The 122,544-nt window shown below is 34.3% G+C and overlaps 11 protein-coding genes across 14 annotated transcripts; 4 read left to right on the top strand and 7 right to left on the bottom strand.

Moving 5' to 3' along the window:
* The first annotated feature begins 6,404 nt into the window (after positions 1-6,404).
* Positions 6,405-8,141, top strand: LOC144565834 (uncharacterized). The gene is made up of 2 exons (XM_078315679.1): positions 6,405-7,458; positions 7,551-8,141. Exons 1-2 carry the CDS (start codon positions 6,612-6,614, stop codon positions 7,562-7,564), a joined length of 861 nt encoding a protein of 286 aa, XP_078171805.1. The 5' UTR covers positions 6,405-6,611; the 3' UTR covers positions 7,565-8,141.
* Positions 8,142-12,786: 4,645 nt separating this feature from the next.
* LOC144565022 (uncharacterized protein At2g29880-like) lies at positions 12,787-14,989 on the bottom strand. The gene is made up of 3 exons (XM_078314631.1): positions 14,977-14,989; positions 13,199-13,594; positions 12,787-13,004 (listed from the first exon to the last, which is right to left on the bottom strand). The coding sequence occupies exons 1-3, from the start codon at positions 14,987-14,989 to the stop codon at positions 12,787-12,789; spliced, it is 627 nt and encodes a 208-aa protein (XP_078170757.1).
* A 10,422-nt stretch (positions 14,990-25,411) lies between these two features.
* LOC144565448 (Protein kinase superfamily protein) lies at positions 25,412-27,864 on the bottom strand. Its single transcript, XM_078315209.1, has one exon. It carries the CDS (start codon positions 27,703-27,705, stop codon positions 25,741-25,743), a length of 1,965 nt encoding a protein of 654 aa, XP_078171335.1. The 5' UTR covers positions 27,706-27,864; the 3' UTR covers positions 25,412-25,740.
* Positions 27,865-37,532: 9,668 nt separating this feature from the next.
* LOC144565733 (transmembrane 9 superfamily member 9-like) lies at positions 37,533-42,516 on the bottom strand. Its single transcript, XM_078315554.1, has 8 exons — positions 42,211-42,516; positions 41,234-41,398; positions 40,904-41,013; positions 40,597-40,705; positions 40,376-40,488; positions 40,121-40,274; positions 39,276-39,581; positions 37,533-38,742 (listed from the first exon to the last, which is right to left on the bottom strand). The coding sequence occupies exons 1-8, from the start codon at positions 42,325-42,327 to the stop codon at positions 37,891-37,893; spliced, it is 1,926 nt and encodes a 641-aa protein (XP_078171680.1). The 5' UTR covers positions 42,328-42,516; the 3' UTR covers positions 37,533-37,890.
* Positions 42,517-47,058: 4,542 nt separating this feature from the next.
* Positions 47,059-50,474, top strand: PNSB1 (NDH-dependent cyclic electron flow 1). Of its 2 annotated transcripts, none has more exons than XM_078314722.1 (6): positions 47,059-47,696; positions 48,278-48,462; positions 48,920-49,177; positions 49,648-49,753; positions 49,871-49,956; positions 50,160-50,474. In XM_078314722.1, exons 1-6 carry the CDS (start codon positions 47,127-47,129, stop codon positions 50,323-50,325), a joined length of 1,371 nt encoding a protein of 456 aa, XP_078170848.1. In that variant the 5' UTR covers positions 47,059-47,126; the 3' UTR covers positions 50,326-50,474. The 2 variants fall into 2 exon arrangements, with proteins under 2 accessions (XP_078170848.1, XP_078170847.1); XM_078314721.1 differs by having other exon boundaries at positions 47,069-47,696; positions 49,645-49,753.
* A 78-nt stretch (positions 50,475-50,552) lies between these two features.
* On the bottom strand, positions 50,553-54,526 carry LOC144565089 (DNAse I-like superfamily protein). Its single transcript, XM_078314723.1, has 7 exons — positions 54,274-54,526; positions 54,158-54,199; positions 53,826-53,908; positions 53,633-53,734; positions 52,231-52,445; positions 51,216-51,310; positions 50,553-50,963 (listed from the first exon to the last, which is right to left on the bottom strand). Exons 1-7 carry the CDS (start codon positions 54,416-54,418, stop codon positions 50,722-50,724), a joined length of 924 nt encoding a protein of 307 aa, XP_078170849.1. The 5' UTR covers positions 54,419-54,526; the 3' UTR covers positions 50,553-50,721.
* A 19,810-nt stretch (positions 54,527-74,336) lies between these two features.
* Positions 74,337-80,887, top strand: LOC144565801 (uncharacterized). Of its 2 annotated transcripts, none has more exons than XM_078315638.1 (7): positions 74,337-74,566; positions 74,694-74,742; positions 74,843-75,346; positions 79,229-79,286; positions 79,369-79,452; positions 79,538-79,679; positions 80,416-80,887. In XM_078315638.1, exons 3-7 carry the CDS (start codon positions 74,911-74,913, stop codon positions 80,764-80,766), a joined length of 1,071 nt encoding a protein of 356 aa, XP_078171764.1. In that variant the 5' UTR covers positions 74,337-74,566; positions 74,694-74,742; positions 74,843-74,910; the 3' UTR covers positions 80,767-80,887. The 2 variants fall into 2 exon arrangements, with proteins under 2 accessions (XP_078171764.1, XP_078171763.1); XM_078315637.1 differs by having other exon boundaries at positions 74,864-75,346.
* Positions 80,888-83,470: 2,583 nt separating this feature from the next.
* Positions 83,471-87,734, bottom strand: LOC144565382 (uncharacterized). The gene is made up of 4 exons (XM_078315120.1): positions 86,918-87,734; positions 84,568-84,638; positions 84,007-84,208; positions 83,471-83,850 (listed from the first exon to the last, which is right to left on the bottom strand). Exons 1-4 carry the CDS (start codon positions 87,044-87,046, stop codon positions 83,671-83,673), a joined length of 582 nt encoding a protein of 193 aa, XP_078171246.1. The 5' UTR covers positions 87,047-87,734; the 3' UTR covers positions 83,471-83,670.
* An 18,236-nt stretch (positions 87,735-105,970) lies between these two features.
* On the bottom strand, positions 105,971-108,301 carry LOC144565611 (Sas10/Utp3/C1D family). The gene is made up of 5 exons (XM_078315407.1): positions 107,977-108,301; positions 107,534-107,589; positions 107,373-107,427; positions 106,502-106,582; positions 105,971-106,409 (listed from the first exon to the last, which is right to left on the bottom strand). Exons 1-5 carry the CDS (start codon positions 108,221-108,223, stop codon positions 106,144-106,146), a joined length of 705 nt encoding a protein of 234 aa, XP_078171533.1. The 5' UTR covers positions 108,224-108,301; the 3' UTR covers positions 105,971-106,143.
* A 2,967-nt stretch (positions 108,302-111,268) lies between these two features.
* Positions 111,269-113,865, top strand: LOC144565399 (F-box protein SKIP1-like). The gene is made up of 3 exons (XM_078315142.1): positions 111,269-111,696; positions 112,473-112,763; positions 112,998-113,865. Exons 1-3 carry the CDS (start codon positions 111,320-111,322, stop codon positions 113,284-113,286), a joined length of 957 nt encoding a protein of 318 aa, XP_078171268.1. The 5' UTR covers positions 111,269-111,319; the 3' UTR covers positions 113,287-113,865.
* Positions 113,866-114,947: 1,082 nt separating this feature from the next.
* Positions 114,948-117,574, bottom strand: LOC144565802 (uncharacterized). Of its 2 annotated transcripts, none has more exons than XM_078315639.1 (2): positions 117,371-117,574; positions 114,948-115,505 (listed from the first exon to the last, which is right to left on the bottom strand). In XM_078315639.1, exons 1-2 carry the CDS (start codon positions 117,486-117,488, stop codon positions 115,159-115,161), a joined length of 465 nt encoding a protein of 154 aa, XP_078171765.1. In that variant the 5' UTR covers positions 117,489-117,574; the 3' UTR covers positions 114,948-115,158. The 2 variants fall into 2 exon arrangements, with proteins under 2 accessions (XP_078171765.1, XP_078171766.1); XM_078315640.1 differs by having other exon boundaries at positions 114,948-115,493; positions 117,371-117,567.
* Positions 117,575-122,544: the final 4,970 nt, after the last annotated feature.

Below are 122,544 nucleotides of genomic sequence, written 5' to 3' on the forward strand. Positions count from 1 at the left end.
ACTTGCTACTGAAGACTCTTGTATATGTTTCATACTATAATTCCAAAATCTCTTTAATGAAGATGCATTTATTATTTGAACGTTGCATTTATTATTTGAAGATGCATTTATGAATTCTGAAATTTCAAAATCTCTGGACATATAGCCGTTGGGTAATTGAAAAAAAAAAATTGGGTAAAGATGCATTCAATGTTCTAAACGTTAGAGACATTGAAAGAACTATATATATGTGTATGCCTTTCAATAATTTCCACTCTACTTTCATATACACATCTATAAGAAACCAAAAATATGGATCCTTTCCACTTACGTAGAATTAACGATGATCATGATGAATATACAATCGTGATTACACCCCACATAGAGAGAAACTTGTTCGAGCCAACTCCTTGTCATACTTCAATTTTAACAGGGCTCATGTATGTCAATGAAGTTCTAGACGGTCATGAGTGTCGTTGTAGACGAGAATTTCGTATGGAGAGTTATGTCTTCCGAGCTTTAGTTAGATTGTTAAAAGAGAAGCACTTACTTTCTGATGGATTGGTAAAGGTGGAAGAGCAAGTAGCAATGTTTTTGTACTCTCTTGCGAAGAATGCAAGCAATCGTAGTGTGCAAGAACGATTTCAATATTCAGGCGACACTGTGAGTCGTTATTTTAATAGTGTGTTGAATGCTATCAATCAACTGTCCTCCGAGATTATAATTCCACCTCCTTTACGTACACCTCAGTTTATTGCATCTCGTTCGGAGTTCTATCCTTACTTTAAGGTACTTTTATTTGAATTATTTTAAAATAATTTTGTTGTACATAGTAAAAATTAAAAAACCAATTAATAATATCAATCGTTACATGTGTAGGATTGCATCGGTGCTATTGATGGAACTCATATTCCAATAACCATTGAGGAAAAGAAGCAAGATCCTTTCCGAAATAGAAAACAAACATTATCACAAAATGTTATGGTTGTTTGTGATTTTGATCGTCGATTTACTTATGTAATGGCCGGATGGGAAGGATCAGCATCTGATGCAACTGTATTGAAGAGTGCACTGGATGATGGATTTACGGTACCACAAGGCAAATATTTTTTAGTTGATGCCGGTTATGCAAATACTCCAAAATTTCTTGCACCATATCGAGGTATCCGGTATCATGTGCGGGAGCAAGGTCTAGCAAATGAACGACCACGCAATTATAAAGAGCTTTTTAATCTTCGGCATGCAAAACTGAGAAATCATATTGAACGTATCATTGGCATATTAAAAATGCGATTTCCTATTTTAAAAGTAGCAACATATCATACAATAGATACACAAAGTAATTTTGTCCATGCAACATGTATTCTCCATAATTTCATTATTAATCACAATGGAGATACAAATTGGACTACAAATGCAACATATCATACCGTAGATCCAGGTGAAATTGTAGATGTACCAGATGGGGATGAAGAGTATGGTGAAGATGTGCAGGCACTAAACAATCAGCGCCATGCAGGACATCAAACGAGAGAAGAAATTGCTATGCGTATGTGGAATGATTATGTTACATATAGAAGAAGTTTGGACTAATTAATATGTAGCATGTTTATTATATTATTATTTTATTTTTTATTTTTAATGTATCCTCTGTTTGGTTATGTTAGATTATCCATGTATCTTTTGTTTAATATTTAGCATGTTAAGATTATATTAAAAAAAAAATTGTAGTGCTCTCTAACGTTTTTAGTTGTTGGATAGTTCTTTCATTGTATCTTCTGTACCGAACTGATGCTTATATATTGGTATCGATCATGAATACTTTTTTTGAGAGCTGACCAAAATTCTAACTATATCAGTATTTAGTATTCACATAAGCCGATTTAAGCCATCTAAATATATCTATGGTATATTTGATAAAATGCCAACAAAATAGCCCTTGGAATAACCCCTTTGCAAAAAAACTAGTATGCAGCCATAACCCCCAATGAGGACAGAACAAAAAACCAAAATTTTCCTACAGTATTCACATATCTGACAACAGGCTCACAAGATAAAATCAATTTCATTTGATCACAAAGCACACTCTCAAGTTCTAAAATAAACTACAATATCATGAGTTCCAAAATATACACATCTGTTTCCAAAATATACATTAGTGCAATTATCTAAGTTCCAAAATATACACCTATGTTTCCAAAATATAACATCCATTTCATACCACTACACTAATATTTCACAAAAAGTTCAAACCTAAGTAACACCAATATTTCCAAAATAACACATAGCTAACCTTACTAATTAGACTTCCACAACTCAATCATCCTTTTAATCCATTCCGACCGACGTTCTTCGCTTACAGTTAGGAATGTCTCACGGGTCTCAGCCTTCTTAATGAACATATCACTTGCATTAACAAAGTCAAGCATGTCAAAATCCGACAATTGTTCGTATGCCTCCATTGCAGCAGCAACTGAAAACTTGTCAGCACGCTCAACACTCTTGTTTGCATTATTTTCCATGACAGCACAGTATTTAGTTAACTCTTCTCTCTTATCAAGTAATTCTCATGAAATTCAGACATGACCTTTCTTTTCTTTTTCTGAATTGTCTTACTAGAAGACGAAACTCCAATCGAGCGAGGCGTGTGAACATTAGGTATTGCTGTTAGTTTGTAATAATCTAGAAGTCAATAATACGATAAGTTAATCATAAAGCTTTGTTCATGAATTGAATGTTTATTTATATATCATTTTGTTGCCTTGAGTATTATTGAAATTATGGATCATTTCGAGTTCATGACTGAAATTGTGAAACTCCATAATATAGATAATATATACTCTTAAAAGTCACTGACCAAGGTAATTAGCAGGAACACTAATTACCGCGATAAGGTTAGCATGTGGATTAAAAGATGGTTAAGTTTTACAAACCACCTGACACGAGATGTCATTTTAATCACATGGATACATGTTCTAGGAACATGGTATTTGACAGACCCCGAATGAAACATTAAATAGAATTGTGTTCGTGTCATTTATGTTTTCATTCAGTGTCAAAGTTCTACAGTATGAGGTATTTATCGTTCCCACTAAGAAATATATATGAGTAAGTGTTATCTAACGCTGTCCGTAAAAAGCAGCCATAACGGTAGCATTTCCATATATATAACTTAGCTGAGGAAGTGATAGTCTGCTAAGAATACTATTTGTCCCTCGTATCTCTATACGAGCTATAGCATCACTGGGCCCCTTGATAGAGTTAGATTATCTGCATGCGGTATAATTACAAGAGTAATTATATTTGATAATCTACTCAAGATCAAGAAAAGATACAGTTACCAAGGATGACACACATCTACCTTGAAACTGATCTGATAGCTATGAGACAGAAGAACTGACACAAGTAAATTGTTTACTGGATCGTGATATTGTACAGTACAGCATCATCTGTGTAATTGGATGGTCATGATGTGTTGCCAGATGCCACCCATGACTAACAGAAGTTAAAACAGTTTTAACTTTGTTTACCAACATAACACAGATCCTATTGGGTCACACCATATAGGAGCTACTCGGAGAATCTTACTGATTAATTATAAATTGATTATAATTAATATTAAGATGGTTATAATTAATTATACGTGATATAATTAAATTATAAATGTCATTTAGAATGACAAGCAGAAACAACAGTTAATTTATAAACGTACACGTTACGTTGTATAAAAGTTACCGAACAATAACCGAAAAGAAATATAATTGTACATGACAATTATATATATATGATTTGGAATTTTAATTGTTAATTATGGGCTTGAATTATGGATTTAAAAGCCCAAAATAATCAAAGCCTTAATTAAAATTAAAGGCCCAAAGTCAAAAGCCCAAAATCAAAGCCCAACACTATTCATGCCTTAATGGGCCAAGGGTATTTTGGTCTTTTTCACCCTATGCCGACTTCCCTTGTGTTGACATGTGTCATGTGAGGTGGCAAGGGTATTTTGGTCATTTCACATGATAAAAGGATGAGGTGTCAAGGGCTTTTGGTAAATAGATTTGTTTTGAGGGGTATTTTGGTCTTTTGCCAACCTCCTCAAAAGTCTATAAATAGAGGGGTAGGGGTAGAGAGAAAGACTCACTAATTCACGTGTTAATCTGATTAATTCGTTGATCGGTTTTCCCTCTCTTCCCTGATTTCGGTTATTACGAGATTCGGAAAAATATATTTTTAGATTCTGCGGTATTTCATGTTTTGCTTTATTAGTAAAACGGAATAACTTGCATTCTTAAATATATTTAATCTGTCTCTTTTTTGGTGAATAGTGTTTCTGCAGAATTCCGCGGTTTACGGTATTTCTGGCAGAAGAAGTAAATCGCTCTCCGGTTAGTCCTGGTGGATAACCAATAGAGGTATCACACGTGTGATACTGCGAGTCGATTCCATCCCTGGTGAGGCTCTACTCGCTCGGTCTGCATTCCAACTGAGATTTGGAATCAAGGTATAAATTGTTATATTAATCTATTTAATTTGTAAATAGATTTAATGCTTTAGGAAATCAATTATGGAGTAGATCTGTAAATAGGATTAAACGAATCTTCTTGATTCATTTAATCCGTAGCTTAAGTTAGATGTAAAAATTTTTGTTTTACTCTTTCCGCAGCTTAAGCTAATTAAATGGGTTTGAACCGTTCACGAAAACCCAACAGTGGTATCAGAGCTCAAGGCTCTCCCGCTGATTGATTTTCTAAAGTTATAACTTATGCAAATAAGGTGCATGTACCGCGTATCGGTTTAAATTCTTACATTTGCAGCACAAGTCCAAAACCGATTAGAAATGAGATTTTCTTGGTTCGGTTTTTCCGACTAAGAAAGTTAAATTAGATTTACGCTTTCTTTATGCTTTCTTTATATTTTCGTTTTCAAAAACTTTTGATCGCGTTAAAGTTCATCGAAGAATGTGATGAAGCAATAAAGTACCTTAGTAAGAGCTGTCATTTCCACACCGTAAAAGAGATGGTTCTGTCTAGGAAAGATTGAGTCTAAGCGGTCCTTGTGACCCCGATCTTTCCTGGGAGCCCCTTTTACACGTCCTAATGGCTGGCCGAAAAGGAACTTTGTCACGTTACCAAATTGCTTTAACGCTTTTGAAATGACAAAATTTAGTGTAAATCTTTCGCCTTTTCGAAAACCTTCGGAAAATAAAGTTCATCGAAGAATGTGATGAAGCAATAAAGTACCTTAGTAAGAACTGTCATTTCCACACCGTAAAAGAGATGGTTCTGTCTAGGAAAGATTGAGTCTAAGCGGTCCTCGTGACCCCAATCTTTCCTGGGGGCCCCTTTTACATGTCCTAATGACTGGCCCAAAAGGAACTTTGTCACGTTACCAAATTGCTTTATGGAACGAAAAGAATATCTGTTTTAAAAACATGTAAACTGTTTATATGCTTTAAAACGGTATAGAATAAAGAACTGAGCATAACTGCAAAATAAAGAATTAGGAACTGATAAATAAATATACCTGACTTGGTCCCGTATATAAGTAAATTAGATTTACTGCTTTGATATGAACTGAATAAATTAGATTTATCGCTTTCATGGAACCGTGAAAGAACGTGATGTCAAAGAAAGATTTGTGAAGGAACTCACCGTTGTCTTTCTGGCAGACGACTTTCACGTGTCCGCTAGAATGTCTAATGTCAGTTGCAAGAACTGACTGCTTAACAAAAGCTAAGTATATGAAAGAGATACTGCTAAAAGAAAAGAAAGTAATGGGGATCATATTCGGTATTCTTTCTAGACTTCCTTTCCACGACTGCTTAATGAAGCATATGAAAGAGGTCTATTTAAATACGAATAAAATCACATTAGTCGTTCTTTCTGGCACGCTAAGAATAGAAAGTAATGGAGATCATATTCGGTATCCTTTCTAGACTTCCTTTCCACGACTGCTTAATGAAGCATATGAAAGAGGTCTCTTTAGATACGAATAAAATCACATTAGTCGTTCTTTCTGGCACGTTAAGGATAGAAAAATGCGATCACATTTCGTACTCTAGACTTCCTTTCCACGACTGCTTAATGAAGCATATGAAAGAGGTCGCTTAAAGATACGAATAGAATCACATTAATCATTCTTCCTGACATATCTCTTTTAGATTGCTGGCACTGTTAAGCATAAACACCAACCCATTAAATACTAAGTAGTATGCCCTTCCCACTCTATCCTCCTCAAACCATTGTTCATTGGTTGATGATTAAACTACTCAGTAGACATCGCCTTTTACCTTTGGTGGTCGAGGGTTATGTCCGACATATCAAACCAAATAGAGTGAGGTTACTTACCAATGATTTCCAAAACAGTTTTGGGCTTGGGGCAAAGTCTTCGTTAAATACACGTGATGTTTTAACGAAACCAAGAATCACAAAGAGGTGTGATTAGCAAGTTTGCTTACCTAAGATAACTGATAGCCATGATATGCATACACTGCCTTGGTTATTGGTGAAAATAGGGATCTTGGTCCTACTGCAAAACGGGAATAGAACAAATTTGCAGTGGGAGTTTTATCATTAGAATAAAACATTACATGAACAAAGCTAAAATCTTTACATTTTAAACATTGTAGTAATATGGCTAAAGAAACATCCTTCTCTCTACGCTCCCTGCTCGAGAAACAAACACTGAAAGAGGACGGATCCAATTTCACTGATTGGTTCCGTACTCTCACCATTGTACTAAGACGTGAAAAGAAAGAATATGTCTTAAACTCACCTGTCCCTGCTGAGCCAGGAACAAATGGCAAACCAGAGGATATCACTAAGTACAACAAGCACAAAGAGGATGAGCTTGATGTACAAGGTCTCGTAGTAAGTATTATGGGTCCTGAATTGCAGCGCCGATTCATGGATACCAAAACTTATATCATATGCGATCAGCTCAAGAACATGTTTCAAGAGCAAGCGCGTATCGAGAGATTTAAAGTGACAAAATCTCTACTTGGTCACAGGTTGGCCGAGGGAGGCTCTATGGGAACTCACATGCTCCGTATGACGAGCGATGTTGAGCAGCTCGAGAAGCTGAATGCTCCGATAAGCAAGGAATTTGCTACGGACATTATCCTGCACTCACTTCCTCCAAGCTTTTCGGGATTCATCATGAATTTCCATATGCTTGGTATGGATAAAAGTTTGCAAGAGCTCCAAGGGATGCTTCGGATCGCTGATGGGGACATGAAGAAAAAGTCTTCTGTTCTCATGATCCAAGCTGGTGGGAAAAAGATAAAGAAAGCCCCAAAGAAGGTGGCTCCCAAGTATCAAGGCAAAGGGAAAAAGATTCTTAAACCGAATCCTCCCAAGATAAAGGTTGCTGCTTCCTCTGAATGCTATTACTGCAATAGCAAGGGTCATTGGAAGAGGAACTGCCTGAAGTACCTAGCAGATCTGAAGTCTGGAAAGGTTTCCAAGGCTTCAACCTCAGGTATTTTTGTTATTGAAGTTAACGTTGCTACCTCTATAAATGATTGGGTATTGGATACTGGATCATGTGCTCATATTTGTTCAAATATGCAGGTACTAAAGAATAGAAGGAAGCTACGTAACAAGGAGATACAACTCCAAGTTGGAAACGGAGCACGAGTTGCAGCCGTAACAGCTGGTAGTATAGAGTTGTATTTGCCCAGCGGGCTTGTAATGGAATTAGAAAATGTATATTTTGTTCCTAGCATTTCCAGAAACATCATTTCAATCTCATGTTTAGAGATGAATGGTTTCTCTTTTGTGATAAAGGACAATAGATGTTCTATATACAAAGATGAATTATATTATGGATCTTCTTATATGATGAATGGTCTTTATATACTGGAAATGAATAAACCCGTGTTTAACATAAATAACAAACGACTCAAAGCATCACATGAAAGCACGACTTACATGTGGCATTGTCGCCTTGGTCATATAAATGAGAAACGCATCAAGAAGTTACATAAAAATGGACTTCTTGGTAAATTTGATCTGGAATCAATTAACACATGCGAATCTTGTATACGAGGTAAAATGACCAAAGCGCCTTTCTCCAAAAAGGGCGAAAGGGCAAGTGACTTGTTAAGTCTTATACACACGGATGTATGTGGACCTATGAGTACTTGCACAAGAAATGGTTTTTCTTACTTTATCACGTTTACTGATGATTACAGTAGATACGGTTATGTCTACTTGATGAGACATAAGTCTGAATCCTTTGACAAATTCAAAGAATTCAAGACTGAAGTAGAAAATCAATTGAACAAAAGTATTAAGGCTCTACGTTCTGACCGTGGAGGCGAATACTTGAGTTTTGAGTTTAAAGAATACTTAAAGGAATGTGGGATAGTCTCACAGCTCACACCTCCAGGGACACCACAATGGAATGGTGTTTCTGAGAGACGGAATCGAACTCTACTGGATATGGTTCGATCCATGATGAGTGAAGCCACTCTGCCGAAATCCTTCTGGGGGCACGCACTAGAAACTGCTGCACGAACAATAAACATGGTTCCATCCAAGTCAGTAGAAAAGACTCCATACGAGTTATGGTTTGGGAAGATCCCAACTATGTCTTATCTTAAAATTTGGGGTTGCGAAGTATTTGTCAAACGTCCGACGTCTGGCAAACTTGATCCCAAAGCTGACAAATGCTTCTTCGTAGGATATCCTAAGGAAACGAAAGGATATTACTTCTATTACCAATCCGAGAACAAGATAGTTGTTGCTCGTCATGGTATATTTTTGGAGAACGAGTTTCTCGCAAAAGGAAGTAGTGGGAGTAATGTAATACTTGAAGAAATTCAAGATACATCACATAATACAATATCTGAACCAGATCAGATTAACCCACCTCTTGATACTTCGGCTGATGAGCATCTGGAAGTTCCAAATCCACAAGTAACTGTGGATGAGGTTCTAGTCCCGAGCTCAAGTACTTCAACACAAGTTGAAGTAGAACTGAATCCGCAGACAGTTGTGGATCAAGTTCAACAGCCCGAAGAACGAGTACTACGTAGGTCAACAAGAGTAGTCCATGCACCTGAAAGGTACTTGGGACTGCACGAGATCTCAGCCTATGACACTGAAGATCCTTTGACCTATGCGGAAGCAATGGATAGGCCCGACTCTGATAAATGGCTGGAGGCCATGAGATCCGAAATACAGTCCATGTATGACAACACGGTCTGGAACCTAGTTGTACCACCTGATGGGATAAAACCCATAGCTAACAAGTGGGTTTTCAAAATAAAAACAGACATGGATGGTAAGATGACTGTATACAAAGCACGGCTAGTAGCGAAAGGTTTCAAACAGATTCTCGGTGTAGATTATGATGAAACTTTTTCGCCCGTGGCTATGTTTAAGTCAATTCGGATACTCCTAGCAATTGCCGCATTTCATGATTATGAAATATGGCAAATGGATGTCAAAACCGCCTTCTTAAATGGAAATTTAGAAGAGGATGTGTACATGACACAGCCTGAGGGTTTTGAGGATTCAAAGAATGCTGGGAAGGTGTGCAAGCTTCTTAAATCCATTTATGGACTGAAGCAAGCATCACGGAGTTGGAATCTTCGATTTGACGAAGAAGTCAAAAAGCTTGACTTCGTCAGATGCGAAGAAGAACCATGTGTATACAGAAAGACTAGTGGGAGTGCCATCGCTTTTCTTATCCTATATGTAGATGACATACTACTAATGGGAAATGATATTCCTCTTTTGCAACAAGCCAAGTCTTCGTTGAAGAAAGTCTTTTCAATGAAAGACTTGGGCGAGGCTGTCTATATACTAGGCATAAAGATCTATCGAGATAGATCAAATAGACTTATAGGTTTAAGTCAAAGCACGTACATTGACAAAGTGCTGAATCGGTTCAGCATGCAGGATTCTAAGAGAGGATTCCTGCCAATGTCTCATAGTGTTCAGCTAAGCAAGACTCAGTGTCCTTCGACAACTGATGAGCGAAGCATTATGAGTAGAGTACCATACGCTTCGGCTATTGGCTCTATCATGTACGCCATGTTGTGCACTCGCCCTGATGTCTCGTACGCTTTGAGTGTGACGAGTAGATATCAGGCTAATCCAGGCAAAGAGCACTGGATTGCTGCAAAGAATATCCTTAAGTACTTGAGAAGAACTAAGGATATGTTTCTCGTCTACGGTGGTGATTCCGAGCTTGTGATTAATGGTTACACTGACGCCAGTTTCCAAACTGATCGTGATGACTCAAGATCACAGTCTGGGTATGTGTTCATACTCAACGGTGGTGCTGTGAGCTGGAAGAGTTCAAAGCAAGAGACTACAGCAGACTCAACCACCGAAGCAGAGTACATAGCTGCATCCGAGGCAGCTAAAGAGGGTTTCTGGATCAAGAAGTTCCTTAGCGAACTTGGAGTGGTTCCCAGTGTTCAAGGCCCTGTGGACCTCTACTGTGACAACAATGGAGCTATAGCTCAGGCCAAAGAACCAAGATCGCACTCGAAATCCAAGCATGTTCTACGGCGTTTTCACCTGATACGAGAGATCGTAAATAGAGGTGATGTAAAGATATGTAGAGTTGACACAGTCAGCAACACAGCTGATCCACTCACGAAACCTCTTCCTCAAGCCAAGCACCAGATGCATATTGCCTCTATGGGTCTGAGACACATAGGAGACTGGCTATGAGTTTTTCTTTAGATCTACGAGATTTTAGAATACTAGAGATTTGTGTAACTAGGGCCTACGATGATTGGCTCCTAGCTTAAGTGGGAGATTGTTAGTTTGTAATAATCTAGAAGTCAATAATACGATAAGTTAATCATAAAGCTTTGTTCATGAATTGAATGTTTATTTATATATCATTTTGTTGCCTTGAGTATTATTGAAATTATGGATCATTTCGAGTTCATGACTGAAATTGTGAAACTCCATAATATAGATAATATATACTCTTAAAAGTCACTGACCAAGGTAATTAGCAGGAACACTAATTACCGCGATAAGGTTAGCATGTGGATTAAAAGATGGTTAAGTTTTACAAACCACCTGACACGAGATGTCATTTTAATCACATGGATACATGTTCTAGGAACATGGTATTTGACAGACCCCGAATGAAACATTAAATAGAATTGTGTTCGTGTCATTTATGTTTTCATTCAGTGTCAAAGTTCTACAGTATGAGGTATTTATCGTTCCCACTAAGAAATATATATGAGTAAGTGTTATCTAACGCTGTCCGTAAAAAGCAGCCATAACGGTAGCATTTCCATATATATAACTTAGCTGAGGAAGTGATAGTCTGCTAAGAATACTATTTGTCCCTCGTATCTCTATACGAGCTATAGCATCACTGGGCCCCTTGATAGAGTTAGATTATCTGCATGCGGTATAATTACAAGAGTAATTATATTTGATAATCTACTCAAGATCAAGAAAAGATACAGTTACCAAGGATGACACACATCTACCTTGAAACTGATCTGATAGCTATGAGACAGAAGAACTGACACAAGTAAATTGTTTACTGGATCGTGATATTGTACAGTACAGCATCATCTGTGTAATTGGATGGTCATGATGTGTTGCCAGATGCCACCCATGACTAACAGAAGTTAAAACAGTTTTAACTTTGTTTACCAACATAACACAGATCCTATTGGGTCACACCATATAGGAGCTACTCGGAGAATCTTACTGATTAATTATAAATTGATTATAATTAATATTAAGATGGTTATAATTAATTATACGTGATATAATTAAATTATAAATGTCATTTAGAATGACAAGCAGAAACAACAGTTAATTTATAAACGTACACGTTACGTTGTATAAAAGTTACCGAACAATAACCGAAAAGAAATATAATTGTACATGACAATTATATATATATGATTTGGAATTTTAATTGTTAATTATGGGCTTGAATTATGGATTTAAAAGCCCAAAATAATCAAAGCCTTAATTAAAATTAAAGGCCCAAAGTCAAAAGCCCAAAATCAAAGCCCAACACTATTCATGCCTTAATGGGCCAAGGGTATTTTGGTCTTTTTCACCCTATGCCGACTTCCCTTGTGTTGACATGTGTCATGTGAGGTGGCAAGGGTATTTTGGTCATTTCACATGATAAAAGGATGAGGTGTCAAGGGCTTTTGGTAAATAGATTTGTTTTGAGGGGTATTTTGGTCTTTTGCCAACCTCCTCAAAAGTCTATAAATAGAGGGGTAGGGGTAGAGAGAAAGACTCACTAATTCATGTGTTAATCTGATTACTTCGTTGATCGGTTTTCCCTCTCTTCCCTGATTTCGGTTATTACGAGATTCGGAAAAATATATTTTTAGATTCTGCGGTATTTCATGTTTTGCTTTATTAGTAAAACGGAATAACTTGCATTCTTAAATATATTTAATCTGTCTCTTTTTTGGTGAATAGTGTTTCTGCAGAATTCCGCGGTTTACGGTATTTCTGGCAGAAGAAGTAAATCGCTCTCCGGTTAGTCCTGGTGGATAACCAATAGAGGTATCACACGTGTGATACTGCGAGTCGATTCCATCCCTGGTGAGGCTCTACTCGCTCGGTCTGCATTCCAACTGAGATTTGGAATCAAGGTATAAATTGTTATATTAATCTATTTAATTTGTAAATAGATTTAATGCTTTAGGAAATCAATTATGGAGTAGATCTGTAAATAGGATTAAACGAATCTTCTTGATTCATTTAATCCGTAGCTTAAGTTAGATGTAAAAATTTTTGTTTTACTCTTTCCGCAGCTTAAGCTAATTAAATGGGTTTGAACCGTTCACGAAAACCCAACAATTGCTTGGGTGGAGGACGGTCCTTGAGCTTGGGTATAGGTATGGTCAAATGTCTGCGTACCAAGGAAATAGTCATCAATCTCAAAATCATTTAAACCTCCTGGAGCAGGGATCGTCGGACTAGGAGAATTCATTTCAGCTTGATTCTCAGAATTTGCAAAATAGTTACTTCCACAACGATATGAACCATTCGCAATACATCCTGAAAATTTTATATCAAAAGCTAAAAATCAATGCAGCACGTTATATATGAGAATATGTAAAAAAAAAGTTCCATAGCCCATTCATAACACTCCCAATTAGTAAAAAAAGTTCCTTCGGAAATCTACTTCTACAACATAATATGTAATTTTATTAATGAATGTATAACAACAATGTATTAAAAAATGCTCATACCAGAATATAAGTTGTGCAAGTCATCGTAGTATGGAAAACTTTTGTTATACCACCTTCTAGCCTCCTTATCTATTTGCAATATAGGAGCCCACACATCTTCGGGGGCATCAACCATTTTTCTCGTAGGGTCCCATCCAAAACCGCTTTGATCTCTCAATCGGTTCACAGTTTTGTATTGTTTCTTTAGAGTGCGTTCTTGTTCTTTAAGTTGCTTCACCGAGAAATTCGAATCTATAAATTTTTCTTTGAATCTTCGTGTCATTTCATCCCATGCAACATTACTCCACGCATTTTGTAGACGTGAACCAGGTCTATTAAACTCCACAAGCAATTCAACTAAAAATGTCTTTTGCATCTCATTCCATGCAGCTCTATTGCTGGCTTCATTCACATTACCTACAAATGGTAAAATTTATGCTGGTAAGTGATGTAATTTTAAAATTCACATTACCTACTATGGAGTCTATTATGCAAAAGAGTAAAGAAAGGCTCTCTGTCATGTCATGTCTTTAGCCTAACAAAAGGCTTTTTGTCTTGTATTTAGCCTAACAAAACAAATAAAAGGAAGTACAAGGATCTCCCTGCATAATTACTAGGCTAACAGGACAGTTGCAATAGAGATGATTTTGCAATATGACTTTGACTTTTTGATCTATAATTTTTGTAATAAAAGTTCTTCACAACATTTAAAAGTGTGTAATAAATAAAAATGACAAACCAGTTTGCTAAACCAGTCCTGTGGCAAAGTATCAGTCAATACAATGCCTTGTACCAGTGTAAAACAGCAAAGGAAATCAAAGTGAATCACTACTGCTATAAAAAATGACCAACTCAACTAGTTTCAGAAATTTGAACAGAAAAATATCCTACATTGGCAATATGACAAAATCAAGGTTATAATCATGTAAAATAATGCAGCACCTTGTATAAAACTCAAAATAAAATATAAATAAATCTCCAAACAATCATGTAAAAAATCAAGTGAGTTCTTAAGATCTACCTAGATATAGCTATGAATTTAAATCATAGTGTCATTATTTGAAAAATTGATAGACAGTAGTAACAGAAGGACTGAAGCATAGTGTATCTAGTGATACGCATTACAAAAAGTGTGATATATTCTTAAAAAAAGATAATTTTTCAAGGCCTTGTGTTTGTTTTTCCTTTTCTCACCAAACATATAACTAACTAAAATTTTAAATTCACCAAAACATGCTAGTATGTCATGTTTCAATAGAATCGATCTCTACACAATAGATTGAACAATAACAAAGTATAATCAGTAACAACCACCTTCACCAGAGAATAACAAGAACACTGTAGGCTAAAGAGATCCTTTCTAGAGCTTAAAAATAATATCTCTATGGAATTCATGTGAAATAGAATAAAGAATAGAAAGCATACGATTAATCCAGCAATACTTTGAAACCAGAAATTTGAACAGGTGGAAGAGATCAAATACAAAGATTCACTAAACCCATAAATTAACCTAATTGGGTACCAAATCAGTACTGTATCACTTATCAATGCAACAGATGATAACTATATTGACTTATTTTTAAACGAATATGAAAATGTCATCCTTCTTGGACCTCAGTAAGGGGATAAAACTATTTTTAAAGGAATCCAGTAACAAAATCAAGACTGTGTCAAGAAACTTAAAACACAAATTGATTAACTAGTAAAACAACCTCACTAATCCGTGGAATCACAAGATCATATTCTATCAATAAGAACCTCCATCAGTTATTAGAACCGAAATTGGTGAACATTTGTACCTTCTCTTGCCATGGTCGAAGCGATATCGATGCTAGAAGCTCTTCCGTTCGATTTTTCTGCACATCGGCTTCTTTCTCCCACTTCCGCTCGAGTTTCCCGCGCAACTATTCTGTCTCCCGCTAAAATGAACTTTGGAAAAGCTTTTGACACTCGAGAGAGAGAGTATATAAGCAGCGCGCCGTACAATTTGGGAAAACGAAAATTGAGTCCGAGTGAATTTTGTTTTTCCCACCAATTTGAACGTAGACGGGAAAAATCGGAGGAAAATTGATGGGTGATTTTGGGAGAAAAAGTGGCTGCCGAACGCCTCAGGGAAATATTAAGGGATCCCATTCCATTTCCCGTAAAAAAAGTTCTACCGAACAGGCCCTAAATGTACAACCAAAGACAGACAAATTTGCTCTAAGTTTAGTATCCATGGTACCAACGGTACCAATTGGGACACACGCGAGAATGACTTGTTAAGCGCTCTCTCTTGATCTTTTGCCCTTTAAATTAGTCTCTCGTTCAAACTCGGATTAATTATTTAATATTAAAAAACAAATTAGCAATCAATTAGCATAACTTGAAAGCAAGAGTTGGTTAAGGGTCAAAACAGTAGTAATCAATAACAACGAAAGGTAGTCAAATTTTCCCCAAGAGTAAAACACTGACGAACGAAAGTCAACAGTGCAAGGAGAAGAAAGACCAATACAATGAGGATGAAGGAAGAATAATACCTTCTATAAATTCACTGGAGAACTTAGAAGATTTTGAGAAGAGAAAAAGGCAATTAGGGTGTCGTTGAAGAGAGCATCTCGGTGCGAATGTCGCAGAGCTATTTAATTAGAGTGTCGGTCGCAGGATCACTGTTAATCTTCATCGGAGAGAATGATTGTTTTTCCTTTCTGAGCCTAGGGAATCGTTCCCTCATGAGATAAGAAGACGATAGAAAAATAATAAAAAATTGAAGGGTTCTTAAGGAGCGTTCACTTTTGAGGGTAGTTTTGTCTACATAATATAGCTTTTGGCTGCTAAGGAGGCAGAAAAGAAAGCAAATTCTTGAGGAGAGGGGGGGAGGCCTCCTTAACTAAGGAGGTCATTAATCTTAACTAAGGCAAACATGTTCGGCAGGATTAAGACCTTAAGGAAACCTAAGGAAGCTTAAGTCATCATGCCGAATAGGTACAAAGGGCTCCATGTGTTATAAGCATGAGCTGAATTAGCCAGAAATTAGATGACATTGCTAAAAGAATTAACTCAAACAGTGCATTAATACAGAGGATATGGATTCCTTTTGTGCCCCTTTTGTGAACTTGGGCTTTTGAGAATGCTACAACCCCTCCTGGTAGTGAAGGGAGTGAAATATATATATATAGAGAGAGAGAGGGGTTAGTTACTCTACTTTCATAAGCATATGAGGACATATGCTTACAAGTTATTTTTGCATTTTTAATGTCCAAATGGTCAATCTGAAGCACTCAACATGTTCTTCATAATAGAATGTGCTTGGAGACCAAATTTTACATTTTCTGGATTTTTTTACTATTTTTTCAGAATTTTTCAAAACAATCATAAAAAATATTAAAAATAATAATAAAAATATGAAAAACTCTGTTTTGAAATTTCTGAAAAAATAGTAAAAAAATTTCAAAAAATATATATAATTCAGTCTCCAAACACATTATAGTATGAAGAACATGTTAAGTACTTCAGATCGACCATTTGAACATTAAAAACGTAAAAATGACTTATAAACATATGTCCTCATATGCTTATAGAAGTAGAGTAGCCAAACACACATACACAACATTAATTTCAGTGTAAAATGAGTTTTGAAAGGTTGAACTAATTATCTTTTTAATTTAATTATCGTGATATTAAAATTTCTAAAAAAATTAATAATATATAATTAGTTATTAAAATATTTAAGAATGTTACAACTTACAACCCCTCTTATCCTAAAGCCCCAGTTCTGCTCCAGGTTCTCTTGATGTTTTTATAAAAAAAAAAAAAAAAAAAAAAAAGCAGCTTAATATATCGCACTTTATTTTTACCATTACGAAGAATGGTAAATAAATGAGTGAGGTTATGGTACTGTGATTTGTGCATAGCGCATAGCCGCATATTGATTCACATTATAGACTCAAATTTTCGGTTTAAAAGTTTTAATGGTCAATCCAAGCCGTTCAACATGATCTTTATATGAATATGTACTTGTAAATTAAATTTTACATTTTTTAGAATTTGTTTATTATTTTTTTAACTGGATGAAAAAATCAGTTGATATGAAAATCTTGAACCATCTGAAAACATTTATTTTCTACTCATCTAGAATAATAGTAAGAAAATTTTAAAATATGTAAAATTTAGCATACAAATACATATTCATATGAGACTATATTGAACGGTTCAGATTGACCGTTAAAATTTTAAAAACAAAAATATTAATTAGTATTACGGACCAGTTCACGCTATCTATAATACCATAGCCCCATTTATAAATAAAACATGAGCTTTTGTAAGTCCATAATGTTTTGAGAATCCTAATTCTCACTTTATGTTAAAAAATGTACAGTAATCCTACGAGGGCCTTCATTTTATTTTTTGAAAAACATTAGCATTTTCTATTCTACTTTTTAGTAAGTAGCGTAGTTTATAATTAATATTTGTTTCTTAAGAAATCATTTTAGAACTGTTTCTATTGGCTCTTATTTTTGTAGTAAGAATTTCTAACTTGACCGTTAATGTAATTAGATTAAATTTCGTAAATGTAGAGGTTTAAAATTAAAATTATCTTTATCTGTATTTAATACTTCACAGTTTTTTTTTTTGCCAAATTTATTTAATGTTATTGAATGTACATGTTCCAAATCAACCTGAAATTTTTATTATTACCATATTAAAAAAAAAATAAACCAAAACACCCTCATTTGGTCATAATTCAAAAATTACTCCTGCCGCAAAGCCAATCCGCGGACCCATTTAATGAGAACCGCACAGCTGATCCGTGGACCCAGAATGGGGTCCGCTAATTGAATCTGCAACTCACATTTTGAGATATCTTAGAGTAATGAAAATCTCTAACAATTTAATGGTATTAAAATGGTTGCATGACACGAATTTCAAGTAGAAAAAAGAAAAGAAAAAGTATAACTAGGGTCGCAGATTGAATCTACAGTTCCCAGTCTGTGTCCGCTGAGCAGTTGTGTGGTCCTCATTAAATGGGGCTGTAAATTGTCTGTGCGGTCTAAGTATTGATGGAATTCCCTCAGTGTTTTGGTTTTTTTTTATTATTATGGTAACAATAAAAATTTCGGCAAATCAACAAATGAAATATTGGATTTTATATTTTTGTTATTAGTTTTCCCACCGAAAGTGTGGTTTCAGTCCACATGAAGTCTCATTTTCAAAACAACAATTGCATGATGCCATGATGCATGCAGTAGCTTACAACAAAAGAGACGAAAGCTAGAGAAAAGCCTAGTGTTATTACTTATTAATGTATATTTTTTTATGAGTTTGAATCTCGACAGCTGTTGTACACAAGTAACACAATAGAATAAAATATATACCACCGAAAATGCAACATGAAGATTCATAAGATAACGCAGAGCTAGTTATGCATGAGTCCGCATCGTCCGCATTAACTCAAAAGAACATTTTTTAGGTAATGCAGCTCTGATTTTAAACAAAGGATACAAATTCTTCATGTAGTATTAGTACGGATACAATTAGTACGGATTTTAAAGCAGATCGAAAGATCCGGATACAATTCTTTTTGGAGTTAAAACAGAGGATACAAATTCGTTATGGATCTGAAGTATATTTTAGTTTGTCAGATGTAAATATTTCTTTGAGTAAGCTATATTTTTAATAATTTGACAAATTAGTTGTAATTTAAAATCCGATATTGTAACATGATTTAGAACATATACATATTGTGCACTTAGAAAATGATGAACCGTTAATCAAATAACCTGAGATTTACAGTGATTCATATGTAACGATTTTTTTATGAAATATTAAATAATATTCGGAAATATAAAATTTAATACACAATTAATCAATTTATAAGACCAAAACGGACCGTTTCTTTTGATCCGGCTGGGACTAAATCCAGACCGTTCATCATCAAGTAGATGAGGGGATATTGGATTCCGCTTATAGCTGGAGGATGCATGCGGAGCGGAGCCACGTGTTGTTCTATCGTATTTTCTTTTGAGTATAATTTATAATAGAGGAGGGTTGAAATGCACCCAAATGCATCTTATTTTTCAAATCTTCTTTCTCCGTTTTCAAAGTCCGAATAGTCAATCTGAACCGTTAGATGCGATCTATATATTAAGATGTGCTTGGAGACCAAATTTTACATTTTTTTAAATATTTTTACTATTTATTAAGCCACTTTGAAAATCATTGTTTTTACATTTTCTGGACCATTGGATCAGCGATTTTCAAAGTGGCTTAATAAATAGTAAAAAAATTCCAAAAAATGAAAAAGTTGGTCTCCAAGCACATCTTAATATATAGATCGCATCTAACGGTTCGGATTGACTATTCGGACTTTGAAAACGGAGAAAAAAAATAGGGTGCATTTGAACCCTCCTCTTTATAATAATATGTTTATGTTTATTATAATTATACAATTATACAATTATATTTTATTTTGAAATTTGTTTTGTTCTATCGTATTTTCTGACTTCATCTATGAAATTTACAAACTTGCATGTGCTGATCAGTTGTGAAGAAGAAGAAAAAGATATTTTAAGTTACTTTTTGAATGCTAGTACGAAAAAAAGGATTGTCATAACTTGTAGCATCAAAACCTGCTTTGTGGACAAAACACGGATCTACCAAAGATATAGAAGAAAAAACAAATAAATAAAATAAACTTTGGTTGTTATGTAGAATGGAGTTAATTTGAAATCCTAATGTTAATCACAGAAGAATACTTTCAATTTATATTTGTAAAGAAGTAATCAAGTAAACTATATTTTTAATATTTCATGAAGTGAGAGATATGTGTGTACATCAGTGTTCTAAATAGCGCGCTATATCGACGTAATAGTATTTTTGGACCTTGAACGCTAAGCTATGAGATAAAAGTGCATTATTTTAGCTATGACCGCTATAGCCATAACAACAATACGTTATAGTGAGCAGCGTGAGCGCAAATAGTGCACACTATACTACATAAGCTTTTTATTTAAAGGTCTAAACTACAAAAATATTTTAATGACCAAATTTTTCAAGACTCGTATATTTTGTTGTGAAATAAGAAAAAAAAATATATAGTTTATGTTGTGATGCTTAGATTATTTTAAATAGAAAGAAAATTGTTAGTTTATGCCATTATTCTTATGTTATTTTGAATGGAAAAAAAAATAGATAATTTATGATACTATTAGAAATATTTTTCTTAATCAATTTTGTGTTACTTATTATTCTACAAAATTTTAAATACTATTGATAAATAGTAGAAATATATAATATATAAATATATATTTTTTTAAAAAGGCTATATTAGATAACTTTTGTTATAGCTTTTTTCTTTAACCTTTTTGCGATAACCCTATTTGAAACTTGATATGTATTATTTAAATACTATATAGTTTATAGTAGGCTTTCACATCCTAGGTATACAAACATTGCAGAATAACGTGCTTTACAATTTTTTTAATAATGATAAAGGAGAGAAGAGAAGCGAGAGTATAATGAATGTGACCGATATACTTGATTTAGGATTTTTTTTTCCTTTTAAAATTAGCATTTAATTTTGTGGCAAATGATAACATTCTCTATGTGGAAGGTTGTGAGTTTGAAATTTCAATATAATTTTTTTATAGATAATTAAATAAAAATTGGTAAATTAGAGCTCTATATTTTTATCTAAAAATTGTCGAAAATTTAAAGAAAAGCGGAGGAATGCGGAAAAAAAGTAAAGTATAAACTTAATGATTTTGTTTTACCCCGATTCGAGATTTAAAAAAATTGTACCCGTATCTTTCCTTCTTCTTTTTTTTTCTTTTTTTTTTTCCAGTGCCTTTCCGTGACGCAGCTGTAAAATTGTCAAACTAGACTAGGGAAATAAAAAAAATACTGGCAGAACATATTTTTTAATAACTTCAAATAATTGCTATGAGTCATAGTTTGACCATGTAACCCCAAAGTGGTCCATGCTGAAATGCCACCAAAGATTCTTTCTTCACGGAATGAAAAGCCCGAGAAGTCAATATCACAGATAAAGAAATCTATGGAGAAACACTAATATTATTATATTAAGATCTTGTTTTAGTCTAAAGTCTAAAATTGGTACATTGAAATTTGTGTAAAGTTGCTTTATTCTGCGGAGAATTAAATCCTTTTAACAAGGGCTGCTACTAATTAAAGTTGCTAGCTAATGAAGCCTAAATGGTAGACTATACGATATACCAAGAAGCATAAAAAAAGGAAGCGTCTAATTGTCCACAGCCTTTTGTCCACCATTTGTCCACAGTTTTGACTTGCGCGAATACTGTAAAATTATTTCTACATGCTATATAATTATACAATATATCACATAAAATATATCAGTTAATCACAAAACATCCAGCAACTATTTGAAGTGGTCTCATGATAGTTAAAAAAATATTGCAACTTGCACAACAGGACAAAATAAATGTACTTTCAAACTGTACTTTCGGAAATTACATTTATAGAAAGTTATTTATTGGCAGTTAGAGTTAGTTATTAGCGGTTATTGGCAGTTAGAGCTAATTATTAGCGTCCGCACTAGGTTGAATCTTGTATACTGTAAAATTGAATCTTGTATACTGTAAAATTGAATCTTGTATACTGTAAAATTGAATCTTGTATACAGTAAAATTTTCAATTGAATCTTGTATACTGTAAAATTGAATCTTCTATACAGTAAAATTTACAATTGAATCTTGTATACTGTAAAATTGAATCAGCAGAACTATAAAATTGAATCTTGTATACAGTAGAATTTTCAATTGAATCTTGTATACTGTAAAAATTAAATCTTGTATACAGTAGAATTTTCAATTATATCTTGTATACTGTAAAATTGAATCTTGTATATTGTAAAATTTTTAAATAATACTGTAAATTTTCAATTGAATCTTGTATACTGTAAAATTTTCACATAATACTGTAAATTTTCAATTGAATCTTGTATACTGTAAAATTTCTAAAACTAAACAATAAAATAATACCATCTATACTGTAAGATAAAATGTAACAAATGCTACATTTCAGTTTAAACTACAACATACAAAGAATCATGTATAATGTAAAATTGCAAAATATAAACCATAAAATAATACCATGTATACTCTAAAATTGCTAAATCTATACATACATCCATCATCACACAAAAAATCTGTTCACCACATAACAACATATGTTCACCACAAATAACATCTGTTCAGCACAGGATAAAAATATTCACCACAACATTCATAATAACACAATAGCAACAAAAAACTATGGACAAATAACTTTTACATTAAAAACCTCTTGTGTTCATTGTTCGGATGAGTAAGAAGTCTCTCTATCATCTTTTTCCTCCAGATTTTCATAGGATGAATACTGTAAAATTACAAGATGAATACTGTAAAATTACAAGATAAATACTGTAAAATTAACAAATCATCTCTTTCTTCTAGATTTTCACAAGATGAATACTGAAAAATGACAAGATGAATACTGTAAAATTAACAGATCAATACTCCATATCGCCTCTCTATCATCTATTTTCTCCAGATTTCCACAAGATGAATACTGTAAAATTAACGGGGCAATACAGTAAAATTAACAGATCAATACTCCATATCGCCTCTCTATCATCTCTTTCCTCCAGATTTCATTTGAAATGCTGACATATTAGATCAAATTAAATCAGACTCAAAGTATTACTAGATCGGATCAAGATCAACCAGAAACAACGAATCGGTAGCAATATAGCTTGCCGTCTCAACACCGCTAATGAAACTTTTTTATAATGAGCGTGCAAACCTCATTATAAATTCCTTTTAAAATTTGCAAACAAAATTTCTATAAACGATTGCATCAATTGACAGAATTACTAGATTTTTTAACTTATGCATAAAATATGAATTGAAGCGAGCCACGTGGAATATCAGGAATGCAAAAATTTCTTCTTAACAAAAGCAAGTCATACACCAAAGAAGACCTTGAGCTATTCGTAAACAAATATCAATGTTATTCGTGCCAGGGAAACATATCAAAAAGCACTGACCGCCATGGATGAGCTTCGTAGACCTCGAGCTCGTACCAGAAGAGAAATCATCTCTCTCAACCATACCAACTCGCAACCCTTTGATCGCAGCATCAAGCACCACCTGGCATCTCGTGGCTCCACCGCCGATCACAAGCACATCAAGCTGGTTAACCCGACTAGATCTGCAAGCGCTGCCTCTTGCGGTTGATCTGAGCGTCCGGATCTGAGATTAGGGTTAGGGTTATAGTTTTTCAAAAGAGAGAGAGAGAAAAAAGCTGCTAGAGTGAGAGAGAGAGAGCCTCGCCAGAATTTTCAAAAGAGAGATGAAAAAAATAGAGAGGCGGAGGATTGAGAGAGAGATCTGATTTATAAAAAGAAAGTAGAGTCGTTAAAATCAGTTAGAGTGGATAAGGTGGTGGACAATTCGTGGACAAACGTCAGTGGACAAAGAACATTTCTCTAAAAAAAAAAAAAAAAAAAGAATTCGGACATAAACATTGACAAAAATAATTATAATTTGAAATCTAACTTTTCAAATTTGATCGATATTACATATATTGTTTGCATATAAAATAGAGTAATTTACAAATTTTACCGTTATCAAACGAATTTAAACTTGTAATTGTCTATATTTTATCTTTGATAAAATATCATACGATACTATTACTATAACATGTGTAATATTTTAACTTGAATTGAAAATATATTATCAACACTATCTATTATATATTGTCAAGATATCCCAACCCAATCAAAGAATGGATCTAATATATTATTAATTTTGACAATGATAAAAGGTAACATGCATTTCTGTAATTCAACTTCTGAGAATTTGAGCCATACTTTGATAAAACGTAAACAATGATGAAACTAGATATAAATTTTATCGTTTATCTAATTAGTTCAAACTTACAACGATATATATATTTAATGGTCTTTAATGAAATATCAAATAATTGCATGAATTAATACACAATCAATCTATGAGACCAACAACACGCCTATAACATCTTATCTTTCTTTTTTTTTTTAATTTTCTACTTTAATTTGATAATGTATTTTTTAAATTATCAAAAATATGCATTGTCAACAAAAAGTTCCTTGATTTTAATAGTCAAATCCATGTGCAAATTTCTGTTTGCTCTGAGTTAAAAAGAAAAAGGAAAAAACCCTATTGGCCCCTCCAAAAGTAGTTATTTTCGTTTAGTAAAAAAGCACCGTCATAATTAATGGGCTTTATGAAAGCTGAGGAGGATGTGCATAAAGTGTCTCACTTTCTTGAACCATATAATTGATGATGCATATCAAATATCAATGCAAGCATAGACTATCAATCAAATTCAATGTTTTATATGTTCTCCTGTTCTTAGGTCCTAGATTTTAGAAGGATCATGTTACTTGATTTTGCCTATGGGCTTCAACTCAAAAAAAAAAAAAATTGTTACTTGATTTCCATACCGTACCAAGATTTACCTGTAACAATTGATAATTTGATATACAGCTGGTAGCAGCCACTTGGTTTGTGCAAAAAATGTAATAACTCATTTGACCCGGATCTAAATCCGCCCTTCTTCTTTTTTTTTTTTCAAAGCCCTTGGGCAAGCCCCTTTTCTTTTGAGAAAAAGATTTGGATCCATTTGACCCAAAAATACACAATAATCTAATAAAATATACTACTATTGACCGATACCCTCCGGAATTTTCATGGATATTTTTTTAGCATAGGCTTTGTCTTCTAGTAATTATTAATTAACTCGTGCTTTGACAATTTCATATTTATCTGACTAAAAATTTTGATAGGTATGCCAACTTTCATAGCTTAAAAACCGTTAAGAGTCGAAATGAAATTCAAAGCAAAGTCATTTTCAAGATCATAACAATAGCACAATAAAAATCTCAATTTGACCAACTACATTTCCTTGTTTCTTTATTTTCATAGGTATTTTAATCGTATACGAATATACAAAGTCAAACAATTTGAAAACGCAAAAGGCGGAATAACACGCAAAGCATTATATATATGCAAACCTTGGTGCAAAGGATAAGAGGCAATCATTGTCTTGGTAAGGATATTTCACTGTCATTAATATAAATCCTTTCAAATTAAGCAAACTGTGCGATGGCACATGCAAAAATGTATTATAAAATAAGAAATTAATTTATAGTAATCGATTCAAGATATAGAATTCACACCTTGAGAAAACTCGGGAAGTAGCATTTGAGGATCATCATAGAACTCAGGCAGGTTGTTCCAAAATTTACAATTTCACATCACACCCCATGCATTTGAAGATATCTCGTTATCAATTAAGAACAAAACAGCCTTATATTTACAAGATACCCAAAAAAAAATTACTCTCCCTCTAGATGAAAACTATGAATACACAATATCTCATTCCAATTGCGAACAAGAAATGATTTCATATACAAAATTCAACTTAATATAACAACTACACTAATCTCATTTTGTGCCACCTAACCTCAATCAGTGTTAGAAAACATCACCAAATGAAATAAGAACAGAAAAGGAGATAATTTACTCAGCATCTGACAACGCCTTCCTTCTAGAACGATGAAACCCATTGGCATGGGGAGAAGGAGAGAACTCGAAGGGCAAATCAGGAATCTCCATCTCCCCTCTTAAAATCTTCACAATCTCGCTACTATCTGGTCGCAACTCAGGCATCTTTTGCAAACATAACAAGGCCAGATTAATACAAAGACTAGCTTGATCCTTATCGAATGACCCATTTAATCTCTCATCCATTAATTCCAAAACATCTCCACTCTTAGCCAATTGTCGGCACCAGGACACTAGGTTCGCCTTCTCTAGCTTAACGGGTGACGAGAGCACATGCAATGGCCTCCGGCCCGATAAGACCACCAGAATCAACACACCAAAACTATAGATATCGGTCTTCTCAAATAAATGGGTTGAGAACCCATATTCGGGTGCAACATAACATACTGTCCCTCTTATGCTAGTAGTACTGCTAAGTTCTCGGCTTAATAAATCACCACTAAACATGTCGCTATTAACTGATCGGCTTCTTTTCTTCTTCCATGTCTTTTTGAAGTTTATGTCGAAATGAGTTGCTTCAGTTTGAGTCTCAGTACCACTACCAGTACCGCTACCACGGGAACTGATAGACCGAAGCCATTTGAACCCTTTCTTCTCAGGAATGACCCCTTTGTTACTCATCTCAGCAAAATACTCTTCTTTCCACCATTCTCGCATTTTTCGATCTTTTTTCTCATTTGTTATAGTATTATCTTTCTTTCTACTTTTCTTTCTTTCAGGGCTTTTATCAATTGAAAAAATGGTAGCATCTTCAGCTTGGCTTGAGCTGGCCAGTTCAAAGCACTTTTCAGGTTCAGATTCGACCGGGGTTCTCTGCCCGTTATCCCAATTTGGGTCTGGGTTCTTATCTGGGCCAATTTGGCTACCAATCCACTCCGTTACATAGTCCCTAGAATCCAACTCACCGCTTCCCTCTTGCTTCCACCACCAATCCTTTCCCCATTGCCCATTTTTGTTCTCTCCTTGCATCAGCAATGATGGTGAAGAGTTAATCATTTCCTCTGTTTCACCAGAAACAAGCTCCTTCCTCTTTATACCATAAGTGTGTGCCTCCAATTCACACAAAGTTGCCTCCTCTCTTCCAATTTCACCACTTGGTACCTCTTCTGCTCCTAAATCTTTTGCCACCAGCTCTTGACTTGGACCAAGTTCTTGGCTCAGGGGAAAGTTATAATCCGTCGCATTATTCTCATCTTTTAATCGAGATAATCCAAAATCAGATAGTTTTGCGCGAAAATCTGACGTAAGAAGGACATTACTAGGCTTGAGATCGCCATGTATGACAGGGGGCTCACATTCGAAGTGTAAAAAGGCAAGTGCTTCCGCCACGTCTAGTAGGATAGATAACCGCTTGGACCAGTCGAGAACGGACGAGTCTGACGAGGTATTAAAGAGAATAGACTGGAGAGACCCCTTGGGCATGTATTCGAAAGCTAAAAGAAGGGGGCGGGAAGGGGAGGTAGGGAGAGAGTAGCCCACCAGAGGCACGATAAACTGGGAAGAAGGAAGGGAAGAGAGGAGGTGAAATTCATGGAGAGAAGGAGGAATGGGAGGTAAGAGTTTGATGGCTAGTGGAGGGGAAGAAGGGGAGGGGAAGACAGCGAGGTAAACGGAGGAGGAAGAGCCGCGGCCGAGGGACCGGGAAGGATGGAAGGAGAGAGTGGCACGGCGAAGGAGGGAGAAGGGGAGTGAGGAGGGAGAGGTGGAAGGGGAAGGAAGGGCAGGGGAGAGGAGGGGCAGAGTGCGGCGGCGCCGGCGACGGAAGAAGGTAAAGGAGAGGTAGAGAAGGAGAAGGGAGAGGAAGAAGATGGAGACGGATGAGAGGATTATTATGAGGAGGTGGTGGCGACGGTGAAGAAACGAGTGGTGGGGAGGTGGAGGGGACGAGAGGGAAAGGGAGAGGAGGAGACGGGATGGCATGGGAAACGAGAGGTTTGGGAGGAGTAGAGAAAGAGAGAGAGAGAGAGGTTACAATAGAGGTGGTGGTGCTAGACTGCTATTTGCTAGCAGTGATCGGTGAAGCATGAGGAATGCGAGGTCGGGACTCGTGAGAGCATGGAAAGAAAAGAAAGTGGGGAATGAATGAATGAATAATATCGATCGATGGTAGAGTGCGTATCCTCTGAGATATCTCATATATTGCGTGACCGACGTGTCCGGTGCCTATTCGGGGGTGACATAGGGGGCCAGTGTTATTTGAGCTTTGAGATTCGCGTAAAACGTATTGAAACGGTTGAGATTTTCCAAACTTCACGCAAAATATGAGATATCTCAGAGGTTGTGAATTCTCGGGGATAGACGCTATTTTGACTCTTTCAATCATTATAATTGTCCGGTGTGCTTAATTTCTTATGCGTCTGTATCGAATCGTACGGACAGTTTCGGCGATGCATCTAGCGGGAAATTTGATCTGAACCGTCCGCCTCACCAGAAACGCCGTGATCCAAACTGTCTGATTGCAACTGATTTGCTTTGTTGGATGGGTCTACACGGACGTTTTTTTATTCTTTTATGAGTCATGTAATGAATGATCCAGATTCCAGGCATCCAGCCATCAGGCGGTGAGGTTGCTATCTCATCAATATTCGACCTCAGTTGATATTTATAAAAAATAATTGAGCTTTAAAATTTTAAAAATATGCTTAAATTAGTACATAATTTTAATTATCATATTAATTGTTAATTATTGTTAAATTTAATAATATGATGAAAATTATTTAATGTTTGAATAATAAATATTTATCAATGTTTGGGGGTATATTTGAGTTATGGTATCTTCTTAAGCTCACATTTTTGGTGAGTTTTTCAATTGGCTTCGAGTGATAATCTAAATCGTTGAAAATTGATCTATTTCACGCTATATGTTTTGACATGTTAAAATTTAAAATTTATTTAATATAAAGTCAAGCATTCTTAAAAAGAATTTTTTTTCATGTTATTTTAATACATTCATTTTTTTTACTGCTTGACTTTGTAATTTTAATCGATAATTTACAAATTTGCATGTAAATATATTACTTATAAAATATATAATTTTTAATATTGAATTCGTTGTTTGAAGTTAATCTGATGTGTTTTGAAGTTAAACTTATCAAAGGATTTGATTAGCTTTAAAACACATATAATTTATTGTACAAAAGTAATTACTTTATTTTTTTGAGTAAAAAAATTAATTACTTTATTATGTGATCATTTTTATATATTTTTTGATGTTGTATTCTATCTGATAGTATTTATTTCAATTTAAAAATTAAAGTTTTATTTTAATATATATTTTTATTCTTAAGACAAAGCCCAAGAAGTAATTTTAGTAACTGAAAATAAAAATTGCGGTAATCCATTACAGGAAGAAAATAGGGATTATCGGAAAAATAAATAGCACAAAAAAAGAAAGAGATTTACTTTTCGTGGTATGAGACGAATGATGGATCACACACAAATTTAGAATTTAGACCAATTGATTGAAAGAACTAATGGGCCATATGTCCTGCATTCAAAACACTTTTCCGGGGTACGTAAATCCAGCGTTGAAAAATTGGAACAGACAGCTGGACCGGATTCATATCCTCCCAGGTACCGTGGAGAATATCCTTCACTTTATGGTTTGAGATTAAATTTCAACCGCTTTGGGATTCTGGTTAGCGCAGGGGCAGTATTATTGGGCTTTGAGATTCGTGCCAAGTTAAAAGGAACGGTCCGGATCGATTAATTGTAAAAGATTCTCTTTTTCAGGTAATGGAGAGGATGTGAATTCCAGCTGGACCTAGCCATACCATGATCAAGATTTCTCTGTTGTCAATTAATTATGACAATAACTTTTTCAAGTTATGTTATTTAATACCTCTCTCTTTCGCTTTTTCTCTTTTATGATAGCAGAGCGGGACCACTGACCAGTAGTCTGGACGGCGGGCGGCGGCCTCCAAATAAAACCCATGCTTGTCCTGAGCCCGGACAGGTCTTAATTTTTTCATGAATAAGAACTATTAAAATATAAAAATTGAACGAATTAATAGTTCAAACTTCAAACGGGTTAGAACTCCTCGATTTAATCTATACAATCGAAGAAGAACCCGATCCAGTTAACTGACAGTGACCAGGAAGCCTATGTCCTGCCTCTGCTAGCCCAGAAATTCGACATAATTCTTTTCGCCATGTTGAGAAATTAGACAAAATTGTTTTATAGCCGGAGAGAATTTTCTTGCGTCTCCGTGCCTTCGAGAATTAACCACCACAAACGAAGAAAATCCTTTTCACTACTTGTTCTCTCCATTCTCCAACAAAGTCTTCCCCTCGAACTTAGCAACAGATACAGATGGCTGAGCAGCTTTTCCAGGGAGAAGAATGTGATCAAACGCCAAACTCCTCTCCAGTCAAAACAACCAAGAATTGCTCCCCTTATTCAGATTCGGCGTGTTTATTTTATCTGAAAAAATATCGTTAATTTTATGGTACACATAATATTCTACTCTGAATTATATAAAAAATTAAGAAAATTAAGGTTAATTGGTTCCATTCATATTAAATAAATCCGTTCTAAGTTAGCATCGTATTTATGTTACTAAGTGGGATTGATCCCCTACCTGTTGTTGATATATTATGTATTTGTAATTCAATACACAAAACACTTTATTTATTTATTTTTAAATCTTTGGTGGAAGTTTTATTTAATTGTATTGGAATTAAATCGGACATCAACTCGGTAATTTGGACCGTTAGTTTACTAGTCAGGTCGTGAAATTAATCGGTTTAGTTTTGTATTGACAAAGAACTAACTACTTCTTTTTTTTAAGAAAGAAGAACATAATCACTAATGTTTTATTTGATAATTACGAGGAGTTGTTTTGTAATAATTACAAAAATTAAGTTGTTACCAAAAGGTAAATGACTTTGACAAAAAAAAAATACACAAATTAGAATGATTAACAAAATAATAACTATTATTATTTTGAAAAACAATACAAATTTTTTTTTGTATTTTATTATACCATACCCAATTGATTTTTTTTTTATAATATTTGAAATTTTAAGACCATATATACAAATTTTGTAAAACAAATAAATCCTGCTTACGCATTTATGTCTTTTTTCAGAGTCTGCATATGCACTTATGCTACTTATTCCATTAGGAGCAAAGCTAGGGTGTGTTGTGCTCACCAAAAGAATTAACTTTAAACGAGACGAATCCAAACCGTTGAAACCGATCTACTTCACAAGTGATGTAGATACATACAAAATTTTGAAATTTTTGAATACATTTAGTAAAAGTCAAGTGGTAAAGATAAAAATGAATGCATTAAAATAACTTATAATTTTTTTTTTGTATGTACAAAATCATATTTTTTTACCGCTTGATTTTATAATAAATAAATTCAAAATTTTCAAAATGTTGCATGTATACGCATCGCTCATAAAATATACTAGTTTCAATAATTTGAATTCGTCTCGTTTGAAGTCAATATAATAATAGAGCAACAAAAAGGCAAGGGGAACCCTACTGGTAGCTATGTTTGTCATCTGGAGAGAACTTTGCGCAAGAACCTTCACAGACTTGGCAAAGACGGACTGCACCATGACAAGAGATTTGAGTTTTGTATTTTTTTTTATCTAATATTTGGGGCCGGTTCATTTTTTTGGTCCATTCTGAACTTCTAATTAACTAAGAAAAAAAAAGTAATAATTTTTTATACAGTACGAAATGATTTTTTTTTTTTTGCATTGATGTCGGATTACAAAATTTATCAATTTGAGCTAGAACCGTTATAATACGTTCTGTGCGAATCTCAAAGCTCAAATAATACTGGCCCCCTACGTCACCCCGAATAGGCACTGAACACGTCGGTCACACAAAACATGAGATATCTCAGAGGATATGCACTTCTCATGTCTTGCACTATTGAATTTTGTGAGGCCATAAGGTCCTGTTCAGCTGTCAAATAGGAACATAAACAGAAACAAATTTAATTTGAATGGTTGAAGTACTATTTCTGTGAAAAAAAAAAATTTCACTCTGTGTGAATTTTATTTTTCTCACGAAAACAGTGATGGCCGAACAGAACCTAACAGTTTTTTTCAAAAATTTAAAAAGAAAAAATAATTTTGGGAGGCCAGGAAGGTAGATGTTCAGGTCATATTGGACTGGAGGGTAAACTGAAAAAAGAAGACAGAAAAATAAAAAAATAAACATAAAACTGAAAAGTGAAATGGCTATCAGCGTGATCAGACGGCTTGCCGTGCTGGCTACGATCTCATTTCTGCAAAATCGATTGCACGGTAGCCTATAAAGTAATAACGGATGGAGAGTTTTCATGCAAATCAAGTCAGATCCACTGTGAAAAGTACAGACAAGCAAAATACGAATAACAGTTTAATTGCTATTCATATGGAACTTTCTTCGGAAAAGGACAATTTCATAATAAGACATTAAAAATGCAACCGACAAAAATTAAAAATATAACATATTAGAATTTAGAAAGTCCAAGCCACACTTTATACCAAACCTTTAAAATATGGTTGATTGAATATGCCAAAATCAAAACTTACAGTATATAATTAACGATTTCACTATACCATAATAAAAGTCCTGCCAGGCTGCCACTGTCAAAAAGTGTAATTTTCTTCTCTCTGTTTTTTTTTTGAAAAAAAAGGTGCAGGCATCCGTTTTATTGAATTGAAATTTGAAACAAACTCCTTACGTGAAAACATAATTTAAAATTTTTCTAGCAAAAAAAATATCGAATTAGATTTAAATAGCTAATTGGATTTAAATTCATTAACTAATTGGGTACTCCATAAAAAAAACGATACTTTGACTTATACTTTATAACACCCAGACTTGTAATTTATAATCCTCTAACTTATAATTCTAATTACTAATCATAATTAAAAAAAATATTTTGATTTTAACATTAAATTTAACCCGAACTGCAAATCAAACATTCAGAGGATGGCAAATTTTTTTTTTCAAAAATAGCAAAGTTAATCATAACCGATAAATCAACACTAAAACTCAAAATTCAAAAGAGACGGCTCCATGTAAGTCCGCCCCTAAACATGATACAGTAAAAAATGGTGGACATTGCCTTAGAAGGTTAAACGATTCAAAAATGGTGGACATCATAAGACTTGCCCGTTTTCATTAACCTCAAACATTACTACATTACCCCTATTCCGCAAGCTTCTGTAGCAAGCCTGCGTACTGTTGATTCAACAGATCCGAGCACTGCCCTTTCCTCTGGTGCTGATCAGCTGATGTCTCTATCCCTTTGCCTTCACCTGACAACACATCATGTTTGACTGGATCTAATATTACCTCTTCTAAAATTTCTTTGAAATTCACAAAAAGAATCTTTCAAAAATATAAAAAAACTTCAATGCTTCATAAATGATAAGGAATAAAGGAAGGCAATGTACAACAATGTAACGCAATTTTTGACATTTTTAGGGAGGCTCATAACCGCCACCGCCACCGCCACCTCCCAGCCCCCTTACCTCCGGCTCAGCTTCGTAGTACGCCCAAGATGAAATTCACATCCAGTGCGTCTGACCGTGTAGTGTGAGATCTGAATCGTCCGTTTTAATCTGGCACGAATCACAAAACGGACCTCTTGTATTCTACGCGATCATCATGTACCTCCTTGTCCTTGCTCATCATTTTCCTCTGCACAAGGTGACAAGGGGGAGAATTTTTATTCATAGTAATTATAAAAAAAAGATGTACGTAAATAGATAGAGTATCTAGTTTTCAATCAATATAGTAAGATGATCAACACGAATCACGATTTACATTTTATGAAGAGTGAGTCTATGGTACTATGCATATCACAGGTTGTTACCGTGCTACGGCTCTATATTCGAGTTTCAAATCCTAACGGTTGATCCGAACCGTTCATCTTGTTCTCCATATTAATATGTGTTTGGAGACCAAATTTTACATTTTTTGAAATTTTTTTACTATTTTTTTAGATATTTAGAAAATCACTTGATCTGAAAATTCTGAACCATCCAAAAACAGTGATTTTCAATAAATCTAAAAAAATAGTAAAAAATTTCAAAAAATGTAAAATTTGGTCTCCGAACACATATTAATATGAAGAACAAGATGAACGGTTCGGATCGACTGTTAGGATTTGAAAACTCGAATATAGAGCCGTAACACGGTAACAAATCGTAATATGCATAGTATCATAGACTCACTCTTTTATGAATATGAGGCAAAGTCCACGATCCATCCTTTTTTTTTTTGTAAAACGATTTAAAACTGCAGTCTAATTTTTTTTTTATTTTAAAAAAAAAAGATTAATCGTGGACATTGCCTTAGATCCATAAAATATGGATCATGATCTGTGCTGATAATCTTACTATATTAGTTGAAAACGAGGTACTCCATCTGTTTCCGTACATATTTTTTTTTATAATTACTATGAATAAAAAATTCCCGGAGACTTCAAGTTAATGTCTTTTTTAGGAAGTATATATAGTAGTAAGATATGGCCATTTTTTGGTGATTTAGCTCATTTCCAATTAGTACGCGGTCATTAAATAGCTCCAAACAAACTTGATTACTGAAATTTTACTAAATGGTTTTGGATTAAATATAATTAATTATTAAATCAGATAATGTAGGAGAAATTAGTTAATTTAATTATGTTTTATATGAGCCATCCAATTTGCTGATATTTTACGAGAGCTCTCCTATTCTGGAGCCACGGAAACCGAAACTGTCATTTTGACAGTATAGAGGTACCTTTTCTTCCTGTTTCCTTTTTTTTTTAGTTAATAGAAAACCTTAGATCTCACGTTCTTATTATCAAGCAGAAATTTTCAAAATTAATGTGTCTATACATTATTAAGAGGAGGCTCTCTAGTTGATCTCATTCATTTTCAAAATTTTATGGATAAATTTTCATCGGAGATCACTAAACTTTGTGATTTGTTACGAATTAGTCACTCAAATTTGATTTGTATCTTAATAGCCATTGAAGCTTGCTTTCGTTCGTAGCAATTATAATCAAAAGTCTTATGATAAATCAATTTAATTAAAGAAAAAAGCTAGTTTCAATGGCTAAAGCAAGCTTCAATGTGTGTTTGATTTGTATATGATTTGTATTTATACATTATTTTATATGATTGATCTCAATGTATGTTTGAACACCATAATTTGAATATCTGATTCCACCACTGAAAATTATTGTCTTTAACCGACTGAGCTACGCACCATTTATTTCTGAAATTTCAATATAACTGCAACTCAGCTTAACAGTTTTACACTGAGAAGATGATTTTTACTAATATGGCAGTGTATGATGAGACGAGAAAGGAATGGATGCTCCAAATATAATAAATACTTGAATGCTGAATATTCTTTTTCATTTCCCAAATATACCAAATATTACACATGCAATATTATTTACAGAGTCTCTCGTTCTTCATTTTTTAATGCTATGTTTTCTCTCTTCTAGCAAAAAATTCCCCCTAACAAGAACAAATAGTTGCTCTACCAGTCTTCTTTTCTCATTTGATTTAATGCCAGTTAGTATGAACATATGAAAAGGATTTTTTTTTGTTGGTTTTTACCAAACTATCGAAGTTAACAGGTGCGAAGCCTGGAAGTGGCCGACCATATACACTTTTTTTTTCTTGGTCTAATCCACCTGACATTCAACATAGAATGCACGGTTTGCGTTGCTGCTAATTGCGTTCCATTAGGAATTTCTCTTTTACGGATGTCATTCGGAATTTGCTTTTACTTTTTGAAACGAATTGGGATATCGCTTCTCAAAAGAATATTCTATCGATTACATTGTCGGCAAATCTAGGTTGTGTGTGATCACAATGACGGCTGGAGTGGAGGCTAAGCCAAAAAATTTACATAATAGTGAATAAATGTATCAAAATTTAAATATCGAACCATCTTTGTTACATTTTAGTTGTGTAAATTTGTTCAAATAATCTAAAATGCATCATATTTATAGCGATGTGTAAATTCTTTACAGGTAATTTCATGACTATGACTTGATTCATACACGATAATTTATTGATGTGTACATCAATATATGTATGATAGGGATGTTAATGGCACCCTTTTATCCATTTATCCGACCTGTACCGTATTCGATAAGACGGGTATGAGTAAAAAAAATTTTTTGTAAACTTATTGGGTACGGGTAAAGATTTTTTTCCATTATCAAAACGGGTAAGGGTACGGATAAAACCTATTTTGTACCCGTTACTTGATCGGATAATTATATAAATAAATTATAAATAATTTTATATTTTTTGAAATTTTTTTTTACTATTTATTAAGATGGGTACAAAATTCAATGGTCTGAATTTGACTAGTTTTTGTACCCATCTTAATAAATAGTAAAAAAATTCCAAAAATATAAAATTTGGTCTCCAAACACATTTTATTGTAGAGATCACATCTAATGGTTTGAATCGACGATTTGGACTTTGAAAATGTAGAAAATGGTTGTGATAACTTGTTGTAAAAATTGTTGTAACTTGATCCCTCCTCTCTCTCTCTCTCTCTCTCTATCTATCTATCTATCTATATATATATATAGTATGTCTAAATTGCTACCGGTAGCACTTTGACCTAAGTGCTTATGGGGTCAAATTTTAGTATTTGATGTTCAAACAACAAATCCAAACCATTAGATGTTCAATCTATATTAAAATGTGCTTGGAGACCAAATTTTACATTTTTTGGAACTTTTTTTACTATTTGTTAAGCTGGTTTGAAATCTGTTGTTTTTCAACAGTCCAACGGTCCAGCTGACAACTACTCTTGATCTTGGAAAATAAAATTTATTAAAGTTTCTAACTTGAACAATTGATCATTTATGTAACTGTGTTAAACATAATTCACCCACTTAAACAATTGACCATGTTGCTTTTATTTGCATGTCTGTTTTTTTTTTAATTAAAGAACAAAGATATTTGTGTTTTGATAAAGAAAAATAATTTAGTTGGAATTAATTTTTATATTAGTAATGTGACTATATATGTGACAAATAAATTTGTCTTAGTATTTTATTTAATTAAATAATAAAAATAATTAGTATACAAGTATTAACCGTTATTTACCCGCTACTATTTTATTATCCAACGACAACTACAATAGGTAAGGCAATTTGTAACGGATAAAGTAGGATAAGAGTAAGAATAATTTGTGACGAGTACGAGTATGAAAATGCTTGTACCCAACCCTTACTGTACCCGTTGACACCCCTGATGTATAATACTCCGGATGAATTTTTTAAAATCAAATTATCTCCCTTAGTACTGTTCTCTGCATAATGAAATTGCAGTGGATTTTGCTAGCTAGCGTAGGGAAATGTACTATATTCAACTAATTATGCATAATGAAATTGCAGTATAATTGTTTAATCACCCGCTTAACAATTAATTATTTAAACAACTTTCAACATTTATTGAGTGGTGCAACATACTAGTCACATGCTTTAATTTATTTCTAAACAAACATAATAAAACGATCCGCATGGAAGATACAATAGCACGCATATAGGTTTGTTCTAAGATGGTACAAGATGACAATAGATGTAAGAAAACGTTGTTTGTTCCTCCAGATTAGACTGTAATCCGGATAATGATGGTCACAGTGTTTTAAACGAACTGTTATACAAATATCGATTAAATCTTATATGGGTACACCAAATTTCCAAGGAAGCATAATGAAACTAAAAGTGAAAAATATAACATAAACAGCATATGGCTGGATATACATGAATCCTTAAATCTCTAAACTGCCACAAAATGTCTTTGATGGCCAAATTTCGAACTGTTATACAAATATCGACTAAGTATTATATGGGTACACCAAACAAATTTCCAACAAAGCATAATGAAACTAAAAGTGAAAAAGAGAACATAAACAACATATGGCTGGTATACATGAATCCTTGAATCTCTAAACTGCCACAGAATGTCTTTGATGGCCATCGGAAGGAATATGGAACGAACAAAACTATGAATTAAATTGATTATCTACCTAACAAAAAGCACATCCCTCATTTCAAAGCAAGGTGCAATTATTCCATGATCTTCTCATCAATATTGTGACACATACATCTTCTCTATCCCTTAATCAATCTTGACAGAAGAGTAGATTAGCCTTGTGAAAAGGAAGCAAGCGAAGAAACCGATGGTGCCGGTCAATACAAAGAAAGCATACGATGCAATGAGCATGTACCCAAAATACAAAATTCCTGAAACAAGCTTGGTGATCTCCAGCTTTGTGAAGAAATAAAAGGTTGCATAGAGAAATAGATACAAAGCCGAGGACCCAGATGTCAGGTATGACCGCCACCACCACAAATAATCCTCGCTGCAAAGCTGGAAGTAGCACAAAACTATAGAGATCTCGGCACAGGTAACGAAGAGTATAATAAACACAAGGAAGAGAAATCCGAAAATGTAGTAGAACTGGTGTAGCCAGATTGATGTCAGGATGAAGAACAATTCGATGAATACAGCACCAAAAGGTAAGATACCGCCAATTAGGATGGAGAACAATGGGTTCATGTACCACGCCTGCTCAGGTATCTGTCTTGGGATTTTATTTGTCTTGACTGGGTCTTCCAATGCCGGCTTTTTAAACCCGAGATAACTCCCAACAAAAACAAGGGGGACCGAAATGCCAAACCAGAGCAAAACAAGGGCAAACATGGTAGTGAAAGGGACCGCGCCAGACGACTTCTCTCCCCAGATAAGAGCGTTCAACACAAAGAAAATTACGAAAACTACTCCAGGGAAGGTGAATGCTGTTCTCAGAGTAATATTCTTCCAATCGGAGCCTTTGAACAACTTGTAAAGTCGAGCTGAGGCATAGCCAGCTAAAACGCCCATGAAGACCCATAAGAGAAGCATGGCAGTCATGAGACCGCCCCGGTTTGATGGGGACAGGAAACCCAAAACAGCGAACATCATAGTTACCTGGTTAGATCAAATAACAAACAAATGATGTCAGAATAAGCTGATTGGCATTAGGTTCTTCTAAGGGCACCAACAAACCAAAATGAGGGGGACACCTCAAAAATGCATTTATAGGAGATAACACCAAAGCTTGTAGCATTTCAAATTTGCAAATTGTAACTCTCACTATTGAACTAACTAAGAGTAGATCAAATTCAACTCTAGAATTATATGGTTGTACTGATTAAGAAACAAAAACAGCACCAAATTTTAAAACAAAGTAGATCAATATAACTCTAAATTATTTTTGTCTTGAAAAATGGATGATCAAACTACATTATTGCACTCACTTTTATCCTAGCACAGCTGCTAGTTGTTTAACTAAATTTATTAAGATGCTGCAGGCTTTATTTGCTATAGAGCTGCTTGTCAATTTCTCCATAAATTAAAAGCTTTTCTTGTAAATACTGAGCAAAAAAAAAAATGGACACTTTGTATGATTTTGAAAAATGTAAGCCCTTGCTTAACCAAAACAATTAACACGTCAACATTACCAAGAGCATGCCGAAGAACTGGACGCCTGTGCCAGCATAGACACAGAGCCAGTCAGAGTGCGCAGGGGGGCGAAACACATCACCGTGGACGAGTTTCCAGCCAGTTTCCTCCTGGGCCTCCTCTTGGGTCTCGAGGTCGTTGTACTTGGAGATGTCACGGTAGAGAGTGCGCAGCATGATCATGGCGACCATACCCGAGAGGAAAAGTACAATCATCAGCGAGTTCACAATTGAGAACCAGTGAATCTGGTCGTCGGTCATTAGAAGGTACGTGTCCCATCTGGATGCCCACTTGATATCGCTTTCCTGAAAAAAGAAAAAGAAGAAATTTGAATGCCAACAAGGTCCTCTTTCTCGGGTTATTATCTTAACCAAAACTATCCATGCACAATAATTTATGCTGAGCTATACAGAAGAACATTGCATGTCTAATTTGAGAATGGTTTCCATTTGATTACATGGACGTGGAACTGTTAGAAATGGCAATTCCATTCTCCAACTCTAGATGACATGCTTTTGTGTAAGTTGAGAGTTTAACTATTGAACACTTGCACAAGTTCTATTTTTAATTCTTGCTTCAAGCATAGAGGTTCCTAGTTTCAACAATATGCTTGCAAAATGTGAGCATTTCTGGTGTTGTTGGAATTCTGATGGCTCTACTGGATTGTGCACAAGCTAACAAGATATAACAATATGAAAATCATACTGAAAAAACAGCACTATACACAAATTATATAAGAACAATACATAATTTGTCATAAAAAAAAGAACAAAATTTGAAATTATATGATAAGATTGAGAGGAAATTGTGAATGTATCATAATGAGCATATATCATGGTCATACCTGAAAATCAACATCATACGTGAATACAATTTCCTTGTTGACATCAACCTCTTGCGGCGAATCTGAGCTGGTGATCAATCGTTTGGCATGGGGGTCGCAGGTTGTCAGGCGAGTGTTGTTGCCATTCCATTGTCCTTCATATTCATGCTTAACACTATATCACAAAATTGAACGTGTTAAGATTTAGTAGTACAGTGTGTGCTCCCAGGGGTAGCTGAGACTTGAAAGATAAGGACTTTTTGCTTAACACTATACCTGAATGGTTTAACCTCAAACCCAACGATCCTCATAAGGTCTTTTTGCTCATCCTTGTGATACTTAACTAGAAATGAAAGATGGTTGTGGATGAAGTACTTTTCATCCTTGCTCTGTTTTGGAAAAGTAAAAAAAAAAAAAGTGAACAATAATATGTTTGAAAGTACTTCAATGCTTAAAAAATGTTTTGATTCTTCTAGAGCATAAAGGAAATAACTTACTCCTGAATATTGACCTTTCACACCGACATGGAAGCCATGTTGGTAGATGGGAGCAGTTTCCTGATCCAGCCTTTTGATTGGTACAACCAGCGGTAGGTTGTCAAGAATCCTATGTTGAAACAGTTGTTAATCATAACAGGCCATAACTGTACATCTTATTGACATGTTGCAAATAAGTTTTTTTATTAGGGTTTACACATTTAGTACAGAATGATCATTAGAGCCTGTTAAGACTATATAAAGGTGGAAGAACAGAATTGATGTAACGAGAGCCTTTTTCTTTCAGAATTACAAACATAAGTCATACATGTTAACACGGTATTCGTCCTCAATTTTCTCCTTAAGCTCCTTCGCTTCTTTCTCCCCCAGTGTAACCTTGCACACAATTTGGCACATCTTTGGCTCTCGCATTTCAAACTACAAAGCAGCACAGAAAATAATCAGAGAGCCTAGTTTTTTTTTTTCCCCATGTTTTGTTTGTTTATTTTTGGCTTGACTGCTGAGCAATTTTAATTGCACAATTTAAAGGCGACCCAGCCAAGTTAGGTCATGAGGCATAACTGCATAGAGGTTTAATTAAAGCAAAAAGGTTAAAATTTAGGCTTCGTTAACCTCAGGTACCTGAGGAAAAGCTTACCACATAGGGAGAATTCTCAATGCGATCACCGCGAAGCACTTCACCAAGGTTTTCAGCACTGTCGACTATGACCTCAGGCTTACAGTAAGGAAGAGAATAGTAGGAATAAGGAAGTTGTGTCTTTATAGATGTAAGCTTGTTGACCTTCACCGAAAGTGGGTCTCTCTGGAATCAGAAAAGATGGTAAATATTAAACAATTTGCGGACATGAAACCAAAATCAACTCCTCAAAAGTTTTCTCTCTTCACTCTAGTCTGAGTAAACTTATTAGATGTAAGGTAGTAGGGTTCTCATTATTTTTTTCATCAGTTGACATCACAGTGTGCTACTCACAATCTGACAATCTGTGTAGGATTCAATCAATGTATTTGAGACAAACAGTTTTCATGACAGATCTGATTGTCACTCAGAGATTTTGCAAATTTTGTGCAAGAAATAACAAAAATAAGAAAAATAAACATCCTCAAATTTTTTTTTTAAATGATTCAATTGGTAAATGCAAAAAACATGTGGGAGAGAGTAAAGCTCCATTAGAAATAATATCAATCAAACACAGAATGCCTTGCTATAATAGCCAGCAACGCACAATCAACTGCTAAATTTATATACATGAACTTAATGAACGAAACAGGTCTGCTGATAAAAATAAAAATAATTCCAGGGATCTTTGGACAAAAAGGCCGAATTGGCATCAAAATATTCCAGCGGAGTGAAAGTGAACACTGGTTATAAGAAACTACTACTTCGAATACATTGATTGAATCCTACACAGATTTAGCCACATCATCCAAAACTTGGATACATTGTCTTAAGAAAGGCAGATCTATAGCGGAAAAATAATCAGCAATGTCCATTTCTATCACAAACCCCCAAAAATCCATGAAGAACCAATCAGAAAGATAAATCCAACTTAGATCTAACAATGCAAACTAAAATAAAAAATATAGAGCTTAGAAGAGAAGATAACTAATTAAGACCTTTTGGAAATCAGCTGGGGCGACGCCAGGGAGGTAGAATGCATGCGACAATGAAGCAATCAGAGATAAACACAGGAGCACCATGGGCATCCATGGCGACTTGGTGGCGATCGCCATGGGATCTGGGGTCAGTAATCGGAGATCTGAGATTTGATATTGGGATCTATGAGAAGAGAGAGAGAGACCGAAGTGTACTAATATATATACTATCAAATTTCAACTTTCGAACTAATTCCGGTCGGTCTCAACTCACGACCCGGTTGGAGCGGCAGGTCAGCGCTCACTATCTTGGATCTCGCTCTTTTTCTTCGAAGGGGAGGGAGAGCTTTTATTTTTTAGTTTTTGACTGGATCGGTGAACCGGTGGGGTTAAAGAAAAGGATTAATTTAAGTATGGTCCGTTCCGTCCTGTAAAATCTTAATTTAACAGAAATATTTATATTAGTTCTCTTCTGTCAGCCTGAAGAAGACAAGTAACAGAACTTCACGGAAAGGAAAATAAGTGCACCTTGGGCTTGGGCCATGTTAGGTTGTTTTCCACTTCACAAGAGTTTGTGATGAGATCTTAGAACCGACAGTTATAAGTCCATTCAAACACTTTATAGTTTATATCCAAAAATCTCATTGAATTTATTAATCATAGATTCCAAATTTCTAACAAATTGAACTTAAAGAACACACATTTATAGAATTCAATTCTATTAAATTAAAAACATGAGTAGGTTTTTAAGTGTAAAATACACGTTTTTGAATCATGCGCCGGAACTCTTTCGAGTTTGTATTTTACACTTAAAAACATGAGTGGATTTGTAGGTTTGAAATGTCTCATTGTCATTTTAAATAGTTGATTCGATCTGCTTAATATGATCTCCATATTAAAATGTGCTTGAAGATCAAATTTTATATATATATATTTTTTTTTTTTTTACTTTTTTACTATTTTTTTAGATATATGTAAATTTTATATCTTCTAAAAGTAGTGATTTTATACCTATCTAAAAAAATAGTAAATTTTTTTGTCTCTAAATACGTTTTAATAATTATGTTGAGCGGTTCGAATTGACCTTTTAGAGTTTAATAAAGATAAAAATTTAAGACATGATTAATTAGAACACATAAACAATAAGACATTTTAACTATACTCTAAAAACACATATTGATAAATATATTTTTTTTAATTTTAAATGCACAATATTGTAATTTTGGGACATTCTTTGTTACACGCCAAGATCTTATCTTCATCTTGCATTATGTAACAACAAACTAAACCTAGTATTACTTGTCAATTTTGTATTGAAGATACTAATACAAGGCTAACTTGTATATATTTTATAACAAAATTAAATATGACTAGCTTGCTACTTCCTTAAAAATTTATTAAACACTTCAATGATGAATCCAAACTGTTAAAACCGATATACTACAGTGATGTTTAAATGCAAAGATTATAATTTTTTAATTTATTTAGTATAAAGTCAAGCGGTCAAAAAATGAAGATTTATAAATTAATTTCAATGTATTTATTTTTTTATTATATTTTTACCGTTGGACTATATACTAAATGAATGAAAAATTTATAAATTGTATATGTAAATACATCACTCGTGAAATAGATTTTAATATTTTTGAATTCGTCGTTTGAAGCCTATTTAATAAAATTTAAGAAAAATAGTAGGGCATGTCACTATACCAGTAGCACCCCAACTGTTTCCTTTATAACAAAAACGTTATTTTTTAAGGGAAAATTTCTCATGTACCCATGAAATTTTTTAAAATAGTCAATTTTTCCACGGAAATCTCATAATATCCAATATCTCCATTAAAAATTTTATAACAAAAACGTTATTATTTAAGGGAAAATTTCTCATGTACCCATGAAATTTTTTAAAATAGTCAATTTTTCCACGAAAATCTCATAAAATCCAATATCTCCATTAAAATTTAATTTTCTTTTTTCTATCCCCTCTATCTATTTTACCTTTCATTTAATTAATTTAAAAATTAAATAGACAACTATACCCTTTCATCTATAGACTCATTTTTTCCATTTACTTGGGAATTGGGATTAGCATCGCTAGGGCGCTTTGGTGCTCATCTGTTGAGTCTTTTCTTTGATAGTCCGCCATTACTTGATTTTTAAACTATTTAATTTCACTTAGGTGTCGTGCTTGAATGGAAATTAAAACCGGATGAATAGTTGGGGATTTAATTGGCTGAGAATGTGAAACTCTTGGGAGTCACGATAATCCCACTAATACTGGTACCAACGGTACACAGTTCACTCTTTGTTGTTTGATCCCAATCCAAAAGAATGTTCCGTCAAGACGAACGACAAAATTTGAATGAATGGGTGAACAAGTTGCTTTGTACCTGCTGGTTAATATGGAGGCAGCGAAACGAGCTAATTTTTAGAGGAACGGTACCGGCTGAAATATTGGGACGGAGGGTGGTACAGGAAGCAGGGGTGTGGTTTAATTTTTGTTAGGAAACTTATGTAAAAAGTGTATAGTTTCTTATTTTGTGATGCATGTAATTTGACGGCTTCTGTCAAATAATTTAAAAAAAAAAAAGAGAATGTGAACTCATGGAAATTAAATCGATGATTAACACAATTCAGGAATTGAAATATATAGGCAAATTAATAGGGATACAATCCATAAACTGGAATAATCTTTCTCAAATCAACTATAATGAATATTAGTGTTTGTATTGTGTTGCTATAAACAAATCAACTATAATGAAATGCATCTGATCGAATTGCATGTGTTATTCTTATGTAATTAACACCAAACTTGAGAAGTGAATATGATGAAAATAAATTGATAAATATTGTTCACGGAGCTCAGAATCTGTTGGCAAAGGTGTGCCCCATAGGCATTTGTTATTCAAGTAAGCATGGTGCCATGACATGGAACAACTGGCCGGGTACGTATCTCCTCCCAGAGAGCTGGTTGTTCGACAAATCAAGCACTGCCACGAGCCTTGATCAGTGTCGTTGGCACCCGGCTCTTGTTGCTGTTATGCCAAGGTGAACGGTGGAGAAAAAAAGAAGAACAAGGAGGATGGGAGAGATAAGCATTGGAAGGAAGATGAAGAGTCTCAAAAAATTCTGTTTGAAATTAATGGATATCTCAATTTCAATAAAAGAGTATATTTGTCTATTTGAATTTTAAAATTATTAAATATAAGATAAAATAGATAAATGGGGATAGGAAAAAAGAAAATTGAGTTTAAATGAGAATATTAGATATTATGGTGTTTTCATGAGAAAATTGGCTATTTGAAAAGTTTCAATGGGCACATGGAAAATTTTCCCATTTTTTAAATGGTAAGCAAAAGAAGAAAGGTATACCTTGTGCTTTCTTCAAAGGCCTATTCAATGCTTTCTGTTCCAGGCATCTTCACAATTCGTTTTACCTGACTCTACTCTAATTGTCAGATAAGCATAAGAATTGTTAGTACGTAGCTATTTCAACATTTAATATTGCTTTCCATAAATAAAATATCATATTTTCCAGTACAAGTGAATACTCCCCGGGGTCCCCACTCGAAGTTGGACATTTAAAAATTCTGATATAGTCAAATTTACATAAAAATGGAGTTCTGGCTTGAGCGGAAAAAAAATATTTTATTGAAGAGCAATTACAACTTACAAGGCATACAATACAATGCAGTTTTTATATTTATCCGGGTGCTTCTGAAAAATTATCCCAAAAAATAAAGAAGAGTCGAGCCTCGATCGCTGACTCTGTGACTCAGTCCTAGGGACTCGTGCGACGTAGAATTGAAGCGTCGACTTAGTTACAACTTACAAGGTTGATTTACCTTAGCTAGACTCGGTCTACTCAACGGTGGGTGAACTTTATAAAAGTACGCTGGACCGATTACTTGCAAAGGAATATTAATCAGTTAGGTTCATTGGGCCCGTAACGGTCCGAATAAGGGTAGCACGTCACCTCTTAATTCTTGCCCATTTAACTGTTTCGCCTAGATCTTTTGGGTCCGTTTGTATTGGGCCCAAACCTGTTCTAATGTTACCATTGCGCGGAAGGCCCGACATATGAGAAATTTGGTTAAATTTATTAGAAGCTTTCTCAAATGAGGAGGGTTCAAATGCACTTAAATTTTTATGCATCCAAGTGTATTTTTTCTTTCAAATTCTTTTTCTCCGTTTTTAAAGTCCAAATAGTCAATCCGAACCATTAGATGCGATCTATATATTAAGATGTGCTTGGAAACCAAATTTTATATTTTTTGGATTTTTTTTACTATTTATTAAACCACTCTGAAAATCGCTGATCCAATGGTCCAGAAAATGTAAAATCAGCGATTTTCAAAGTGGCTTAATAAATAGTAAAAAAATTCCAAAAAATGTAAAATTTGGTATCCAAGCACATATTAATATATAGATCACATCTAACGGTTCGGATTGACTATTCGGACTTTGAAAACGGAGAAAAAGAATTTGAAAGATAGAGTGCATTTGGGTGCACAAAAATTTGGGTGCATTTGAACCCCTCTTCTCAAATTGCTACTCCTAATAAGAATTCACCACTACAAGATTGATATGGTGTAGTGATTCAAGCCTTAGTCACTAAAGCTCTCTACATAGAGGTGGAGGGTTTGAACCTTGTTGGGAGCAAATTTAACTCTCCTTTTCATTTCAAAAAAAAGAATTCACCACTAAATACATAAGTAAACAAGCAAACGTCTTCACTTTCATACATGTTTTTACAATGTTTTCAGTTGTAAAGGGGCATACAAACTTACAGCTGAATTGCGTTAAACAAATAGAGAATTAGAATAGAAGGAGATTTGAGAAAAGCACTTATCCTACCCTCCACCACACAATACAATTCAAATCCTAACGTCCCCAAACAAAAACCTCACCCAAAATTCTCATTACCATCTCCACTGATGGCTTCTCTTCCTCACCTCCACTCCCTTTCCTTCCACTCTCCTTCCTACCTCCACCCAACCAAATCCAAATACCCTTCCCACCAGTTTCTAACCATGCCATCACCCCCCTCCGCCTCACCCTTCACTGTCTCGGCCAAGGAAAAGAATCCATGGCTCGATCCATTTGACCCGGGCGAGGACCCCGGCATGGAAATTAATGATCCTTTCCCAAAGGGTAAGCAACAAGAGGACCCACGACCGCCCGAGAACCCAACAAATCCATATGGCTTTCTTAAGTTCCCGCAAGGGTTTAATGTGGAGTTGGCAGATCTAGCCTCCAAATTACGCGGTGATGTGAGGCGGTGTTGTTGCTTGATGTCCGGCGGAGTGTATGAAAATTTGTTGTATTTTCCTGTGATACAGCTGATCAAGAATCGGTACCCCGGAGTTGAGATTGATGTTATCGCGTCCGCTAGGGGGAAACAAACTTACGAAATAAATAAAAATGTCAGGTGGGCCAATGTGTATGATATCGATATTAAATTCCCGGAACCGGCAGAGTATACTGACATGCTTGGAGTGCTTAAGGTTGGTCTGTGATGCTTTATTAGAATTATGTCACTCCTTTGATTCTTTTGTTCATAACTCTGATTTTGAGTGGAATTTTACAGAGTAAAAATATTATGAAATTTGGTCATACTTTATTTAATTTGTTGAATTGGTCAGACAGTTTGCAAGTATTTGAAATCCTATATATGTTCGACACTAATCTGCCTCCTTGTTTCAATATAGTTATAAAAAAAATATTGTTCTGTAAACGAGGCTACATACATATACAGGTTGATACGTTCATGCATATTGGAGAAAAAATTTAGTTGCCAAATTAAATTGGCATCAATATATATATTATTACTGACACAGACCGATCTAGTTATCCAGACAGTGTATTATTGTTATACTTTTTTATTTACCTGGCGTATTGCAAATCAATTGACAATATGTGACCACAATTTTTCTTGTATTTGTTTCTTATTTTTCTTACTCGTTGCTTTTCCTGCTATATGGTAAATATATGGTTTGGTTTCCAATTGACAACTTACATGGATTTCGGACTACCATAACAATCTGTTATAACTTTTCTTTATTTTCTTTGTTGTGCATGATAACAGAATAATTACTACGACCTCATCCTATCAACCAAGGTAGCCGGGTTTGGTCATGCGGCATTTATGTTCATGTCATCGGCACGAGACAAGGTTAGCTATGTGTATCCTGATGTGAACATTTCTGGACTGTTCCTGACAGAGTACTTCATACCGCCAAATTTAAACCTCTCTGAAAGCGGGTACCACATGTAAGATTTTTCTTTATTCAGCATTAAGCAAATTATCACGTTTCTTCCCTTATAATTGCATCTTTCAAGCAGTACTTCCAGATGCTTTAATTTGTAGATTTTGTTTACTTCTATCTACCCATTTGTTTATTTATATTGAAGCAACGCACTTACACATGTGTCACCTTTTTATAAGTATGATAGCATATTAGGAAAATCCTGCAACAAACTTTAAGAAAATATTATATACATAATACATAGGAGCTAAGCAAACTCTGATTGGTACACAATTCTTTTTATTTATTTATTTTTGATTTTTTATAAAGCAAGTGGCCAAGAGGTACCATTGATAGTTCTAGAAATAGAAGAAATCACAAAATTCTGAATTTTAGAAAGCAAAAGGTTCCCTTGCAACTAATTTTGTCTTCTTCTTTTTTCAATTCTGAAGCCTCCATTAATCTCCTTGAACTTTGAAAAGGTACGACCAGATGATAGAATGGCTAGGGAGGCCAGTGAAAGACATACCAAAAGAGCCTGTGCCGCCACTGAAGGTCTCCATTTCTAAGAAGCTCAGGGCTCATGTGGCAGAGAAGTACACGGAAGCAGGTGCACAGAAAGGAAAATATGTTGTCATTCATGGAATTCAATCTGATTCAGTGGCTTCCATGCAATCTAGAGGAGATACAGATAGCTTGTTGCCAATAGAACTATGGGCAGAAATAGTTAAGGAGATCAGGTTACCATTGCTTGTAGCTTGAAGCATTTTAGTAAAGACAAACCCCTGATAGGTCTAGCATTTGTTATATACCAGGCAGTTCCAGACCAGAAATATTTTGGTACAGTAAGGTCTCATCTGTTACCTGTTCATTTTATCATCGACTTGTTGCAAAGTTATGCATATTTTGAGGCCCGGTGTACCCCTGATTGCTGGTTTCTTTTCAGAAAGTTAAAAATCAATAGAAAAAACTATTGACACCAGAATTTAAACCAGGTACTGTGTCACTGTGGTTTGCCAGTTAAGTCCAAGTATATATAGGTACCAAAGTGATCCAGGATTTGTAATCCTTTAAGAGTATAAACAAAAACCACAATGCAATGTTTCGATTTATATAATGATACAAAAACTAATTAATTTCATGAATAATTAGTTTTGTTATCATATATTCATCTTGGTCGCTACCTTGTTGTTACAATTTACAAAAGCAGCGATGTGAAGCCAGTAATTGTGATTCCACATGAGAGAGAAAGAGAAGAGTTAGAGGAAACAGTTGGAGACGCTGCTGCTATTCTTTTCATGACCACTCCCGGCAAGGTTGTTTCAAATTTATAATTACTTAATTATACATTTCTTTAAAATATAATGATTAAAAATTGCAACTAATTTACATAATGGTGATTTTCTTGGTCAATTTTTTATCTTGTTAAACAGCTTGCTGCTCTGATTGAGGACTCGGCTGGTGTCATATGCACCAATACTGCTGCTGTTCAGCTCGCACTCGCCCGAGATAAACCATGGTAAAGCTCATTGTTTATTCTTTGTATAGAGCAGACAACTATTAAGTGATCCTGCCAGATAAACTGAGCCTGGATCGAACCTAGCCTATTATAACCTGCGTAGTTCATATTTCATAAGTTCAATGATGGATCAAGATGTATAAAATCTATCATACTTTTTGATCATCATCATCGCTATTATCATTATTTATTCCTTTTTGTAGTGTTGCCTTGTTTTCTTCGGAAGAGAAAGCCAAGCTGTTTGTGCCAGATGCAGAAGTCAAAAATTGCACTGTGATTGCATCCAAAACCGGAAAGCTAATAGACATAGATGTTGAAGCAGCAAAGACTGCAGTAAAATATCTCGGAAAAACACCCGTGTTTGCATGAAGAAATATAGATAATTTTTGCTCTTATTTCAGATAATGTACATATACATACTCAAATGGAGTTGTAAATTATTTCCGATTATGTAGTTCTTAATCCTGCAAATAATACTTCATAACAAGAATGCCGATTAGCGAACATTTTCAACTACAGCTGATTAGGTCGGGTGGTGTGGACTGTACTGCAGTGTTCAGTTTTATGGATATCTTCAAATCGCAGTTAAACCTATCTAACAGAATATCTGATTATTTTTATAAACAAAAAACCATACAACAGAAGTACACAACTACAACAAATGTACAAAGAAAAAAGAATACACTCTGTCACACACAAGTCACACCAAAATCAAATGCACGACCACATACTTGCCAAAATTAGAAAAATGAAAATCATGAACCCCTAGGAGGGAATTTCAACAAGGCGTACAGAGCGGGGTAGCAAAAACTCAGCATAGATTGGAAAATGTGAAGATGGATAGAACCCATCTATGTTGTTATTTATTACTTCACAGAGCACGGGAACTAACGAGCGGCCTCGAAAAAGGATCCAATCGACATGTAGATCTTGGGTTTGTCGGTCCCAGCAGAGGCACAGAGCCCTGAAAATTAGTTTGAGAAATTCCATGGCACCTTGTTTGTCACCTGAAGGAGGTGCAAACTCTATATTATATGCCGTGCATACATAGAAACTAACTCTTTGTTGTCGTATCATTTGTATTTGTCCTTTTTGCTTTCCATACAAGCAATATTACAGGGTGTATAAATAATTTTCCAAGCTTACGTCTCAGACTGGGTTTATATGCTTTCTCTACTTCAATGGGGTGGTTTTCTAATTGGATCCGTGCAACTGAACAGAAATTTTTACTCAAAGGTCCTAAAAGCTAAACTGTTTACCTTTAAATCCATGATAAGTGCGTATTAAGGATGCATTCTTCCTCGTGCGAGCATTTGGCCATGCATCCCTCATGTCTCCAATTACTCCATGCTCTCTGTATAAAATAAAAGAAAGAAGTTGAAAAGAAAAACCAATCAGAAAGAATCTCCAAACATTACATTTGGACTGGCAAATCTTTTTATTTTCCACAACCAAAATATTTCATTCATATTGCAGTTTTTTCGGTTGCATGTCTGGATCAACCTTGAAAGTCACCCCCAACCATACCTTACATGGACAGGCCATATCAGCAGTTGTCCATTTACAATAACCAGCTGGTACTGTAATACTCGATACCGTATTTTTCACATTTTATTATAATATAAAGTATGTCAGCACAAGTACTATAACCCTTGTCTTGATTAATTTTTAGGCATGTCAAGCAAATAGGAACTCATATGCAATTAATACAAGATAGCCTTTTTCTGAAAAATACTAAATTAGGAAAGCTTTCATGTGCAGTCCCTCCAAAGCCTCAAAGATTATAATACCATAAGACAAAAGGAATAAAATATACAGCCCTATTGAACATAGGAAATAACAGTATTGCCATGAACTGCATGACTGGTCAGTAGACAAAAATGCTCCACAAATAGCAGTAGTCTACCATCTATCTAAGTATTAAGTTTCCAATTATTGTTTCTTCACAATCTTTATATACAAATAAAAAAAAAATAGTATAATGCTGTCCATGCCAGGATAGTGAATAGCGGTCATTAATGGGAGCCACAGTAAAAATACTAAACAACTGGCCCTCCATTTGTGCCTCCTTTTTCCTTTTGAAGGAAGTCACAAAGGGATCGGTATGGAATTTTTTTTAAAATACATGTTAATAGCAATAGAATTGAGTTTTTACTAGGGAAATACAGGTGTGAATTATGTTTTTTCCTTCCACAAGGTACAATGATACAACTAATACTTTTCTGTTTTTTAAATTTGTAAACGTGTAAAAAGAAAGATAACTACAAAACATACCTTGACCTACCAAGCAAGAAACGACCGGTCATGGACTCCTTCTGCGTGTTGAACCCACCACAATATACAATTGGCAAATTTGGTGGGAGAGACGCGATATGCTGCCACGTAAGCAAGGCACTGCGCCTACGGGCCCTTGGGCTGAACTCGTCCAAGTTGGTGTTCACAATTTGAAAGCTAAACCCTGGTGGTTCCACTCTCTTTAGTTGAAATGTGTGTAATTTATGTCAAGGAAACAGGGTCACATAATATATTACCAGTGAGTTCTGACCATTTGAAACCAAGGATTGCTACAAACCCAACAACCCATATGCTACCAAGCCCCCAGTCCCCGTGCTGTCACCAAATCCTGTTAAGGTACCTTTTCAGTGTTCCATTTTGGCAATGTTGGTCCCTTAAATTCCAAAAAAAATCGTTTTGTGCATAAAATTCATTCTATAGCACTATTTAAACTATCTCCCTGAAATCATATTGAGTCAGCAAACTAAAGGAACTATTAGCAATAGCAGACTTGGTATTAGTGAAGTTTCTTATTGGTTAAATCTAATCAGCATAGCTCATTCTACTAGGAGTTGACTAGGAATTCTATCCATATTATAAATGAAAGAAATGTTAAATCCGAAAAATGCTGCAATTCAGGATCTCCAGTTAGCAAAAGCAGGAACATTTCATACTCTTAAACCTTCAAGGACCATTTGGTCACCTTGCTCCTAATTTAATTTTAAAAGTTTATTCCAGGAGCAATGATAGTCACACAACACATGTAAAATGCCCTGATAAAACATAAAATGCCCTGATAAAACATCATTACTATTATAGCTGCCCCCTCCCACTCTTTCTAGCAATTTAAAGATAAAGAAACCCATAGCCCTCTTTTCTTCCTCGTTTTTGCAGGTTAAACAATTACAAAGGAAGGTTAATTTAGGCACCTTGATGTAAATTAAGGAGTAACAGAGGATGTAAGGGATACTTCCATATCATGACAAATATACTTTATATTTCTTGTTTTACACTGGTACTCGCAATAATTTGACATTTTTAAGGCAGGATAAAATTGCTCACGTTTTGTGCAATAAAGACGGAAAATGAAAGAACATCCTAGTAAATGGTTTCGGAGCCAGTTGGAACATACAATCAGCACATGACCAACGGGGTTTAGTTGTGCACTTGTGCTACATAATATGGATACGATCAAATTTTATGGTTATAAATTAAAGCACAAGGTTATTTTTAGATACTCCTTGATGTGATGGTTAGAAATTTGGCAAAAGCTCAAAAGTTAACGGTAGCAACATTGCAATGTTATAAAGTTATTAATTTTTGGTCAACAAAAGAACTGCTTTATTTTTACCCCTCGAAGAAAAAAGAAAGAGCAACAGGAGAGCAAAAACCAAAAGGATATAGCCCATGTGGCGATGCATGGTACTGTTGTGCCCCATGAAATACTTCCAGGTACTGAGGGAGATTCAGATAACCAAAATGTACCACCTTCTATAAGTTCCACCTTTCCAAATAATCAATAATATATCAGAAAGGTAGAAAATTAATTCAAGAACGTCTCGTGCCTGGAATGAAATAAATAGAGGAAATCATACCTTCTCCTTCTCATAAAAAATGGTACAGTACTCATCAGAAGTATCTTGTGATCCTTTCCTTGAAATTCCAAATTGATCATAACCTAAATATACAGCACCAAGACTATCGATGTCAATTTTAATCACTGGCAAGCCATTCATCACTTCTTAGAGACCAAAATAATCACAAACTAGTAAATTGGTGCCAATCAAATCTACAGATGATATGACAAATTGAAAATCAAACAAGACAAGTAATCAATTTTGTCCCCTGACGGGTGATAATCCAATGCTCAAATGCTAGTACTAAAAACAAACAGAAATAAAGGAGGGCAAAGAGAAGAGAGTTATACCAGGTAAACACTGCTGGAGGTAGTCAAGCTGCCACTTCAACCCTGCAATAAAATCAACAAGAATCCTCAATAAAATCAAATGCAAAATTAAGGAAACAAAAGACAAAGGGAGTGACCTTGTTGAGTGCAGAGTATTGTAGGAGAATAATTTGTGATGACACTGATGCAGATCTCCTTGCGTCGATCCCAGCCGTTGGGGCTATCTCTCGCTTGATCCCCTTCGTGTAGGTTGAGGCTCATCACTGTAATCGACACACTCATCTCTCTCCCTTCTCTTTGTTGCTTAGAATGAAGTTAGGCGAGGTAGCCTCTGAGTTAAGTCGCTCTCTCCGATCTATAGCCCTGGAGTCGAACTGACAAGGGAAAGCTTTAATTTGTTTCTTTTTCTAAACCATCTTGTATTTTGAATTCGCATCCTCTGAGATATCTCATATGGTGCGTGACTTTTTTGGAAAATCTCAACAGTCCAACTACGTTCTGCACAAATCTCAAAGCTCAAATAATACTTGCCCAGTTGCCCCCTATGCCACCTCCGAATAGGAACCGGGCACGTCCCTGTTATACTGCAAATTGCTGTTAAAAAAATGCATATATCTTCCTACGTTGTTTATCGTAAAAGCATTCTAATTTTTAATCATTTCTTTATAATTTATTTTAGACATATTCACAGTATTTGAAAACTTGATGCTTAAATTGTAAAAATTTAAACTTATTCAAAAAATATTAAAAATGTATCGTAAATAAACGGGGGAATTTTAGGTATACCTCTAAAATAAAAAAAAATCAAAAGTAGGTATTTGCTCCTCTAAAATTGATAATGTTCTACTTACCCTTCAAAATTTAAAGAACTTATATATTTATCCAATTTATTGACTTTTCTATTAAAACTCATTTTAAATTTATAAAATAATGATCTTTTCATTTATTAAAAAATGAAAATATATAATTTGTATAAGAAAAATATTCTAACTTGTAAACTAACTAGGTAAACTAAAGTTATAATTCGGTTTTAAAAATATAACTGAACCAAACCGAATTAGCATTGCAACTAAACCGAACCGAACCAAAGTTTTATTTCGGTTTGTTCGGTTTGTTTGGTTCAAACTGAAATATATTAATTTGTTTATTTAAAACAATTGATTTATAATAAACCGAAGTATATTAAGAAACAAACCGGGGTATTAAGAAATAAATTAAGATATTAAGAAATAAACCGAAGTATTTAGAGCAATTGACTAAGAAATAAATCGGAGTATTAAGAAATTAACCGAAGCAGTCCGGATCAAATTTATAATATATAAACGTTCGGTCGGTTCGGTTATTTCGGTTTTGAAATTTTGTAAACCAAACCGAACCGAAGTTATAATTCGGTTTTAGAAAAAAAACCGAACTGAACCATTAAACCAAAAAAACCGAACTGTTTGAACCGAACTAATTCGGTTCGGTTCAAAACCGAATAAACCGATCCAATGAACACCCCTAGTTACTGCTATTGATGCAGTTGTAAAAACAAAATATTTGCATGCGTTTTTTATTGTTATGAGTTGCTTATATTAAAACGCATAACATTTTTACTTTTGCGTTTGGTGTTGATAGAAAATTGCTGACTTTATATTTATGGGAGGTCAACAAAATTTTGATTTTCATAAAATTTTGTATATCCGAAAAGTTTTTTTTTTTTTTTTAAAGCTTGCTAGTTGCTAGCAAGAGTACAGTATATCCGAAAAGCTGTAAGTATTATGTATTCACACAAGTAAATTACAATGTTTACTTGATAAACAGTATATTCCCCGTAATAAACTACAAGATTCGGATTCTAAAGAAATTTGTCATAAAATGCGGATCCCAATTCTAATTTATTTATATATTGCGCGACAAGTCCGTTGACACTAGATAACAAAAAATAATTATCGCCGAGACAAAAACAAAAAGTTTTTTTGTTAAGAAACAAGTTTTCATATTTCGATCACAGTTTTTATTGTTGCGACCCACAAAGTGACAATTTTTTGTGTACTTGTATGCAGAAGAGTTCTTTTGCAAATTGAAAATTTTAGTCTATATTGATTACAAATTATCGTAACACGTAATATGCTTACTTTCCAATTTACATATTATTTGATTTCCATCGGAGGAATTAGACTCATATTTTACCATCCGTCTGATAAAAAATGTTAATTAAATTGGGCCGTTCGAAGGATGGTCCAAGGATGATAATTTTACTGTACATTTTTTTTATCAATGGCTTGAATATGAAGATATTCCTAACAAGGAGTACAATTCTATTTGGAAATCGCATATCCCTTTGAAAATAAAAATATTCTTATGGTTAGTTAGACGGGATAAAATCCTTACTAAAATTAATTTAGCTAATAAAGGTTGGCAATGTGATATTTCTTGTGTTTTTTGTGGTCAACCTGAAGATACTGAACACCTTTTTATACATTGTTCTTATATTAGATTAATTTGAAATTGAATTGCTGATCATAATAACTATACATTTACTTGTGCATCTTTAGAGGATTTATGGGTATTAGATGCATACATTCCTTTAAATGATAGGTTATGTTGGGGTTTCACGGTGCTGTAACCAAAATCCGTTTAGGCTTAAGTTGCGGAATGACCGTAAAACAAAAATTTCTACGGCCAACTTAAGCTCAGGATTAAACGGGGTATGTCAGGAAACTTTCCAAGGTGGTCCACCTTCAGTATTCCTTTGGCATCAAAACCCAATTTAATCATTTTACAGATCTACTCCATGATTGATTTCTAAAACTTTAATCTACTTACCAATTAAATAGATTAATATAGCATATTTATACCTTGTTTCCAAATCACAGTTGGAATGCAGACCGAGCGAGTAGAGCCTCACCAGGGAAGGAATCGACTCGGAGTATCACACGTGTGATACCTTAATCGGTTATCCACCAGGACTAACCGGAGAGCGGTTTATTTCTTCTGCCAGAAATACCGTAAACTGCGGAATTCTGCAAAAACACTATTCACAGGAAAAAGACGAAAACCCGTAAACACGAATTTTTGATTGCTCAGTTTCATCAATATGCAAAACTGACATACTGCGAAATTCGGTAAAACACTATTCATCAATCCCGTAAATATACTTCACAACAACTCGCAAGATTATACGTCAACTACGTATAACTTTCTTTTCTCAACCGAAACACTATTTGGGAGAGAAACCGAGAAAGAGAGAAAATACCGATCAGTTTCGACACGAAACGGTATGAGTGAATTAACAAATTTCTCTCTACCCCTCCACCCATATTTATAGGGTTTAGGGTCGGTTGCCAAAAGACCAAAATGTAGGATTTTCGGATACCACTTTTGGGGTTTCGCGGTAACCAAAACCCTTTTAGGCTTAAGCTGCGGAAAGAACGTAAAACAAAAATTTTTACTTCTAACTCAAGCCGTGAATTAAAAGGGATATGCCGGAAAGACCAAAGCAGAGTTCCTTCTGAAGTCTTTCATTGCAAGGACCCTTTTAATCCTTTTTACAGATCTACTCCATGATTGATTTCTAAAACTTTAATCTACTTACAAATTAAATAGATTAATATAACATATTTATACCTTGTTTCCAAATCACAGTTGGAATGCAGACCGAGCGAGTAGAGCCTCACCAGGGAAGGAGTCGACTCGGAGTATCACACGTGTGATACCTCTATCGGTTATCCACCAGGACTAACCGGAGAGCGGTTTATTTCTTCTGCCAGAAATACCGTAAACCGCGGAATTATGCAAAAACACTATTCACGGGAATAAGACGAAAACCCGTAAACACGAATTTTCGGTTGCTCAGTTTCATCAATATGCAAAACTGACATACCGCGAAATTCGGTAAAACACTATTCATCAACCCGTAAATATTCTCCACAACAACCCGCAAGATTATACGTCAACTACGTATAACTTTCTTTTCTCAACCGAAACACTATTTGGGAGAGAAACCGAGAAAGAGAGAAAATATCGATTCGTTTCTGCACGAAAAGATACATGTGAATGTGCATATGTATATATGTGAATATATCTTTCTCTCTCTACCCCTCCACCCCTATTTATAGTGTTTAGAGTTGGTTGCAAAAGACCAAAATGCCCTCCAAGTTCGGCCTATTTACAAGACATGCCATTGACACCTCATCCTTTTTATATGTGAAATGACCAAAATACCCCTTCCACACCCTTCCACATCCTTCTCCATGCTTCTACACATGCAAGGTGGCATAGGTGTGAAATGACCATTTTGCCCTTGTGGATAGGATTGATGACATGTCATCTGGATAGGATCAATGACGTGTCATGCGGATAAGCTCGAATCTGAAAAGACCCGAATGCCCTCGGCCCGAACACAAATAATATTCGTATAATTATTCTAAACAATTATATATATATTTTTCTTTCGGTTATTTGTTTCGGTATCGATGACATGTCATCTGGATAGGATCGATGACGTGTCATGCGGATAAGGTCGAATCTGAAAAGACTCGAATGCCCTCGGCCCGAACACAAATAATATTCGTATAATTATTCTGAATAATTATATATATTTTTCTTGCGGTTGTTGTTTCGATAATTTATACAATGTGTCCTGCACATTTATAAATTAACCGATCAACTTTTATATAACGTGTCGCACACGTTTATAAATTAACCAATGTTTTTGCTTGTTATTTTTACATAACATTTATAATTTAATTATAACACGTATAATTAATTATAACCATCTTATCATTGATCATAACCAATTTATAATCAATCAAAATAAGATTCTCCGATTAACTCCTATATGGTGTGACCCAATAGGATCTGTGTTATGTTGGTAAATAGAGTTAAAACCGTTTTAACTTCTATAATCATGGGTGGCGTCTGGCAACACATCATGACCATCCAATTACACAGATGATGCTGTACTGTACAATATCACGATCCAGTAAACAATTTACTTGTGTATGTTCCTCTGTCTCATAGCTATCAGATAAGTTTCAAGGTAGATGTGTGTCATCCTTGCTAACTGAATCTTTTCTTGATCTTGAGCATATTATCAAATATGATTACTCTTGTAATCATACCGCGCGCTGATAATCTTACTCTATCAAGGGGCCCAGTGATGCTATAACTCGTATAGAGATACGAGGGACAAGTAGTATTCTTGGCAGACTATCACTTCCTCAGCTAAGCTATATATATCGAAATGCTACCGTTATGACTGCTTTTTACGGACAGTGTTAGATAACACTCACACATATATATTTCTTAGTGGGAACGATAAATACCTCATACTTTAGAGCGTGACACTGAATGAAAAACATAAATGACACGAACACAATTCTATTTAATGTTTTCATTCGGGGTCTGTCAAATACCATGTTCCTAGAACATGTATCTATGTGATTAAAATGACATCTCGTGTCAAATGGTTTGCAAAACTTAACCATCTTTCAATCCACATACTAACCTTATAGTGGTAATTAGTGTTCCTGCTAATTACCTTGGTTAGTGACCTTTTAAGATTAAGAGTATATATCATCTATATTATGGAGTTTCACAATTTCAGTCATGAACTCGAAATGATCCATAAATTCAATAATACTCAAGGCAACAAAATGATATTAATCATCCAATTTATGAACAAAGCTTTATGATAAATTATCGTATTATTGACTTCTAGATTATTACAAAGTAACAATCTCCCACTTAAGCTAGGAGTCAATCATCATAGACCCTACTTATATACAAAACTCTATATTCTCTAAGATCTCGTAGATCCTGAGAAAATTTCACAGCCAATCTTTTATGTGTTCCAAACTCATAGAAGCATTAAGCATCTAGTGCTTGGCTTGAGGAAGAGATTTTGTTAGTGGATCAGCTGTGTTGCTGACTGTGTCAACTCTACTTATCTTTACATCACCTTTATATTAATTATATCTTTTATAATTAATTATAGACATCTTATGATGTTTACGATCTTTCGTATTAGGTGATAACGTTGTAGACAAGAAACATATCCTTAGTTCTCCTCAAGAACTTAATGATATTCTTTACAGCATTCCAGTGCTTTATGCCTGGACTAGCCTGATATCTACTCGTCACACTCAAAGCGTACGAGTCATCAGGGCGAGTGCACAACATGGCGTTTATGATAGAGCCAATAGCCGAAGCGTATGGTACTCTACTCATAGTGCTTTGCTCATCAGTTGTCGAAAGACACTGAGTCTTGCTAAGCAGTGCACCATGATTCATTGGCAGGAATTCTCTCTTAGAATCCTGCATGCTGAACCGATTCAGCACTTTGTCAATGTACGTGCTTTGACTTAATCCTATAAGTCTCTTTGATCTACCTCGGTAGATCTTTATGCCTAGTATATAGACATCATCGCCCAAGTCCTTCATAGAGAAAACTTTTCTTTAATGAAGACTTGGCTAATTGCAATAGAGGAATATCGTTTCCTATTAAGAGTATGTTATCTACATATAAGATTAAGAAAGGCGATGACACTCCCACTAGCTTTTCTGTACACATAAGATTCTTCTTCGCATCTGACGAAGTCAAGCTTTTGACTTCTTCGCCAAATCGAAGATTCCAACTCCGTGATGCATGCTTCAATCCATAAATGGATTCAAGAAGCTTGCATACCTTCCCAGCATTCTCTAGATCTTCAAAACCCGTAGGCTGTGTCATGTACACATCCTCTTCTTAAATTTTCATTTAAGAATGCGGTTTTGACATCCATTTGCCATATTTCATCATCATGAAATGCGGCAATTGCTAGGAGTATCCGAATTGACTTAAACATAGCCACGGGTGGAAAAAGTTTCATCAATTCCCAGAATTTGTTTGAAACCTTTTCGCTACTAGACGTGCTTTGTAAATAGTCATATTGTCATCCATGTCTGTTTTCCTTTGAAAACCCACTTGTTAGCTATGGGCTTCACCCCATCAAGTGGTACAACTAGGTTCCAAACCGTGTTGTCATACATGGACTGTATTTCGGATCTCATGGCCTCCAGCCATTTATCAGAGTTAGGCCTTTCTATTGCTTCCGCATAGGTCAGAGGATCTTCAGTGTCAAAAACTGAGACCTCGTGCAGTCCTAAGTACCTCTCGGGTGCATGGACTGTTCTCATTGACCTACGTAGCACTTGTTCTTCAGGCTGTCGAACTTGATCCACAATTGTCTGCGGATCCAGTTCTTCTTCAACTTGCGTTGAAGCACTTGAGCTCAGGACTAGAACCTTATCCACAACTACTTGTGGACTTGGTACTTCCAGATGCTCATCAGCCAAAAAATCAAGAGGTGGGTTAATCTGATCTAGTTCAGATATTGTATTGTGTGATAAATCTTGAATTTCTTCAAGTATTACATTACTCCCACTACTTCCTTTTGCAAGAAACTTGTTCTCCAAAAGTATACCATGACGAGCAACAACTAATTTATTCTCGGACTGGTAATAGAAGTAATATCCTTTCGTTTCCTTAGGATACTCTACGAAAAAGCACTTGTCAGATTTGGGACCAAGTTTGTCAGACATCAGGTGTTTGACAAATACTTCGCAACCCTATTTTTAAGATAAGACATATTTGGGATTTCCCAAACCATAACTCGTATGGAGTCTTTTCAACTGACTTGGATGGAACCATATTTATCGTTAGTGCGGCAGTATCTAGTGCGTGTCTCCAAAATGATTTTGGAAGGGTGGCGTCACTCATCATGGAACGAATCATGTCCAGCATGGTTTGTTTCATTTTCTTGGCAACACCGTAACATTGCGGTGTCCCTAGAGGTGTGAGTTGTGAGACTATCTCACATTCCTTTAAGTACGTTTTGAAAACCATAACTCAAGCATTCGCCTCCACGGTCCTACCGTAATGCCTTAATACTTTTGTTCAGTTGATTTTCTACTTTAGTCTTAAATTCCTTGAACTCGTCAAAGGATTCAGACTTATGTCTCATGTAAGTCAATACTTTCATGAAACGTTTTGAGTCTTTTGTTATTGATGTTAAACACGGGATTTTTCATTTCTAGCATATAAAGACCATTTAACAAGTAAGATGATCCATAATATGTCTCATTTTTATAAATAGAACATCTATTGTCCTTTATAACAAACGAGAAACCATTCATCTCTTAACACGAGATTGATATGATATTTCTAGAAATGGCAGGAACAAAATAGACATTTTCTAGTTCCAGAATAAACCCGCTAGGCAAGTGCAATTCTATCCTACCGACTGTAACGGCTGCAACATGTGCTCCGTTTCCAACTCGGAGTTGTACTTCCTTATTGCGTAACTTCCTCTTAGTGCGTGCATATTCGTGCAAATATGAGCACATGATCCGGTATCCAGTACCCAATCATCAAGAGAGGTCGCAACATTAATTTCAATAACATAAATACTTGAGACTGAGACTTTTGAGACATTCTCAAACTTCATATCTCCAAGATACTCCGGGCAGTTTCTCTTCCAGTGACATTTGCTATTGCTAAAATAGCAGTCAGAGTTAGCAGAAACATTTATCTTGGGAGAGTTCGTTCCCGGAACCAACTTCCCTTTGCCTTTGTACTTAATCGCCGTTTTTCCTTTTTGATTTCTTGATCTTCCTCCCACCTTCTTGGATCATGAGGACATGAGAGCTATTCTCAATGTCTTTATCAGTGATCCTCAGCATCCCTTGGAGCTCCTGCAAGCTCTTATCCAACTCTTGCTTATGGGAGTTCACAATGAACTCCGAATAGCTGGGAGGAAATGAGTTCAGGATAACTTCCGTGGCCAACTCGTGGCTCCACGGACAGTTAAGCTTCTCCAGTTTCTCATCATCGCTTGTCATACGAAGCGTGTGAGTACTGACAGAGCTGCTCTCTACTATCTCAGCAGGGACCGGTGTATTTAGGATATTTTCATTTTTCTCACGCATGTCTACCTTTTTCGAGTAAGGAGCGTAAAGAGAAAGACATTTCTTTAGCCATATTTCTACAACGTTTAAAGTAAAGATTTTAGCTTTGTTCATGTAATGTTTTATTCAATGAATAAAACTCCCACTGCAAATTTGTTCTATTCCCGTTTGCAGTAGGACCAAGATCCATGTTTTCACCAATAACCAAGGCAGTGTATGCATATCATGGCTATCAGTTATCTTAGGTAAGCAAACATGCTAATCACAACTCTTTGTGATTCTTAGTTTCGTTAAAACATCACGTGTATTTAACGAAGACTTTGCCCCGAGCCTAAAACTCTTTTAGAAATCATCGGTAAGTAACCTCACTCTACTTTGTTTTGTTATGTCTCACATAACCCTCGACCACCAAAGGTAAAAGGCGATGACTACTGAGTAGGTTTCAATCATCAACCAATGAACATTAGTGTGAGGAGGATAGAGTAGGAAGGGCATACTACTTAATAATTAATGGGTTGGTGTTTATGCTTAACAGTGCCAGCAATCTTCAAAGGGGTATGTCAGAAAGAACAACTAATGTGATTATATTCGTATCTTTATAGCGACCTCTTTCATATGCTTCATTAAGCAGTCGTGGAAAGGAAGTCTTGAATACGAAATGTGATCTCCATTTCCTTTCTTATCTTATGTTAGAAAGAACGATTAATGTGGTTCTATTCGTATCTTTATAGCGACCTCTTTCATATGCTTCATTAAGCAGTCGTGGAAAGGAAGTCTAAAATATCGAATATGATCCCCATTACTTTCTTCTCTCAGCATATGTAAGAATGACTAAATGTGATTCTATTCGTATCTTTATAACGACCTCTTTCATATGCTTCATTAAGCAGTCGTGGAAAGGAAGTCTTGAATACGAAATGTGATCTCCATTAGTTTATGTTCTTATTAGTACCTCTTTGATACGCTTAGCTTTGTTAAGCAGTCAGTTCTTGTAACTGACTTTGGACACGTGAAAGTCGTCTGCCAGAAAGACAACGGTGAGTTCCTTCACAAATCTTTCTTTGACATCACATTCTTTCACTGTTCCTTTGAAAGGAATAAATCTAATTTATTCAATTCATATCAAAGCAGTAAATCTAATTTACTTATATACGGGAGCAAGTCAGGTATATTTCTTTCAGTTTTAAAGCAGTAAATCTAATTTACTCTAAGCTGTAAATCTAATTTACTTATATACGGGACCAAGTCGGGTATATAATCTATCAGTTACCAATTCTTTATTTTGCAGCTATGCTCAGTTCTTATTTATACCATTTAAAGCACATAAACAATTTATATGTTTTAAAATCAGATATTCTTTTCGGTCTATAAAGCAATTTGGTAACGTGACAAAGTTCCTTTTGGGCCAGCCATTAGGACACGTGAAAGGGGCTCCCAGGAAAGATTGGGGTCACGAGGACCGCTTAGACTCAATCTTTCCTAGACAGAACCATCTCTTTCTTGTGTGGAAATGACAGCTCTTACTCAGGTACTTTATTGCTTCATCACATTCTTCGATGAACTTTACTTATCCGAAGGTTTTCGAAAAGGCAAAAACTTACACTAAATTTTGCCATTTCAAAAGCATAGAGTAATTTGGTAACGTGACAAAGTCCCCTTTGGGCCAGCTATCAGGACACGTAAACGAGGGTTAGACGAAAAGTCGAGACTTTTCTTGTCATTAACCTTGTCGTTTACGGGTGGAGATTAGCAGTTCTTACTTGGGTACTTTATTGCTTCATCACATTCTTAGATATACTCAAACGCAGTTGAAAGTTTTGAAAATGAAAACATAAAGAAAGCATAAAATCCTATTTTATCTTTCTTGGTCGGAAAACCGATCCAAGAAATGTAAAAGTTTACATTTCATAAGAAAGCATTAAGAAAGCTTAAATCTAATTTAACTTTCTTAGTCGGTAGAACCGATCCAAGAAAATCTCATTTCTAATCGGTTTTGGACTTAAGCTGCAAATGTAAGAATTAAACTGATATGCGGTATATGCACCTAATTTGCATAAGTTATAACTTTTAGAAAATCAATCAGCGGGAGAGCCTTGTGCTCTGATACCACTGTAGGGTTTTCGGATACCACTTTTGGGGTTTCGCGGTAACCAAAACTCTTTTAGGCTTAAGCTGCGGAAAGAACGTAAAACAAAAATTTTTACTTCTAACTCAAGCCGTGAATTAAAAGGGATATGCCGGAAAGACCAAAGCAGAGTTCCTTCTGAAGTCTTTCATTGCAAGGACCCTTTTAATCCTTTTTACAGATCTACTCCATGATTGATTTCTAAAACTTTAATCTACTTACAAATTAAATAGATTAATATAACATATTTATACCTTGTTTCCAAATCACAGTTGGAATGCAGACCGAGCGAGTAGAGCCTCACCAGGGAAGGAGTCGACTCGGAGTATCACACGTGTGATACCTCTATCGGTTATCCACCAGGACTAACCGGAGAGCGGTTTATTTCTTCGGTCAGAAATACCGTAAACCGCGGAATTATGCAAAAACACTATTCACGGGAATAAGATGAAAACCCGTAAACACGAATTTTCGGTTGCTCAGTTTCATCAATATGCAAAACTGACATACCGCGAAATTCGGTAAAACACTATTCATCAACCCGTAAATATTCTCCACAACAACCCGCAAGATTATACGTCAACTACGTATAACTTTCTTTTCTCAACCGAAACACTATTTGGGAGAGAAACCGAGAAAGAGAGAAAATACCGATTCGTTTCTGCACGAAAAGATACATGTGAATGTGCATATGTATATATGTGAATATATCTTTCTCTCTCTACCCCTCCACCCCTATTTATAGTGTTTAGAGTTGGTTGCAAAAGACCAAAATGCCCTCCAAGTTCGGCTTATTTACAAGACATGCCATTGACACCTCATCCTTTTTATATGTGAAATGACCAAAATACCCCTTCCACACCCTTCCACATCCTTCTCCATGCTTCTACACATGCAAGGTGGCATAGGTGTGAAATGACCATTTTGCCCTTGTGGATAGGATTGATGACATGTCATCTGGATAGGATCAATGACGTGTCATGCGGATAAGCTCGAATCTGAAAAGACCCGAATGCCCTCGGCCCGAACACAAATAATATTCGTATAATTATTCTAAACAATTATATATATATTTTTCTTTCGGTTATTTGTTTCGGTATCGATGACATGTCATCTGGATAGGATCGATGACGTGTCATGCGGATAAGGTCGAATCTGAAAAGACTCGAATGCCCTCGGCCCGAACACAAATAATATTCGTATAATTATTCTGAATAATTATATATATTTTTCTTGCGGTTGTTGTTTCGATAATTTATACAATGTGTCCTGCACATTTATAAATTAACCGATCAACTTTTATATAACGTGTCGCACACGTTTATAAATTAACCAATGTTTTTGCTTGTTATTTTTACATAACATTTATAATTTAATTATAACACGTATAATTAATTATAACCATCTTATCATTGATCATAACCAATTTATAATCAATCAAAATAAGATTCTCCGATTAACTCCTATATGGTGTGACCCAATAGGATCTGTGTTATGTTGGTAAATAGAGTTAAAACCGTTTTAACTTCTATAATCATGGGTGGCGTCTGGCAACACATCATGACCATCCAATTACACAGATGATGCTGTACTGTACAATATCACGATCCAGTAAACAATTTACTTGTGTATGTTCCTCTGTCTCATAGCTATCAGATAAGTTTCAAGGTAGATGTGTGTCATCCTTGCTAACTGAATCTTTTCTTGATCTTGAGCATATTATCAAATATGATTACTCTTGTAATCATACCGCGCGCTGATAATCTTACTCTATCAAGGGGCCCAGTGATGCTATAACTCGTATAGAGATACGAGGGACAAGTAGTATTCTTGGCAGACTATCACTTCCTCAGCTAAGCTATATATATCGAAATGCTACCGTTATGACTGCTTTTTACGGACAGTGTTAGATAACACTCACACATATATATTTCTTAGTGGGAACGATAAATACCTCATACTTTAGAACGTGACACTGAATGAAAAACATAAATGACACGAACACAATTCTATTTAATGTTTTCATTCGGGGTCTGTCAAATACCATGTTCCTAGAACATGTATCTATGTGATTAAAATGACATCTCGTGTCAAATAGTTTGCAAAACTTAACCATCTTTCAATCCACATACTAACCTTATAGTGGTAATTAGTGTTCCTGCTAATTACCTTGGTTAGTGACATTTTAAGATTAAGAGTATATATCATCTATATTATGGAGTTTCACAATTTCAGTCATGAACTCGAAATGATCCATAAATTCAATAATACTCAAGGCAACAAAATGATATTAATCATCCAATTCATGAACAAAGCTTTATGATAAATTATCGTATTATTGACTTCTAGATTATTACAAACTAACACAAAATGCCCTCCAAGTTCGGCCTATTTACAAGATATGCCATTGAATGGATAAGGATGACATGTCATGTGGATAAGATCGATGACGTGTCATCTGGATAGGATCGATGACATGTCATGCGGATAAGCACGAATCTGAAAAGACCCGAATGCCCTCGGCCCGAATACAAATAATATTCGTATAATTATTCTGAACAATTATATATATTTTTCTGCGGTTGTTTGTTTCGGTATCGATGACGTGTCATCTGGATAGGATCGATGACATGTCATGTGGATAAGGACGAATCTGAAAAGACCCGAATGCCCTCGGCCCGAACACAAATAATGTTCGTATAATTATTCTGAACAATTATATATATTTTTCTTGCGGTTGTTGTTTCGGTAATTTATACAATGTGTCCTGCACATTTATAAATTAACCGGTTAACTTTTATACAACGTGTCACACACGTTTATAAATTAACCAATGTTTTTGCTTGTTATTTTTACATAACATTTATAATTTAATTATAACACGTATAATTAATTATAACCATCTTACTATTGATCATAACCAATTTATAATCAATCATAATAGGATTCTCCGATTAACTCCTATATGGTGTGACCCAATAGGATCTGTGTTATGTTGGTAAACAGAGTTAAAACTGTTTTAACTTCTAGAATCATGAGCGGCATCTGGCAACACATCATGACCATCCAATTACACAGATGATGCTGTACAGTACAATATCACGATCCAGTAAACAATTTACTTGTGTCTGTTCTTCTGTCTCATAGCTATCAGATTAGTTTCAAGGTAAATGTGTGTCATCCTTGCTAACTGAATCTTTTCTTGATCTTGAGCAGATTATCAAATATAATTACTCTTGTAATTATACCGCTAGCAGATAATCCTACTCTATCAAGGGGCTCAGTGATGCTATAGCTCATATAGAGATACGAGGGACAAATAGTATTCTTGGTAAACCATCACTACCTCAGCTAAGTCATGTATACCGAAGAGCTACCGTTATAACTGCATTTTACCGACAGTGTTTGATAACAATCACACATATACATTTCTTAGTAGGAAAGATGAATACCTCATACTGTAGAACTTGACACTGAATGAAAACATAAATGACACGAACACAATTCTATTTAATGTTTCATTCGGGGTCTGTCAAATACCATGTTCCTAGAACATGTATCTATGTGATTAAAATGACATCTCGTGTCAGGTGGTTTGTAAAACTTAACCATCTTTTAATCCACATACTAACCTTATCGCGGTAATTAGTGTTCCTGCTAATTACCTTGGTCAGTGACTTTTTAAGAGTATATATTATCTATATTATGGAGTTTCACAATTTCAGTCATGAACTCGAAATGATCCATAAATTCAATAATACTCAAGGCAACAAAATGATATTAATCATCCAATTCATGAACAAAGCTTTATGATAAATTATCGTATTATTGACTTCTAGATTATTACACTAACAGGTTATTGGTTGAGCTACTTAGAGGATCCATTTTATGGACTATTTGGCTGGAAAGAAATAGAATTTGTTTTAATGATGCTAACCCTCTACCGATTAAATCTATTGGAACAAAAATTATTTCATTAGCTAGCTTTTGGTGTCAATCCCGATTAGATGATTTATTTTTCAAATTGAGTCTAATGCTCCCTTCTGATGTTAAGGATCTCCCATATCAAATACAAGAGGAAGAGGTAAGAAGTCCAGAATTGGCTCAAGTAGTGGACCTTCTAATGTCAATTTCCCAAGTGGACAGTTCAGAAGATATGCAGGTTTTTGGAGCTGGCAACCCTCCATCTCCAATGTCTAGAGAAGAGGAGAGTGATGAAGATTTATTGGATATATAGTCCTTAGCTTTATATACTTTCAATGTTTTTAGTAGTTTCTTATGTTTTACTTTTCTTAGTTGTGAGCTTGTTTCTGTGAACTTGTTCTTCTTTTGTTTTTACTTTGTTTTTATAGCTGTATGGACTTGTAATATTTGATTTTGGTACCAATTTGGTACTAAATCAGATATGCTTTGATTTCAAATAAAATCGGTGGTATATACCACTTTTCTTCAAAAAAAATTGGGCCGTTCAACAATAAAGGATTAAACCTCCTTAAGACTTAATTCATTTTCTTTAACTTTCTTAGTCGCTTAATCCTGTTGAACACCGGCTCCTTAGCGCGGATTAAGATCACCTCTTTTAGCCTTCTTTTATCCGAATCTTAAGACACCTCTATCCCTTCCTCTAGCTTCTTTATCTTTCACTTACGGATTAAGATAACCGAATATTAATTCCTTAGCGCTCCTTAAGCTCTTAATCTCTTGTTGCCAATCAAAACACACTTTGTGCAATGCTCCTAGTCCTATAAGAAAAAAGAATCATAAAAGCAGTTCATCAGATAAAATATATATTTTTTTATATTTTTTTTTCTGATGTATTATTTAGTAGTCGATTCACCTAATAGAGATATTGTTTTGTGGACACTTAGTTGATTTTAATAATAATTAGTTATTTTTAAACATATATGTGTTAACAATACACGTACAACCTGTGTACTTTTAATATTAAATCGATTACTTATGATAAAAATATTTTTTGAACATTAAACCAGTGTCTTTTGACATTTAATAATTTTCTTTAACACTTATGGTTAATCTTCTCATGACGTATCCGGTGAATGGTGGCGGTATGGAGATTACACGACTTGTCAATACTGCATTTTCATACAATTTTTTTTTGGGGATTCAAAGCCCGTAGATACAATCAAAAGCTACATCTTGAAAATATTACTATGTGTTAAAAAGAAATAGATAATTGTTAAAAGCAATAATTAAGTGTTTACACGATATTTTTTTTATTTACGGTAGCTAATTTAACATTAAAAATTCAGACATAAGTATATTTTTAATTCATATATGTGAATTTTTTTTGTTAAATTTAACTATTAATTTTTTATAAAAATAATACATTAAATGCTTAATATAAGACTGAACTTGACACTGAAAAATTCTCCGTGGGGTGCTGCACCGAGCCTCCTACTTCCAATTTTTTTTATTAATGTCTAAGAAAAAAAAATCAAATTGTACACTTTGTTTAACAAAATTTTAAAAAATATTCAAACCGCAAATAAAATTTACAGTTTTGGACGACTTTTCGCAAATAAAATCTAAAATTTTAGCCTCTCCAAAACTACATAATAAAACTAGAGTTTTGAAAAATATTTGCAGTTAAAATACTATAAATAAATGGACGATTCTACTCTTTAACTCAAATTGCATTTGACCTTTTTGTTTTCTTCTATTAAAATAATACACACATTCCGTATAAAATATGTTATATTTATAGAATATTAAAATACTCAATCAATTTATATAAGGGGAAATTGGTTCTATGCCACCTCAAAATGCTTAAATTAGAAAAATGTCATCCCAAACTTTCTATTTTGCTAAATGCCACCCTAAATCACATTTATTAAGAAAAATGTCACAAATATCATATTAATGTATAATTTTAACTTAACAAATTACAGTATACATGAAATGATCAAAATAGCCTTGATCTTCAAATTTTTTTTTTTCTCTTCTAACGGATCGTTCATTAAACTCTAATGAAACCCGGTTCATTATTCTCCGTCTTCCCATCTCCCACTTTTCTTTCTCGCACCAATAATTCATGGTTTTCCTAATGAGTCGATCTAATCCGATCCAAGCCGAGTCCTTCCTTCGCTCCTCCCTGTCAAAGCTCCGAGAAAAACAGCTATGCTATATAACTTCCGAAATATATAACTTTAACATTTTGGACTTAGACATTCAGAATTTTCGCACATGAGAATTATTTTCAATGCTTAGTTTAGCGAGAGACAGTTTCTGAGTCAGTGTTGACTGGTTTGACAGTTTTAGAGTTTTCAATTGGTGAGATTGTAAAATTCACCAAAATTATTCTACTGGGCCAAAAATGGAAAAATTTATATGGAGATGTTTAACAAGTTATGCTCTACATAACTGCAAAATTGCATGACTTAATTCACAGTATAGCTATTTTTGGCAATTTAATTTGTGTTTTCCTATTTTTCTGAGATTTCTGGTACTAATAAAGGTGCTATTGAGTTTTGATTTGATTTTAGACCTGGTACATGCCTGGAACAGATAAGTACCAGCAAAAATTAAATTTGATTTTTAGTTTTTGGATAAATTAAATTTTGTCATAATCTCTTTTAGTACAATATTGAAATGTGCCAAGCATGAATTGTAGCATCAGGTTTTTATATCATGCATGTAGGTACCAACTCAATGACAGCTCAATCAATAAGTACCAGCAAAAAGAGAATAACATCATTTCCTAAAGAACATTGAATAACAACATTTCAAGAAGTAACTGTCTTAGTGTCTAATGCACATCAATACATCACAAGTATCAAATTGATTAAATCAAATTCAAATAAATTTGAGTAAAATTAAGTGTTACATTATAACACAAAAAGAACCCCTATCAAAACCTTAACTACACACTTAAAAAAAAAAAAGATCAATGAGCCATTTCATCATCCAGTGATACTCATTCAAGGATGCTCTTCTCTCTGATTTGTGCCAGTAAAATATTATCACGTAGTTTTTGTTGCATCGGCAACTTTCACAATAGCGAAGCTTGGCATCTCTTGCAAGGTCTCGATACATCTGAGTTCCATGTATTGTATCAGCACCTTTAGCCACTCATGTTACCTAGACAAATAATTAAAAGTTAATAACAAATATATACATCTGAGTTACTAATCACAATTTGCATCTGTTTATATGGTAAAATGATTTCAGTATTGAAGTAAATGGCACTGTCTAGAGTAAATGGTACAAAATTGTTACTATGAAATTGCATTTCCAATTTGCATGCCCAATTTGTACTATTTTAATGTATTTGGTATAGCTACTGAAAATTCAGAGAAAATGGTTCCAATTTGTTGGTATGAAATATTTCAGCAGGTATGCTATTGTCTACGAGAGAGTTGACTTCAATTGATGGTTAAAAGCAAAAGTACAAGATACACCATGCAATATTTACAAAATCAAAGACAACGAGAGAGAGAAAAAATGGAGTATACAGGACAAGGAGGCGCTAGAGAGAGGAGGCTGGAGAGCAAGCCTGGAGGCGCTGGAGAGAGAGAGAGGCGCGAAGGAGGAGACAATCGGGGTCAGGTGGAGAGGCAGGAGGCGAGCCGAGAGTAGGGCTGTCAAAAAAGCTCGCGGGTCGTGGCTCGCCTCTAGCTCGCTCGGTAGTGGACCGAGCTGTTAACGAGCCAGCTCGGCTCAGGCTCGGGCCAAAATAAATGAGCTGAGCCAAGGGTCAGCTCGGGCCTGGCCAGCTCGGCTCGTTAAGCTACAGTGGATTTAGGGTTTAGCCCCGTATAATTTTAAGTCCAATCCCATTTTCAAAGGCACAATTATGCAAAATTGATGTATTTTTGGTCTGAGAAGAAAGGATATGGGCTTCAGTTGCTTGAAGATGTGCCTGCTGAACGATTTCTTAAATTTTTTGAATGAGCTTTCTTATTTTTATATTTTTGAATTTGTATAGTAGCAGCCCAATAAAGCCTAGCGAGCTAGCTCGCGACTAGCTCGGGCTGGCTTGTCACGAGCGAGCCAGGGGTTTTTGGCTCGGATGACCTAGGTCCAGCTCGCTCGGTCCAGGCTCGGGCCAAAATAAACGAGCCGAGTTAAGGCCCAGCTCGTTTACACCCCTAGCCGAGAGAGAATAGTTTTTCGTGAGAAAATTGCACCCATTAACAAATGTATATAATCGGACTCATTAAGGTTAGGTTGAGGGTATTTTTGGAATATACGAAAATACTACTTAAATACAACATATTTTGTTTATTTTTTATTACAAATGTATAATAATTTGTGTATTGTGACATTTTTCTTAATAAATGTGATTTGGGGTGGTATTTATCAAAACAGAAAGTTTAGGGTGGCATTTTTCTAATTTAAGCATTTTGAGGTGGCATGAAACCAATTTCCCCTTTATATAAAAATATTTGAAATTCAACTTGCAACATTAATTCTAACAGTTGCTTTATATTAAATATTATAATATTATACATGTTTTATTAAAATATTATAAAAGAAAAGAGGACACTAACAGTTGCTTTATAGACTGGAATCGTAATTTTTTTTCCTGGTTTTGTAAAACTGTGAATTTAATTTGCGGTTTTAGAAAGACTAAAACCGTAAATTTAAATTTAATTTACAGAAAGTAGACACAAAACCGTAAAAAAACAAAATTAAATTCACAATTTTACAAAATCAGAAAAAACAAATTACGGTTTTAATATTTTTAAAATATGGTCAAACAAGATGTAAAATTTAAAATTTGTTATTATTTTTTTAATATTAATAAAAATTTCGGCTCCTACTTTGCCGTTATTACCCTATCCCGACTGCTACGTTACGCTTCTCAGTGTTAAACGACACGAGTCATGAGTATTACCGGCTACAGCCAGCGGAAAAGATTATTCACCGGCACCTTCCGGTTCCCAAATTTAAATACGCCCACCTGGCCACCCACTTTATAGCTTGCACTCCTTGCGCTTCAGTTAAGCAAATAAACTTCCAAACAGAAGTTTACAATCTTTTACTCTTTTTACTTTTCTGTCAGTAATAACCAATAATCTAATAGAACAGGATTTTACTTTGTTTATAACCTGACACGTCATTTTATAGTATAAGTTCGTAAATGATTCAAGGCTGAAAGATACTTGTCCGTCATCGCCACAGGAATCCTATGCACATCCCAGTGATTGCACCTACTGACAAATGGGTCCTGCCTCTTCTTTTTTGGCGTTTTTTATTAATCTCTTTTCAGACTTTCTTCAGCTCGTTTGAACTGGTCCTAACTAATCTTTGGAAGAGTCGAAGACTGTCGAAGGAATTGGAACCGTAAATTCAAAACCCTGAAGATACCTATATATAGGTTTTCGATTTATCCTAGACTACAGGCTGGAATGGTCAGTTCACTTGATGCATTCTTTCTCTGCCTTCTTTTCATTTTCAAATTTCAGATATTTGTTTGCTCTTTTGTTTCTTTGTTCCTCCTAATTTTGAAACTATCATTATTACATTTCTCTATTTCAGATTTTTAAGCTCTCTGGATATTCGAAATAACTAAATCCCTTTGATTCAGGTAAAGCGGCCGATTTTTATCTCGATTCAGTTCTTTTGAATTTCAAACTCTTATTATCTCTGCAAATTTGAATTATTTTCCCTAATTCCTCACAATGCAGTTTGAATCCTTTTGAGATTAGGGATTTTCCCAGTAACTTGAGCTGAGTTAACTCAATTGGAGCCTTCAATGGCTGACATGGAGAGTGAGGCGAGACCGGTGCTTGTGCCTGGGGGGAACAAGACAAGACCTGTTAAACCAGTCCCTTCAAAACCCATTTCAAAACCTTCAAACCCTCAAATGGTGAAGTCTAAAGAACCAACCATTACAAAATCTCCTTCTCCTATTTCAAACCCTCGGTCAATTCTCAAAAAGAAGGAAGCATCTCTCCATAGAAACCTCTCTCTAGATGCCTCTTGTTCGTCGGACGCGTCTAGTGATTCATCTTGTAGCAGGCCATCTAGTACGTCAACCAGTAGGAGCCGCCATACTGTGGTGATCCGTCCAAAGAAAGAGGTGGGCAATGAAGGCAAGGCAGAGAAAGAAGAGAAAGAGATGGTTTCTGCTGCATCTCAGGATTTTATTGAAGGAAAGCGGCGCTGCAGCTGGGTCACAGCAAATGCCGGTAAAATTTTGTTTTTTATCACTTTTGGGTTGATATAATTAGAGTTAGTTGGTCAATGTTTTGAGCAAAGTAGACTGCTGATGTCTTTTCAGTGGGTGTGATGATCAAAACCTAGAATTTGTATACCATGTTATAGTAATTATACCGTGTTGACACCATTCCTGAAGCAGCTGTGCCAGCAATAGCATTTTTTTTAATTAAGGGCTCCAATAAACCCCAGCATTCATTTCTATTTAGATGCCTTTTGCGGGAACTGAACCCTGCTTCTCTCCATATAAAGGAGGTTTTTTTTTTTTTTTTTTTTTTGTGGGGGGGGGGGGGGGGGGGGGAATAGGTTTAATGCCCTTCCATTTATTAAAAGAAAAACTTACAAAATCCTAATATGCAAAATTCAAACATAACAACCAAGACAAAAACCACTACCCCTAACTAAGTAAAAAAAACCCGTGATGCTAGTATTGTCTCAGCACACACACCCAGCATCATGAATTAGACACTGTGACCCAACTGACCGAATCAGCAAACCAATATCAAAATTTCAGAACACAGGTTCACCATTGACCTGGCATCAAACTCAAAATCCCCTAAACCCCTTTTTTTTTTTGAAACCTTGGCAGTGGCTGCCAAGTATAATTTTCATTAATTAAACACAAATTACATTAATCGTTCTACATCCAGAACGTCATCCACATCTAACTCCATCAACATCAACATCAACATCTAAACTCAACACCTAACAACTAAAATAACAAAAGAAAATAAAATAAACCCTCCCCATCAGTAAGTAGACATTGGTGACTTTCAACATCGACTGGCCAATCACCGGAGGAAATGAGGCATCCTTTTTTTTTCATTTTTTCCGCTAGGTTCTAGGGTGGGAGAGGCCAACGCGGCCTCGGCCTCCCCTTCCAAATCAAGGTTTTGTGTAGTGAGGGTGTTGGTGGGAGGGTTGGAGGCGCTAGGAGACGGGAGAAATGACGGCTAGGGCTATTGTCACCAATTCTCCCTAAAACTCCCGACGATGGTTGAAGAGGACGGGAAGGTGTTAAGAGACGAGAGAGCTAGCGGCTAGGGCTATCGTCGCCGACTCTCTCTGCCTTGGGCCGACCAGCGGCGGCCTAGGCAGAGGCTGGGTTGATCGGCGACGGTGACGGAGGTGCAGCAGGGTTGGCGATGGTGAGGCGGCTCCTCTCTGCCTTGGGCGGCTGGTAGAGATAGAGAACGGGGGCTAGGGTTCTCAGCAATCACCTTTTGCCCGCTCCTAATGAAAAATAGTTCTCCCCCTAAACCCCTTAGAATGAATTAATCATCAGCTCTGAAACATAGGAGTCTGAGTATAACAGTAAAGCAAAACACTCAATATTTTGAGGCATACCAATACCAGAAATGTTTTAAAGGCATGCCTCTTCAACTTGTTACAAGAAACACATGGAGCACAGCTCTTATAGAAAAAACAAAGCAGGAACATCATTACTGCAATTAAAAGCCATCTATCATCACTGGTACCAGTATTGCTGGTACTGGTAAGCAACCCCACTTGGCTGGGCGACAAGGTCTGAATTGGTATCATGTTCAAATCAACTGGAACCCATTTTGCCAACTGCTGCTTCACTTTGCATCTCTTATTTCCTGTCCAATAGTCCAACAAAGAGCAAGTTAGTAAAACTAGATGTCTAATAGAAGGAAAAGGTTTCACATCAAAGCATAGTGTATTTCTACACTTCCAAGTGCACCAGCAAAGTGCACTAACTGCCATAAGCATAGCTTGTCTTTGAGACAAAGGCAAGGTCATAGCATAGTGATGTATATCATTCAAATCTGACCATGTAAGGTTTGTTTAAATCTGATAATTGTCCCTCGTGATTCAAGTACAGCCTGTGTAGAAATACAGGAATTAGTGCACAAATCATATAAATAAGGAAAAGCAGGAGCTAAAGAGCACGTAGAGGCCAAACATCTAACCAAAATTTGATATCAGTTCCACATCCAAGTTGATAAGAGCAACTCAGTTGACCTTTTGTTTGCAACTTAACTACCTCTCTCCAGAAAAGTGACACTTGAGTTAAAGGGGTGTGAGAATTATATTTTAGGGAAAATTTCCTGTGTGCCCGTTCAAAATTTGGAAATAGCCAATATCTCCATGAATACATCATAATATCCAATATCCCCATACAAACTTAACTTTCTTTCTTTTATCCCCTTTCAACCATTTTATCTTTTATTTAATTAATTTAAAAATTATATTAACCAATACACCCTTTCATTAAAATGGAGGTGTCCATTAAATTGCTCACAATAATTAAATAAGAGCAAAAACAGAAAACTGTTCATCTTTCTTCTTTCTAATGCGGCAGACCCATCTATGATTCCAGATTAATCTTACACATCCTCTAACTGTGGCAACAATGAGGCTACCTTAAGTAGCACCTTTAGTTCTTCAACTGAGTTCGATAGCAGTGCTAGCACAATTTTGGTTCAAGAGGCATTGAAGAATGTAATGGCATGACTGATTTGTCTAAGGAGCTCGAAGCTTTGCATGACTGTTCATAACCGAGCTCGTGAAGAGTAGCATGGTGGGTGGTGAAGATACAGATACAGACAATTTGGATTTTGTGTTGTATTCCAACGAATTAGATGAGTTGGTAACCAGATCCACTTTGAGCGAAATCATGCAAGGCAGCCCCTAACTTCAATAGTCCTCCATCCTTTATTCCCATGACAGAATTCGGCCAACCTCAAATCATACTAAGCAATTTGTCAATCTTTGCAAATGGTAGAGCAGGTTCGAGACAGTTAACAATTGATCAGAAAGTTGAGCAGTACTTTTCGAAGCTCATGCCTTCAATTTGCCTTTCTGTTACATATTTGTGCTGTAGCTTTCAGCCGTATGCACTAATATTTAATTTTGAATTTGAAAGATTAAGAAATGAATTATTGATCCTTTATTGTTAAAAATCAAAATAGACACGATCGACAGAGTAGCTAAAGAGTCTGTGGCATAGGAAAGAAGGAAGACAAGCATTTCCTGTTTTAGTTCTTATTTAATCATGGTGAGAAATTTAATGGACAACTCCATTGTAATAAGAGGATATATTGGTCAATACAATTTTTAAATTAATTAAATAAAAGATAAAATGGTTAAAAGGGGATAGAAGAAAGAAAGTCAATTTTGTATGGGGATATTAGATATTATGATGTATTTATGGGGATATTGGCTATTTTCAAATTTTGAATGGGCACACAGGAAATTTTCCCTATATTTTAATTGAATCACTTGTTTCCACAAACCTGAGTGGTGTGGGTGCTTCCACTTCCACCACCATTTCATAAGTAAGGCCTTGTTCATAATGGCAATATCTTCTACTCCCAGCGCCGCAAAAGCTTTTGGATAACAGACATTGGTCCAATTCAGTAATTACCTTGCCACAAAAATCTGCATTTAACTTGATCAATTTGCTTAATTACCTTAGCAGGCATCTTATAAAGAGACAGCACATAAAGGGGCATAGCTGTCAATACTGAGTTCAGAAATGTCAGCCTCCCCCCTATGGACAACAAATTACCAATCCACCCTTGCAATTTTTTAGAAATCTTATCAATGATATATCCCCAATCTGCCACTGTCAGTTTCTTATCACTCAAAGGCACACCTAAGTACTTAAAGGGTAGTTGAGCCACTTTACAACTCTGTATAAAGGAGATGCCAACAATATCTGTGCTAGGCTCGTGGTTCGGTGCCGACAATAGTTGTTTTATCTTTTTTCATAATCTTATTTTTGAGTTATATATCTACCCTTTTATTGTGTCCACGGCAAAAATTAAACTGTATATTTTGTTCTTATCTTCAGCTTATTTTTCTTTTCTTTTTTTCCTTTGCAATAGAGCCCTGTTATATCGCTTTCCATGATGAAGAATGGGGAGCACCCCTCCATGATGATAGGTATGTCACAAAATAAAACATTTAAAATTTTAAATAAATATTTAAATTTTGTTAATAAATAACATTTGTATATATCTTCTAGGAAATTATTTGAGCTGTTGGTACTATCTGGTGCTCTAGCTGAACTGACTTGGCTAGTTATTCTTAGCAAAAGACACATATTCAGGTACTCACAAAACATAATTAAAAAGCAAAAAAAAAAAAAATGAATTACTGTTGAAACCTTAACATTATGTAATATTTAATTGTAGGGAAGTGTTCATGGATTTTGACCCTGTCTCAGTTTCCAAATTAAATGAGAAAAAGCTAGTAGCACCTGGAAGCCCTGCCAGATCCCTCTTGTCAGAAGCAAAGCTGCGTGCGGTCATTGAGAATTCAAAACAAATTTTAAAGGTTTGTAAAAGTCCTCAGTGCCGGTCTGTTGTACCCATACATGCAAGTATTGATTATTTGGCACTGACCTCAGTAGGATTATTTTGTGCTTATTGTGTTCAAGGTATTATAATATCCAAACATTATTAATAGTCCCACACAATTCAATTAAAATATTTGTAAGTAAAGGTACACTCCCTGAATCAGTTCATAACAAAGTATCTATTATCTAAGTTATTATTGTAGTTGTTTTATATTGCTAAAGCCGGAACTAAGAAGCCTGTTGCCCAAGAGATGAAAGTACAAAATAGAGAGAACCAGCATGCATCTGTTGGTATCAATCCCAATCTGAACCAGATCTGACTGCCACGATTGTTTAATTTTAATGTACCATTAGCAATTTCTTGTTGTGCAGATAATAGATGAGTTTGGATCATTTAATTTCAATGTACCATTCTTGTTGTGCAGATAATAGATGAGTTTGGGATGTTTAATTTTAATGTGCCATTAGCAATTTCTTGTTGTGCAGATAAAAGATGAGTTTGGATCGTTTAATTTCAATGTACCATTCTTGTTGTGCAGATAATAGATGAGTTTGGATTGTTTAAATTTAATGTACCATTTGCAATTTCTTGTTGTGCAGATAATAGATGAGTTTGGATAGTTTAATTTTAATGTGCCATTCTTGTTGTGCAGATAATAGATGATTTTAGGATGTTTAATTTTCATGTACCATTTGCAATTTCTTGTCATGCAGATAAAAAATGAGTTTGGATCATTCGATCGGTACATATGGGGCTTTGTGAACCACAAGTCGATTGTCAGCCGATTCAGGTACCCACGTCAGGTGCCCATAAAGACCTCAAAATCCGAAACAATTAGCAAGGATATGGTACGCAGAGGCCTTAGGTGTGTGGGCCCCACTGTTATCTACACCTTCATGCAGGTCACTGGTCTGACGAATGACCACCTTGTTAGCTGCTTCTGCTTTGAGAAATGTGTGAGCGTGGCGTCGACTTGTTCTGTTGCTAACAAGGAACCTGCCGAACAGGGTAAAAGAACAAATGTCGAGGAATTGACAAGAGGTGTTGATGTGATTAGTGTGTAGCTGTAGGAAATTTAGGCGTTGATGTGTTTTTAATTTTAAACTACTAGGTACAAAACTAATTTTAAACTACTAGTTAGTGTTTTGTACCGCTTATGATTTGGTTAAGCGTTTGAATGAACTACGCTTTTGTGTATAATTATTCTCTTTCCTAAACTTTTGTGATATATGTATGATCCTTTGGATTATTATGTAATTGCATTTTATTTTTCATATCTTAAATTTCACATCTAGCTCTATTTGTCATTGCATGTATAATTGCATGTGTATGCATATTATAAGATCTGGCACTGCTATATTCTTTCATTTGTGATTTTATAGATTTACTGAGGCTAGATTGTTTGTTGGATGGATTTCTATTGGGCGTCTTTTTTTACAAGCTAACTAAAGATTTTCAGGAAAAAAGAAAATCTTCGTCTTAGTATTCTGAAATTTGTAATTTTCAAAGAGTTCAGTATAATTGGACTTCCAAAATACTTGACTGAATCAAGGCTGGGCTGCTATGTTTTTGCTAGGTGATATAAACAGCATGTGATAAATACATTTCAATTCTGATCAATTCTGAGGAACTTGTCTGGCGAAAGGATAAAACGAGGATTGAACTCGGTCAAAATTTTATTCTATCCATATGTTGTATTCGAATATTGATGCAAATAAGCTTAACACTCTGATCGGAACCACCATTCTCCTTTCAAAACGAGAAATGGAATTGATGTTTTTTAAAATTCTCTGATCGGATCAGCGTGAGCGGCAGGAAATGACTTCTTTTGATGCGATTTGGGGATCAACTTTTCCTCCGACTAATTCCTGTGAAAAATGAAGAGATTTGACGAGAGTTCATTTTATAAAAAACTAACGATATTTTATTTCCACTGATACCCTCGCTCCTCTCGCTCCCTTACTGTGGTCTCATGGTCTCCATGAAAAGAAGCGGAGAAGAGGGTTAGAAGGTTCACCGATTCTCATTGATTCCCAACACTTCAATGCTCTCTTCACGAAAGACCTAGGTGAGTATTGATCTACTAATTTTTCACTTTTTTTTTTTGAATGAAAGTCTGACAGTCAGCCCATTTTCATTTGTACTTTGGTAGTGATTTGAACCGTATTGGATATTGCAAGGAAATCCATTATTTCAGGGGATTCCCCTTTGCTTTCATGATGAACTTTTTGATTGGATAATCATGAGCAAGAGGGTATAGGTTGGGCCTTTATGCCTAATCATGATCTTTTTTCTAAATACAAACTCAGATTATCACCGCAAATTTATCACTAATGACTACTACCTATCTGCTGAACAACCAGCATCTTCAAGGTAGTCTTCTATACCTCTTGCTATCTAGATAATGGGAACATCAATTTTAACCAAAAACTTCTAATGACATCTAATTAATCTTTGAAAATAGATCCCATGTCACCAAACCAAGTTCCAGAAAAAAAAAAAAAGAGTATAATGTGATGCGGAAATTGATAATAGGTGGGGATGACACAGGGTTTGATGGTAAGGATAAAATTATCATTTTATTTTTTAACAATTTTTTTATATACATATTCAATTGTTAAATTAAGAAATGTGGATATAAATAAAATAATTAAATTATGTATTTCGTACTTCCATGATCCATCAAAAAAGAAAAAGAAAAGTCAAATGAATATCTTAGTTCTTAATTAAGAGGAGGGTTCAAATGCACCCAAATTTTTGTGCACCCAAATGCACCCTATCATTTTTCTCCGTTTTCAAAGTCCGAATAGTCAATCCGAACTGTTAGATGCGATCTACATATTAAGATGTGCTTGGAGACCAAATTTTACATTTTTTGGAATTTGTTTACTATTTATTAAACCACTTTGAAAATCGCTGATCCAATGGTCCAGAAAATGTAAAATCAGCGATTTTCAAAGTAGCTTAATAAATAGTAAAAAAATTCCAAAAAATGTAAAATTTGGTCTCCAAGCACATCTTAATATGTAAATCGCATCTAACGGTTCGGGTTGACTCTTCGGACTTTAAAAATAGAGAAAAAGAATTTGAAAGATATGATGCATTTGGGTGCACAAAAATTTGGGTGCATTTGAACCCTCTTGCTTAATTAATAAAGTTAGATGCTCTATTGTTTTTATACTATGATAGTATTTTGTTATAAGTGCATTTGTTGGACAAATAATAACAAGGATAGAAGTGTCATTTTAACTTTAGTGAAATCATTTCCTTTCTAATTATATGGACTTTCCAATCAAAAATTTGAGATGAATTGAATTGAATTCTTCTTCATTTTAATGCCGATCAACAAAGTTCAATTGAAAATCAACTCTATTGAATTATATTGAATTGAAATCAATTGAACTCTAAAACCAATTGGTTCCGATCACAGCCTAAATATTTCTTTGGGAGCAAAACTAAGTTCTGCAGGTTTTGTTGTAAATCAAACAATGACGACTAATTATTTGAAGCAAACTCCTACAGCGAAAAAAAAAGTGAGGAACCAATACTTAACAAGTTTAAACAAGGCAGAGATGAGTATAGAATACGTGTAGTTTAAATATTATTAGTTTTAAGTAGGAAAATTTTGTTCTGGTACTTTTGTGTTTATGCGATTCCTTGGAACTGCAATTAATTCGATGTGTCATCTGCTAATCCTACAAGTTTTACAATTGAAGCAGCAAAAAATATCTCAAGTGGCAGTAGATTATCACATCTATTAACAAGTTATTTTGTATTTGTCAATGCATCCAACTCTTCTTCATTTTTCATGCAAGGGAAACAAGTACATTTCTTATGTTAATTCCTCTAGAGATCCTTCATTCCATATGCAAAGATAACTTAAGGCTTGACAAACACAACTACATTGATCATCTTTTTACCAGAGGCACACCAGCAATAACTTAAAAGAAAGATAAATAACACTTAAGCTAAACTCTTAGTGCAACTTGATCTTGCCATGTGATCTTTCTCTTTCCCTTCCCATCTCTACAAACTGATGTTCTTACATCACTAGACATTGCCTGTTCACCTTCCAGATAGTAACTTTTCATTTTGTCAGGCATCACAGGTTCGCGGGTCGCATCAAAATCATCCATTTCATCACCAATCTGATATAAAATTAGATAATATATTAGACAACTCTTGATTGTTATTATGATCATCAAAATCTGCTTTCTTCATAATAAAAAATACTACTACAAACATTAAAATACATAAGGAAATAAAATAAAATAAAACATAACACGAAGGAGTTAATTTATTACCGGCACACAAGCTTGGTTAAGATCTATAACAGATGCTCTGGGTGCCACATCTTTGTCTCTGATTATAATTCCACGTCCAGCAACTTGATTTGCATCCCAATTAGATGAAGTTTCTTCTTTCCGCGTCTGTTGCTTTTTCAGATGATGTTGGATTATTTGAGATGGGTTGTTAGAAAAACTCTTGAATCTTCTCCTCAAGAACCTAACAGATAAATTATAACCATTAACATGATGTTTTAGTTTGCCGATCAGTAACCCCATCAAGTACTGGTACAATACTGTGCAGATTAATGGAGTAATTGTGGAAACATATATGAATATTGAATAAACACACAAAAGAAAAGAAAATTTTAGTAAGCACAACCAAGTTTTGACAACATGCCGACTAGCAACCTGGTCAATACAGTTCCAGAGAAAAATTCTGGCAACTATATCTGTCAGTGACGGTTATGCAATATCCACTCAATAAATTAGGTTCTCTTATTACATGAAAGAGTATCCTGTTATGCCTCATCACAGAATAACACAAAATGAGGAAAGGGGGAAGAAAATAGTTCTCACTTGATTTCCGCTTTGAGTTTCAGCTTCCTCTGCTTTGCCTTCATTAACTGTTTTCTCTTTGCTTCAGTCTCCTGACAAAAAGAAAAGAAAAGAAAAATTAAGAGAAATAAGAGGCTGATTTAGCCATCAATGAAAATTTACAAAGGAGAAATTTAGATATATGCCCATCATAACTTTGTCATTTAGATATTTATCCATTAAAAATTTAAATTTAGTTATTTCCCCATTGAAACTCATTCATTTTACTTATATCCCCATCTTGTAATTTAATTAATTAAATACACTAACTAATACTGATAAAAAATAATATGACATTTTTGTCCCTAAAATGGAGAAATAACGCACTTTTAACCCTTCTCAGTTGTCTCTCTCTACATCTAGATTTTAGAACCAAAATAAGAATAAACACACTATGTCCACTCCGATACATTTCTTATTTTTTCTCTTTCTGCTCATCTTTTACCTCCTTGTACAAGGCAATACAGTTGACCCACCGCATTCCACTGAATACTTCTATTGTGTTTGTGGGTAAAAGTACCAGTACAGGTAACTATACGAACAACAACATGTACCAGTCCAACCTTAACCATATCTCTTCTCAGCTTTGCACTCCAATTCTACTGGTAATGGTTTCGCAGCTGGCACCATTGGTACAGTACCAGATAATGTGACATGTATTGCCCTCTGCCGTGGTGATCACAACAACTACTCTTGCTCCACTTGCCTTTCTCTAATATTAGTAAATTTCTTTGTACTATTCTATTTTTCCCTAAAGTATTTCTTTATTTATATGTCTTTGCTGTTTTCTAATGATGAGGCTGTGTTACAATCTCATAGTAATTCAAATTTCTTATAATTGAGTGTGTTCTTTTCAATAATAGAATTGTTTGGATATAAACATAATTTTAGGCAAGTTGAAATGATTAGAAAAGACCAAATTGTACTTTTCATATCAGCTAAAATCAAGCAAATATATGTAGACTAATTAATCTGCTGTCTATAATAAAAATCAGAAAAAAGCTTCATAGGTATTTAATTCAAACTAGTCTATTTCGACAGAATAACAAAAACTAGATGGGGAGAGAGAGAGAGAATTGTCCTTCTGAATCCGCATTGCACCTCATTTTTCTATGCCCGGTTGCTGTTGAAGTATGGTGTGAGGTGGCTGTCAGGATTGGTTTCAGAATCATGGAACTGGCAGCCTCAATTGAAGAAATCTGGCTCAACTCACTCAGCCAGGCTAGGTCCAGAGGTAAAAGTTGCTATGAAATATGGAAAGCAACTTTTTTGTGTGTTTGCTGGCACATTTGGAAACGAAGAAATGAAACAGTTTTCTCGAGAAGAACGGTACCTTCACGTGTGCTGACTGACAGAGTTATGGAAGACTCTAAGTTGTGGTACGAAAATTGTAAGGCTGGTAGGAGAAGAATAATAGGAACAAACTCGCTGCCAGATCCAGATTGAGGTTAACAGGTCTATACATCAGAGACATGATGTATTGGATAGTTGTATTTCCCTTCATGTTTTTCTTCTGTTTTATTGAGTGAGGCAAGTTAGGTTCTGCGCTGCTGTAACAGTGGTACCGGACTTGGTACCACACACGTAGATAAGCCTGAGGGCCTTGTGTTTATTTGAGTTAGTTGTGTTGTTCTTACCAGTATTGCTACTGGTAAACAGTGGTAGGAGGTTGAAGCTGTAATTTTTATACTTGTTTATTTAATCTATTTGTTGGCAGCTGCTGCCAATTTTTCAAAAAGAGAGAGAGAGGGAAGAGGGGTTAAGAGAGTGTCCTTTCTCCATTCAAACGACTAAATTGTTCACCACCTTATTACTGAGAAATGAGAGGACTGGTGATTAACGAAGGGAAAGAAGGGGCAAGGATAAAAATGTCATTTTATTTGTTTATCAGTTTTAATTAGTGTTTTTAATTGATTAAACTACAAAATGGGGATACAAATAAAATGAATGAGTTTGAAAGGGGAAATAACTTAATTTTAAGTTTTGATGGGTAAATATCTAAATAATGAAGTTATGATGGGTATATCTAAATTTCTCTTTACAAAGTGAGATAAAAACAGCAAATTAATAGCACGATTCAAAGGTAACTTGTGGAAATAATAAGTTTAGGCCTGAATCCTAACTTCTAAAATCAAAGAAAATATTAGATCAGAAAAATTAACCTTAAAAAATTATCTTCCAAAACTCAAACGAATAACCTAAAATCAAATCCTCAAAAAAATTCCAACAAATCAATACAGACAACCCAACAATATACGTAAATATAACAGATCTAACAACATCAAAACAATCCTTATTTCAAATCAAGAGAAACCCTAGATAGAAATCTTACCTTCTGCAAATCCTGGTAGTCTAGCCACAAACTTTGGTACCTAAACTTAGTTCTGTCTCCACCTCCAACCTGGTACGAAGATGTGGATGGAGATGCCTCCATTAAGAGCGATCTCTTCACCTTCTTCATATCCTCTCAAGAAGAAGTAAAAGGAAAGAGTCGAAAGAAAGAGAAGGAGAGAAGCCAAAAAGACAAAGACCCGGATAGAGAAAGAGAAAGAGAAAGAGAAAGAGAAAGAGAGGTAGGGGAGAAAGTCTGACCCTGAATGGAAAAACCCAAAAGGCCCCATATTAATCTTTGCACAGGGACTTGGGTATGGCTGGAGTTTTCCTCCTTGGTTAGTGAGAGAGAGAGAGAGAGAAAGAGGAGAGAGAGAAAGAGAGGGAGGTGAGTTTTCCTTCCTAGAAAGGGGCATTTCTGGAACTTGGTCAGTGGTAGTTTCGTAGAGAGAGAGAGAGGTTTGGTTGGAGGGTGATGCACATAGCAGACATAGCATAGCATAGCAATATAGCATACAAGCCCATGTATGATGTATCTATCTTTCTTTCCATCTATTCTTTCTCTGTCTGTGGATTTCTTTCTTTTGATGAGGCAGATATTTGATGAAACATATTCACACAAGAAACGAGCTTTACGAGTCTCACCACCTGTCCAAATGGGCCATTGAGAAGAGGAGAAATCAGAAATTTGGTGTGTAGACTTAATACTAGACATGGACTTCATCCTCCTCTGCCTTGAATGGTGGAGATTCTCTTTCTTTTTTATCGCTTGCTTTATTTATTGCTCCTCTCCATCACTGCCCTCTGACCTTTCTCTCTCTCTGTCTCTCTGTCTCTCTGTCTCTCTGCCCCCAAGCGAGGAAAGATGGTTCACACTTCAGAGCAGAACCCTTTAAATGCACCCTGCAATGTATAATTAAATTGCACGCTGCATTACTAGTTTGCCCATCCCGCCGCTCTCCAACCTGACTTTCTTTATTAGTAAACACAAAAATAATTCTATATTTTTCAAACGTTCAAGTTTCTTAAATTATTTAGCATTTCAATTTTTCTACCGAAAATTAATTCGAAAGAACAACGAAATAAATTAATTAATCTGTTGATGTTGAAAATTAGTTCAAACTTCAAATTAATTTTTAAACACATAATTTATTTAATAAATATATATTAATTTGCAACTAGAAAAAAAAAATCAATCAAAAAATGTAAATGAAAATTCGAATTTTAAACAATCATAACTTTTAATAATAGAGAACTTTGATTTCTTATAATGATTTCATTCTAGTAACAACAGATTAATTTATTTTTGTTATTTTTCAAATTTATTTTCAGTATAAAAGTTGGAACGCTGAATTAATTATTCAGCATTCTTAGGCAGAGAAAAGTTGAATAATTAAACATTCTTAGACAGGGAAGCGCTAAATTATTCAGAATTTTGTTTCGTTTACATAGAATAATTAAGCTTTTTTGTATGAAATGAGATTTGGAATATTCGGTGATATAGATTTAATATTATTAAATATTATGAATAAAAAAATCACAGTCCAATTTCTTAAATTTGTACTTCTATTAATTATGAAACATGAAAAAAATTAGGAAGCACGCAAATAGAAACTGATGAAAGATAAATAGAGGGGTAAAAAAAACTTACATTTCTACTGCATATTTTCTTCAATAGAAAAAATATTTTTCACTCTTACAGCTTCACCCACCATGTTTAGTTTTAAATCTTTTTTATTTCGATAATTATTTTTTTCTCTATAAACTAAGAATATGTTTAATTGTAGAGTAAGTAACTATTATCTTTGTTATTATTACTCCACCTCTTATATTCTTGATTTTGAGTAATTATTATCGTCGTTATTGTCAGAGGCTAGGTTGCTGCAACAAATTTAGAAATTACTTTTGTCGTTGAATATCGATGCGTAGAGCATTTTCATTCTATAAATATTGAGATTTATAATCTTATGTGGAGTTAGTAATTTCAATTTTAGATATGTACGTCGGTTTTTATTTATAAATTATTCGACAAAATTTCTCGTTAAGAAACTGTTTCTAATTGTCACATTGGCAAAATAATTTATTCAAATTCTTTCTTTTCCGTTTATGTGGTCTCTCTTTTAATAGAAACTCTAAAATTAATTTTAAAGATGTGAAGATTTAAAAATTAAGAGAGGTTTTAATTTTTAAATAGTGGCTGACAAATATTTAAAAATATATTTCAATTGTTGGAATAGAGATGCTGAGGTAAATTAGTTTAAAAACAATAGAATTTTTTTTTGAAGTTGAAAAATATAAGACAGTGTTAGGTCGCAACGACATATATTTTTTTGAAAGTATTAAAAAGTGTTATTATTTCTTGAGTATTTGGACTTGTTGAAAGAACTAACCTTGTCTATTTTGAACTTCATTATCAACCTTTATGCCTATCATTAGTATTTGGTTTCTCTTCTCGACTGTATTTCCCTCCTAAAAATAGATATAACAATTAGATTTAATCTATGTTGTTTAATCTTCAATTTATTATCAATATTTCTCATTATTGGTGGCTTTGGTGCTAGACAAAATTGGATTTCTTTTAGTAAAAAACTAAATTTAAAAGTGCTGGCATTGAGAGAAATATAAAAAGAAGACAAATTTGAAAGAGTTGATTTATTCATACCCTCTGAATCAACTCTTAGATCTAATAGAAGAAATTCACATGTTAAAATCTCCATTAGATTTACCTTCTTAATTTTTAAAAATGACAGAGTTGTCACTGAACAGTCTAATTTAATTAAAAATAAATAAATATAAATCACGGTACATAATATTTTAGAATAATTATACTAATCCCCCACCCCTGTCCCCCCATTTATCCCCGCACTCTCTCTCTCTCCAAATTAACTTCCTTAACTTCCTTAACTGTCTTTTATCCCCCCATTAATTCTGCTAAGAATTTCCATTTATCCCCGCATTAATTACTGTGAATTAATAACAATCCCCGCATTAATTATACTTTCCTTGAATAACAATTCCTGCTAACAATTATTTATCTGTTTATTGATTCTCAAGAAAGTATTTATCATTGTTCTGACAAATATTTATCCTTATATCTGAGAAGTATTTATCATTGTCTCTGACATATTAATACTTTGATTTGATTAAACATTACTTATTGACAAGTTCAAGAAAGTATTTATCATTGTTCTGACAAGTATTTACCATTATATCTTAGAAGTATTTATCATTATCACAGACATTTTACTGTAAGTTGCAATTATGTCTGAGACGTATTTATCCATGTAACATAAAGTATTTATCATTATGCCTGAGAAGTATTTCACTGTGAGTTGCAATTATGTCTGAGAAGTATTTATCCATGTAACATAAAGTATTTATCATTATGTCTGAAAAGTATTTATTATTGATATTTTACTGAAAGTTGCAATTATGTCTAAGAAGTTTTTATCCATGTAGCATAAAATATTTATCATTATGTCTGAGAAGTATTTATCATTAGGTGAGGGGATTGTTTATTTAATGGTTCCTAGTTACGCGGGGACAATTCAAAAAAACAAAGAAATTTTGTGCGGGGATAGCTGATAAGTATTTATGAGGGGATTGTTTATTTAATGGTCCCCAGTTGTGCGGGGACAATTCAAAAAAAAAAAGAAATTTTGTGCGGGGACAATTGATGGATTGATTTGTTCAGTCATAAATAGAGACCATTGCATAGGGATTAATACTTTGCAAATCCAGGATAAATACTTTGATGCTTCAAGTTAAATACTAACAATTTCTGCGGAGTATTAATGATTGAGCGATCCCCCATGACTTTTTTGGCAGTTAGTGCGGGTTTTTTTGCGGGGATTGTTATCATGATCCAATATTTTATAATATGTCAAGAAGTATGCGCCGATTTTTTATTTATATCCAAAAAATATATAAATTTAAAAAACTAATCAAACCGCTTGTTTTTTTTTAAACTACCCAAACCGGAAAAAAAAATTCCGGAAATTGGATCCTAAATCCGGAATAATTTTTTCCGGATTTAGGATTTTTTTTTTATTATTTTTTTTAGGAATTTTTTTTTTCATTTTTCAGTTTTTATTTATAATTTATTTATTTTTTGTATTGAAGTATTACAAATATTTAATATATTTTTAAAAAAATAGATGGAATACTATATAATTTAATTTATTCGAAAGACTGCTACAAATAATCCGGATCAACATTTTTCATGCTGGATTTTTTACGGCCGTAAAAAAAATAATATAATATAATATATGTATATGTATATATAATATAATATACGTATATAGGAATATGCTAGCATGCTATGCATAGTATAGAGCCCCTCCATGCAACGCCTTGGATTTCGACTTTTCAAAAAAATTTTACTATTTCTTTAGATTTATTAAAAATCGCTTTTTTTTATGGTCTAGATTTGCTGAAAACAGCGATTTTCAATAAATCTAAAGAAATAGTAAAAAAATTCCAAAAAATATAAAATTTGGTCCCCAAACACATATTAATATGGAGAACAAGATAAACAGTTCGGATCGACCGTTAGAATTTTGAAAAGTTGAAATCCAAGCCGTTGCACGGAGGGGCTCTATGCTATGCATAGCATGCTAGCATATTCCTATGTATATATATGTATATATAATATAATATATATGTTAAAAATTTTATTCGACCCGAACCATTCAACAAAAATTTTTATTTGATCCGAACCGTTCAAAAAACAGTGATTTTCTACCCATCTTAAAAAATATTAAAACAATTTCAAAAATTATAAAATTTCATCCCTAACCATATTTTAATATGGATATCATGTTGAACGGTTCGGATCGATAATTTAGACTTTGTATATGAAGAAAATGAAGATATAAAATATGAGGTATAAAAAAACTGAGGCATTGGAACCCTCGTTTAGTGCCTCAAAAATTCAGTTTAAATTTTCGTTCAACGGTAGGCATTCAACGATCGGTATTTTCAAAGTTTTCAAAGTCCAAACAGTCGATCCAAACCGTTCAACATGATGGATATTTTAAAATGTGCTTGCAGATCAAATTTTACATTTTTCTAAATTTTTTTACTATTTATTAAAATGGGTACAAAAATTCAATGGTCTGAATATAGCGATTTTGTTAAATACTTAATAAATAGTAAAAAAAATATAAAATTTGATATGCAAGCACATTTTAACATATATATTATATTATATATACATACATATACATATATTATATTATATTAATTTTTCTTACGGCCATAAAAAATCCGGCATGGAAAATATTGATCCGGATTATTTGTAGCCGTCTTTCGAATAAATCAAATTATATAGTATTCCATCTATTTTTTTAAAAATATATTAAATATTTGTAATACTTCAATACAAAAAATAAATAAATTATAAATAAAAAATGAAAAAAAATAATAAAAAAAAAAATCCTAAATCCGGAAAAAATTATTCCGGATTTAGGATCCAATTTCCAGAAATTTTTTTTCCGAAAATTTGTATTGAAACCGGAAAAAAAAATTTCGGTTTGGATAGTTTTCGAAAAAAAACAAGCGATTTAGTTAGTTTTTTAAATTTATATATTTTTTTGGATATAAATAAAAAAATCAGAAGTATGTGAGTACATTTGATAAGAGATAATATTCTTCATGTCTCTATTATTATATTAATTATTAAGTTGTACATACGTAGATGTTCTGATTCATAAATAGCTGTGATTAAAAGATGAAATTTCAAATTGAATATGTGCCTTCTAATAAAAAAAATATGTATTTATATGATTTTATGTATCTTTCTTTTTTTATGTTTTTTTATTTGTAAAATTTCAAATTTATTCAGACACATACTCGCCATTTGAAAAATTATATTATTTTTATATTGGTCCTGATTTCTTTCCATTTTAAATGTCATTTAAAATTTTTTATAATTGATTGATCATGTCTTCATTTCTTTTTATTTTTTATATCATTTAAATACTGATATTTGTCATTTAGTATCTCATTTTGTACGAGACTTTTTTTATAAAAATATGTCAAGAAAAAAAGCATATATGCCAATTAATACATGAAATGTTATTTATATGTGGATTTAAGGAATGTTATTTGTTATTTAGTGTAAACTTCGTTTATAAAAATATGATATTTTGTATAAATTTGCATATATTTAAAAAATATTTTTTCCATATTGAACGCACAGACACAATACTAATAAAACATTACAAGTTTAAAAATTCCTTACTAGTTAGAATTTATGCAAATGAGGATTCCTTCTTTACGTTCTTTTTTTAGTAAATGATCATCTATTTACTTGAAAAAACATTCAAAATATGTTACGAAAAATTTACCAAACTAAAATACCGATTTTTTTTTGTCTAATTACCATTTCAAAGAATAAGATCTTTGGACTTGACGTTGCGCAGTTATTATCCGAGTAGTGAGTAATAATAAATTAAAAAATAATAATATCAGGTCCTTATGTCATAATATATATATATATATATATTTTTTAAAAATAATATTAGGTCTGTATATCTTATTTTCTGAAATGATAACTAAAAAAACGCAACGCGGACTAAAATATGTTCAGGTGGAAGTATAAATATTTCAGAGGATGTTTTTGTTTCTCTCTCATCAGAGGGATTCCAGGGCATGAGGTCGCAGTTGTCGCCTTGTACCTTTGAAAATCTGTGGTCACAAATCACAATACTGTGTTAGTAAGAGAACTTTAATTCTTTTATTACTGTTACGTTAGATGAGATTACGAAAATACCCCTACTCCTGCTCTTTATGGAGGAGGTTTTGAGGTGTCATTGTCTAATGGATGATAAGCATCTTTCCATCTCCTTTTCCTCTTTTTTCCTTTTGTGGGATAACCTTTCTCAACTAACACATTTCCTTCCTCTTTTCTTTCTTGTGCAAGTCCAATTGCTTGAAGCTTGCTACTTGTTTTCTTTTCCCAACCAAGTAATGTTTTTTTTTTTTTTTTAACTATGAACTATGAAGTACAAGGCATGGACTTCGTCGTTTTTGTTAATATTTTGTACCGTTGGCGTTGTATTCACTTTTGATTTAGCATAGACATCAGACCAGTTCTGTTATTCTTTTTTTTTTTTGTATTTTTCTTGTCTCTTTTATCTCTAACTGTGTACTTAAAATCTGATGAACACTGAAGAAACCAATCTACCCGCAATAAAAGTATACCGTATGTTAATATATATTAAATTGTTTTACAAATGGTCAACAGTGAAAATTGGAATATTATATTATTTTAATTTCTCAGATTCTTGCAATTGTTTTGAGAACCAAAAAATTAAAAGTATGCATCTTATACTAAAACGTGTAACAACTCACGTCTAAACTTAAAATAAAAGTATGCATCTTATAATAATCAGATGTGTATAAATGTACATTTAAAAGTACGTACAAGAAAATCATGAAGACTGTTTCGCGGGTAAGTTTACACGATTAGTTACGTGAATTTTTTTTATAAACCATAATTATAAAAAAGATTTTTACCAAACCAACATAATTATTATTTTTTACAAAAATCATAAGTACTGAAATGTCATTTCAGTCTCGAAATACGGCCATTTTTATTAATAACCCAAAAAAAAAGGTTTTTTTACAAAAATAACCTCAAAATCTGAGTTTTTTCAAATATAACCAAACCGCCAGAGTTCTGGGCGGTCCGCTCTTTTTTTTTTTTTTTTTTTAGAGATCTGATTTTTTTTTCATTTGTGAATTTTTAGTTTTTTTTTTGTTTAGGGTATTTGTCAAAAAATTAAGGACTTGGCCTTTCATAAAAAAATTTCAAGTTCTGATGTATTTATTATGATTTTTTCTTACATATACATATACAGTTTTTTTATGATGTATTTATTATGATTGCAGTTTTTTTATGATGTATTTTGGACTGTAGCTCTTTATTATGATTGCAGTTTTATTTTATATTTCATGTTGGTTTTTATGTTTTTTCTGCTTTACATTGAAACGTTCTTCTGAAATTACAACGTATCTTTCACGACGTCGGAATAATAAGTTTACAAATACAATTAAAGTTCAACGATACAACTGAAGTTCACAAATATTCATAACTTAGTTCACCTAAGCAAAATAATAAGTTCATCTTTCACGACGTCGGAATAGACCCAATAGACGAGAAGATTTTCTGGTGCCAGCTGCAGGAGCGGCAGTACTTGTAGACCCTTGGCTACTAGATGATTGGGTCGCAAGAGGTGGTTGTGTTCTACCAGTTGCTTCAGGAACAACTCTCGCATTTTCTCTTTCATTGTGTTCGTTTATGGCATCTGAACATAACAACAGAATTCAGTTATTAATATAATAAAATCATAAATTAATTCCGAAAAATGCTACATACCTGCCCTCTGCCTGTCAGAAACGGAACGACGAGCCTGATTTCCCGATGGCCTCCTACCACCCATCTCGTCCATGGTCATTATAGCACGTTTGTGTCTCCTCCTCCCCTTCCTTATCCATCCTTCTGAAGGGAGTATTCTATTACCGACATACGCAGGCCACTCATGCTGGTTGGGATAAGAATGGAAAGATCCACCCCAAGTAGAAGCAAGGTAATCGGTACGATACATGTCAGCAACATGGTGATCTTCGTAGAAGTTTCTCACTCGGCATACCGCCATCACGTGACTACAAGGTATTTGTGTTAGTTGGGATCCTTGGCATGTACAGGTCACCTCTCTTGCCTCTCGGAATTGCACTACGTACTTGAAAGCCCTCTTCACAAACTCCATAGTGTCATCTGGTCTACGACTGGAAGGAACGTACTCATTTGGATTATGCACTTCGAATTCTGTACCATAATTACCCATCGGGATCACAGTCATAGTTGCACCTTTGTTCCTGTGTTTTCTTAGTTTCTCCTCCACCCTTGTTGAAAATGACTAGTTCATCCTTATTAATTCTGCGGCCTTAGCACGCCGTTCCTGAAACCAGGTATTTAACTTGTAGAAAGTGTCTTCTACAACTGCAGCCACAGGCAACGTCCGGCTCTCCTTGAAGACTGCATTCAGCGATTCAGAACCCTTGGTGGTCATAATTCCCCAACGGTAACCTCCATCACGTGCTTGATATATTTTCTCGTAGGCTGGTGGCTCTTGGACATCTCTGGGATTATTTTTGCCCACCTTCATTAAGTAGAGATTTGCTTTCGGCATATACTACATACAAATAAGGAAATAAAATAATATAAGTAACCAATTAAAATAAAAATATGTCCACGAAGTACAATAAGACATGTAAACAATTAACAAACACATACCTTTGCAAATTCTCTACTCATCTCTTTCACCCTTCTCGGCTTCTTCTTTTTACAATTACGTCTGAATGTTTCTAGGACCCATGTATCGTGTCCGGTTGCCTTGCTAAGGTTCTCCGCAACGTGTTGCATACACAACCTGTGCACACACTCGCCAGTATGTGTTGACCAACCGTATTCTTCCCGATCAAAAACATATTTTATTCCTTTGTGCTGGTCTGATATTACAGAGAAAAACTTTGTTGGCCCAATCACCCGTCTTCTTAAAAACTACATAAAGAATCCCCAGTTCTCACCATCCTCTTTCTGAACAATTGCAAACGCCAAAGGCAACAGCTGGTTCTCAGCATCATATGCACATGCTATCAGTAGCCTCCCCTCGTAATGTCCAGACATGAATCATGCATAAATGCTGATAACGGGTCTGATGAATGGCACAACTTGGATACAAGGACCAAAAGCCCATGCTATGCCATTGAATTGTTGAACTCCCTCTATTAGTACTCCATTACTGTCATAAATGGGGCCATGCCACCGCTGAAATACAGTGCCAAGATTTGTATTTGCCATGGCCTGCAGCAATGGTGCCAGATAGTTGTATGAATCCTTCCAACTACCGAATATTCTGCAAATCGTAAGTTCACGACCTCTCCACAACCTGTTATATTTTGGAATTACATGCATGTATTTGTGTCTGACGGCCATAGCCACCGCCTTGATGCTCATCGATGGGTCCAACTTAATGTCTGTCTCAATTGCATCGGCAATTAGTGATGCTGTCAGATTTGAATGGTTTGTCCTTGTGGACGCAGACTTGCATGTATGAGGTGGTTCACACTTTTTAATTATCCATGCTTCCCCCGAACCCGCAGGGGTTGCATAAAGGTGAAACTCGCAATGAGGGGCATTTTTGCATATCACAACCAATCTTTTTTATTCCCTTTTTTGTAATATACATTCCCAGTTGCCGTGAACACGAGTCTCATGGATTTTCTTTACAAGTTCATCTATGTTGGTATAAAGTTGCCCTGGGGCAAGTTCACGATTGTATACAACACGAGAACCAAAGAAACTAATGTCAGCCTCTTCAAAAGCTGTGGTATCGTTGAATGTGGCGACATGATGCCTATTCCCCCGACCCCTGATTGGGAATTTTTCCTCCCTGGACAAACCTGGTACATTTGCATCACCATCTGATAAGTCATCAGATTCCCAAATTCCTTGGTATTCATCTCCAGTTTCCATTTCTCTTTCCGGTATGGCATCAATAGCATCAACATCAATATTAGTATCATTTTGATTAACGGATAACTGTATCGGTACTGACTCTGGTATAGCTGGAAATGTAGGGATTATGGGTGCTTGTCTGGGTGGTGGTGGTGGTGGTACAACTTCAGTAAACTCACGGGAGTTATGGTACCCCGGGATGTCATAACAGGGACTGTGGTACCCCTGGTTGTCATGAGGGGAGTGGTGGTACCCCTGGTTGTCATGAGGGGAGTGGTGGTACCCCTGGCTGTCATAAGCCGAATTGTCATAACCTGAAGGTCCAGCAGGGGGAGCCCTAGAAGGTCCAGCCCCAGCCGCACTAAAAGGTCTAGCCCCGGCCTGGGGAACCCTCCTGGAATATAAGTCTATCATCGCGACCCCCCTAGACTCAAATTGTTGGTACACAGCCTTCCACAACTCCTCATCTGTTATAGGAAAACTCACAAAGTAAGGTCTACCCGCCCCAGCCCGTTGTGTGTCAATTCGGGTAGCCAATTCTAAGTCATACCTGTTGGGGTTTACACTAGTCTTTTCATATACTAGTTGCTTAAGTTCAATAAATGTGGTTCTTTCATTAACCTGCAAGTCGAATGAGGCATCTTTCGAGTAATACACGCCCTCTACACCCTTAGTTAGCTTACCGCCCACGTACAGTGCAACCAACATTTTTTCCTTAACAAACTACATTTAAGAAAAAATTCATAAGAATTACAGTATAATAGATTCATTATTTTTTGCAATTTAAAAGTTAATTATAATATTAATTAAAGACTAATTTATAGTATTTACATACTGCGGGTATAATAATTATTAATTAAAAATTAAACAGAAAATAATTAAATAAAAAAAAATACCTGTAGCAATCGCCTCTAAATCGCCTAAAATCGCTTCAAAATCGCCAAAATCGCTCTCTCTTTCTTCTCTGTGGTTTAACAAATGAGACTGTGTGCTGGAGAGAGAGAGAAAGCGTGCTTATAAGACAGCTAGCGGACCGCCAGGGATACTGGTGGTCTGGTTCCTAGTGGATCGCCCTAGCTGTCAGAACTTGAAATTTTTTTAATAAAGGCCAAGTCCTTAATTTTTTGACAAATACCCCAAATACCCTAAACAAAAAAAAACTAAAACTTCACAAATGAAAATATTAAGAAAAAATCAGATCTCTAAAAAAAAATAAAAAAAATAAAAAAATAGCGGACCGCCCGTGTCCCTGGCGGTCCGCTATAGAAGTGGACCGCCAGCAACCCTGGCGGTTTGGTTATATTTGAAAAAACTCAGATTTTGAGGTTATTTTTGTAAAAAAAAAAATTTTTGGGTTATTAATAAAAATGGCCGCTCGAAATATATATATATATATTTTGGACTGAAATGACATTTCGATCCCAGCCGTTTTCACAGATTTTGAGAAAAAAAATACATTAAAAAATTATAAAAATATCTGGGACCGAATTGTCATTTCAGTTCAAAAAAAAAAAAAAAAATATATATATATATATATATATATATATTTCGAAACTGAAATGATATTTTAGTCCTTATGGTTTTTGTAAAAAAAAAATAATTATGTTGGTTTGATAAAAATATTTTTTCTAATTATGGTTTGTAAAAAAAATTCTAGTTACGCACCACTACCAGCCTAATAATTTTCCTTATTCTCGCTGATCGGTCAGAAAGGTTTGTGATGAATTTTTTTCATAAACCATAATTGAAAAATGGATTTTTAGGGAACCAATATGATTGCAACTTTTTTTTCAAAAACCATAAGAACCGTGGGAACCTCACGGTCTGGTATTTTTTTTTTCCAGACCGTGTGCTTCTCACGGTCTTGCCAAAATTTTTATTTTTTTTTTATTTTTTTTTTTAAAAAAACAGATTTTTTTATTAAAAAAAACAGATTTTTTTTTCAGACCGTGGGGTTCCCACGGTCTCAAATTTTTTTTTTTTTTTTTTTTTTTTTTTTATAAAACAGAATTTTTTTTAATTTTTTAATTTTTTGTATTAAAATATTAGAAATTTGAATATGTTTCTTTGAAAATAGATGAAATACAATATAATTTGATTTATTAGAAATACTGCAATAAATAACCCGGATCAATATTTTTCAGGTCGGATTTTTCGCGGCTGTAAGAAAAATTAATATATTTATTTCTGTGTTATTAGAAAAAAATAAAAATGCTTAGATTCTGAGTTATTGATCCCGGTTCAAAAGTCACTTCTAGGTAATCCAGAAAATATTGTGATCTTTCTAGTAAATTTAATTTATGAAAAGTTGTATCTATTTTGAGAATTCTTTTTGAATAACAATTATTAAATAACTTAAAAGTTATTATTATTTTCAAAAATAGATACAACTTTTCATAAATTAAATTTACTAGAAAGATCACAATATTTTCTGGATTACCTAGAAATGACTTTTGAACCGGGATCAATAACTCAGAATCTAAGCATTTTTATTTTTTTCTAATAACACATAAATAAATATATTAATTTTTCTTACAGCCGCGAAAAATCCGACCTGAAAAATATTGATCCGGGTTATTTATTGCAGTATTTCTAATAAATCAAATTATATTGCATTTCATCTATTTTCAAAGAAACATATTCAACATTTCTAATATTTTAATACAAAAAATTAAAAAATTAAAAAAATTCTGTTTTATAAAAAAAAAAAAAAAAAAAAAAAAAAAAAAAAAAATTGAGACCGTGGGAACCCCACGGTCTGAAAAAAAAATCTTTTTTTTAAAAAAAAAAAAAAAAAAAAAAATTGGCAAGACCGTGAGAAGCACACGGTCTGGAAAAAAAAAAAAAATTCCAGACCGTGAGGTTCCCACGGTCCTTATGGTTTTTGAAAAAAAAGTTGTAATCATATTGGTTCCCTAAGAATCCATTTTTCAATTATGGTTTATGAAAAAAATTCGTTTGTGATTGTTGTAATGTTGTTATTGTTGGTTGTTGATTGTTGTTATTACCTTTTGTCCTGAGACCTGAATTGAAGAAGGCGAGAGAGACCATGTCGTGGCCTCCACGCTGGAAGTCGAAAAAAGCAAAGCAGGTTCTCTGTGACGTGCAGGATGCTACAGCCTATAGGTATTGACTCGCAGTTGAAGATATTAAGGTGATTGGGGCCCAGGTGTCAGAAGCTCGCCACCGCATTGCACAGATCTTGTTCAAGAACCACATGTCATCTGTTTATATATCAAGATTTCAAATAGTGTTTATGGAACCATAGCGGAAAGATAAAAAAAAATAATAATAAATAATGCAGTTATAATAAAAGCTATCTTATATAACATTTTTTTTCTTTCAAAAAATTATATTTTATATTTCTACTAATAATAAACATTATCTAAAGTTCTATAGAAAAAAAAAACAAATTGATTAAGAAGTTCTAATATTATCTCAGAGACTAAATTTTGTTTTAATTTCTAGAGAGCCCAACGCACAATGCATGATACAAATAATTTAATTGATATAGTCCAATGCACAATGTTCAAATTTATTAATATAACTTCTTAAATTAAAAAAAAACCATGTAATTTAATTTCGGTTTGGACTTTAATTAAAGTTCATTTAAATTGCAAAAATAATAATAAGAAGCCCATGTAGGCTGTAGCATAGCGGACCGCTATTGCCGCTATGCGCTACGCGCTATAGCGGCCGTAGCTCGATTAGTGCAGTTTTACTCCGTAAGTTATTAGTTTTTTAGATCCAAAACTACTATAACTAGCTATTTAGAACACTGCTATATATATTATTATTCAATTCAATTTGTCAACATCCCAATAACTTTTTTATTCGTAATAATTTTTTTACATCAATGGAACTTAGTGAACGCATTACCTTTTTGCTTGATTAATATTTTATCGCATTTTTTACATCATTTACATTATTTGTTTGCAATGTTTATTTCGTTAGCCGATTTTTTTATCAATACCCTAAAAAATAAAGCAAATATCAAATTTGTCCTCTAATTTTTTTTTCAAATCTGTCCCGACCGCTCAAACGTGAAGCGGTCAGGTTTTTCTACCAAACCGCCTCGCACACGAGCGGTCAATTTTTTTGAAAAAAAGACAACGGTAAAAATTTAAAATATATTATAAGCTCAAATTTAAAAATTTCTGATGCTTTGGAGGATTCTATATTGACTGACTGGTTGATTGAGCATCTAGCATCAGGTCTATTTTATTGAGTGAAATTGAAATAAGAATAATGAAAATTACAAAATTATAAACTAAATTAAATGGGATCCCCGAATCATGAAACTTGAACTTATAAACTTGAATATTGATAACCTTGAAGAATAAAGGTTAATCTAAATCATAATTATAATGTAGGTATTGTATTAATTAATTAATCAAGGTATCTAAGATTTTCATTTTTAGATGAATGTTATGGGCCGTAGGCCTTAGAGAAAAAAATTGAGCAGCAGTTCAATATCGGGTATGCTTATTATATCCACCATCTTATATTTTAAATATGCTTATACTTATCTTGTTGTCATCTCATTTTTTAATTGTTTACCCCATCGTTACTGGAACCGAATTCTCTGCCTCCAGAGTCACTGCATGTGAGTTCAAAGTGAGCCCCCAGTTCAAAAATTAAAATTAACCGGCCCCACAAGCAGTGACTGAGGGAACATAAAATTCCTACACCCAGAGAGGCAGATAATTCAGAGTCGTCGTTTTTACCCTTCTCTTCAGTACCATTTTTTCTTTTTCAATTTTTTTCTTCTCATGTAGCTAGGGTTTAACTTTTTATGACTGACTGACTGAGCCCTACTAATTGAAATCATTAGTTGTGTGTTATCTCTTTTCCTTCCACAATTGGTGGTATCTAGCATCAGTAATTACCTTGCTCTCTCTCTATTGATATTATGATTCCTTCTTTCATTCAATTTGACTTCTCATATTCTACAATTAAAGAGCTTCTAAATTATATAATGTGGCCAAATTAACTCCGTTTAAAGTCAAATAATCAAGATGTGTTAATTCAAAAAATGCTCTTTGAGTTAATGCAGTCGATGCGGCCTCTACTCTGTCATTAACAACTCCAAACATATTTTACAAAATTAAACAAAAAAATAATAACATACACAGTATGTGTGTCTCGTTATTGGTCTACGTGTATGGAGAAATATTTTATCTATAGAAAATATTAAATTTAGACTTACGAAAATAGAAAAAATATATCGGTTCCAACAAATATATTAATATCGGATTCAGCGGTTTCTATTCAAAGATTATAGATAGAAATCAGCGGTTTCTATCCAAGATTTTTTATTTATTTTTAAGTCGCCGCTGATCTAGAAAGATGGAAATATCGCAACCATAGATAATCACGTGAGTATCAGAATGCTTATATATATTTAGAGGTGCTATCGGGTCGGGTCGGGTCCGGGTACTATTATATTTGGACCCGGACCCTAAAAGTGTTCGGATCCAAATTTCGATCCATATACTTATTTGTTTCAAATCGGGTCGGGTCCGGATCCGGATACCTATCTACCCGTAGATATTTCGGGTCCAGTCTTTCGGTTCCGGGTAGATAGATACCTGTAACTTGTTTGTGGATTATCGGGTCCGGTTCGGATACGGGGCGGTTCCGGATCCAGAGCGGGTATAGGTCACAACTCCAAAGTATTTGAGAAATTATTTACATTTAAATATAATTATAATTTCTTAAACATCTCATATAATAAATCATTACAATATAAATTAAAAACTACTGCAAAATAAAAATTATACTATTAATCATGTTTATAAATAATAAAATATATCATGCTACATAGCAAAATAAAAATAATAACTCTAAATTATTAGTTGGTTGTTGGTTGTTTGGAGTACTCATGGTGTAACAAAAAATATTGAATTCAGTTTTTTGTTAATAGCTTTTGAATTCAGGAGGATGGAGGAGATATAATTTTTAGAAAGTAAAATATTAGAGATGGTGTTTTCCTTTTTTATAATTCAAAAAAATCTATGAATTGAATGTAATAGAAGAAAAAAGGTATAAAATAAGCTGGTTATGGAAGAATAAATTTGACAATCATGTGTCATGTGTCACATGTGTATAATATAGAACAAAAATTAAAGGGCATAATTAAAGAGCTAGTTAAGGATGTAATTAAAGGGTAGTGTAAAACAGTAGCATAAATTTGGTTAAGTTTTATCAAATTATAGCTCAGCTGAAATATATTATCTAACACAAAAACTTGATGCAGAGTTATTAATATATATTTTATCGGGTATTTATACGAGTATCGGGTCGGGTCCGGTTATGGGTCGGATAATTAAATGATACCCATATCCTACCCATTACAATATCGGTTCTGGTTCGGATCCAGGTCGGATATTAAATTATTAATTTTGTACCCATACCCATAATTTAATCGGTTATATTTTTTAAACCATACCCTATCCAAATTAATCGGATCCGGGTCGGTTCCGGGTCGGATCCGGTTCGGTTCCGAATCGGATCCGGGTAATCGGGTAAAAGTAGCACCTCTATATATATTAGAGAGAGAGAGAGAATTTTAAACTAATTCCAGAAATGGCAGACGGCAGACTATGGGTACCATTATACCATACTGCTCAGTACCAGTGAGAATTAGATATTGTTCGGTACCATTATACCAACATATCATCCAAACAAATTTCCAAATTGCACTAAATTTCAAATAAATAGATAAGCAAAAATTATAAAAAAAAAGCTATAAATATGTGTAGAAGCCGCCTGTTCATCACTGGACAGAAGCTGCAGAAATATTCACTTCATGCTTTTTTTACAAGGAGGTCCCTGATTACAAAAAAAATTGAATCGGACCATTGAGTCGGATCCAATACTCACCTGATTATCCGGGTTAGCCATATCTTCTATTTGGATAGGAACTGCTGAATCTGATCTTTCTATATTTGTTAGAACCGAAGTACTCTTTCTATTTTCATACTACTAAATTTAATAATTTTTATAGATAAAATTTTTCCAGTGCATGCTATAATCTGAGATTTCAGAAAATACATACTACCTTTGAATTTTGAATTTTAAAAAATGTTACAAATAAAAAATTCGGTATTTTGAACCATTAAATATTTTTATTGTAACTGAAAGAGATTAGAGAGGTAGGTAGTCATTAATTAATTACGTACCCGAGAGGTGAGAGGATGAGATCTCAACTAATAATTAATAGTTCGGTAGTCGCTTTGTTCAAATTTGTTAATGTGTGCATTTATTATGAGGCTCCGCATGCTGCTCTTAGTTGTCACGCCACTGCCGTGATGCAACGGAGGTGAACTCCAGTGGAAAGTATTTGACTTGCATGGAAGGCCGGAAAAAATATCGTAGCATCTTATCCATCTTAATAGTTAATCTGCATCTACGAGCAGGTCTGTTGATCTCTCAACTATTATTTACTTAATTTCATCTGTTTTACTAAAAAAAATGATGTTTAATTTTGATGCCCATTAATATTCATCCGTATTAATTTAATGAAATACCTAGACAGAGGAGATTTTGTATTATTTGTTATATTTTCGACCCTAAATACCGAATTTTTTATTACAAGAAATATTAATCAATCATTATTTTGGAAATAATTAAAATAATTTTAATACTTGAGAAGATATGAACAACAAGTCAACAACTACTGGAAAAAGTTGGCCATGTTATAGGAATCTTTTGAGTTAATACATCTGAACCGTCTGATTAGCTTTAAGATTCATGTGAATTAGATCCGCACAAATATTAAAGACCCTCTATGTTATAGGCTGTAGGCATAGGCCGGATAAGCTCTGTTTACAATTAGACGGTCCATATGCATTAACTGAAAAGATTCTCCTTTGAGTTAATGCAGACGATGAGGACTGCCGGAGCCCAGGTTTCTTACTTCGTTTTGCAAATATCTTCTCAAATCTCAAGTGCTTTGCCAATCATGTTAGTTTACTCTTGATAAAATTTCCGTGGGAAAGAAATCAACTTAGAATGGTCCTTAGTTTAATTTAGATGTCCGGCATTAAAAAAATATTACGAAGAATTGTCAATCATATCTAAAAACAATGAATGGCTCAAAAAAAATTCCGAATTAAAAAGAGGGATCAGAATATATAATTTTTTGGGGTCCACATCGTTATCTGTATTTATTTACTATGGTATTGATAAGTTATATCTAAATTCGAAACGGCAAATTCTAACCATTGATATTATTCTACAACAACAATAATGAAAATGTATGATAATTTTTTAATATTTGTGCCAAAGCAGATTGACAGATCGGATGATCTGAATCTAAACTCAAAACTTTCTGTTGGATATGGATTCCCTGTGGTCTTGGGCCCAGGCTCGCCAGGCTACTGTTTTTTTCTATCTTTTTTTAGCAAAATTGTCAAGTCTGGGCTTTTCAAATATAAAAACTAGTTTAATTATTTTCCAAAAAAATTAGTTATGGATTAAAATTTTCTTTCAATGACAAATTTCAGCCTTGATTATGACTAATGCTATAACAAAAGTAATCCAGCTGCTATTGGTCTTCAAATAAGTCAACAAACTTAGCACAAGTTCACTTTATGAAGAAGCTCAGCATGCACAGCTAGAGAACGCAAAAACACATACAACAAAATCTGTCATCTAACCAAACCGCTAACCAAAATAAAAAAGAAAAGAAAAGAAAATCAAGTCTCCTCCTCTACTTGTTCGTTTTCCTCTCCATCAGATAAATTCCTCAAAGGCCCTCTGACACCATCAGAATTGGTGCACATAACCAGCTCCTTTGCGGCTTTCTGAAGAAACTCCTCAGCAGCCTGGCGAACAGATTTATCCCCTGATGACGAGGGCCCCCCTCCTTGCTGTCTTCTCTTCTTGCGGGCCCGTTTGTCAGTAAAGGACCTCATCCGTGCTTCATTCCCTCTGCTTATGTCTCTCAAGCTCTCTCTTTGCTCTGACACAGATAATTAATGTGAAATACTATCACCCAATACTCTTTTTAATTTGTTTAATCACTTGTTAGTTTTAGACGACAAGTTTACTTACCAGCTGTCAGTTGAGGCAGTGCGTGGCCTATCACCCGTGCAGCTCCCCGTTTGTTTACCCTAGTCGATGGCCGTAAAGGAGCTGCAAATCAAGAAATACAAGGAAGTTAATATAAAAAAAAATGATTACGAGCATTGCACATCAATACCTGATCTGAGATCTGGTAGTTGGAAACCATAGAAGTTGACAGTAATCCTGTTTTCAGGAACATACTTTTGCAATGACAGACAAGGAGACTGGACTGACACTTGCACTATTTCTAACCAAAATTCTTGGTGCTTTGGGAATTAAAAATGTTGTTGTAGTTCCCGCCCATATCTTCGTTTTCAAAGTGCAAACAGTCGATCTGAATAGTTCAACACGATCTCCATATTAACATGTGCCTGGAGACCGAATTTCACATTTTTTGGAAACTTTTTACTATTTTTTTATATTATTTTTGAAAATCACTGTTTTTTTTATGGTCCCCAATCTTCTGAAAAACAGTAATTTTCAAAAATAATAAAAAAATAGTAAAAAGTTTCCAAAAAATGTGAAATTTGGTCTATAAATAAAATGCTAATATGGAGATCATGTTGAACGATTCAGATCAACTGTTGGAGTGTTTGGACTTTAAAAACGAAGATATGGGTAGGAACTAAAGCAACCCCTTCAATTCCAAAGCACCATAGCCCAACTCAATTTTTATAAATGAGATGAAGTTTGATTTTATTTTAGGCATTGTTACAAAGTGAAAACACTTTTCTGGTCCAGGACGAGTTGATATCTGATTCACTTCCAAATATATCCCAAGCTTTTTGATCAACATGGTGTTCATATGCCCAAGTATTCTGTTTAAGCCCCAGAAATCCCCATAATGTGCATAAGTTACCTTTCTCCCAGTCCTGATAGCGTCCTAGTTTCTCGCCACACAAACTCAGTCTATCCTGAAAATTAAAAAATCGGAGAAGCCCCAAATGAAACCCTGCTACTCAACAAATTAGACATGTAAGATTTAAGTAAAAACTGAGGTAGTCAAATCAAATGACTTACAAATTCTTTACTGATTGGATGCTCGTCTGGGTCAACCCCCGTGCACCTCAATTGTACTGTAAAAGAAGAATTAAATACAGCAGAATTTACCAGACAAAGAAGAAAAAAAAGACTTTTGGCAGCTTAACCCCGACATATGCTGTTGGAAACTTGGAATGTTGCAAAATAGACACTATTATTTTAGCATTTACCAGTACACATCAGACCAGACTGTTAACTAAAACCCAATTTAAACCCAAAACAAATAGGTATTACCCCCAGCCGTTGCCAATTAATTCCTGCTCGTACATACCTATACTGGCTCTAATAACTTACATTGGTAGATTTTCTGCTAGAACAAGATATGTAAATCTTGCTTCATGCCAAGGAAACGATTACAATGGCAAATTAGCAATAACAATCTTTCAACACAAAAGATAATAGTTGGTAAATTTGGTACACACCTGAGAGGAGAGATGTAGCGGTCTTGGAAAGCACGAGATAAGCACGTGCCTGGAGCAGTGGCGGCAGCTCGGCAAGCGCGTCTGGGTCATCTCCAGCAACAGCGAAGAACTGGAGAAGAGCGGTTCTCACCTCCTCGGCGTAAGCTAGGGTTTCTGTCACCGATTCCAATATATTTTCTGGAACCATCGAGCTCTTCTGTACCGGCGCCGGCTCGCCAAACCCTCCCGTCTGATCTTCGCACAACATCTCTCACAGTTCTTGTTTTTCTTGAGTTGTTGAAGATGGAGGCGGAGGAAGAGGAAAAACTTTAAGGTTATTTTTTCGTACAAGAAATCTGAAAATATATATACCCTTAAAATTTTAAATTTATCTAATTAATTGATACATAAACATTTAAATTTATTCAATTTTTTAAGTATTAAAAAAAAAACATTTTCTCTTTTATCCGTTATATATTAACTATGAATTTAATTGATATATAAACACTTTAATTATCTAATTTATCTCTGAATAAAGATTTATTTCTCCCAGTTTATTTCTTCCATTCATCCTCCAATCATTAATTATATGAGGGGATCACAACTTCCAGCACAAAAAAACAAAAGAAAACGTGTATCAGTCATTAATAATGTGAGGGACCGCTAATTAACTAAGGGACCACTTATATTTGAAAAAATTTACAACTGATGCGTGTAAATATGTATACTTGTACACACAAGTATTAAAGTCTAATATAGTAAGTATTCATATGTAAGATATAAAGTATTTCTTTAAACAATCATTCTTATCACATACTCATTTTTTACACATTTTTAAAGATGTTTTTTTTTCTTACTTCAATGTCGCTCATATTTCTGACAATTTGTGATTTTTTTTGCGAATTTAAAGTCACAGACGTTTTTTATGTAATTTTTTCTTTCAAATGAGATTATTGATGAAGTACTTTTGAGTTGTCTGCTGCGCAAGTATTCATACCTCATAGTGCAAGTATTCATAACTCGTCGCGATCTCGATCCAGACTGCATCACCTTCGACTTCCTATCCATCGGCTCCTACCGATCCGCCGGCAACAAGGCAGGTTGTCACGGGCGATTTATGAATACTTGCTTGACGAAATATCAATACTTGCACAAAGATATATGAATACTTGCTCGATGTGGTAAAATACTTGCCTGACAAGGTATGAAACTACATGACAAAATATGAATACTTATGCGACGGACGACTCGAAAGTATGTCATCATGGATCTCATTTGAAAGAGAAAATTACGTAAAAGATGTTCGTGATATTAGATTCACAAATTTCATCACAGGTCGTCAGAAATATTGGCGAGATTGAACGGGAGAAAAAAAAAATCCACCTCTAAAAACGTGTAAAAGATGGGTGTGATGTGTCCAGTTTTTTTTTAAAATATTTGATATCTTAGATATGAATACTTGATCTATTATATATTAACACTTGCGTGCATATGTATCCATATTTGTGCGCGCCAATTATAAAATCTATCAAATATTAAGCGATCCCTCAAATAGTTAGTGGTTCACCCAGTCAGTTATTGACTTGAGAATAAATGAGGGATAGTTAATTGATCCCTTTATCTCTTAACTCTTAAACTTTTCTTTTTATCTATTACACTGTACACAGTAATTATAAAGTTAAGAATTAAATCTCTGATTAAAATTATAAAGGACGAAATTGATAAAAATTTGATCAGTTTTTTAATTTTCTGCATTCTCCGTTGTTTTTCGTTACAGACATCCAGTGACGTAGTCTGGATTTTAATCGTGAATTGGTAGAAAAAGTTACAAATTTCATCCAAAATTTTAAAATGTTCATGATATTTGTTCCCCATATCCTTGATCAGTTTAAAAATATAAAAATATTGAAGAAGAAATGAAGGAATTGTTGGATTTTATGGTACTTGGAACAACAAAATTTCAAATTTTTTAATAATAAAAGTACGAAAGGGACATCACATGCAACTAAAATCAAACTAAAAATTTATTTCCAAATTAATAAGCATCATACCTAGTTTTTTGTCTAAAAACAAGAAAAAAGATCCTTAAGATGCAGGATTGAAGATCCACCTCCTTTGTTGATGCTTATGGTGGTTGATGTGTGCATGACCTGTAAAATAAAAATTATTAATTGTAGCACAATGATGCTAATTATACATTATAATTAAGATTCTAAATAGCACGTTATAGTGTTTTCGGACTATAAAAGTTATGATGCTATCGGCGCTATTTTGCACTATAGCAGTGCTATATGGGCATAGTGCCGTTTTCTTAGCCATTCCGCTATGACACGATAAATGTTATTTAAATCTTTGATTATAATTATGCTAACTGTACATCAAAAGAAGTAATCTAACAAATATTAAATTTTTTTTTTTTTAGAACCAGCCATCTAGTGGCCGGTTTGGAATAGAAATTCGAAACCGGTTACTAGGTGGCTTGTTTGGGCATTTAAAAAAAAAAAAGGATTTTATGGGCATAATTAATAATTTTTATTTTAGATTGGATATTAATAAAAATGTCGGTAAATTAGGTATAGCAAAGAATACACGGAGACGTAGAAAATCCAATTTTTTTTAGTTACCATCTTAATATTTTAATATTTTAATTTCAATTTTACATTCTACGCAGAATTTTGAGTTCCAGGCAGATGTTCTTTCTAATAAATATTAAAAAGGATTGCTCAGAATTAAAATTTGAAAAATTAGTGCATTTATTTTATAGTGAATTTTCTCTTTGCACTTAAATAATAGACAAATGTTGAAACTTGTTAAAAATAAACAAATGCTGGAATACATGTTGGAACTTGTGAAAAATTACTGACTAATTTAAACAACTTAAATCTTTGAAAAATTGGTACTGTCCAGAGTAATGGTTCTGTGCAGATTGAATTTGCGTGAAATGTAGAATTAAAATTTTGAGAAAGTTGTTAGTAAGGTTAAAATTTTAAAATATTAAGATGGTGACTAAAAATTTCGGCTAGAACACTGACGAAGTTATCAAAGATAGAAAAGAAATTAACCCGAAGAAAAAAGAGATTCAGACGTCATAATCAGTTTTGTACGACTTTTGACATTTTTTAATGAAATGACTGCGATCATAATCGGGCGATTCTTATAAGACTCGGGCGATCCCAGCGACCCAGCCTTTCGCCAAGGAAGTTAGGTGAGTGGTCCGATCAAATCGGACGGTTAGATTGTTTCAATATCTGCCGTGTCGAGTTAGATAATCAGAGAAGTTTAGCACTTGAACTCTCGTACGCATTTTGTCGCGCCCCAAAAGAGAAACAGAAAGTCCTCAGAAATCACTTATCCCCATCAAAGCATGGATGAAGAACCTGACGCCAACACACCTCAGGAAGCTGATGCGGAGCCTCGGGATTGGTCGGATCTGACAGCTGTATGCCTTGTAAACATATTCCAGCGGCTCAGTCTCTCCGACCGATGGTTGGTGTCGATGCGGGTTTGCAAATCCTGGTTGGAAGCGGCTCGGGACAGCTGCCTGTACACCGCTCTAGATCTTGAGCCTGCCTTCAAGGCAGCCGGAGCTGGTCGACCCGATGCTGCTGCGTGGTGGACCCCAGCATTCCAACGCCGGGTTGATTCAATGATGCGATCGGTTGCTGAGTGGTCCGATGGTGGATTAAAGGAGGTCAGAGTGAGGCACTGCTCCGACGAGGCATTGCGCTTTCTAGCTGAGAGGTAACCTGTTTTATATGTAGGATTTTTAGGCCTAGTTTTTCACACCATTGTTAGCTGAAGTTAAATTGAAGCTTTATTCACATTTGAGCGTTACCAGACGGGGTCAAAGTGATGATTGGCACTTAGTTGGAGGTGAAATTGCTTAAATTTAATGCTTCTTTGCAGAAAGAATGTCATCTGAATTAAATTTAATTGGGGTGAGTTTGTATTAAGTTAATGCTTTGTAGCAAAGGATCACCACTTAATTAAACAAATATAATTGCACAGTTTAGGATTTATTATTCAGTAATCATTATGGCTTTAATTTGGATATATTCCGACTAAACTCGAGGCTTACTTGAATTAATGATTTGTTGAGGAATAAGCACAGCTTTGTTTTCTGCTTGGAAGGAAGGGGCATCTAGGGCCGCTCCTATTATTTGCATAGAATTTTAGAAACAGAGTTCAAAACAAGTACATAACCCACAGAATAAACCCCACCCCACCCAAAATCGGATATAATACACCCAATCAAGAATATTTTAATTCTAACGCTCCCTAATTACACCCTTTATTCTACACCTCTCTAATCTCCTTAGTGTAATTTTGTAAACTTCTCAGCGCCTGTCTAGCGAGATTTGAACCCGTTCCCTAGAGCGAAATGGCAGTGTTACGGACCATCTGTGGTGGACGCTATGTTCCCCACCAAGAGGAGTAATTGAGCAACTAAGGCTAACTTAAAGTTAGCTGAGGGTTTGGGGTGAAAATTTTCTAATTGACCTTGCTTGAATATTCAGGTCGCGGGAACTCTCTATCCTCTCAGTCAGGAGCAGCCGGGGCGTGACTGACTGTTCTATGTCAAAGGTTGCAATTTCATGCAGTAACCTGACTGAACTTGACATAAGCAACTGCTATGAGGTCTCCTACCGCTCAATAGAAATCATTGGCCAAAATTGCCCCAATCTGATCATACTGAAGAGAAATCTATTGAACTGGCTTGACCCATCTCAGCACAGGGGAGTTGTACCTGACGATTATCTCAATGCACTCCCGCAAGATGGAGATATAGAGGCAACTTCCATTGCCAGGTAGAGTTCTGGGATTATTTGTTGGTTTTCTCTATGCTAGTACTGATAACCCTTTGCTATTGGTTACATCAAGAAAGCCAAATACTGAAATTATGTCATTTGCTTGATACAACCTCACATTTAGATGAGTGTCACACCTGGTAAGTGTTACCAGCCAAGAACCTGGTACCCTACTGAAGCCATGTACGTTCATTTTTTGTGTACAATTTTCATATTTTACCTTTGTAATATTAGGTTTATGGTGAAGCTTAAGCATCTTGAGCTCCGTTTCTCCAAATTGTCTGTAAAGGGACTGATGGCAATAGCAGAAGCATGCAAAGAGTTGGAGTTTCTGGACCTCTTTGGCTGTGCCAACTTGACTAGTAGGGGAATTGAACAAGCTAGAACTAAGTTTACAAACCTGAACCCCAATGGGCTTGTCAGGCCCAATTTCTACATCCCAAGGTCAGTTTTTCACACCGAGAGGTATGGGCACTGGAATTTATATGACGAGAGGTTTCAGACAAATGTTTTTCAAATTTAATAATGGATATAATCAAGGATTACCATATTGGATACTGGATCGTACCAAACTCATTTCAGTTGGATTTAAATAAAAACTTATCAAGAAATAAAATAAAAATAAGAAAATTTGGTCTTAGAATTTGATTGTTTAGAATTTTTCCATCTTGGTGCTAATGGTATGATCATCTTTTTTCCTCACCATAATCAGTACGGTAATCCTTGGTTGTTTTTATCATCCGTGTTCATGAAGCAAATGAAAACCAGTGGTAGCCATGGAGTACTTTAGAGGATTTTCATGAGATTTGAGGAGTGAATATTCATCGTGTTTATCTACTTTTCAGTATTAAAACTACCTCAATTTACTCATGTCTTTGCAAATCAGCAATTAGGCCGAAAGCTACATGTGTAAATAATTAGATAGTTTTGAAGGGTATTGTGGCTTTTGCCAATGGGTACGTAATGTTAGTCCAAATATATTGTTCCTTTCTTCTACCTTGTACAAAAGTTGAAACAATGCTTTAGTGAAGTACAAGGATGGTTTGTTTACTTTTATGTAATAATTGGATGAATTCTATGATTTAACTTGACATTTTATGAATAATCCTATATCTAATTTATGCATAATTGGCTCTGCCAAGGTTGGACTATAATTAGATTTCGGTCCTTTTGAGTTTGCATTTATGCATAAACAATAGCATACCCTGGTAAATATGAAGCTTTAGGTGGAATCATATAGGTATCTAACCTGGGAAAGAGCCACTGGTTTTATCAGGGAACCAGTTGTGAACAAATTTACCGTGACAAAAGTAGCGTCCTTCAAGAGAACCAAAACTAGCAACTCTCTTATAGCAAAAGAAAAAGAAAGAACAAAAAAAGGCAGCTCAATATTTTTCATTGGACCAGTTATCATGTGTGCAAATTTTATTAACTAAATGTCTGCTATTCTGATGGTCATTTGTTCGTCATTATTTTCAAAAGAGAGAAAAGCCTGCCGTTTTTGTAACTTGTACCTAGTTGGGTATTATTTGCAAAATTGTGCCAAAATGTACTGGGCAGTCGAGCATAAATCTTTCCTTTGTTTTAATTGAGAACAGAGCCATTACTTTTGACTATAAAGATGCAAGACTATATAAACAGTGGGCAAAAATCTAACGTGACCGTAATAAACTCAAACTAATAACTCAACTTTGTAGGACCCGTATAGTGTCATTCTCATGGATACTTAGCATAACCTATTCTGAAACAAAAAAGAAATGATATCCAAGATATCCATAATACAAAATTTGTACTGCATCAATATTCAAAAAACCTTCCTTAAAATTCCACCCATCTGTGCTGGGAAGACTAAGACAAACAACTGTGCGATTATTCTCAATGAGGCAGCTCTCCAGACCAATGAGCCAAATCTTAATCCTATCATATTCAAACAATAGAAAAAAAAAAAAAAGGTGCACACCCAAGGCCCAAGGGTAATTTAACCAAATAACCAAACGTATGAAACTTGAACTAGTCCGATCTGATATATATAGCTATTTGAGACCCAAGTGTACCTTGCGGCAACCCAACTGTGACTCAGTTATTGGGTCGAGTATTTTGTTAGTGTGATATGAGAAGCGGTGCAAGGCCTAATATCCAGTCTAAGACTGCCTGAATTCAACATATTCATAGAAAATAAACCAATTTTACGAAACTAGGAATCGTTCAATTCGTCAAGGATTCATACAATTTTTAACTCAGCACCAATCTGTTCCTTGTGTTTCCAACATATAACCATAAACTCAGCATCATGTCAAGTGGTGCTATGTTTAAACTATTCTTAAATTAAAAATAGATAAATTATGAGATATTTAATGTGGCGAAAACAAGATCCTTAATCTTCCTAACATGAGTACTAAATCATGAATGAAGAAAATGACATGATCGTGTAGACGCCGAATCCAAGAAGCATGCCTATCCAAGGATAACCAAGAGAAGGTGCATTGTTATGTTTTTTCTTCCCTTGGTGATCCGACTCGGCACCATTTGCATTTTCTCCTGTGCCGCTACCTTGTTGGCCATTTTCATTGCCGTTGCCGTTGCCACTGCCTCCAGCACCTTCGCCACCACCCCTGTGTTTATCCGTTATCTCCATTTCATCCACCTTGTTGAATCCTTGGAGGTAGTGTGCGCTTTGAATATGAGCTCCCTGCAATCCTCCAACATCTCTATCCGTTGTTGCTTGAACAGCTATAAAATTAACTGACGAGTTTGTTTTATGTGTTTCTTTTATGTTTCTTAGCTAAAAATTGCACAAAAGATATTAAATTAACAAATTTAACTTGGTGATTGATTGGCCCCAATGTTTTAAATGTATCAAATCTAGACTTCTTTTTCTTGATTATTGCAGTCTTATCCTTAAAGTGAAGTAACAAGTAAGAAAGTGGTTTCAAAGTAAACACAGAGCATCAAGCCCGAAGCTTCATAAACGTGATCATATATTATATAACACATTAAAAAAAGTAAATACCTGAACAAATAAATCAGATCCATAACATTACATCGGCATAAACTTACCACGAAAGCACCCACAGTACGTAATACTCGCAACCCGGAATACTTCAAACATTTACCAATTAAATTAGGGTGAAAGGTAGAGCAGCAATTGCATAAATCCCAATCTCTAAAAGGATATATATCCATGGATAGGCTAGAGAAATTGCATTGTTATCTTTCTTATGTGTTTGGTGATTTGCTTGTGAACCACTGCCGCCTCCCCCTTTTCCTCCACCTACCCCGCCACCGCCGCCGCCACCTCCGGCACCACCCTTGTGTGACAATCTCATTGTTTGCAGTGTAACCACATTTCTCAGTTTTCGGGAATACTTGGCATTTGTAACTTCGGCAGCGAACGTCTCTCTGCTGTAATTCGAGTTGGTCTGTGTACACCTGACCTTCCTCATACCCCAAAATGATGAGAAACCCGTGCATTGCGGCAATTGTAGTCCCACATCTTTAATGGTTCCCGCTTCAGCTACATAATTGATGATTTTTTTTTTTCTATCGGTTGTTAAGCCTTTGGCACGTTGAGACCTTACTTCTTTATATATAGGGTAATGGATATAGTAGCAACAAGACTTATATGACAACAGTAGTAACTGACAACAACATTTATCAATATCAAAATCTAAAAATTGTAGATATGTTATTTGTCATTTGTATTATGTATAGAGTTGTTGATGCATTTTGTGAACCATTTGTATTTATCAAATGGCAATAAGAATGAGTCCTTAATTTTTCAATTTTGTTTTTTGTGAATTAACCATTATAATTGTAGCAACTAAAGCATAGAGAACAAAGCTACTACCATTGTGATTTATCTTATTTAAAGAAATACTTGGTTGTCACAGTTATCAGATAAATTTGTTGTCAATATATATTATCCCTATATATATATATATATATATATATATATATATATATATATATATATATATATATATATATCTTGTACTATTCTAAATAAATGAAAATTGTAAACAAACATCCAGTGATCAGCATTCTTGTTCCAGGTGTGCTGGCATTTATGTGGATAGAATGGAAGGATGTTGCTCTGTCATTAATTCACTATGAAATCCAATGAAATCAGAATTTCACCGGAATAGAATTGACAACCTTAGTTCATTTCTTTTATTGGAAGCTAAGATGGTGGCGTAGCAGCAGCACCATTAATTACCTTTATTGCTATAATCTAATTACACTTATCATTACTATTATTGTGACCGTAATTGTGTTGACACAGTAATATTCTAATTGAATTTCATGAGTACCTCTATAAGCACTAACTAGTAACATTTCATCATTACACGGGCTGATGCGGGGCGAAAGGAAGGGGGAAAGATGCAACTTCGGTTTGGGGGAGGTGTTGGGGGTTGTTCCAGATGCTAATAGTTTTACTGTTATATTTTCTAAAGTGGAAGTAATGAATAACATGTTTTTTTTTTTTTTGGGTAAATCCACAAAATAGCAAAAGCAGATTCTGTAAATTACACTTTGAACATGTGTTTAGTCTGTACATGTACTGGGATATAATATATTAAGATAACAACAAGGAGGGCTAAAATTACCTTGAGGTCGTGGCAAGGTGGCCAACTTTTCACCATTGGAACTTTCGCTTGCTAGGCACCAAGAAGCTTGGAGTATAATAGTGAAGAAGAAAAAGGACAGGAGGAGCGATGATTTCATCGTTAAATGATTTGAATGGATTTGCTCGAATTATTAGTGATGTGAAATGTGCATTAGATGTACTCATATAGGGCCAATTGTGGAGGACCAAATGATACTGGCATCTGAAAAGGCTCACGACGCCTGTTCCCATTTCCTATCGCTTTACTCGCTGAATGGACCTTGTTTAAATATCAATTCATGGTACAAAGTAGGAACTGATTAGTTTTCTCAAGTATTTAGTATTTGAGTTGTTAAATTTTGCCATATATATTTACATTATTTTACAATAAATGAGCACAAAAAGTAGTTATCTTAAAAGATCATGATTTTTGAATCTTCTTGTGAAAAAAAAAATTAAGAACGATTCATTAACATACACATAATACTCTTGTGATATTTTTATAAAGAAAACAATTAATTAATTAAAAAAAAAGGCGAAAACAAATTCTATCGTGTATAGAAAGACAATTGAATAAATAAAAACTTAGATTAACTACACAAACAGATTGCATTGTGGTATTAACCAGTCAATGGATTTGGGAATTTAATAACTGTTAAATTTTCATAAAAATTTGCTTTATGAGCAACCTTAATATCTTACTACTTTCTGACCTTAAGAATTTTTTTAACTATTATGTACACAAAGTTAAAATATCTCTGTCTTCAAAACTTCTCCTTGAATCTTTTGCATAATTATTAGTTTGATACTATTATTTGAGAGTGTTTATGTAAAATAAGGACTATGCATGTTGCTACTATTATATGAGTCCTAGATGATCTTGTAAAATATTCTCTTTGTTTGATTATTATTACCACTATTGTTACTGTTTTGTGCTAATTACTTTTTATTTAGAGTGATTAGATATTTTTTAAATAAATACAGTCTTACTTAAATATTTTAGAATCACATTATTATATTATGATATACTAAATGTTTCTACCTTGAATCCATAACTACCTATTAATTAATCATAATCTTCTCACTATAATCATGTGGTAAACATCAGATCAAAATCTTACAATATGTATTAATAAACTAAAGTATTCACTTTCTAAATATATATAAACTATTAAAAATAATCGATTGCCTTTTGATAAATTATATTATTTTTTACACTACGCTAACATCTGATCATAGTTTTTTCATGTTTTATTATTATTATTTTTTTTTTTTTTGAGAAATCTAGATAGATGCTACCCGATGTATTCATTATCACAAACTATTTGTTACATATTACATCATCAACAAGAATTAAAGAAAAACCAACCAAAAAAACCAACCAAACTCGCATGGGATTCTTCTCCTACGCAACACATCTTGCGTCAAGATTTTATTCCTAAATCAAGTGCGAATTTTTTTTTACAAGGCAGGACACTTAGCCTTCCATATGATAGAAAAACCCCATTTAACCATTTTCTCCGTTTGTAGCATATCGTAAACATATTTAGCCGAGTACATCTTTGAGTTACACCACTTAGCCTTCCATATCTCATGTATTACTACAACACTCGACATGACCCAAGATTTACACTAAAATCATTGTTTTATAAGAGAAAAAAATCTTTAAATACGATCAATAAATTATCCAAGTGCCGATCTAATTAATTTGATACTTAAAAAATGTCTTGATAACTTTATTTATTTAACAAACGTACTAACAAACGAAACTATTATCAAGAAATATAAAGCATGCATTAAAATAAATTTACATTTGAATAACATTTCTGATTAGTACGGTAGTACCCATGTTAGAGCATGCATTAAATGGTAGGTCAGTCCGAGTACAGGTTTAGCTTCTTTCCTGTCGTTATTGGAGCTCATTGCAAAGAGACAGGTGTGCCAAAACAACTGGCGAGAAAAAAGAATGATTCCTTACCTACCAAAGGCTATTCAAATATAATTAGAGAGCAAAGGGCTATTCTAAAGTATCCAAAATGCAAAGAAAGAAAAAAAAGAAAAAAGAGAAAAGACAACGGCAATTGCCAAATTTTTTTAAACGTGGACGGTTCAAATGTCTCTATTTTTTGTGTCTTCATCATGCCTCCATTTTTAAAAACTTTAATAACTTAAAATTTAAATTTTAAAATTCAAAATAAAACCGTTGGATGTGAATTACATCATTTTATCTATGCATGTGTAAAAAATTATGACATTTCAACTTTGTTTTGGTTGTCATCTTGAGCTTGTAAAAATTAATACTAATGTGGATAATTTCTAGACATTGATTTTTTAACTTATTGATTCACATAAAAGCAAAATCAAAATGTGATAATTTTTTATGGGCACATAGAGAAAATAACATAAATCATATCTAATGGTTTTATTTTGACGTTTGAGTTTTAAAATTTGAGTTATTTAAATTTTTAAAAATGAAGGCATTTGAACCCTCCTCTTTTTAAATACTCTCAATAAAATAAAAATTTCAAATATGCCCTCGACTTTTCAAAAATTTGAAAAATATCCGAACAACCAGTGTGTAGCTGTTACTGTAGCAACTTTGAGATATTTAGTACGTATAGAATGAATGTTTTACATATAGACATTAACAGTAAATGTTTTACATATAGGCATTAACAGTAATTTTGGTCTCACTGCTTCTATGATATTTCTTTTTCTCTTTTTAGATACTCTTATTCATTGATTTTGTAAATAAAAATAGAGTATATGACAAAGAAAATATGTATGTCTGAAATTATAGTTGAACCTTAGATATTGTATAGAATATATATATATATATATATATATATAGAGGTGGACTACGGTGAGTTGCGAAGTAAAACGTGTCTCTACTTCACGTTGTATTTTTATTTTGAAAGTCTAAACGACCGATCCGAACCGTTAGATGTTTAATCCATATTGAAATGTGCTTGGAGACCAAATTTTACATTTTTTTGAATTTGTTTACTATTTATTAAGCATTTTTTAAAATTGCTGTTTTGCTGTGAACAGTAAAAAACAGTAAAATTTTCTGGACCATCAGATCAGCGACTTTCAAAATTGCTTAATAAATAGTAAACAAATTCAAAAAAAATGTAAAATTTGGTCTCCAAGCACATTTCAATATGGAGAACAAGATGAATGGTTCGGATCGACATTTTGAACTTAAAAATTGCAAAATATGAACGTGAAGTAAAATAGTTGCTTTACTTCGCAACTCACCATAGCCCAGCTCTATATATATTTATATATGCTCTCTCTCTCTCTATATATATATATACCAACTCTCTCTTTCTGGAAAATAAGATACAAATTTGGCAGGTTGCTTCGCATTCTGTTTCATGATATAAATGACAACATTTGTATATAAAGATAAGAAGAGCAATTTATACATATGCACCTAATGATTGTTGAGTTCATTACTTTTAATGTCAAAATTCGGTGAGTTCAGCTATATGCCCATAATAACTCTACTGAACAAATTTTAACTCCAATAAAATTCGGTGAGTTCAGCTATATGCCTATATGAAATATTTATACATATGCACCTAATGATTGTTGTACACCGGCTTGCCTGACCACATAATTAATATATTCAAAAATAGAGGAATAAAAAAGAAAAGAAATCATAGAAGCAGTGAAACCAAATTACTTTTAATGTCTATATGTAAAACATTCATTTTATACATACTAAATATCTTTGGAAAAAAAAATGCTACAGTAATTACCACATTGTGTGGCTGTTGGCTTCTGAAGTCGACGTCACACACTGTGATAGTTGGGTAGTGTTTTGCAAACGGTCCGGGCAAAACCCGGGCACGGGTTAGGGGGCAGGACGGTCCGGGTAGGGGGGCTGGGCGGTCCGATCCGGTCCGTGCCCGTTTTTTTTTTCTTTGAAAACCAATAAATTATAAATTCAAATTCATACCTATTAAAATTCATTTGACATGGTAATTATATTTGTTTAACAAATATAATTAATTATATTTATTTAATATAATTAATTTTATTTATTTAATATAATTAATTATATTTGTTAAAAATAGGTTATAAACTATTTTTATAACGTATAAAAATTCGGATTTATTTGTTTACTCTCCATTTGAAATATAAGTAATTATATTTGTTTTTAAACTAAATATTTTCACAAATACTGATTAGTTATTACATCTATAAATTCAATTTCAATTTATACATGTCACAAATAATTAAAATTTATACATGTCACAATTTCAATTTCAATTTCAATTTATAAGTCTTTAACTTATTCCATATAATTTTTTTGTATATTTTGGAATTTGTAGAAATTGATATTTTAATTAGTCAACTAATAATTGACATAATATTAAAATTGAAATTTGGGAGGGGGGGGAATGAAATTTGGGGAAAGGAGATTTGAAATTTGAAAAAAAAAAAATCAGTATGGGTAAATGGGCACGAGTACATGGGTATACGGTTGCGGGCACGGGTACACGGGTTCACGGGCACGGGCTCACGGGTATGGGTTCAAGGGTATGGGGGTCCGGGTTCTCACGGTTTTTTTTTTCAAAAAACCGGGTCCGGTCCGTTTAATACCCGTACCCGTGCATACCCGTGGCATGGGCACGGTCCGGTCCGGGTTGAGCCCCCACGGGTTTTTACCAAACACTATAGTTGGGGCATTTTTAAATTTTTTGCAAAACCAAGGGCATATTGAATTTTTTTATTTAATTGAGGGTATTAATAAAAAGATCGGCTGCAATTGTGTCTATGCTTAGAAGTTTCCACATTTTATTTTTAAATCAAGCAAAATTACTTCGTAGTTCAATACTTCAATTGTTGGTATTGGTCAGGCTCTTTTGACCTTTGCGGCTTCATTGCTCAAAGTACTTACAAGACATAATTAATCTCGATTATTATTTGCTGATTATTCACTTAGAGACATAGTACAAACCAGTGTTGTAAGAAATGGTCTTAGGCGGCTAAATCGTTACGAATATATTTAACGAAGGACTTTTTGTGGCCATTTTACCGTTTAATCAGCCGTTTATTCTCGTTTATTTTAATAAATTTTTTTTTTACATTGACTTTTTTTTATGTGATAGTATGTGATAATAAGTTTTATAAATCATGTATTGTAATTTTGTTTGTGGTTGT

The sequence above is a fragment of the Carex rostrata genome, chromosome 14, assembly GCF_964058835.1.
Source record: "Carex rostrata chromosome 14, lpCarRost1.2, whole genome shotgun sequence".
Classification (NCBI taxonomy): domain Eukaryota; kingdom Viridiplantae; phylum Streptophyta; class Magnoliopsida; order Poales; family Cyperaceae; genus Carex; species Carex rostrata.

Excerpts from the sequence above, each read along its gene's own strand:
- LOC144565801 (XM_078315638.1), top strand. The coding sequence starts at position 74,911 with ATGGCTGACATGGAGAGTGAGGCGAGACCGGTGCTTGTGCCTGGGGGG. Across the intron at positions 75,347-79,228 it reads CTGGGTCACAGCAAATGCCG|AGCCCTGTTATATCGCTTTC; the intron begins GTAAAATTTTGT and ends CCTTTGCAATAG. Across the intron at positions 79,453-79,537 it reads AGCAAAAGACACATATTCAG|GGAAGTGTTCATGGATTTTG; the intron begins GTACTCACAAAA and ends ATTTAATTGTAG.
- LOC144565399 (XM_078315142.1), top strand. The coding sequence starts at position 111,320 with ATGGATGAAGAACCTGACGCCAACACACCTCAGGAAGCTGATGCGGAG. Across the intron at positions 111,697-112,472 it reads TTGCGCTTTCTAGCTGAGAG|GTCGCGGGAACTCTCTATCC; the intron begins GTAACCTGTTTT and ends TTGAATATTCAG. Across the intron at positions 112,764-112,997 it reads GAGGCAACTTCCATTGCCAG|GTTTATGGTGAAGCTTAAGC; the intron begins GTAGAGTTCTGG and ends TTGTAATATTAG.
- LOC144565448 (XM_078315209.1), bottom strand. The coding sequence starts at position 27,705 with ATGCCATCCCGTCTCCTCCTCTCCCTTTCCCTCTCGTCCCCTCCACCT.
- LOC144565611 (XM_078315407.1), bottom strand. The coding sequence starts at position 108,223 with ATGTTGTGCGAAGATCAGACGGGAGGGTTTGGCGAGCCGGCGCCGGTA. Across the intron at positions 107,428-107,533 it reads ATCCAATCAGTAAAGAATTT|GATAGACTGAGTTTGTGTGG; the intron begins GTAAGTCATTTG and ends TTTAATTTTCAG. Across the intron at positions 106,410-106,501 it reads ACTGCCTCAACTGACAGCTG|AGCAAAGAGAGAGCTTGAGA; the intron begins GTAAGTAAACTT and ends TATCTGTGTCAG.
- LOC144565834 (XM_078315679.1), top strand. The coding sequence starts at position 6,612 with ATGGCTAAAGAAACATCCTTCTCTCTACGCTCCCTGCTCGAGAAACAA.
- LOC144565022 (XM_078314631.1), bottom strand. Across the intron at positions 13,005-13,198 it reads CTTGCACAACTTATATTCTG|GATGTATTGCGAATGGTTCA; the intron begins GTATGAGCATTT and ends TAAAATTTTCAG.
- LOC144565802 (XM_078315639.1), bottom strand. The coding sequence starts at position 117,488 with ATGAAATCATCGCTCCTCCTGTCCTTTTTCTTCTTCACTATTATACTC. Across the intron at positions 115,506-117,370 it reads CACCTTGCCACGACCTCAAG|TTAATTTTATAGCTGTTCAA; the intron begins GTAATTTTAGCC and ends CAAACTCGTCAG.
- LOC144565382 (XM_078315120.1), bottom strand. The coding sequence starts at position 87,046 with ATGAAGAAGGTGAAGAGATCGCTCTTAATGGAGGCATCTCCATCCACA. Across the intron at positions 84,639-86,917 it reads ACTACCAGGATTTGCAGAAG|GAGACTGAAGCAAAGAGAAA; the intron begins GTAAGATTTCTA and ends TCTTTTTGTCAG. Across the intron at positions 83,851-84,006 it reads TTAACCAAGCTTGTGTGCCG|ATTGGTGATGAAATGGATGA; the intron begins GTAATAAATTAA and ends ATTTTATATCAG.
- PNSB1 (XM_078314721.1), top strand. The coding sequence starts at position 47,127 with ATGGCTTCTCTTCCTCACCTCCACTCCCTTTCCTTCCACTCTCCTTCC. Across the intron at positions 47,697-48,277 it reads ACATGCTTGGAGTGCTTAAG|AATAATTACTACGACCTCAT; the intron begins GTTGGTCTGTGA and ends GCATGATAACAG. Across the intron at positions 49,957-50,159 it reads CTCGCCCGAGATAAACCATG|TGTTGCCTTGTTTTCTTCGG; the intron begins GTAAAGCTCATT and ends TCCTTTTTGTAG.
- LOC144565733 (XM_078315554.1), bottom strand. The coding sequence starts at position 42,327 with ATGGCGATCGCCACCAAGTCGCCATGGATGCCCATGGTGCTCCTGTGT. Across the intron at positions 41,399-42,210 it reads CCCCAGCTGATTTCCAAAAG|AGAGACCCACTTTCGGTGAA; the intron begins GTCTTAATTAGT and ends TTCTGATTCCAG. Across the intron at positions 40,706-40,903 it reads GACGAATACCGTGTTAACAT|GATTCTTGACAACCTACCGC; the intron begins GTATGACTTATG and ends GTTTCAACATAG.
- LOC144565089 (XM_078314723.1), bottom strand. The coding sequence starts at position 54,418 with ATGAGTGTGTCGATTACAGTGATGAGCCTCAACCTACACGAAGGGGAT. Across the intron at positions 53,909-54,157 it reads CCTCCAGCAGTGTTTACCTG|GTTATGATCAATTTGGAATT; the intron begins GTATAACTCTCT and ends CTGTATATTTAG. Across the intron at positions 50,964-51,215 it reads CACTTATCATGGATTTAAAG|GTGACAAACAAGGTGCCATG; the intron begins GTAAACAGTTTA and ends CACCTCCTTCAG.